Consider the following 144,179-nt stretch of genomic DNA (forward strand, 5'->3'; position numbering starts at 1 on the left):
GTTAAAATTGCCCAATGTTAGTTAAAGGTGATTTAAAGCTCCACATAGATTTAAATGGGTTGATCACCTTTAAATGAAAGGGATACTGTCATGGAAAAAAACATTTTTTTCAAAATGAATCAGTTAATAGTGCTGCTCCAGCAGAATTCTGCACTGAAATCCATTTCTCAAAAGACCAAACAGATTTTGAAATCTGACATGGGGCATGACATATTGTCAATTTCCCAGCTGCCCCAAGTCATGTGACTTGTGCTCTGATAAACTTCAGTCACTCTTTACTGCTGTACTGCAAGTTGGAGTGATATCACCCCGCTCCCTTTTCCCCCCAGCAGCCAAACAAAAGAAAAATGGGAAGGTAACCAGATAGCAGCTCCCTAACACAATATAACAGCTGCCTGGTAGATCTAAGAACAACACTCAATAGTAAAAACCCATGTCTCACTGAGACACATTCAGTTACATTGAGAAGGAAAAACAGCAGCCTGCCAGAAAACATTTCTCTCCTAAAGTGCAGGCACAAGTCACATGACCAGGGGCAGCTGGGAAATTGACAAAATGTCTAGCCCCATGTCAGATTTCAAAACTGAATATAAAAAAATCTGTTTGCTCTTTTGAGAAATGGATTTCAGTGCAGAATTCTCCTGGAGCAGCACTTTTAACTGATGCGTTTTGAAAAAAAAATTTTAACTTTAAGTTGCTAGGGTCTAAATTACCCTAGCAGCGATGGATTGCTTTAAATAAGAGATTGGAATATGAATAGGAGAGGCCTGAATAGAAAGATGAGTAATAATACATATCAATAACAATACATTTGTCGCCTTACGGAGCATTTGTTTTTTTAGATGACCCTCACTGTAAAGCGGGAAAGAGTCAGAAAAAGAAGACAAATAATTAAAAAACGGTAACATTTAAAAATTAGGGGAAATGGAAAAGTTGCTTGGAATTAGCCATTAAATAACATACTTAAAAAAAAATGATCTGCCCCTTTAATACAAAATTGCTTTTGAGCACCCTTGCACTTTACATAAATGTTTTCTAAAATGTACTGGATGGTTTTATAACCCCCCCCCCCCTGCATGCGCTTGTAATGAAATCTGCAGCCGGCTGGATGTGCCGGCAAATCTATAATCTGCTTCAGTCCCATGCTGTTTTATATTACCCGCTGTTCTGTCTCCGCGCCAAACATAACAAAATAAAATAAATACCAAATAAATTATTTTTTTTTTTTTTTGCTGGCAGAATTGCTTTAGTGGCCTTTGGCCAAGTGTGCGCTACAGAGTGGAAAATATATTTGACAAAATTCAGGATCCTATAAAATGATGTTGATTTTTTTTTTTTTTTTAACATGCAAGAACAAATTTGAATTTTTGGAATCATGCAGTTCAAGAGGGCTTGGGCCCCACTGGGTTTTTTTCCCAGTGTCCAGTCCAGTCCGACCTTACACCGGGATTATACAAGGCAACCTTTGGGTCACTTATAGTAACGAATCTAATGCTGCTATTAGTTTAGAGTTCATCGTCTCCTTGGCACCATTTTTAGGCATTACCAATTTTGCCTATAACAAATAAATGCAGTTTTTGGTGCGCTTGTGCTCTCTTAAACGAAAAACAAGGAGTAGTGGCTGTGGATATATCTATCTATTAGTTCCCCAGTTTAGAATTGTATTGTAGCTAGATTTAGACTTCTATTTGCTGCATTTTATTATTTGTATTGCAATTTACATAGCTATCCAATAGAGATGTCGCGAACTGTTCGCCGGCGAACTTGTTCGCGCGAACATCGGGTGTTCGCGCTCGCCGGAAGTTCGCGAACGTCGCGCGACGTTCGCCATTTTGGGTTCGCCATTGTTGGCGCTTTTTTTTGCCCTCTCACCCCAGACCAGCAGGTACATGGCAGCCAATCAGGAAGCTCTCCCCTGGACCACTCCCCTTCCCTATAAAAACCGAAGCCCTGCAGCGTTTTTTCACTCTGCCTGTGTGTGCTGAAGAGATAGTGTAGGGAGAGAGCTGCTGCCTGTTAGTGATTTCAGGGACAGTTGAAAGTTTGCTGGCTAGTAATCGTTTTGATACTGCTCTGTTATTGGAGGGACAGAAGTCTGCAGGGGTTTGAGGGACATTTTATCTTAGGTAGCTTTGCTGGCTAGTAATCTACCTTCTACTGCAGTGCTCTGTATGTAGCTGCAGTGGGCAGCTGTCCTGCTTCTGATCTCATCTGCTGACTGCTGCAATAACAGTAGTCCTTGTAAGGACTGCTTTTATTTATTTTTTTGTTGTTTTACTACTACTACTACTACTACTATAAGAGCCCAGTGCTATTAGTCTAGCAGTGTTGGGGAGTGGGACTGGTGTGCTAATCTGCTGCTCCTAGTAGTTCAGCAGCACCAACTTTAATTTTTTTTTTTTAATATTCATTTTTTTTTATTTTACTTTTTTTATTTTACTACCGCTGTAGTAGTGTATAAGTTGACCTTTTAGGCATTATTTGCCCTGTAGGCATTATTTGCACACTGTTTTCTTCAACCCGCCATCTAGCTGTGTGACCTTGTTCACATTCTGTCTAAATATCCATAATATTACCGTCTCCAGAAAAAACACCGGAGTGACTTTTTTCAAGCAGCATTCATATATTTTACGTAATCCGTATCCACCGCTGTAGTAGTGTATACGTTGACCTTGTAGGCATTATTTGCACAGTGTTTTCTTCAACCCGCCATCTAGCTGTGTGACCTTGTTCACATTCTGTCTAAATATCCATAATATTACCGTCTCCAGAAAAAACACCGGAGTGACTTTTTTCAAGCAGCCATAATATATTTTACGTAATCCGTATCCACCGCTGTAGTAGTGTATACGTTGACCTTGTAGGCATTATTTGCACAGTGTTTTCTTCAACCCGCCATCTAGCTGTGTGACCTTGTTCACATTCTGTCTAAATATCCATAATATTACCGTCTCCAGAAAAAACACCGGAGTGACTTTTTTCAAGCAGCCATAATATATTTTACGTAATCCGTATCCACCGCTGTAGTAGTGTATACGTTGACCTTGTAGGCATTATTTGCACACTGTTTTCTTCAACCCGCCATCTAGCTGTGTGACCTTGTTCACATTCTGTCTAAATATCCATAATATTACCGTCTCCAGAAAAAACACCGGAGTGACTTTTTTCAAGCAGCCATAATATATTTTACGTAATCCGTATCCACCGCTGTAGTAGTGTATACGTTGACCTTGTAGGCATTATTTGCACAGTGTTTTCTTCAACCCGCCATCTAGCTGTGTGACCTTGTTCACATTCTGTCTAAATATCCATAATATTACCGTCTCCAGAAAAAACACCGGAGTGACTTTTTTCAAGCAGCCATAATATATTTTACGTAATCCGTATCCACCGCTGTAGTAGTGTATACGTTGACCTTGTAGGCATTATTTGCACACTGTTTTCTTCAACCCGCCATCTAGCTGTGTGACCTTGTTCACATTCTGTCTAAATATCCATAATATTACCGTCTCCAGAAAAAACACCGGAGTGACTTTTCTCAAGCAGCCATAATATATTTTACGTAATCCGTATCCACCGCTGTAGTAGTGTATACGTTGACCTTATAGGCATTATTTGCACAGTGTTTTCTTCAACCCGCCATCTAGCTGTGTGACCTTGTTCACATTCTGTCTAAATATCCATAATATTACCGTCTCCAGAAAAAACACCGGAGTGACTTTTTTCAAGCAGCCATAATATATTTTACGTAATCCGTATCCACCGCTGTAGTAGTGTATACGTTGACCTTGTAGGCATTATTTGCACACTGTTTTCTTCAACCCGCCATCTAGCTGTGTGACCTTGTTCACATTCTGTCTAAATATCCATAATATTACCGTCTCCAGAAAAAACACCGGAGTGACTTTTTTCAAGCAGCCATAATATATTTTACGTAATCCGTATCCACCGCTGTAGTAGTGTATACGTTGACCTTGTAGGCATTATTTGCACACTGTTTTCTTCAACCCGCCATCTAGCTGTGTGACCTTGTTCACATTCTGTCTAAATATCCATAATATTACCGTCTCCAGAAAAAACACCGGAGTGACTTTTTTCAAGCAGCCATAATATATTTTACGTAATCCGTATCCAAAGCTGTAGTAGTGTATACGTTGACCTTGTAGGCATTATTTGCACACTGTTTTCTTCAACCCGCCATCTAGCTGTGTGACCTTGTTCACATTCTGTCTAAATATCCATAATATTACCGTCTCCAGAAAAAACACCGGAGTGACTTTTTTCAAGCAGCCATAATATATTTTACGTAATCCGTATCCACCGCTGTAGTAGTGTATACGTTGACCTTGTAGGCATTATTTGCACAGTGTTTTCTTCAACCCGCCATCTAGCTGTGTGACCTTGTTCACATTCTGTCTAAATATCCATAATATTACCGTCTCCAGAAAAAACACCGGAGTGACTTTTTTCAAGCAGCCATAATATATTTTACGTAATCCGTATCCACCGCTGTAGTAGTGTATACGTTGACCTTGTAGGCATTATTTGCACACTGTTTTCTTCAACCCGCCATCTAGCTGTGTGACCTTGTTCACATTCTGTCTAAATATCCATAATATTACCATCTCCAGAAAAAACACCGGAGTGACTTTTTTCAAGCAGCCATAATATATTTTACGTAATCCGTATCCACCGCTGTAGTAGTGTATACGTTGACCTTGTAGGCATTATTTGCACAGTGTTTTCTTCAACCCGCCATCTAGCTGTGTGACCTTGTTCACATTCTGTCTAAATATCCATAATATTACCGTCTCCAGAAAAAACACCGGAGTGACTTTTTTCAAGCAGCCATAATATATTTTACGTAATCCGTATCCACCGCTGTAGTAGTGTATACGTTGACCTTGTAGGCATTATTTGCACACTGTTTTCTTCAACCCGCCATCTAGCTGTGTGACCTTGTTCACATTCTGTCTAAATATCCATAATATTACCGTCTCCAGAAAAAACACCGGAGTGACTTTTTTCAAGCAGCCATAATATATTTTACGTAATCCGTATCCACCGCTGTAGTAGTGTATACGTTGACCTTGTAGGCATTATTTGCACACTGTTTTCTTCAACCCGCCATCTAGCTGTGTGAGCTTGTTCACATTTTGTCTAAATATTGATAATATTATCGTCTCTAGAAAAACCACTTGAGTTACTTTTTTTCAAGCAGCATTCATATATTTTACGTTTCCAGAAAAACCAACTGAGTTTTTGTTGTTGTTGTTGTTTTTTAAAAAATAATGCCAGGCAAAGGCAGGCCGCCACGCAGAGGCCGTGCTAGGGGCCGTGCTGCTATGCAATCCTGTGGCCCTAGCAAATTGCCCAGTTTTAAAAAGCCAATGACCCTGAACTCCCAAAATGCTGAAGAGGTAGTTGACTGGCTTACACAGCACACCCCATCCTCTACCGTTTCTAACTTTACCACAACATCCTCCTCATCCTCCACTGCTATGGCCACCCCACGTAACACTTCCTCCACCACCGGTGCCCCTTCTTCACTGGGGTCAGAGGAGTTATTTTCCCATGAGTTTCTTGAACTGAGTAATGCGCAACCATTATTGCCAGAAGAAGATGAAGGAGATGAGGACCTTACACCAGATTTAATTCTGGCAGAGAACACGACAGAGATGGACATAATGAGTGATGAGGAGGAGGTCCCCGCTGCTGCTTCCTTCTGTGATGTGTCAGAAGAAATTGATGCATCTGAGGAGAATGATGATGAGGAGATTGATGTTTTGTGGGTGCCTAGTAGAAGAGAGCAAGAGGAGGGTAGTTCAGATGGAGAGACGGAGAGTCAGAGAGGCAGTAGGAGAATAAGACTTAGAAGAAGCAGGGAGGACAGCCCGCAGGGATCAGTAGGGCAACAACATGTATCGGCACCTGTGTTCAGCCGGCCAACGCACCTGCCATTGCCGCCAATGCCGCCAACTTCTACTGTTACCGCCAGATCGCACACTTCCAAAAAGTCAGCAGTGTGGGATTTTTTTAATGTGTGTGCCTCTGACAAAAGCATTGTAATTTGCAATGAGTGCAGTCAGAAACTGAGCCTTGGTAAGCCCAACAGCCACATAGGTACAACTTCTATGCGAAGGCACATGAGCGGCAAGCACAAAGCACTTTGGGAGCAACACCTCAAAGGCAACAGGCAAACTAAAAGCCACACTCCTTCTGGTCCAGCATCTTACTGCTCTACCTCTGCTCTCCTTGACCCGTCTGAACCACCCTCCACTCCGCCTTCCACCTTGACCACCTGTTCCCATTCCCAGTCATCTGCCACCAGCCAAGTTTCTGTGAAGGCCATGTTTGAGCGTAAGAAGCCAATGTCTGACTGTCACCCCCTTGCCCGGCGTCTGACAGCTGGCTTGTCTGCACTCTTAGCCCGCCAGCTTTTACCATACCAGCTGGTGGACTCTGAGGCCTTCCGCAAATTTGTAGCAATTGGGACACCGCAGTGGAAGGTACCCAGCCGCAATTTTTTTTCTAAAAAGGGAATACCACACCTGTACCAACATGTGCAGAGCCAAGTTACCGCATCTCTGTCACTTAGTGTTGGGCCAAAGGTCCATATGACTACTGACGCATGGTCCTCCAAGCATGGTCAGGGCAGGTATGTCACCTACACTGCCCACTGGGTGAACTTGGTAATGGCTGGGAAGCAGGGAATGGGTAGCTCAACAACAACAGTGGAGTTGGTGTCACCGCCACGGATTGCACGCGGTTCTGCCACCACCTCTACTCCTCCATCGCTCTCTACCTCGTCTTCTTCTTCTTCTTACTCTGCTGCTGGGTCCTCCTTCTCCTCCTCCACACCTGTGCACCCCCAGCTCCCCCTAGGCTATTCGACGTGCCAGGTACGCCGTTGTCACGCTGTCTTGGGGATGACGTGCCTGGAAAGCAAAAACCATACCGGATCTGTACTCCTGTCATCTCTGCAGTCACAGGCCGATCGGTGGCTGACCCCACACCAACTGCAGATCGGAAAAGTGGTGTGTGACAATGGAAGCAATCTGTTGGCAGCGTTGAGACTAGGCAATTTAACACATGTGCCCTGCATGGCACATGTGTTAAATTTAATAGTCCAACGTTTTGTCTCCAAGTACCCAGGATTCCAGGACGTTCTCACCCAGTCCAGAAAGGTGTCGGCCCATTTCAGACGTTCCTACACAGCCATGGCACGCCTTGCTGACATTCAGCAGCGCTACAACATGCCAGTCAGGCGTTTGATTTCTGACAGCCAGACTCGCTGGAATTCAACGCTCCTTATGTTGGAACGTCTGCTGCAACAACAAAGGGCCGTCAACGAGTACCTTTTTGAACTGGGTGGTAGGACTGGATCTGCACAGCTGGGGATTTTTTTCCCCCGTTACTGGGTGCTTATGCGCGATGCCTGCAGGCTCATGCGACCTTTTGAAGAGGTGACAAATATGGTCAGTCGCACCGAAGGCACCATCAGCGACCTAATACCCTTCGCTTTATTCCTGGAGCGTGCCGTGCGACGAGTGACAGATGAGGCTGTAGACCAGCGTGACGAGGAGCTGGAAGCGCACGATTTCTGGTCGGAATCACCAGAACGAACCCAGGCACCTGCTGCAACGAAGGGAGAGGTGCCAGAAGTGGAGTCAGAGGAGGAAGGTGGCTTTGTGGAGGAGGAGGAGGAGGACCAACAGGAGCAGGCTTCCCAGGGGGCTAGTGGTGACCTTTTGGGGACCCCTGGTCTTGTACGTGGCTGGGGGGAGGAGACCGTGGATGATGCAGTCCTTGATAATGAGGAAGCGGAGATGGATAGCTCTGCATCCAACCTTGTGAGAATGGGGTCTTTCATGCTGTCATGCCTGTTGAAGGACCCCCGTATCAAGAGGCTTAAGGAGAAGGACCTGTACTGGGTCGCAACGCTACTAGACCCTCGGTACAAGCATAAAGTGTCAGAAATGTTACCAACATACCACAAGTCCGAAAAGATGCGGCATTTACAAACCAGCCTGCAAAACATGTTGTACAATGCTTTTAAGGGTGATGTCACTTCAGGAACTCATCAACATTCCAGGGGCAGAGGTGCCAGTAATCCTGCCACGAGCACACCTGCAAGGACAAAGCCCTTTGGCCAGTCTGTAACGTCAGACATGCAAATGTTTTTCTGTCCAAGGCAGCGCCACAACCCTTCTGGATCCACCCTCAAAGAACGCCTCGACCGGCAGGTAGCGGACTACCTGGCATTAACTGCAGATATCGACACTCTGAGGAGCGATGAACCCCTGGACTACTGGGTGCGCAGGCTTGATCTGTGGCCAGAGCTGTCACAATTTGCCATGAACCTCTTGTCTTGCCCAGCCTCAAGTGTGCTCTCAGAAAGGACCTTCAGTGCAGCAGGAGGGATTGTAACTGAGAAGAGAACTCGCCTAGGTCACAAAAGTGTCGATTACCTGACCTTTATTAAAATGAATGAGGGGTGGATCTCGGAGGGTTACTGCACGCCGGAAGACTTGTTCTGACTTCTATGCAGCTGTCCTTCTCTTCAAGCCTCATGACTCCACACACAGCTGTCCTTTAGCGTCCTCCTCCTCCCTCCGCCACCGTTACAAACTAGGGTGCAAACCCTACTGGTTTAATTTTTTCTGGCCTCTGTGCTTCAGTGGCTGCAACCAAAAAAACTGGGCAAACAATGTCTACAAGGTCAACGTATGGCAAAAAATGACTATTTTCAGCATTTATATGGCATATTTTTTCTGGCAACTGTGCTTCAGTGGCTGCGTCCAAAAAAATGCATATTTTCTGCATTTATATGGCATAATTTTTCTGGCCTCTGTGCTTCAGTGGCTGCAACCAAAAAAATGCATATTTTCAGCATTTATATGGCATAATTTTTCTGGCCTCTGTGCTTCAGTGGCTGCAACCAAAAAAATTTATATTTTCAGCATTTATATGGCATAATTTTTCTGGCCTCTGTGCTTCAGTGGCTGCAACCAAAAAAATGCATATTTTCAGCATTTATATGGCATAATTTTTCTGGCCTCTGTGCTTCAGTGGCTGCAACCAAAAAAATGCATATTTTCAGCATTTATATGGCATAATTTTTCTGGCAACTGTGCTTCAGTGGCTGCGACCAAAAAAATGACTATTTTCAGCATTTATATGGCATATTTTTTCTGGCCTCTGTGCTTCAGTGGCTGCGGCCAAAAAAACTGGGCAAACAATGCCTACAAGGTCAACGACGTTGACCTTGTAGGCATTGTTTGCCCAGTTTTTTTGGCCGCAGCCACTGAAGCACAGAGGCCAGAAAAAATATGCCATATAAATGCTGAAAATAGTCATTTTTTGCCATATACGTTGAGTCAACGTATGGCAAAAAATGACTATTTTCAGCATTTATATGGCATATTTTTTCTGGCCTCTGTGCTTCAGTGGCTGCGGCCAAAAAAACTGGGCAAACAATGCCTACAAGGTCAACGACGTTGACCTTGTAGGCATTGTTTGCCCAGTTTTTTTGGCCGCAGCCACTGAAGCACAGAGGCCAGAAAAAATATGCCATATAAATGCTGAAAATAGTCATTTTTTGCCATACGTTGACTCAACGTATATGGCAAAAAATGACTATTTTCAGCATTTATATGGCATATTTTTTCTGGCAACTGTGCTTCAGTGGCTGCAACCAAAAAAACTGGGCAAACAATGTCTACAAGGTCAACGTATGGCGAAAAATGACTATTTTCAGCATTTATATGGCATATTTTTTCTGGCAACTGTGCTTCAGTGGCTGCAACCAAAAAAACTGGGCAAACAATGTCTACAAGGTCAACGTATGGCGAAAAATGACTATTTTCAGCATTTATATGGCATATTTTTTCTGGCAACTGTGCTTCAGTGGCTGCGTCCAAAAAAACTGGGCAAACAATGCCTACAAGGTCAACGTATGGCAGTTGTTTAAAGAGAACAGTAGATTACTAGCCAGCAAAGCTACCTAAGCTAAAATGTCCCTCAAATCCCTGCAGACTTCTGTCCCTCCAATACAGAGCAGTATCAAGCAGATTACTAGCCAGCAAACTTACTATCATCTGTCCCTGAAATCACTAACAGCTCTCCCCCTACACTATCTCTTCCAAGCACACACAGGCAGATTTTTCAGATACATTTTTGCCCTTGATCCCCCTCTGGCATGCCACTGTCCAGGTCGTTGCACCCTTTAAACAACTTTAAAATCATTTTTCTGGCCAGAAATTTTTTTTTTAGATGTTAAAGTTCGCCTTCCCATTGAAGTCTATGGGGTCTCGCGTTTTTGCGCAAGTTCGCGAATATGTTCGCGAACTTTTTTTCCGACGTTCGCTACATCCCTACTATCCAATTAGTATTTCCCTAGTAAGCCAGGAACGCAGCGTGGTTACATATGATTCATTTGCACTATGGACTATTCCATGTTTTAGAAATAAGCAAAGAATGTAAAATTGCAAGCTCCTTTATAAACATGACCCTGGGGATACTTCATGCCTGCATAATGTTGATACGGAGCATTTAGTATTTGTTTTAATGAAAATGGTTCTTTAAAACTTTATGGACTGGATCTATGCTGAGGTGGGAGGACGGACATCGTTAGGCAAATAAACAGAACTCCCGAGAACTCCCGAGTTTTGGTTGGTACATGTTTACATTTCTTATTTTCTAGAGTTCTGATTAACCCAAAGCTATACTGTACATAATGGACTCCAGATCAAGTTGGCAGTTTATTCGCCAATGTATGGGCCCTTCCCAACAGCCTGCCTGACCAATATCTGACCAAAACTTGACCAGATACCTAACCAAGTTTGAAAAAGCTGTGGGTGAAGACCAAGCAGTGCTTAAATGCAGTTTTCATCCAATGCATCTCCTCTAGGCCCGGTAATGATGTGATTGTTGGCCTGTAAAGTTTGGATCTTGCCAGTTTGGTTCAGATCTGCCAGTTGGTGAGCTCACCAAAGAAGTTTGAATAATCCTGTTGGGTACGTACCACATTGGTGATTTAATGCAGTTTTCGCCCAGTGCATTTCCTTAGGTCCAATTAATGATCTGATTGTAGGCCAGGAACAAGGGTATCATCCCAGTTTGATCCAGATCTACTTGACTGGTGAGCTCACCAAAGAAGTTTGAAAAACCCTGTTGGGTAAGTACCACATCAGTATTCTAATGCAGTTTTTGCCAAATGCGTCTCCCTCGGTTTCCATATATTATCTGATTGTTGGCCTGGAAGAAGTGCATCATCTTGATTTGGTCCAGATCTGCTTGTCCAGTGAGCTCACCAAAGAAGTGGATCTTATAGTGAATTATGGTGCCACTATAAGGGCTGATATTGCCTGAAATTCCTGATTGAGTCCATAGCTAGAGCTCCACCTGGATTCAGCCAAACCCTGAATGCTTCTACTGGATCAAACAAAATCCTGAACTGAATCACCACCTTGGGTGAAAAAAGCCAACACGGAGGTGGAAATCGGCGATAACAAACACATTTTGAAGAGTTGGATTCAGTTCAGCAGTTGCTCTTGGATTTAGCCGAATCAGAATCCTACTGAAAAAGGCTTGGATTCAGTCAAATCCAGAACCAAATCCTTGATTCAGTGCAACCCTAGTACCTTATTGCTCCAAGTACCAAAAATGATGTCCTCCCTGAACAATATGTGGGATGAAATGGCCATCAAACTGCCTGGAACAACCTACCAGGTGAAGGCTGCATTAAGCTGTGGACATAGTCCTATCCTAACAGGTCTGCCCAAACACCCTCATGTGATTGGATTTTGATTGGAGCCATAAGATCTGCCTAATTTTTTCAAAATGAATCAGTTAATAGTGCTGCTCCAGCAGAATTCTGCACTGAAATCCGTTTCTCAAAAGAGCAAACAGATTTTATCACATGACCAGGGGCACATGTCACATGACTCGGGGAGCTGGGAAATTGACAAAATGTCTAGCCCCATGTCAGATTTCAAAATTGAATATAAAAAAATCTGTTTGCTCTTTTGAGAAATGGATTTCAGTGCAGAATCCTGGTGGAGTAGCACTATTAACTGATGCATTTTGAAAAAAAAACATGTTTTCCGATGACAGGATCCCTTTAATTTAAAGAACAAGTTAAAGTTCAAACCTTTAATATGCTTATGTAATAGGCTTAAACATTGGCACCTTTAAGAGTGTTCAGAAGTAATGAGTGAAATTTTTCAGCAGGTTTTATCATGAAAATGACGCCTATAGACTAAATTTGTTGCACATCAAAAATTTGTTGCACAATTTGTCGCGTTGAAAAAAAATTATCACCCATAGACTTCAATGTATTTTTACCATTTCGCGATTTTCGGCAAAGCGAAAGGGGTCAGATTTTGCCTCCTCACTAGTGTTCAGTTAAACCAAACCTAATTTATTTTCAAGTGCAAGCACATGTTAAACCCATTCATGGGTGGCATCCTTCCCGCAAATAACCACTTTGTGTGCTCATAGTTCAGATTACATCAATACAGAAAATTATTTTTCTTCTTTAATGAAAGAAAAACAGGAGTTTCCTTTGATGGTAAATGGAGACTCGTTTTCTGAAGAGATCAAGGATTTATATAAGACAAATATTTGTTTTCCTTGGGGGATGCGTGTCCCTTTGTACAAGTGTAAGGGGAAAAAATTCACGTAAATAGCTTTCGATTTACACAAACAAACTCACTTTAGCCTTGACCTTTCCTTGTATCTGATTGAATGTTGATCATGTATAGAGAAGCCTATTACACTGAGGCATCCTCTAATCCTCTCGGCGGGGTGCATTGATATGACGGGAGAATTTGTTTAGTCTGTAGAGTTAATCAAGAGATGAGCTGCGGGAATGCAGGGCGAAGGTTCTTAGCCGAGGCTTCCTGATTGAAGGATAAAAAGGTAATGCATTTTTTTCTAGGAAAGAAAAATGGATATTGCGTGGGGTTTCTGAAGGGGAGAGGGTTCATTTGAACTGAATAAGCAAAGATATTTTGATGAAGTTCATCAAGAAGAAATAGCCAAATACTGAAGCCAGAAGAGATATGCAATGATGGACTGATCCACCTTGAAACTGAGGAAATTCCTGGTGGGTCTCCAGGTGATGACTTCACAGTTTTTTTGTGCCACCATTAATGTGGCATCAGTCTACTTTCACCCTGCCTAAATCCCTAACACCTATCCATCCTCCCCCGCCATTGACTAATATTCCAATATTCTGTTAATCTAAGATAGATATTGTATTCTGACCCATGATAGGGTTACATATCCTTGAGATCAGGTTCCTACTGTCGTCCCAATCCAGCCTCAGTTGTCCCAATCTAACACTGGACACAAGGCTTGAGCAAAAGCTAAAATAACAAAAACAAAAGAGAATTTAAGGGAACAAATACCTATCAGGATAAAAGCATGATGTGAGCTGTAGTCCAGCAACTATAAAGATGGATTATTTAAGAACAGAAAGCAGCCAAAAGGGAGATATCAATAAAGAAGGGGGACAATTAGGGTGCAATAGGAACAACATAAGAAAATTAAAAGTGTCTTGAAGTGTGAGATCAAGCGGATTTCTAAGGGCAGAGACACAATCTCAAATTCGGGGAGATTAGTTGTTGGCAACAAATCTCCTCTTCTTTGGGGCGACTAATCTCCCGAACTGCCTTCCCGCCGGTTAAAATGTAAAAAGCTGGCAGGATGGCACTCGGATTGCTTAATTTTCTGAAGGCGAGGAAAACTTCGGGTAAACTAAGCGCTCCGAGTGCCATCCCACCAGCGATTTACATTCTAGCTGGCGGGAAGGCAGTTCGGGGAGATTAGTCGCCCCACGAAGAAGAGGAGATTTGTCACCAGGTGACTAATCTCCCTGAATCTGAGTGTGTGTCTCTGCCCTAAGGCTTTGTTGGTAATCTAACAGCAAATGTTGACACTTGTATTCCTCATAATAAATCAGGTAGTCATGGGCAGGGCTTGCATGATGTAAGGGCAGAGAAGAACAATTGAGAACTCTTTTTTTCTAAACCAGGATTTTCCCACATTGACAACCAAAAAAAAAAAAACTGGTTTAGGATTGATTATGCACCTAGTTAAAAGGACAACAAAAACCCCAAAATAAATGATGTCCACCTGAAAGAGTAAAGAGCAGTAGAGAATGTAATATTCAACGGCTCTGTGGCTAATGCTTTAGACCAGTGATCCCCTATCAGTGGCTCACAAGCAACATGTTGAACACCAAGTCCTCTGAAGTTGATGTCAGTGGTCTCAATGAAGGTGCTCAGTTTTGGACTTGGAAGAAAATTTTGGAGGCATAAAGGCCATGGGGCAGGTTGTGTGACAGTCGTGTCGCATCGGACGAACACTGCAACATCATCCGACGTTCCTGTTGTTTCACCTTATTTCCGTCGCATCCGACTTGACACCTGCATTTTTGTGCAGCATGTCGGATCACGTCGTAATCGCCCGTGGAGTTCCTCCCTAAGGCTTTGCCACTTACGCCACATGTTCTAAAATAACTTAGTAATGTCTATGAAGATGCAAATAAAATGGCAGCCGTGTGGAAGACTTTCCAAGGCTGTAGATTAACAATTGTGAGCATTTCTGAGAAACCAAAATGTATCAACTCAATAGGGGTTTGTCTGGCAAATGAGCAAGGAAGGGCCTTGTCCTTTAATTGTTGTTGACTATTGTAGCAGAACATGGAGATCATGGGGATCATGGAGAGTTAACACCAAATCTGTGCCCCTGCCCATAGGCTAAGAATCACTGTTCTAAAGAAAGAGCACAAATACACAATGCATTGCTGTTGCTGAGTTCTTCCATGAACTATGGTATTTCATAGACTTACAAAGGAATGGAGCCATGTTGCATGTTTCTGGAGAATGAGCAGCGACACCAGAGCTCATAAAATTGGCATTGACAGAATTTCCAAAAGATTTATAAACAAGTACAATTTCCCCAAGATTCCATTGTAGCACGGATGTACAAGATAGTGTCTGTATAATGCAAATGCACACAAAAAGGTTCCGGGCGTATAACCCTGTATCACCATTCATTCAGTGCACACATGTTAAACACTTGCCTTATTTGCATATTTATAAATACAGATGAGCTCGGTGATGTGTGTGAATGTGCGAATGCGGAAAAATGTGGCAGATTTGTCTCTGTACACTGTCATTGTTAAAGTGCCACTTCATTTTCCATTTAGAAGTGTCAGATATTAAGAGCTGAATGAGTAGTTAATTTGCATCCCTCCTCCCCCCCAGAAACTATTAATATCTTGCAGCGTCATTTAAAGGAGAAGAACCCTATAGTGAGTCAAGTGCTTACCTGCTACCAAAATTATTGTATTGATTATTGGCGGTATGTATATATCCATTTATTGTACAATGCTGCAGTTTTATAACATAATAATAGTAATAATAATACTAATAATAAATAAGTGTTGGACTGGGGGAACCAGGCCCACCAGGGATGCCACATTAGGTCCCTTGCCACCCCCATATCCCCTACCCGCAGTCACAAACCTCCTCTGCCCCCTGTCCCCACAACCAGTGTACTTTCTTATCAATTCATATGGATGTGATTGGGGTGGGGGGAGGTCAGCGAGCAAGGTCTCAGGTAGCCGTGGGGAGTGGGTCTGGGCCGGCGTGGCCCACCTGGAATTTTCCTGACAATACCAAAGCTACCCCTGCATGCACCAACTTGAGGTGCTGAGTACTGTGCCACCATTTCTTTTTTGTCCCCTCCATGACTTCTAGTATGGAGCATGAACTATACAGATTTGGAGAAAAAGGGGAAGACAGGAAGATGGATAAATAGTGGAGCCCCAGACTGAAGTAGCAGCTAAATGACTAGAAATACAAGAGTGAGATAGGAGCAAACAACTTGGCACCCCAGAGTGATTTTAAGCTGCCATTTTCTATTGGTCTGACCGCCTTCTTTACTCCTGCATACAGGCCTCTTGTTGTGCTACCGAAAAACAGAATGGGGTATTGTTGACTAGCAACCAATAGACATGGCAGAACATCAGTGGAGTCATTGGCTGGCCAAATAGGGCAATAGATAGAACTTTACATAACAGGGACCATCCTTAGTTCTTCTCATAGTCTGTACAGAGAGATACGATCAGTCATTGGTGTCCACGAGGCAATTGTTTCAGGCTTCACCAAGATAGAAATGTTGAGCTGCTATGTCTCACACATCTCAAAGGTTCTATGTTAGGTCCTTAGCAAAACCCTACATTCACGTATCACTGGACTGTGACTTCAGCTGTACTGGAACAGGCTCTTCTATTTATTGTTCAAGTCCGACAGTAGACAAATAATTAGGTTTACAGCAAGGTCAGGCGAGGTTATTTATTTCATTTGTTTCTTTGAAAGGCACGAATCCATTAAGAGCCGTGGTACTTCGGTTAATAGACGAATACAAATGTTGACGTTGGTGTTTTTACATTTTATTGGAGTAACAGTAATCAGACTGAACAAGATGGACTGAATTGGGTATTATTTAAAAGGAAATATATTGGCAAAAGTAGAAGAAGAAAACTAAGAAAATTGGGAACAATGGGTTTGAGATGATCTGGGCAAAACTATTATTCATCGACACAGTTATGGGTCTGGGGGGAAAAAGGGGCATTAGTGGCAATGCAGGTGTAAAGCCAGAATGTAATTAATATTAATGGCTACAACTCACAGAAATCCGACAGCCTTAAGCTATTGGGGTAACATAAACTGCCCAATGCTTATTAAGAAAAAAACTCAAAATATTATTACACAATGTAATATTATATTTGCATTAACACAGAGCTGGCCTGACAGACTCACATTATCTTTGAAGAAAGGACATATCCACGCAATGCAGACATATAAGTTCAAGTTGAAAGTATAGCAAGATTGAGACAGTTCGATTGGATGGTGACAGTAGAGCAAGACTGAACATGATGGCGACAGTAGGGCATGATAGGGACAGTATAACAAAATAGTGACCATAGGACATGATAGGGACAGCAGGGCGAGATGGGGAAATTAGGACGAGATGGTGAAAGTAGGACATGATAGAGTCAGTAGGACAAGATAGGGACAGTAGAGCAAGATGAAGGCAGTGGACATGATTAGGACAGAAGTAAAAGATGATGACCATGATAGGGACAGTAGGACAAAATGGGGACAGTAAGACATGATAGGAACAGTAAGACATGATAGGGAATGTAGGGCAAGATAGTGGCAGTAGGACATGATAGGGACAGTAGGGGAAGATGGTGACCATAGGACAAGATGGGGAAAGTAGGACATGATAGGGACAGTAGGTCAAGATAGGGCAGTAGAGGAAGATGGTGACAGTATGACATGATTTATATTTCCACACTCTGCTACATTGTTTCTCATTATCAGCAACAAAGTGAATATGTCCTGCATACAATGTTTAAAACCTCTAACAAGTGCTTCATTGTGACTTTTACTTAAGCAGGTCAATACCATGGACATAAGTCAATTTGACAAACAAGGAATGCTGATCCAAATGATGCGTTTTTAAAACGTCTCCTCCAAGCCTCATTATCTGCATAATCTAAGATTAGCAGTTAAATTATTCTTTTAAAAATATTGTGCAAACCATATATGGTGCTATATATACATGAATTGTGGTATAATTAATTGTATTTATTAAATTGATATTTGTACAGCAATTTTCACTGTTTTTGTACTTGGAATTAAAAAACCTCAAAAAATCAAATCAACAATTTTTGGGTTCTCTGAGGATTTATTAATTTTGATTAATATATTACATGAAGCAATCTACAGTGTGCGAAAATGAGATCTTTAAAAACTTTTTGTTGTTGCAACTAATTATGTTTATCTTACGCACCGCCGTATATGGCTTTGTAAGCTTCTATAATTTTAAATAGTAGTGTGCGCTGCCGACATATATACAACCCTATGACATGATTGGGACAGAAGTAAAAGATGGTGAACATGATAGGGACAGTAGGACGAGATGGGGACAGTAACCCTTTATGCACTATTTATAAAGCATTAAAGTATAGATGACTTTAACATTATTCTCAGCTTTTGATGCTGGAATTGTCTAAATATTTTATCACTCAAACTTTTTTTTTTATATTTTGAAATAGAGAAATAGTTTATGATATGTGACAATCTCCTCACCACCTCCTCCTCCCTCTCTCCCTTTTTCTATCTCTTTCTTACCCTCTCTCTTTCTTTTGTCCTTCCCTCTATATGTATTTATGCTAAACATTTTTTGAAAAGGCTTGAGTTTCCAAGCAGAGGGTTGGAATTTTTAGCAGTAGTAGTAAATTAATTCACAATTTTTCCGTTAGCGTCTCAACAGAAACATTAGTCACTGGTATTAAAATATAAGTAATATTTTTTTTAATCTATATCTAGGAAAAAGAATCCATCCATTCCTCCATAAGACCCAGTTTGTAGACTGATTCCTCATTTTTTTGGGGGGGGGGGGATTATGAAAATCCGTAGATGAGATTGGTCAAATTATTAGAGAATACTACCAGGATCGAGTAATGCTTTTGAGTGTTCATTTCTAGACCACTATGAATTACCTACCCACTCCAAAGCAAAGAGAAAGATGATGGAACAGCACTCGCTAAGGCGCAATTATGTCTCATGCTCATGAAAAAGTGATTTATAATTATGAAAAGATAACCTATAAGTGCAGCACTTACTGGCCAGCCTGTCTCTTCATCACTTTGAGTGGTGGACTCCATGCAAAAGACCTTGTTATCATTTAATCACCAACCTAAACGTCCTATAATGTCACCACTATTAAATAAATTCAGTGCTAGAAAATTAGTTCAGCGATGCTGCAGCCAAATGGACGGAGGTCTGATGCCCAATGCTGGTTTATCAAAGAAGAATTTCAACGTTTCGCCACAGGCGAATAGATTCGTGAAACTCCCACGCCGGCGAAAATTTAAATATTTCTTTTTCAATTGAAGAAAACCATTAAAGAACCTGGTGAGCTTCTGGAGAATTCAGTGGGAAGTGTATTTTTAAAATTGAAACTATTTTATGTTTCAATTTTTAAGAGTCATTGAATAAATGAAACGATGCGACTGAGAAAAAAAAACAAACCTCATTTGAGTTAATTTTCAGACTTTTTAAGGTTCCTAAGAACTTGAGGTTGATGATTTGTTTATCAGCCTCCCGGTGTTTTCATACAAAGGGACAGATTTTATCTGATGAGAAAAGCTTATCTCCTAATTCAATTCCAGATTCTCCCATACAGCCAGAAACTATTCCGTGAAAAACATTTACTAAAGGGCGAAGTGTCCGTCTCTAACAAAAATTTGACAAAAAGACAATTTGCAGGGACATTGGTTATTTACTAAAAGGCGTAGAAGACAATTCGGTAGCGAAAGAGTTCAGTGCTAGCAAATTTTTGTGCCCTTTCACCAGGCGAATTTTTACTCACATGATTGTTACTCTGCAAATTCATCCAAATACGAATTTTCCACTACGTTACCCTTTTCGCAAGAGTCTGTTTCGCTAGGTTATACCAGGCGAATAGTGATGGGTGAATTTCTTTAGTTTCACTTTGCCAAAAAATTTGCGAATTTCCCACGAAATTCGCGAAACTGTGAAAAATTCACGAAACGCAAATTTTGACGCAGCGTCAAAAATTTTTTTTCAGTGTCGTCAAAATTCCGACACTGGCGACAATTCTGAAGCCCATTACAGATAATGGGCGCCTAGAATTGTCACCTGCCAGCGTCAAAATTTGCTTTTCAGTAATTTTGTGCCATTTCGAGAATGTATTCGCCGGCGACAAAACACAGAAATTCGCCGCAAATTCTCGCCTGGTGAATAAATTTGCCCATCACTACAGGTGAATTGATAAGATGAAGCTACATCCTCCTCAATCTTATGTCAGCGACATCATATCCTGTATACAGAAAAGTTATATAAAAAGACCAAATGCTGGCGTTTTTTCACATTTTAATGTGGGCTTATGTTTAAAATTTGTAATTGTTAAATATATTTTTTAAATTTTTTTTTAACCATTTGAAGCTCATGACACATTTAGGGTGGGCTCACGCAGGGTCGGACTGGGGGGCCCGGGGCCCACCGGGACTAATGTCCAGGGTCCCCTCCGACCCCCCTGCCTCCCTACTATGACGCGGCGAGCACGATTGCACGAAGGCGCTGCTCGGCGCGACTGCGTGTAGGCGCCGTTCCTCAGTAAAAGGTGCTGCGCGCATGCGCAAATGGCGCTGCGCGGCACGTAAAAAAAACTTTTTTTCTTTTAAGGACGATCGGGACGGGGGACTGGCCCGGCGGGGGCCCATTAGGGGTCGGGGCCCACCGGGTTTTTTCCCGGTATCCCGCCGGGCCAGTCCGTCACTGGGCTCACGTGTAGGACAATAGAGGATCTTTTTTCTCTTTATTTTGCTTCCTTGGTCATTTTTAATAACAAATGCCAACTTCAAGCGATTTCACCAACATTTCTAATAAAGATATATATATATATATATATGACCTATATGTAACTGCCATATTTAAATTCACATAAGCTTCAGTATGTTAACGAAGTTTCGCTAGGAAGAAAGTAACACTAGCAAAAATACGCTTAGATATGTCTGTGCTGCCGAATTTTCGCTGGCGAAAATTCGGCAGCATTCATCTGTTGAGACAAAACTTTTTCTCGATTAATATGTGTATTCGCTGCAAATTAACGTTTGACGAAGTTGCGCAAAGTATGGCAAAGCCTTCCTAGGCCAATATTTGCCCTTAAGTATATTTGCCCCTATAGCAGAAAACTGGAAATGAATTAGAAAATTATTTTTTTCTCTTCAAATTGAATCTCACCTATAAGTTTTTAGTTGGTAAACCATAAAATAATGCTTTTATTATTGATCTGATTCTGGCCCAGCGTTGTAAGTGATCACCACAATTTGTTCAGTGTGCTAGTATAACAATCTGTTTACCTCGGATCCCGGAGGAAGGTAGCTGATCCAGGAGAACTGATGGTAACAGGAACCTCTCTACGGCTCCGGTATTCACCGATGCCCTTTTGGGGCCCCGGGCTTTCTGCTGCGGAGGTGGTAGAGAAGCCAGGCGAGTTACCAGGAGCGAAGTAACAAGGGATCAGGCAAGGCGTAGTCAAGTGCAGGCAAAGGTCGTTTCCAGAAGACGGGTTTCAAAGAAGCGAAGTACCAAGGGGTCAGGCTAAGGCGTAGTTAAATGCAGGCAGAGGTCGAATTCAGGCAGCGAAGGTTCGGAGGTCAGGAAAACAGGCAGAGGGTCAAAACCAGGAAACTCGAACAACCAGGGCTTTAGCAGGAACAGTAGGAACTGAAGCCAGCTTGGGCAATGTGAGGAGGAAGAGGAAGGTATTTAAGGGAACAGGAACCAATCAGGAGCAGGCTGTGGAAGACAGACACATCAGGGACCAATAGGAAGCCAGGCGCCTAAATTAGAGGTCATTGCTCCTAAGTATGTGAGCGTCCATTCCTGCGCAGGCGTCCGATTTGACGTGCACGGGCGCCTCGATGCCGGCGCCCAAGTTGATGCGTGCCTGCGCTTATGCGCCGGCGCTCAAAACCAGCGGCGGGTGTTACAGTACCCCCCTTTCAGGAGACCCCTCCGGGGGCTCCCAGGGTTTGTCGGGAAACTTCCTGTGGAAGGACCTCAATAATCGGGGGGCATGTGTATCAGCAGCATTCACCCAAGATCTCTCCTCAGGACCCAAGCCTCTCCAGTGGACCAGGTACTGGACTCCCCTTCTAGACTTACGGGAATCGATGATGTCTTGTACCTCAAATTCTTGATGACCATTCAAGAGAACAGGAGGAGGAGGTGCTTCCATAGAAGAAAATGCGTTCTGGACGAAAGGCTTGAGCAAAGAAACATGGAACGAGCTTGAAATGTTCATGCTGGGAGGAAGGTCCAACCTCACTGACACTGGGTTAATGATTTCCTTAACCTTGAAAGGACCGAGGAAGCGGGGACCCAGCTTAGGACAGAACTGCCTGATCTTGATATTTCTGGAAGAGAGCCAGACAGTGTCCCCTACCTTGAACCTGGGAGCAGGGCGACGATGCTTATCGGCAGCCACCTTCTGGCGCGAAGAAGCCTTAGTAAGGGCGGAACGAGCATCTGTCCAGATCTTCTGGAAGTCCCGAAACAGGGAGTCAGCCGCAGGAACATCCACCTTGACAGCAGTTGGAGGAAGAGCTGAAGGAGAGAGACCATAGACACAGAAAAGGGAAAGCAGTTTAAGGAGCAATGCTTAAGGTTATTATGTGCAAACTCAGCCCAAGGAAGTAGATCCGACCAATTGTCCTGATTTTGCGAGATGAAACATCTGAGAAACTGCTCCAAAGACTGATTCGTCCTCTCAGTCTGGCCATTACTCTGAGGATGGTAAGCCGTGGAAAAGTTCAAGTGAATGTCCAAAAGTTTACAAAAAGCCCTCCAGAATTTTGAAACAAACTGAACACCACGATCAGAGACAATGGAGGAAGGAATGCCATGCAGACGAAAGATCTCCTTGACAAAAAGTTGAGCAAGAGTGGAGGCGGTAGGCAACTTCTTCAAGGGGACAAAATGTGCCATCTTCGAGAACCTATCCACGACAACCCAGATGGTAGTCATTCCTGAAGACTTGGGTAGGTCCACCACAAAGTCCATAGCAATGTCAACCCAGGGTCGGGAGGGAGTAGGTAGAGGTTGAAGAAGGCCACAAGGAAGAGATCTTGGAATCTTCTGTTGGGCACAGATAACACAGGAAGATACAAACAAAGAGACATCTTGTTTCAAGGAGGGCCACCAAAAATATCTGGACACCAGGTCAAAGGTCTTACCGACACCAGGATGCCCTGCCAACTTTGAAGAATGAGCCCAGCCCAGGACTTGAGGAACAGAGGAAGCAGGCACAAAGGTTTTCCCAGGAGGACACTCAGGAGGAATAACGGATACAGGAGCAACGATGCATTCAGGAGGGATAATGGGAATGGGAGGAAGAACCAAAACTTCATCAGTAGAAAATGATCTGGACAAAGCATCAGCCTTGGAGTTCTTTGAACCAGGACGATAGGAGATAATGAAGTTAAACCTGGAAAAGAAGAGGGCCCAACGTGCTTGACGAGGATTCAGTCTCTTGGCGGCAGAGATGTATTCCAGGTTCTTGTGGTCCGTAAGAATGGTAATGGGTTCAACCAAACCTTCCAAAAGATGACGCCATTCCTCCAGAGCCAGCTTAACCGCCAAAAGTTCCCTGTTGCCAACGTCGTAATTCCTCTCGGCAGAAGAAAATTTCCGGGAAAAGAAGGCACAAGGGTGTAGGGGACCTGGAAATCAGGCCGCTGAGAGAGAATGGCTCCAACACCGGACTCTGAAGCATCCACCTCCAAAACAAAAGGTCGAGAGACATCTGGATGAACTAAGACGGGAGCAGAACAAAAAGCTTGCTTCAGATCGTCGAACGCTCTCTGAGCCACAGGAGACCAGACAAATCGTGTTCCCTTCCGGGTAAGAGCAGTAAGGGGGAGGACAATGCCGGAAAAATTCTTGATGAATTTCCTGTAAAAATTGGCGAACCCCAAGAAGCGTTGGACTGCTTTCATATTAGAGGGAGGAACCCAATTCAGGACTGCCGAAACCTTGGCCGGATCCATTTCAAAGCCGGAGGGAGAAATGACATAACCAAGGAAAGAAATTTTCGACTGATGGAACTCGCACTTGTCGATCTTGGCGAACAAATGATTCTCTCTGAGACGTTGAAGGACTTGCCTCACATGAGAAGCATGGAGAGACTCACAAGAAGAAAAAATCAAAATGTCATCCAGATAGACAACAACAGAAGAATAGAGGAGATCTCGAAAAATATCGTTCATAAAGTCCTGGAAGACAGCGGGCGCGTTGCAGAGGCCAAATGGCATAACTAGATATTCATAATGGCCATCACGTGTGTTAAACGCTGTCTTCCATTCGTCCCCTTGACGAACCCGAATCAGATTATAGGCTCCCCTCAGGTCCAGTTTCGAAAAAATGTTGGCGTCCTTGAGTTTATCGAACAGCTCAGGGATAAGGGGAAGAGGATACCTGTTCTTAACGGTAATCTTGTTTAGACCCCGGTAATCGATGCACGGCCGAAGACCCCCATCCTTCTTCTGGACGAAGAAAAATCCAGCACCAGCAGGCGAGTTGGACTTCCGAATAAACCCCCTAGCCAAATTTTCCTGGATGTACTCCTTCATGGCTTGGGTTTCAGGCACAGACAGAGGGTAGGTTCTTCCCCTAGGAGGGACAGTTCCAGGGATCAGGTCAATAGGACAGTCATAGGGCCGGTGGGGGGGAAGAACCTCGGCACTCTTCTTCTCGAAGACGTCAGAAAAGTCTCTATAACAGGAAGGAAGAGACTCAAGCGTTGAGACGGAGCAAATGGAGACTGGAGAAGAGGATGAGGAGGATAAACAATTAGAGGAACAGCAGGAACTCCAGGAGGACAGCTTTCCAGAAGACCAATCAATCATAGGGTTATGTAACTGGAGCCAGGGTAACCCTAAAATGATAGGGGTCGAAGGACAGGAGATGGCCAGAAACGAGATCTCTTCTTTATGGAGGTCACCGACTTGCAAATACAGAGGAGAAGTGGAGTGGGTGATAAGACCAGGAGAGACGGGATGTCCATCAATCGCATGAGCCGCCAGAGGCACTTGAAGAGGGACAAGAGGTAGGGAAGAAGCTCGGGCAAAAGAGAGATCAATGAAGTTCCCAGCAGCACCTGAGTCAATAAAGGCTTGACAAGGGATGGTCCTGGAGAGACGTTTAATACAGCAGGGAACCAACAGACGAGAGAAATTTCTTGATGGAGAAGAAGTGACAGTGCCCAGGACGGTCTCCACCCGCCGACCTAGGCTTTGGAGTTTCCCTGCGGCCGAGTTTGAGGCTTATTAGGACAGGTCTTAACAAAGTGACCCTTCAGGCCACAATAAAGACACAGACCTGCTGTACGGCGACGAGACCTTTCCTCAGGCGTAAGTCTGGTAGCCCCCAGCTGCATGGGTTCCTCCGGCACAGGAAGAGAATTAGCCGGAGCAGCTGGAATGTTGGAGTCAAGGAGCAATCTATGGGCTTGTGACTTGGCCGAAAGCCTCTCCTTCAGGCGCACATCAATGCGGATCACCAGAGAGACCAGGTCTTCAAATAGCGGAGGAAGATCTCGAGCAGCCAATTCATCTTTAAGGGACTCATTGAGACCATTCCAGAAGGCAGCTACAAGGGCCTCATTGTTCCAGGATACCTCCGCGGCAATGGTACGGAAATCTATGGCGTACTCAGCTGCGGAGACTGCCCCTTGGGAAATTTTCAGGAGGCGGGTAGAGGCATTCTCCTTCCTGCCGGGGGCATCAAAAATCTCACGAAAAGTGGAAAGAAATGCCGTGGAGCTGTGAACCAACGGATCATCCCGTTCCCAAAGAGGAGAAGCCCAGGCCAAGGCTTTCCCATGAAGCAAGGTCATGACGTAGGCCACTTTGGACTTCTCATTCGGGAAGTGTGAGAGTTCAAAATGAATCTTGCATTGATTCAAAAAACCCCGACAGGTCTCTGGATCACCGGAATAGCGAAGAGGAGCTGAGATCTTGGGTCTCCAGGAAAAACTCTCCCCGCTGGACAATGGAGCCGGAACCAAAACTGGGGTTGGTGGTGCAACAGAGACAGGAGGCAGCGGAGTCTGGGAAGCCTGCAAGGCATCAAGGCGATTTGAGAGGTGCTGCAAGCTCTGGGCAAGGTGCAACTGAGAAGCCTCGGAGTCCTCGAGACGCTTCATAAGGGCCTCTAAGACTGTCTCCAACGAGGAAGAACGACCAGCGGCTTGGGAGGGATCCATCCTTTTGGGCCCAAGCTAACTATAACAATCTGTTTACCTCGGATCCCGGAGGAAGGTAGCTGATCCAGGAGAACTGATGGTAACAGGAACCTCTCTACGGCTCCGGTATTCACCGACGCCCTTTTGGGGCCCCGGGCTTTCTGCTGCGGAGGTGGTAGAGAAGCCAGGCGAGTTACCAGGAGCGAAGTAACAAGGGATCAGGCAAGGCGTAGTCAAGTGCAGGCAAAGGTCGTTTCCAGAAGACGGGTTTCAAAGAAGCGAAGTACCAAGGGGTCAGGCTAAGGCGTAGTTAAATGCAGGCAGAGGTCGAATTCAGGCAGCGAAGGTTCGGAGGTCAGGAAAACAGGCAGAGGGTCAAAACCAGGAAACTCGAACAACCAGGGCTTTAGCAGGAACAGTAGGAACTGAAGCCAGCTTGGGCAATGTGAGGAGGAAGAGGAAGGTATTTAAGGGAACAGGAACCAATCAGGAGCAGGCTGTGGAAGACAGACACATCAGGGACCAATAGGAAGCCAGGCGCCTAAATTAGAGGTCATTGCTCCTAAGTATGTGAGCGTCCATTCCTGCGCAGGCGTCCGATTTGACGTGCACGGGCGCCTCGATGCCGGCGCCCAAGTTGATGCGTGCCTGCGCTTATGCGCCGGCGCTCAAAACCAGCGGCGGGTGTTACAGCTAGTCTTGAACCTTGTACATGAGCACATCACTAAGCGGAAACATTTTAGAGACAAATGCCACCAGAACATATATAAAAAGAGAAATTTTAACAATGTAAGGGATTAGCCAATATTTTTGCCTGATACAGATTCCCCATTGAATCCAAGTATTTGGCATAAGAATAAACTTCCACTGACTCCATAAAATAACGGGCAACACAAAACCGAAATGGAACATTTAATACTCATTACAGTTATGGGACCGGTTATCCAGAATGCTCGGGACCTGGTGTTTTGCAGATAATGGATCTTTCCATAATTTGGATCTCCATACCTTAAGTCTATTAGAAAATCATGGAAACATTAAATAAATCCAATAGGCTGTTTTTTGCTTCCGATAAGGATTAATTATATCTTAGTTGGGATCAAGTACAAGCTACTGTTTTATTATTACTGAGAAAAAGGAAATACTTTTTTAAAATTCTGATTATTTGCATAAAATGAAGCCTATGGGGAATGACCTTCTCGTAATTCAGAGCTTTGTGGATAACGGGTTTCCCAATAACGGATCCCATACCTGTACTGACAATTTGCTCTTTTATCATATTGAAGGGACGATACACAAATTTCAGAGACAAAATCTAATAATTCTGCTGTTATTGTTTACATATTAGATATATTTTTATTTGTATCTATCTCTGTTTTTGGTTAAAGTCTTTTAATATAGCATAAAAAAGAGAAATATATGGTTCTGTCAAACATCTCATTTATCTGTCTTTGTCAAGTTGATGAAGCTGAAGATGAAATATGCAAATTGTTTGATAGCGTTTTATAGTCTCTATTAAAATTCAAATATTCTCAGTTTCACCGTTAATGAATCATGATTAGAGAGATTTAGTGGTCTGGACAATCCCTGCTTTTTCACATTTCTACGTGAGAAATTAAAGATCTGTAACCGGCAGTAAAGATTCCAAAAGCCTGGCGTGACTCCATCCATGCCAAGAGTGAGAATGACTTCTATGCTAATGGTCAGATTGTATTCTGTGCTACAGAAGAGGATTCTAGGCTGATTTACATTCTTTCTTTAGAATTATTGTTTTTGACATTACTTGCCATCATGGAAGTCATTTTCATGGTGATAGAAATCAGCCTTGATCAGTGGATGAACGAGCTTTGCTAATTTATAGACTGGAATATGGGTGGCATGGACACATCTCACGTTACTTTTCCTCTTCCCTTCCGTGTTTTTATACCTTTCTTTTTTCTCAGCCTTTGATGTTTGTTTTATATTCAGCTTGTAAATTTTACATAACCTTTAGGGCTATTCCACACGGGGAGATAGCGACGCGTTTGCGGTCGCGACGACAGTCGCCGCGACCGGCGCAGGCGACAGTTTTGTATGGGCGCCTATGTAAAAACGCCTGTGCTAACCACACGAGGCGATGCGCTTTTCAACAGTCGCCTGAAAATGCCTCGCCAGGCTTTTTCAGGCGACTGTTGAAAAGCGCATCGCCTCGTGTGGTTAGCACAGGCGTTTTTACATAGGCGCCCATACAAAACTGTCGCCTGCGCCGGTCGCGGCGCTTTGTCGCCGCGACCGCAAACGCGTCGCTATCTCCCCGTGTGGACTAGCCCTTAAACCTTTTTATTTGCTATGAAATTCTGTCCTTTCTTCCAATACTTCGGGGCAGATTTATCAAGGGTCGAATATCGAGGGTTAATTAACCCTCGATATTCGACTAGGAATTGAAATCCTTCGACTTCGAATATCGAAGTCGAAGGATTTAGCGCAGAAAATTCGATCGTACGATCGAAGGATTATTCCTTCGATCGAACGATTAAATCCTTCGAATCGAACGATTCGAAGGATTTGAATCCAACGATCGAAGGAATATCCTTCGATCAAAAAATCTTAGGCAAGCCTATGGGGACCTTCCCCATAGGCTAACATTGACTTTGGTAGCTTTTATCTGCCGAACTAGGGGGTCGAAGTTTTTTTTAAAGAGACAGTACTTCGACTATCGAATGGTCGAATAGTCGAACAATTTTTAGTTCGAATCCTTCGATAGTCGTAGGTCGAAGTAGCCCATTCGATGGTCGAAGTAGCCCAAAAAACACTTCGAAATTCGAAGTTTTTTTACTTCGAATCCTTCACTCGAGCTTGATGAATTGGCCCCTTCATCTTCCTTTTCTTCATCTTTTTTGTATTCTAGTTATTAACTCAACCCATTTTTCTTCTTGATGTTTCTGTAGAACATTTCTATGTTTTCCCTTTTTATCCTTCCCTTTGGCTGCTTAATGTTCTGCCCTTTAATTTATTTTTGCTTTCACACTGTGCCCTGCCTACAAATTCTGTTACCCCATTCCCTTCCTCTCTTCCCCTCTCCTGAATGTTTGGTTTTTTAATGGATTTTTGTAGGAAAGAGATTTACTGTTTGTTCAAGTAATTAGATTTTACTTTAGATCACGGTAGCATTTTTTAGATACTCTAAATCATAAATATCAAAGGATTTGTATCTATGAACATATAATTGCAATCCTCCTATTTCCAAATAGCTAGATCCACACAGCAGAAATAATGTGGCTTTGTGATATATTTTTTGTTGGAGGGTCGTATTTGCATTTAGAAATAGTTGTGTTTCTTCCATTAGGTGAAGTGGGCACCTTGCCTCAGGTGGAGTCATCAAATAGCTGCACTTAGGAAAAGTTACCAATGCTCAACTAGAGAACATGTCACCTTAAGAACATATTTTTTTATAGAAAGTATTAATGCAGTACATCAGCTATGTGGCCTTTCCCCTAGGGAAAGACCCCTCTACCTCCAGAACTGAGGAGAGGTAGAGGTAAGTTGGGTGGTGAGTAGACAGAGTTTGGTTCAGATTCATTCCTATAAAACAGATGCAACTATGGTGCTGATTCACTAAAGGACGAAGTGGCTAACACTAGCGTCAATTCACCAGCGTTGCCACCCGCAGGGATATCGCCAATTCACTAGTGACTAGCAGGTGCAGGCGACAATTCGCTACCGAAAGAGACTGATGTTATCGTTCGTTCGCACTCTATCGCCAGGCGACTTTTTACTCTGGCGAAAGGTTGTTACTCCGGAAATTCAGTAAAGTGCGGATTTTACTGAACGTTACCTCTTTTGGCAGAGTTGACTTCACCACCTCAGACCAGGCGAAGTGCTAAAAAGCAGCAGCATCTTCCTCAATCTTCTGTCACTTACATCATATCCTGTGTGCTGAAAATGCATTAAAGTTCTAAAAATGCTGGCGACTTTCCCTTTTTTGAAGCAGGATTGGCTGCAAAAGTCCTAACAAATGTTTTTGGGTAACCAGTTTTCACCAGACATTTCATAACATATGGAACATTCATTTTACAGTGGGCTCATGTGTAGGGCATTATATTAACTCTCTTGTCTTTATTAAGGTTCCCTGGACATTTGTAATAAAAAGTGGTAACTTCAAGCATTTGCACCATTTATAATAAAGACGTCCATACAACTTTAAATTACCCACTGTATGCAAATTGACCTAAGTGCAAGATTACTAGCGAATTTTTGCTAGGCACAAACGAACGCTAGCGTATCTTCACTATGAAATGCTCGTACTGCCGAAGTAACGGTAGAGAAAAGTCACCATTGTTCAAACGCTGCATAATAGTGAATTGACATAGTCATAGCGCATTTGCGCCTGCCGAAATGGTGCGAGCTGTGCGAAGCTGATGGCGAAAATTTGCCCGTTAGTGAATCTACCCCAATGTGGCTTTTCCCCTAGGGAATGACCCCGCCACCTCCAGAACTGTCTTCAGAAGAGAGGTAGAGATGGCACATAAAGTTTGGCTCAAATTCATTGATAGAAAACAGATGCAAGATAAATAACTACTCAAGTTCTATAAAACCCACTGATCACAATGAGCCTTATCGTCCCAATTTACACATTTTGATGTACAGATTAGACCCAACTTGGTGAAAAAATCATTTTTATGAAAACTTCATAGGCTCATCTACCTGCCCAGCCCCTTCTCAACAACATATGTGCCTCCCTTTCTGGCAAAGCCTCAGAACCATCTTGGTCCTAGAAAATGCAAAGGCTTATGGGTCACACTGGGTAACATCCTGTTACCCAGTGTGACCCTTCTTTTTTATTCTTTAAATAAGAAGTTCTAAATCTCTCAATTCTCATTTATCCCAAGTTCCTCCCTTGCCTACCTTAGGCAACAAACAACCTCACCTACCTAAAACATTTTAGAAAAATAACAAGTAAGGATATGGATGTTTAACATTTTTATACTGTTTATATCCAAAGAAAATGTCATAACAAGAATATTTGTAAGCATCTTAACTTTTTACTACTCCTGACTGTAGCCTATAACCTTGAATAGGAAGACTGAGAGACATGGAATTTCTTTGTGCCTCAGAAGAATTTTTGTGAGATTCACAAGTGAACCTGGTGTCATGGTTGGCACCCTAAATCTTGTGCTTCTGCCTGTAGCAGCCGCCTTTGGCCCCGGGAGGAGCCCTCAGCTACTCAGATGCCGCCAGGTCAAAAAACGAGAGGTGCAAGGTGAGGGGTTCTGGACAAGCAGAGGGGCACAACTGTAAAGCAAAAGTCTTTGGGGCAGAAGGTCGCGGTACAAGGTGTTAAACAGAATCGTAGTCAGATTAGGCCGGGTCAGGGCAGGCAGAGTACAAACGAAGTCAGGCAGGCAAGGGTCAAACCAGGAAATCAATCAAAAGGGTTAAGCAGAAGAGGTGTTCGAATATCAGGCAGGGGTCAGGATACAGAAGGTAGAGTCTTCGTAGCCAGGCAAGGGTCACTACAGGAATCAGATCAGATAATAAACAGAAGCTCAATAGCACAAAGCACCAGGAACAAGATCCTATAATGATCACAAGCCCCAGTGCCCTTTATATACCTTTAAATTTTCGCGCCAATGCACGACTGCGCTTTAAGGAACCGGCGCTTGAGGAGGAAGGACGCGGCGTGGTGGGTGTCCCCGCCGCACCACTGGACCACCAGGGTGAGTTTTCATTACAGCTGGCCTTTAAACTCCCTTCCCCAACTAATGATGGAGTGACTTGTACATCTGTAGATGAAAATCTAGCAATATGAACCCCAGTAATGGGGTAGTGTTCTAAAAACACCAAGAAAGAACATAAAGTTAATTATGCTTCTTGTTTTAATTACTATAGTCCTCTGTAGAAAAACATTTCACTATATTAAAGGGATTATGGATACCCTCCCTCTAAACATTATGGGAACTCATGTTTGATTCTTGACCGCTAGGTTTGAAACCTTAATTTGACGTATCTAACTGTTGACACAATGGTGAATCACTAGGGACTTGTGTGTTTGATGTGCTGGCGAATCAATAACCTGAGAAATACAGATTGTTGGAATGCCATTGCTAAACATGCAGATTAAAGTGTTAGTTAAGCAGCGGTGCCCACAGTTCACTGCAGAAATCTCAGAGTTAATTATAGATCTTGTTCCTCGATGAATATAGATGTACTCATTAGAGATAATAAATAGAAATAATGAATGAATCAGAATGCGCAACAAAGCAGCTAATGCAGCCTTATTTTTATCTCTCTACAACTGCCTTTTGGTATATAGTAAACACTCCTCTTGAGAATGTCAGAAATCCAAGACATTTGTTTCTAATATATTTATGCCTCGAGTCAATACAAATGAATGCATTTGGAGCCTTTATTTATATAGGACAATGCTTCAGAGGAATTTTTCATCATCATTACTATTATTATCATTCACTACAGTTCCTTACTCCATGGAGCTTACAATCTAGAGTCGTTATCATTTTCACTCAACACACAGAGTTAGTGCATTTTTTGGTGTGGTATGAAACTGAAATACCTGGAGTAAAACCCAAGCAAAACCAGGTAGTAAATAAAAACTAACCACTGGTGGGGATTTGGGATCATGTGAGAGGAAACTCTGAGTAACTCTTTTCAGTTACTTGGATTGTTTTGTGATAGAAAAGTCTCCTTGTTAGGGTACTAGTGTTATGGGATCCTGTGTTTGAGAAAGATTGAATAACTCCACAATGGGGCACAGTGGGAGGAAAGTCTGAGTAACCTCCTTCTAGGGCAATGGGAGCGTTGTGGTTGAGTTGAGTGTCAGAAAAGGCCCAAGTTGCTTCACGAGGAAACTTCAGAAAATGAAGCGATCCGAGTGCCATTCTGCCGGCGATTTACATTATAGCGGGGGATTTACATTCACGGCAGAAGAAGAAGAAGAGGAGATTTTATTCGCCGAGCACTAATCTCCCCGAATCTGACTGGGGGCCCCTGCCCTAAGAGTTGCCATAACCTGATTATTACTTTTCAATATCCAACCAATTATTCTGTACATATACCATGCAAAAGGCTACACTTTCATGGCTGCCTTTTTGTTTGTTTGGGCCATCAAGCAGAATCACCAGAATAGCAGCATGTGAAGAGGAGTTGCCTCTGTCAATGCACCATACACTCATGGGACATAATCAGATTATATATATATATATTGGACCTCTAACTCATATGATTATATCAGTATGTCTATGGATAAACAGTTCTGCAGTGGCTCATTGTCCTATAAGCTCCTGTTCATTTGATAAAAAATCAAAAGTTCTCTAGAAACACGAGAACTGAGGTCATTACCTGCTATGTTCCAATTCTGTTGAAATGTATTCTCTCACCAGAGATGATGCACTGTAGAAATGGAATATCTTTGTTACCTGTTCTATTGGTGCTGTATTCATACAAGGGATGGGAATATTTTATGGACAAACAGCTCTCTCTGTGTCATCTCTCTAGTTTTCTACTCAAATGATAAAACAGAAACAGAGAAACCCAAAGTTCTGTGATGCTATTGTAGTAATATGTATATAAATCTATAATTCATAATAGCTACAAGACCCTGCTTTGTCTCCCATAGGGTGTTTCAATCAATCAAAGGGCTGATCTTAATAATGCTTGGGTTTTGGGCAAAATTAGCTTTCTACGGCCCCATTATTTTTGTTGAAGTGGCAATTGTATTTTGAAAGGGAGCTAAATAGATATATTTGTGTTGCAGTCACTATCTTGCTGTGATATTCCTGCAATCCTACATGGTTTTGGGTTTCCACCCAACAGGTATTTCACCAACCTATCTAGTAGCTGTCTTTTTAGTTTATCTGTCTTTTTACTCCTACAATCCAACCCACTATCAACCCCCTTTTCTCCTCCATGCTCACAATGTACTCAAATATTGGCCCCTAATTTCCTACCTGTAATTATTTTTTTTGGGGGGAGGGGGACTGACAACCCTACATGTGGGGGGCCCAGTATATGTGGTCCAAGACATTTGTCTCCCCTGGTAATGTGCCACCTCAGGACAGGGGGAAAGTGACAACCCTACATGTTCCGTACCTATGTAACTTACTCATATGATTAAAGCAGTATATCTCTGAATAGCATAACTCTCTGCTAGTGCTTTCTGGAGTCACTGTGGGGTCTTTGTGGAAGGAATATCTGAGAAATTGGGGCATTTGGGGATTGAGGACAGCTTGCATAAGTCACTAGGGGCATTATCTGTCTGGTGTCTGAGTAACTCTCTTCTAGAATCTAGAGCAATCATTGTCATCATCATCTTCTATACATATAGCTCCAGCAGGTTACATGCTGCTTTACACTTGTTTATGAAGAGCGGGGGTTTTAGGATCAGAGCACCCTTCTTGCAAAAGCTTACAATCTAAAAGGTTAGGATACACTTGAAACATGGAATTTATGGGGATTTATGATAAGTTCAATCAAAAATTGTAGGCTCCTGAGATTGGAGGCTTGGTGAGAGGCTGATAGTTATGATAGGCAGTGAAGAAGTGTAGAAAGAAAACATCTGAGGATCTAAGACAGGACCTTGAGGAACTCCAACAGAGAGAGGGAATGAGGTGGAGAAAGAGTTAGAGAAGGCAACTTCAAAGAAATGCTTTTTAACCAAGAAAGAGCAGTGTCATGGATACCAACTGAGTAGAAAACACCTAGAAGTAGTGGGTGGTCAACTCTTAGGCTATGTAGAGATCTAAAAGGATATAGAATAGTGACCTTTAGAAAAACATTATTGGTTACTTTGGTGATTGAAGAACAATGGAGGGTACAGAAGGATCCCGTGTTGGCGGAAAGTTAAAGGCAACAATTAGATTTGAATATACTAAATTTTTAATGGCAAAAGAGCACATTGATCCTTTCTGAAGCAAATACCAATACGCTCTGCAAATGGTAGAGAGGTGTAGTCTGCACCGCTTGCCATCTGAATATAACATATTAGGTGACTCACATAGAAAATACATGGGTCTCATATCATGCTGTGTACTGGGCTTTGTAGCAGAAAGCTAAATGGATGACAGAGCAACTGGTTATACATTATGTAAATGCTTCCATAGGTATATGGCACTAAATTAAATTCCTATATAATTTGTAGGTTGGTTGTATTCCAGAATTGGAATGCATGAGTCATTTGTGCTGCAATTTCTACATAAAAATGGCACATTAACATATGAGGCTGTTGGCTGCTGTTGCTGCTTTTCTAATGCCCAATTTTGGGTGATAACTGGTGTCCACTGACTTCTTATGCTGCTTCCTAGATAAACCAGTAGCAAGTGGTGTCAATTTTCCGTAACCATATTGGTCTTCTGATGGTCATTGATGGAAGTTGTATTACAGTGTTGTATCTGGAAGCATATATCTGACATGGGGCTAGACATGTTGTTAGTTTCCCTGGAGCCCTCAGCCACGTGACTTGTGCTCTGATAAACTTCATTAACTTCCCACCATCTGAAAGCAGTTCCATTGTAAAGTACTGGCTCTTTCTGAAAGCACTTGAACAGGCAAAATGACCTGAGATGGCTGCCAAAACACCAATATTACAACTAAAAAAGTACATTTATTGCTTCAAGAATAAAATGTAAATGGTAAAATGAATAACTTGCAATCAGTGTCGGACTGGGACACCAGGGGCCCACCCAAAAACCTTAGACCAGGGGCCCACTCTCAGTACTATTTTCTTCCTCTCCTTGTTCAACCTTTATTCTCCTAGTCTCTTTTCTTTACATACTATAATCTATATTCCATCTATTTAGCCTCTTTATTAAGGAAATAAGAAATTGCCATGAAAATGCCAAATATTTAGCAGCATGAGGGCTCACTGACCCCTGGGCCCACCGGGAGTTTTCCTGGTATCCTGGTGGGCCAGTCCGATACTGCTTGCAATGTACACAGTGTAATTTAGTAATGAAACTATACCATACAAATTATGACAGAATCCCTTTAAATTTTATAAAGTGCTGCTTAGGGTACATTAACAAACTGCTAAACTGCATAGCAAGGAATCAGATCTTTGCTTCCATTTTCATACTTGAAGTAGACTGAAAGGAATATCTGATTAGTTGCTGTAGGTAACTGATGCACTGATGCATGTGACTAAATGAGCCATTTTATTAGTCAAATAAAACCCAAATTAGGTGCCCTTATTCAAACAAAAACGGCATTTTATTTATCAGCTATTGGTTGAGGTCTGACAGAGTCAGAAAATACAATTAATTATAAGAAAAATAGAAAAAGAAACCCCACCAATAATTGCTGTTATATATTATCGAAAAATTCTGATAGGTGTTACACCGTTCTTGTATAGAGAATTAATTAAATAAATAATGGCTAAAAATTGAATTAAAGTGCTAGTGCAGTTATAATAACATTAATTTATCCTAAACAGTTTCAAGTGAAAAAAAATTGATAAGAATGATCCATTCAATTCATCTATGAATTAATAATACTTCCTAAATTCATCCACAAGTTAACAAAAAATTGATTATCTAATTAAAGTGCAGTGCAATAATTTAAAGTGTTTGACCTAGATAATTAATTAGCTAATTAAAAAGTAGTATAAAAATGACCAAACTTGATGTGGGTTAAAAAAATCTGTAGTCACAATCCATAAGATAGTTAATAGAAATATGAAAAAATAGATGGTGGAGTTGTCCCGTAAACTAGCTGCCTGATTTTTTTCCAGAACCCGGGACACCACAAAGGTAAGACAGGACAGGGAAAACGGGGCTGTGGCCTTGGTATTTAACTTGCCCTAGATGTTTAAAGAGGCTAAGTAACCCTAAAAAGCCACAAACCATCAGCCCCTTAGAATAGAAGGAAGGTTAGAGAGGTTGTATAGAAAAAGTAAGGATTCAATTTTTAGCACATTATTTATTTAATTAATACTCTATACAAGTACGGTGTAACACCTATCAGAATTTTTCGCTAATTATATAACAGCAACTATTGGTGGAGTTTCTTTTTCTATTTTTCTTATAATCCATTTTATTAGTCATTACCAATCAGTCTGACTGCTCCACAAGGGAGCTCAAAGCAGTTGAAGGGAGACCCAATTGAAGGTTAAACATTAAGGACCTATTATTTGTCATGGAAATCATCGATATGATAGGAAATTGACTGTTAGCAACATTGTTTACTCTGTTATGACCTGTTGGTGCCAGGGGGAACTCAAAAAGATATTTGCCCTATATGTTTTAATATACTTTATAAGGGAAGATTCTGGTTTGGGGGCCTCATCAATTTTAAGTCTTCTTCAGTCTTCAAACTGTTGCCCTAAGGAAACTATTCACACTTCCACTTATGATTAGGATAATTTATTTCAGTTTTACCATATGATGTCATCCTAATTCCACTTGATTGCTCCGAAACCAAGTGATGGATCAGAAATCTCTAACTGCTCTTCAATAATTAATAAAAAGGAAAGCTAGTCTAATTAAATACAGTTGATATGGAGCCGTTTGGGGTTTCCTCAGTTATATCCAATTAAATCTATACCCTGACCTTCAAATGGAGACAAGAGAAAGCAGCTTGTCTGTGTATATGGCTTGAAAGTCAATTTTAACATCTAGGGGACCAGGAAAAGTGTGGTGTCAACCTTCTCCCACGTATTATTTAGGTATCTGGTCAATTTTATACCCCCATAAGAAAGCATGATGCCTTTGGTCCAAATTGTCCAATTGAAATATGTCCTTAAATCACCTCAGGTGCCAACCAAAGATAATGTCTACAGATCTCCAGGGCAAACTTCTCAATTATGCCAGATAATCCTCCAGTGAGAAATCTCAAGGGTACACTTGGTTCCCTGTTTGCTTCTGAACTCTTATGGCACTAAATGCCCTCTTCAGACTTTTGTTTACAGTGCGATACTGGGAAAAAATCCAAGTGTCATCCAAGTATTGGAAGACAGCATGATAGCTGACCCAACACCACCAGGGATAGTTCTCATTGGGGAATCATTCTGCATCTGTAACTCAGTTGGCAACACCTAATTTATAGAGCTAGGGGGCGCAAAATAGCAAATTTCCAGCACATGTTGATGTCTCCTTTAAAAGAGTGACGCATATTACATTGCAATCAAGAAATCCAACTTTTATCCATTCTCAGTCTGTGATATAGAGAAACTTCTGATTCAGCTCTGCCGAGACTCCTTGCCCTTTAAGCTCCTGTTCATTTGATACAAAATCAAAAGGTTCTCCAGGAACACAGAGGACTGTGGTCATTTCCTATAATGTTCCAATTCTGTTTGATCTCTTCTCTCACCAGAGATGATGCACTGTACTAATGGAATGTCTTTCTTACCTGTTCCATTGGTGCTTTATTCATACAAGGGTTGGGAATATCTTATGGACAATCAGCTCTCTCTGTGTCATCTCTCTAGTTTTCTACTCAAATGATAAAGCGGAGACAGAGAAACCCAAGGTTCTGTGATGCTAAAAGGCCCTGCTTGGATCTTGGGAAAAATGAACTTTCCAGGGCCCCATTATTTTTATAAAGTAGGTCTGTCCAGCCGATGGCAGTTGTTTAACTGGGAGTTTTATTTCAACAACTTTTGAAAAGCCCCAAAACAGATATAAAGTGATCCTGTTGACATCTTGCATTGCAGCCTCCATCTTTCTATGAGATGTGTGCTCTCTTACATGCAATTCGTCAGGTATTTCACCAGGCTAGCTGGTACCTGGCTTCTCAGTTTATCCGCCCATTCACAATACCAACCCCTTTTCACAATGAACCATGCGCTGTACCACCTGGACCTATTTTTTTGGGGGTGGGGAGAAAATGTCAACCCTACATGTTTCCTACCTATAACTGCTTGTCTCTGGGGGGCCCAGTATATCTGGAGATCCAACCATACTTTGCCACTGCTAAAGTGCCACTCCAGACAAGGTTCTGGGAAAAATGTCAGCTTTTCTTCTCTTCTGGGGGATACACAGAGAGGAGAAAGACCCATCCTTCTTAATAGTTAGAAAGGTTGAAATATATGGAGCATTAAGTGGATCTATGGCAATGGTTCCAAAATTGTGGGTATAAATGTGAGTATAAATCAGTGGATGGAAGTTACCTTATGGCTTAGCCTAAAGGCCTTGGGGTTAGTGATAGACGAATTTATTTAATTTGCCCGTTTTGCCGCAGACTAATAAATTCGCAAATTTGCTTAGAAAATTCACTGGCGTCGAAAAAATGTTGCCGTCGGCGACGGTTTCTATGCCAGCATTAAAGTTTTTTGAGATGCTGGCGACGGTTGCAAATTGTTCCGAATTGTTGCCACCGTCGATGTTTCGCAAATTTTCCTCCAGTTTCGTGAATTTTGAGGGAAATTTGTGATATTCCTGGCAAAACGGGACAAATTCGCCCACCACTATTTGGGGCAAATCAACTAAAGGGTGAATTGTCGTCTGCGAAGGCTTCGCCACACTTTGCACACTTTCACCAGGCACTAATTTTCTACCACAACGCTTATTCACTAAAATGCAAAGTTGTGTCTTGACAGCATTTCATAGTGAACTTTCGCTGACGTTCGTTTGTGCCTAGCGAAACTTCTTTAGTACTCTAATGCTTAAATCAATTTGAATTGGGGCGGGTTCACATAAGTCGTATATATATATATATGAGTGCGGGTACCCTCTGTACTTATATATCTATGTCTCTATTAGAGATGTTGGTGCAAATGCTTGAAGTGGCAACTTATTATTACAAATGTCCAAGGAAGCAAATTAAAGACAAAAGAGATCCTCTAATGTCCTAGACATGAGCCCACCCTAAAACAAATGTGACAAGCCCCTCAAATAGTAAAAACAAAATGTTAAAATAAAATGTAACAATTACAACTTTTAACGCCAGCATTTTTTCAAATTTTTAGGACTTACAGGATATAATGTCACTGACATAAGATTGAGGAGGATGTAGCTTCATCTGATCAGTTCACCAGGTCTAAGGTGGCGAAGAAAATTCGAGCGAAATAGGTAATTTTGAGGAGTAATGATCGCCTGAAAAAAAATTAACCTGATAAAAGGGCATGAAACTGCACTAGCGACGGTCTCTTTCGCTAGCGAATTATCATCTACGCCAGTTAGTAAATGATGATGTCCCTGCAGATCGGTTTTCTGGCAAATTTTCGCTAGAGACGGCACTTCGCCCTTAAGAAAATCTGCATGCTGTGTCTGCATCCGACCATTGTGTCTTGGATGAACGATGCAACAACATTTGTATTTCTTACCTTATTTTGCATCGCATCCAACTTGACGCCTGCGTTTTGGCACACCACGTTGGATCCACGTTATTGCTTTGAAGATGCTCATGTAGTTGTACCCTTAGGGGCAGAATTACTAAACGGTTAGTTACTTCGCCGATTTACTAACGGTGGCTGGTGTAATTTCGCTAGTGAAGGAGATAGACTCTAGCGGTAATTAGCTCCCTTACGCCAGGCGAATGGACGTAGCGGTGCAAATTCACTAAGATGCAGATTTTACTGAACGTTACCTATTGCGCCAGACTTGCCTTCGCAACCTCAGAATAGGCGAAGTGCAATAGAGTAGATAGGACTTCCTCAAAAAATAGCTGAACAATTTTCTAAGTCCCAAAAAACGCTGGTGACTTCATTTTTCAGGGTGATAGGCTGCAAAAGATCGTAATTTCTTCTGGGGTATCCAGCTTCCCCCCTACATTTTCTAACATATAGAACATAAACTATACACTGGGCTCATGTGTAGGGCATTATAACAATTCTATTTTATTTTATTAAGGTTTTCCAGGTTTGTGTAGTGTAATGTATTTGCTGCAATATATATGTCCATTGAACTTTAACTTCCCGCCGTATGTAAATTAGGCAACGATAGTGCAACTTCACTTCGCTTGCCGCAGTAACGCTAGCGCAACTTCGCCAGCATTCGGCGCCCTGGATGCAACTTCGGATTTTAGTGAATTAGCATTGTCCTGGCGAATCTACGCCTGGCGAAGTGTTGCAATGTGAGCGAAGCCGTCGCTAGGGAATTTTTGGAGGTTAGTAAATTTGCCCCTTAGAGAGAAGTAATTCCATTTATTGAAAGGGAACTGAACTTGCTTGTACCTCTTACACTTTTCTTAATTTACCCATAGATTTAAAAGAGCAATAGGCAGTGTAGAATGAGGAGCCTGTGTTGATGTGGAACATAAGCAAGTCTATATTTGTCAAGATGCAGTATTAAATGATGTATAAATGCACACGCACATATATGAGCTGTAATTAGAGGGCTTCTATCCGCAGGCCAACCCTACAGCAAAGTGCTTTGAATTACTGTAATGGACGATCACATTTAGTACTTGCCCTATTACTCGCAGTCAACACACCATTACATATAAACTATTTAAAGAATTTATATTAGCAATATCCTATAAAAATTGCGTTTTATATACACAAAGCCAGCCCATCAAAACATCAGTTGCAGTTAAAGAAGACTCTCTTCATATCACTATGTCTGTGAGTTTTTCTCATTTGCCGTAACAGTCGGTGGTGTCAGGAGAAAATTGGAAAAGACAACGACAAGAAGAGGTTTCTGGAGAGAGGATATTCCCAGTTTATATTGCACTCGGCTCAGTACCCACACAATGGAAACAAAGGGACAGCCAGATATAACAGGATTTTTGAAAACATCATTCCATTTGTTATGCTCTTTGGGCACAATACACACTCTAGTGAGAAAGGAAATGAAAGAGAATGAGGCCATTACAGAAAGGTGCCGGACACTGTGTGATCATAAGGAAACTTTGATTTTGTGTAGATAGAATGCAAGAGTTTATTGGTCTGGGCATAGACACTACACAAGTACAGAAGTACAAGTATGGGATCCATTATCCAGAAACCCATTATACAGAAAGGCTGCCTCCCATAAACTCCAGGGGGAACAGGGGGCCTGGATTGTTGGGTCTGTTTCCTCTATAGCTAATAAGAAAACCAATTCCTCCCCAGCCGTTGTCTTATCGGCGAGTAAAGGAATGCAATTTGGGGTGGGATGTGGGTGGAGTTGGGGTGGGAAGTGGGTGGAGTTGGGGTGGGAAGTGGGTGGAGCAGAGGTGAAGCATGGGCAGGGCAGGAAGTGGGCAGTAGGATGGGGAACTCTAGTAACGCCACTGCCTGTAGTACAAAGATGAGAGACAATAAAGAGGATTTCAGAAGTGTAGGATATAAAATGTATCCATTTATTAACCTGCTCCTACCCTGCATTCCCAAGATGGCAGTGAACATTTTCTTAAAGGCCACACACAACTGTAATTCAAGCTTCTTTGAAGGGAAACCTAGAAACTGGCCTCCCTCATATCTAATTCTTCTTGAATGTTTTCCCAGAAGACAAGGTTATACAGAGAGAGAAGAGGAGGATCTGGGGTGAGCACCCTATGGAAAAGGGGTAAAAGTTGAACAGTCCCTTCTTAGTGCCAAAAAGTCTGTGATGGAAGCAAGGCTACTTTTTAGCAAACATGTTCATCCAGCTGATGATAACAAATAGCTTTGCAGCATTTTGGGGCAGTTCTTTAAGGTAATAGGTTAATTAAGATGTACGATCTTCTCTTGTGCAATGTCATTTATAAAGCAATGCAATGCCAAACAGCTAAATGTACTGAAAATAAGCTTAAGGGAAAGACAAATACAGCATTTGCTATCTTATTCATGTGGCATATACCAAAGTGCCCTCTATAAAGCCTCCATAACACCCCACAGACATTCAGCTCTTATATCATGAAAACTGAATTTACTCAGCTGTGCTACAGCCTGGAACAGGTAACTGCAAACAGAATATACAATGTTGGGGGTTTAGGGGTGCAAATGGGCCTTGAAAAAGGATAAATGGGGGCATTTGGGGTTGGAGATAGTAGGGCTCATTTATCATTTATTATAAGTTACTGAGGAGTTTCATGACCATATAAAAACAGGAGGCCGAAGGCCGAGTGTTTTTATACAGGTCATGGAACTCCGAGGTAACTTCTAATATCCTCATATTTTGCAACTGGGGGTACTTTATTTATTATAATACACAAGTTTAAGTGAGTCATGTGACGGAAATGACATCAGAACTCACCGTTTATAACTGATGACATCAGAACTCACCGTTTATAAGGATATCATTTACAGGATATTCATGGCTTTTGTGTATTATAAACCCATACAGCCCCAAAGGATCGTGATCCCAGACTTTTTACACACCTTCAATTCTCTACATGGGATCCCCAGTTCAGTGATTTCAACGTGTAGCTCCGCCCACTGCTGGCTGGTCTAAACTTTCACTGGGAAGCAGGGCAGGCATGAGCAGCAGAGTCTGAGAGTAAGGATTTAACTCATCTACCAGCAAGGTGGAGTACATTATGGATAGATTATTACAGTCTAACCCTTGCATCTGTTCACATGTTAACGCTGCTTATTTGCTTATTGAAGTTGATAATGCCACGATAATGTAAGTTTTTCACCTGCTGACTCCCTGAGTTTTTTAATTAGTTACTTGTGTAGCATAATGCTTAGGTTTGGGGAGGCTTAGCCTTCCCCAGCCTTCATTAAAATCCGCCTATGAGTGGGAATGATTGCTATCAGGTGGCAACACTAGCAAACTGTCGCTAGCGTTAATCACTTTGCACCTTAGTAAATCTGTCCCATAATGAGCGGTTACTATAGATCCCTCTGCCAGTGTTATCCATTATATGGCCTCCAGTCCAGCTATAACCAACCTGCTAATCATGACACTCATTTTACTAATGGGTTCAAAACAGGCGTGGACTGGCAATCTGTGGGTTCTGGCAAATGCCAGAGGGGCTGCTGTAAGGTCCCATAGACAGTCACTATTTAGTGGGCTGGTGGAGGACTATTTGGGCCTCTGTGTACTTGAAATGCCAGGGCCTATTTTGACTCCCAGTCCAAACCTGGTTCAAAAAGAAACAAAGGTGGAAGACGTTTATGTATGGCTTTTAGGAAACAAGTTTTTGCATTTAGCTCTCAGATACATCAGCTTGCAGGAAATCAAATCCAAACTCCACAGTTTGTGAAGTAGGTTGTGTTCGTCCATCATAAGGGGTTGGTAAGGTTATCATTGGCATTTAAATAACTATAGGCACCATAGATACAACTCCAACAGACACACACTTTATTGCAAAGACTTTTGTAGGCTTAAGCTCTTTGAGGTCAAGTGTTCAGGCTCTGCAGATACATCAAATATTTTCATAACATTTACCCTACAGTAGTTCTCCAGCGTTATCCAGAATAGGTAATTAGCATTCACTCCGGGTCTTATACTGGTCATTAGAAGGTAGTAACCCCTAAGGTTGGCCATGGTTAGGAACCCTCTTTGAGGTTTCTAGAGGTGGAAACCTTCATCTTTATAAGGATGTTTGGCTAAAAGATGAGTCTCTTTTGTTTAATATTTAAGATGGACTGCTTCCAAGTGTGAACCTGGGTGAAGTATGACAACATGTGTAGTGCTAGCAAGAGTATCTGGTTAGACCTTTGGAGCTCCCCTCAGAAGGGTTAGGCAGCTGCTGCCCCCAAGAGGAGGTTACTGGGACAATGACCCTGGCAATTAAGCCAGTAAAGGAAAACAGTTTGTAGAGGCTCAGCTTGGTCTTAGGAAACTATAGGTCTAAAGGAGGAGCAGTGTGAAAGTTTTGCAATGTGAACCAAAATTGCAGAGATAACAAAGGGGGTAAGCACCTCTCTAGGTGGCCCCCTAAATAGCTTCTGGCAACTCTAGGTTTATTGAGTCCTGCTATTAAATCTCCTAATTTTATAATGATCAGATCTGAACATTTTAACACAAACTTAAAGGGGGGGGGTACCATCTTCCAAAGAAATTGGGCTTACTGCATATATTACAGTGATGAGAGTAGCACTTACCCTCCATGTTCTACAGGATATTTCATGCAAGGGAAAAAATCTTTTTATGACAGTTTGCATAATGCTTTCAGCCAGTGGTACCTAAATTTCACAGTTCCCCCCCCTTGGAGAGCTTGGAGTAGTAGAAGTGGTGCTTTTGTGGGCGAAATGTGGGGAGCATGTCTATGCTCTTGACATAAAAGCTCTCTCAACTCTATGTTGTATTAGGAACAATCACTGGATTTCTGGTTCACCATTGTTTTCCTATATCTGTGATCAGAGGATGGCTCTGACCACAGATAAAAACTCCAAGGGGGCTTGAGCTTGAAAAGGTTGAAAGCAACTGATTTGAGCCATCTCAATAGATCCCTGTTGTTGAGCATCAGTTATTTAGACTCTCCATCTAGCTGCAAAGGTATCAACCAAATGTATTTCCTAATGATGCTCTAGCAATGGTTTTTAAAAAGCCAGCAGGGCTGGGCCAAGCTGACCAGGTGCCCTAGGCAACCCAGTCGCCCACCATACCCCCCCCCATGCACTTCTGCAAGGGGAGGACGGGGGAGGGAGGGGAGAGAACGGCAGAAGGGTGGGAGGGGAGAATGACAGCGGGAAGATGAGGGAGAGGAGAGCGACACAGGGTAGGGACGGGACGGGAGAGTGACTGAGGGGAGAGAGGCAGAGGGGAGTGAACACGGACTAGGGCAAGGCAGAATACAGGTACCTGCCCCTATCATTGCACCATAGGCAGGTGCCTCTTCTACCTACCCATAGTTCTGGCCCTGAAAGACAGTTCCTCATCACTCCAAATGGTCTCAAAAATGGTTGGAGTAGATCAAGATCACCCTAACTACACGGGGATAGATGGCAGTTCTTTATCTGTATAAGGTCTTTAAGGCTCTGGCCATCATTTTGCTCTTACATAATAATGAACAGAGCAGGGCTGCAACTATGGATTGTCAGCAGAGAGAAAAGCTATTTATGGAAAAGGGAGAACTGAAAATGCCAGATAATGTCTCATCATTGGAAAAACCAGCTCTATGTGTCAGTGTCCACTACCGGTCCTTCTAATCTGACTAATGGAACCGTTGCATCATTTATAGCAAAGAATTCACATAGTCTATGAGGGCATTATTTTCTCTTAGGGGGTATGTGACTATCTCTGTTTCTTTTATGGCACCTAACAGCAGTTCTGTCTTGCTTTATGGCAAGAATTTAGATCGGAGCAAGTGTCAGGATCAGTCTACTTAAATTCTACAGGACATTTACATTAACTACACAGCTAGCTAGACATGTCCATTCCTTATTTTAGTCTAAGAGATAAAAGCTTAGCTGAGGCAGAACAAACCCACCAACCTGTTATAATTACAGTTTCAAACCTGAGAGTTGAATGTGACAGAAAATAGCAGAGCATTTTTAAAAGTAACATAAAAGTACATTATATAATTTTTTATTTCAGGTAGGTAAATTATTCTCCTGTGCCCAGGTCTCTGGGGGTTTCTGAATGACCTTGTTCTGTCCTGTCTTTCCTGTAATGTAAAAATCTTGGACAGGCTTTCCTCATCTAAATTCATTTGTCTCCATATATTGCAGGCAATGACCTCTAATTCATTGCATTTCAACCAATTAAAACGGTTACATTGTAAAAGGGTTAGATCCTCATGGCTCCTAATAAAACAAATGAGTTCCCGTTCATTGTGAATTCCCCAGTGACTAGTCAATATACAGTATGAACAACATTGATCATAAGGCCTGGAGCAAGAGACTTGAATATGGGAGTTAAATATGGGAGTCCTGAGAGATATTGTCTCTCTAATAATAATACTGAATTCACTTTGCTATCATATGTTATTGCTGTGTATTTTTCATATCCGTATTATCTTTTATGCTTGGAAATATACCACTTTTTCCACTGACCACATGAGTGAAATAGAGGAGCAGAAAAGAGAAAGAAAGTGCCACTGACAAAGTTATGATCCAAGAGAAGGCAAGTGAGGAAGAAGGTACCACTGACCGAGTTATGATCCAAGAGAAGGCAAGTGAGGAAGAAGGTACCACTGACCAAGTTTTGATCTAGGAAAAGACAAATGAAGAAGAAGGTACCAATGACCAAGTTTTGACCCAAGAGAAGACAAGTGAGGAAGAAGGTACCACTGACCAAGTTACGATCCAGGAGAAGACAAGTGAGGAAGAAGGTACCACTGACCAAGTTACGATTCAAGAGAAGACAAGTGAGGAAGAAGGTACCACTGACCAAGTTACGATCCAGGAGAAGACAAGTGAGGAAGAAGGTACCACTGACCAAGTTATGATCCAAGAGAAGACAAGTGAGGAAGAAGGTACCACTGACCAAGTTACGATCCAGGAGAAGACAAGTGAGGAAGAAGGTACCACTGACCAAGTTATGATCCAAGAGAAGGCAAGTGAGGAAGAAGGTACCACTGAACTGAACTAAACTTTCAGCCCCCTACAAATACAAAGGGACAGAAGTAAGAAAATAGGCTCCAATGATAAAGTAATGATCCAACGGTAAGAAATACAAGGACAGAGGGGAGGAAGTAGGTTCCATTGACTATGTTAAGTGGGGACATTCTGATGATACTCTAACCATTTCCTTGTGATATATAACTCATTTATTAGGGTCACAGAGGGAAGGAGGGGTTCAGTGTTAAAGGAGAACAGCTGCTCAGAGCTCACTGAGCATGTGAGTGTCACAGACACTTTCCAAGATGGTGACCCCCTGTGACAACTTTGAAGTCCTGGATCATTGCTGCTATTGACAAGCTGAAATAAAGCTGCAATAAATTCAGTATATAAAATATGACATGTTTAGCCTAGGGTTTAGTTTTCCTTTAATGAAAGGAGGTAACTTTTTCACATTTCCACTGGCTGCCATGTTTACTTCAAGCAGATATATATATTTTAACCTGACCTCTTGTCCCTTGCCTGCCCAGTTAAGACCCTCATTTTTCTCTAGTCTGTTAGTCCACCCCACCTCCTAGTCAACCCAGTTTCATATTAAATCCCCATGTCCAAGTCCACCTGCCCAAACTCCAACCCTTATGATCTTGATAGAACAGAGGACTTCTTCTAATACCTCTTCTGTCTCTTCTGCCTCCCAGGAACGTAACTATACCCTATGCACCTGGGCTTCCCCTTAAACCCGTACCAGTCCCTGCCCCGCCAGTCCAAGGACTGAAAATGAGGGTTTTTGGGTTGAAATTTGCCACTACTGGGCCTCCAGGTGACATTAGTCTAAAGGAGACCTTTTGCACCCCTAGCACCCCTGTGGGATGAAATTGTCAGGAGAAAACGTAGGGGCACATTTACTAAGCTCGAGTGAAGGATTCGAATTTAAAAAACTTCAAATTTCTAAGGTTTTTTTGGGGTACTTCGACCATCGAATAGGCTACTTCGACCTTCGACTATGACTTTGACTTTGAATTGAATGATTCGAACTAAAAATCGTTCGACTATTCGACCATTTGATAGTCGAAGTACTGTCTCTTTAAAAAAAAACTTCGACTACCTACTTCGGCACTTTAAACCTACCGAGCATCAATGTTAGCCTATGGGGACCTTCCCCATAAGCTTTCTAAGCTTTTTTTGATCGAAGGAAAATCCTTTGACTTCGATATTCGAAGTCGAAGGATTTTACTTCGATGGTCGAATATCAAGGGTAAATTAACCATCGATGTTCGACCCTTAGTAAATGTGCCCCGTAATGTTAATCTAATTGTATTGTATGATGATTTAATGTAATTACAGCCGAAAGCAGTATTTGTTTATTAATGTATGTCTGAACATGGCTTAGAAATAGAATTTTGTCTTTAAGCAAAAAGTTATATTTAGGTTTACACTATTATTTAAAAATTTCCTTTTTGCTCATTGTATAAAGTTGGTCTTTTCCCAGTATTACCTGCAGTTGGTTCAATCGACTTGGGCGCAAACCTGCGCCAGACTAGAGCTTCTTCTCCTCACAATGCGGACGCGGTGGGTTTTATAAGTGGTTTGTCCTTTGTCCGAATCGATAAGTGTGATATTTTTTCTCTTTTTCCTTGTACCTAAGAACGGCTTCCTTTACTGACTGTCATTCTCTTTATTTAACTCGAGGACGTGGAAATAAACTGCCATTGCCAGACGCCTAATTAAATCTTGCACAAAGGAATTCAAAGCACATAGAGTAATAAAGCTGCTGGATATTGCCAGGGAAAAAGCTAATTCTCACTGAGGAATAGTAAGGGTCCTCATACTGTACAAAGGCAAGTACCCTTCCATCAGAGACTTCACATTTAAATACACTATGGGATTATTGACTTTGTCATTCTACTGCAATGTCAGAAACAAATATCTCCTACCTGCTATTAATGTTCTAATATTATTGGGCTACTACATCTTTCATAAATGACATTGTTAAACCTAGAATATTCCCTCAAACATGTTGAATTTCACCAGTCAAAGAGATGGGGAAGTGCAGGGCTCATCCATCCCAAGTTCACTAGACAAGAGGGTCTTGGTATAGGGTTTCTAGAGACCCCTGCTTCATTATCCCATGAACCCCCATTTACAGAACTGTGGATGGTAGAGGTCAAGTTGATGATAAAACCTCTTCTCCTTTGTAAAAGGAGCATACACCTTATCTTTTAAAGTAGGCATTTTGGGTAAAAGAAGACTGCCCGATGATAATCTTACTATCAAGTCTTGCTACAGGGTATGACCTCACCATACAGCCTATGAGCAGGATCATATTTTCTATATAGACAAAAGCCCACTGCCAGTCAACTCCTGGGAAATATGCCAGTGGAGCTGAGCAGTGCTGGGCCAAGTTGAAGATCTGGGCCAACAAGGAAGGGCACTCAAAGAAGAACTTTTCTCATCCTTCACTCCCTGCCACTCCTGATTAGCAACTCATTGCAGGTCCAGAATTAGAAGCAGCAGAGGTGCATGCCTAGGGTCCTAGAACCTCCTCTACCACTGTACCCTATGAATGTGCCTCTTCTGCCTACACCTAGTTCTCGTCTTGTCCTTGGCCTAATGTGCAGCCATCTCACCCCCATCATGTTGCTGGTCACTCACGAGCATTATTTCCCCCATGCCACCACCGCTATTCGCTTACAATCCACAAGACTATAACGACAAGGTGAGCAACTGCCAGTTATCATTTTAAAAATCCTTAGCTAGGGAGCAAACTGTAAATATATCTACGTATGCAGTCCTTAATGTCTCCATTACACAATGCCCAAGGGAAAATATGAAAAGAAAGTATAGGGGTCCTTTAATTGTAAATCTCCTGTTGGCCCCCTACAGTTTCATGCAAGACATCCCCCTTTCATGCAAGATGTCCCCCTTGTCCCCTTGTATGTTCTCATTTTCATTGGATCCTAACACAGCCAGCCAGCATTCTCAACACTTGCTAATAAGAATCCACAAATGTTCAACAGTCACAACTAGACATTCTTCTTGACCACTATTCCTTATTTTCTCAGGGATGACCCTGAGAAAAGGGAAATCAGTGCATATCCATACCACAAAAGACCTAGAAAAACCCATTGAATATTCATCCACATACAGTAGGTCTCTAAAATATTGTTCCTCCAGTAGCACCAAAGATCTTGGTTTTACTTGAGCTATGCCACAGTCTCGCAACATAACAGAGGACACAATTGGAGATGAGGCCTCAGTGTACACAATGGCTCTGACTGGGCCTCAATTATCAATCTGAGCCCAAGACTTAATGTGGCCATAGATGCTCAGATATTATTGTAAGAAACAATTTTAAGTAAGATATTTGATGCGTGTATGGCTGGAGACCGATATCGTCAGAAGACTTGGATATTTGTTGGCTCCTCGATTGGCCCAGGTGGAAAATTTGTATTTGCCTTTGAAGGCACCCAAACAGCGGCCATTGTTAGTGCTGAATTGTCAGATACAGGTAGAATTCTATTGTTTCTATATGTATATCTGAAGATTCAGCTCTACACGTGTGTATTGAAATGATATGAACGATCTTTCTTGGAAAGATCTTTTCCAAGAAAGATCGTGATTGTTACGTCTATGGCCACCTTTAGGCAAAGGCAGCTTCCAATCAGCAATTAAATATATCTGAAGTAGAAGTAATAAGAGTTTTTTGCATTCTTTCCAACAGCCTTTTCTACAGGATCTCATTATCAGGAGTTATTTATCCAGAGCAATAAGGGACAAGTTATTAGTGGGAACACGAGCCAATGCACCGATCTAAGGTTTGATGTCCAAGCAGCTCAGTACTCAGTAAATGGGAGCCTACGCCAGGCAGTGAAATGATTCTGGAGATGCTGGTGATGGATGTGGATAATGAATAACATGGCAGAGGTCAGGTCAGACTTCAGAATTATCACAGGAAAAATTGCTATTGATCCATCTTTGCCATGTTGTTAAAGGGCCAGTGTGGGCCTGATGTATTTCGTTCATGGTGATATATGTAATTATTTCCTTGTTGATTTTTGTTAGCCCTTGTCACAACCTTTCTTATCAGCACTGATAGGATTTCAATCCTATAACAGAAGCCAAAGGGGACATGGCCTTGTGCTGCCGGGGGGGTTGAACCTGAAATCACTTGGGGTGTGCTCATTTAAAATTGACAGTAAATGGAACTATTCATAGTAGAATTTGCTAAGATTTCTGGCTTGGGCTGAGAGATGCCATAAACCTCAGATATTTCCCTGCACCACGCACAATTCAAATGGAAAAATCTCATGGCAAAAGAGGTCCTTTCAAGTGTTTGTGCTCCATTATTTTTCAGAAGTGTTTCTTACACTGTTCATTTATCTAGAAACCACAGATGGCTTGGTTCAATGCTATGCACAGATAAGAAACATATATAGAGCAAATGAGGGGGAAGCTGAAGGACATTTTGGGTGAGATATGAGGAGAACGTCTATTTGATCTCCACCATTCCCATAGAAGCCCAGCTTGAAGGCCTGAGATTTGAGGGTAAGCACCTTTGAAGCCCTAGATATACTTAAAATGATGGATCAATGGCTGACACAAACATGTTTTATATAGATGTAATCTTGCAATAAGCTTGTAATACAATTTATATGCATGTATCTCAATCAAATGAGTAGATATTATTCAAGTGCTGAGCACTTTCTGCAGATACTTTTGTTTCCTATGTCTTAGACAAGACCAATAAGAAATCTGATAAACACAGTTCTTTATAACATCTTCTCAGCAAGTATGGATTGTACAATGATGATTGTATGTTCAATGAGCAAAGAATAGCTTTAGATCTTAGCTTTACCACTGCAAATATGCACCATTTTCTGCTGTAAAAGTCTGGTGTTCCATAACATGTTGGGATATTATTTTCAATGCTAGAATCTTGCAAATGAGTGTTATATTGCACCATCAGACACCTCCAATCTTGGATTTATGGAGACATTGAATATACACTATACATCTACTAGCAGCTCTGCTTACTGTGGAACAATCTCGACAGAATTGTTATTCATAGACAGAAGTCTGTATTTTAGGGCAATGCATTTTATGGACCCATCTTTAATGTTTCAAAATCGTGATCTCACTACTTGGAATTATTATGAATAGTTACGTTATTTTTTAAGCTCCAGGCTTTTGGCCAAGTCACAGGAAAGGAAAGCGGTTGTAGTAATGGATTGATGAAAAGGTGATCAAAGTAAAATGGGTTTTTTTTTAACAACTTTCCAAAGATTTTAGCTGGGTGCTAAAATATTGATGATGTTGTCTCTCACTTTTCACGGATGTTCTTTGGAAATGGATAATCTCCAGAGCCAAGTGTTCTTTTTCTAGAAGTGGATATCGGAGACCTTTGAAAAAAAAGAGCAAATTGAGGGAAACTGGGTGAAGTAGAAGTTGCCTTGAAGTATCACAATGAAAACTTTTATTTTGTAGTTTGAAACTTCCATGAACCTCCCCCCCCCCCGGACTTTGACCTCATTATAAACAGTCCCATGAATCTTGGAACATATTCCAGTTGTAAGGGATTTATAAATAGGGAAATCCCCAGTACTCGAATAAAAGAGGAAGGTGAAGGCATTATGTTAAGTTGGTGACTAGTGACGAGCAAATAAATTCTGCAGGCGCGAATTTGTGGCTGCCGGCGCAAAATCCACTGCATCGGAAAAATTTGGGCACGTGTCAGAATAGTCGCGCGCATAAACATTGTCGCGCATCAAAATTATTCAGAGTCCATTGACTTTAATGTACTTGGCCAAAATTGGAGCGCGTTGAAATTGACGTGTGTCAAAATCATTTTGACACCCATTGACTTCAATGCATTTTGCAAATTTTTCACGTTTTGCGAATTTCGCTGGAAATCCGCTGATTTTTCAGAGAAACTGGACAAATTCGCCCATCACTTGAATTTTCAGATCTGTTGCAAAATCCTATAGATTCAGGCAACCGTGTTGGATGATCGTAGCCAAGTCCACTTGGTCACCAATTGCTATATTCATTCAACCAGCCAAACCCCAACAACTGTGTCTGGACCACCCAACCACGACCAATTAAAAAAAAACATTTACCTCTGGTTCTCTGCACAATCTACTTGTTTGGTGAGGCTTGTTTAGACATATCCTCGACCAACAAGATTTTCTATCATTTATAATCAATATATGAGTATTTTATTGACAAATATGTACAGTATATACAACAATTATTGAAGGGGCAACCCATCATTTTAGGCTTATACATAGGTTGATTGGCTGACAGTTAATATTTCCCTGTGCCAGCCATGTACATTAAATTTGATCCAGAGCTGTACCTCCTGTACCTCTTTCAGGGCCACCAAGAGACACTTTCATTTTTCTTCATCAGGCCTCAAAAAAATGGGCTCCGTGTCACTTACAGGTGCTAAATATTAGTTTTAAAGGCCACAGCAATGACTTGACCCCTTTAACTGTACCCTCTGTACCCCTCCATAACTGTTATCCTGCACATAAGGAGCAATTTGTGATTGTTCTGTGTTACCAGCTTAATATCTGGCTATTCGGTATCCTTGATTAAACTAATTTAAGCTAGATCAAACACAGAAAATACTTTGTTTTCTTGACAATCACTCAAACTGATACTCGTGCTAGTTCTCTTGTCACAAACGCATCTCACGATGAAGTCATAGCAACACACAATTGACCTCGTCATGGAATAGAACGTTGCAGCGTGAAGGTGAAGTGGGCCACGACTGCTTTTGTTAATTCCCTCGCTTTATTTTTGCTGTTGGAACAACTGTACTAGCTGCTCCCTGAGATATAAATACGCACAAATACACTGCAGAACCCACAAACAAAACTGATCCAGGGAGCTATTTATGTGTTTAAGAAAGACGCCTTATTATAAATAGCCATAAGTTGTGCAAAAGGTGACTGGGGGAAGAGTTGTGATGGGAGTTACACATGTAGGCAATCTTCAAGAATTCTGGCCACACTGAAAACACCGAAAATAAGTGGGCACCACAGTATAGATATTAGAATGGTAGTTGCATATAGTAGACCCATGACCATAAGGGAGAATCTGGGGTTCAGGGGGACCAATACTGTGGGGACTGGGGATGGTAGTCCGACTCACAGTCCCTTTTGCTGCTTTAACATTGCAGTGAGTCATTGATGAGTGAGCAGGCAGCCAAGAAGGCCCGGATTTGTGGCAAGGTCACAGAGGCCTGGGCTTAAAGTAGAAGGAAAGGCTAAAATTCAGTAAGCTTTATCAGAAAGGTCTATATAAATACACCAGTAAACCCTCAAAGTAATGCTGCTCTGAGTCCTCTGTCAAAAGAAACACCACATTTCTTTCCTTCTATTGTGTACTCATGGGCAGGAGCAACGACTTCTGCTCTGTCCAGAAGCTTAAGTTACTGATGCTGACGTCTCCTGGCTCTATAAAACTATACAGACAGGCACCTGGAGATGCCTCCTACATTTGGATTTACAGCAGGGGGCACTCCTGTTACAAATTCATGAAATTAGCAGCCCAAGATCTTTCACAGTAGTGCTGCATGGCGCACAAGTCACCATAATCCAGTTGTGTCCCCCCTCCCCAGAACTCCAGTATGATGGTGGGTAGTGGTGGGCGAACAAATTCGCCAGGCGCTAATTTACGTTGAATTTCTGTGTTTCGCCACCAGCGAATAAATTTGCAAAACTACTGCATCAAAAAAATTTGGACACCGGTGGGAATAGTCGTTTGTGTCAACATCGTCGCGCTTCAACATTTTTTGGACGCTCATTGACTTTAACAACGGCGGCAAAATTGACACAAGCTTCAAAATTCGCATTTTGCTAATTTTTCGATGTTTCACGAATTTCGCAGGAAATTCATGACTTCGTGATGGTGGCCACTTGCTAGGTTGCAGTCATTGAAACTTTGCACTGATTGCTAGTGATGGACGAATTTATTCACCAGGCGCGAATTCGCGTTGAATTCACGCGATTCGACGCCGGCGAATAAATTCGTGAAACTGCCTGAAAATTCGCCGGCGCATTTTCATCAGCGAAGCGTAAAAAAACGGATGCGTTTCTTGGATTTCGCGTGAAATTCGTGAATTTTTCTGCGAAACACCCCAGATTCGCCCATCACTACTGATTGCTGCTAACTTGGATTTACAGCTAATCAGACGTAGGGGGATAATTTGTGGCATAAGTTATTAATGCTATTTACATCTTTGGATGCAAGCAGTAAGTGGAACCTCGTACAGAATTACAGGTATGGGATCCATTTTACAGAAACCCGTTATTCATATTGTTCAGAATTACGAGAAGGCCATCTCCCATACACTTCGTTTTATCCTAATAATCCAAATTTAAAAAAAAAATGATTTCCTTTTTCTCTGTAATAATAAAACAGTCGCTTGTACTTGATCCCAACTAAGATATAATTAATCCTTATTGGAAGCAGAACCAGCCTATTGGGTTTATTTCATGTTTTTGTGATTTTAGAAGAAGAATTATTTTTATAAAAAAATTATGGAAAGATCCATTATCCGGAAAACCCCGAGTCCCGAGCATTCCTGTATAAATATTGTAAGGGCGCAATTAGCTACAGTTTCATTATGTGTTGCTTATTCATTTCAGATAAACAAGGAATTTACTGTTATAAACCAGGTATTTTGTTCATTCACTGACTTGTCCTCAATGCCTGCAGGACCAGCGCTAGTAGTGATTCGAGTTTAATCAGTGAGCTGTCAGTATGATCTTAATCCTCGTGCCTTATCACACGCCAGAAATGCTTCGGCTTAGTGTCCCAAGCGTCACCTTCTCTCTGCCAGCGGCTCAGAAACTGTCCGTGTCACAATAATGGAAAAATTCAGAATCTGGTATTGGGCAGCAGAGGCGCTGAACAGCTGAACTGAGTTGCCCTGACAGACGTTGCCAGGGGAAGGAAGGGGATTTTAGTGTATGGCCCTGGAAAATATTGTATAATGACAGGAGGTTAGAATGTACTGTATATAGATTTTGTGTTTTAGTCTTTCCTCTGCAAAATCGAAAAATCGAAAAACAAAAAAAAAATGAAACACAACAGTCCTGTTGACAACAACACTGGCTGAAGGTCCCTGTGCTCCATAAAACAGCAGTGTCTGTGCTAAGCAGAGACATGTAAGTACCCCCTTGCCACTCCTACTCATCACCCTCAGTAGGTCTTATTATTATGATTATTATTATTTCAATGTATTTTTAGAGCCAACATATTGCACAGCCTTGCGCCAATGTGTGCCAAGTGTCCTGTCCTGCCAAATTCGTGCAACTGACATACTAGTACATGGTACATTACAAGTATGGGATTCAGTTCTGGAAACCCGTTATCCAAAATTCGGAGAAGGCCATCTCCCACTATTTTCCTTAAAAATTATATCCTTTCCTTTGTAATAATTAAACATTCCATTATACTTGAGATTACTAAAATATAATGAATTCTTATTGGAAGCAGCCTATTGGGGTTATTTAAAGGGATCTTCTAGTAGACTTAAAGCATGAAAATCCAATTTATGGAAAGATCCCTTATCCGGGAAACCCCAGGTACCGAGCATTCTGGATAACCTGTATACATAAACACAAGCACTTTGCTGAATGGTGTTTTGACTTGCACAATTTTCTGCCACAACAAGGATGTTATCCAGAATGTTGACCTGGGATTTTTCAGATAATGGATCTCTCTGTAATTTGTGAGGCAACTTCGGGCGACTTCGGAAATCGAAGAGCCTCAGGTGCATTGGCGCTGGCGTTTTGTCATTAAAGCAGGGGGAAGGCAGTTTGTGGAGATTGTCGCCCCGCAGAACAGGCGATTAGTCGCCAGACGACTAAATCTCCCCGAATCTGCCTGTGTGCTTAAACCCTAAGTCTACTAGAAAATCATGTAAACATTAAAGAAACCCAGTAGGCAGCTTTTGCTTCCAATAAGGATTAATTATAACTTAGTTTGGATCAAGTACAAAGTACTGTTTCTATTTTAAAAATCTCTGTATTTCTGGGGGATTATCTACCGGCATCTACTTGCCTGCAGTTGAAAAGCATGAAATGGTTGTTACCAATACAAGACTTTCAATTGGAGAAATTATATAGGGATAAATAGCAGTTGGCCTCTTTTTTTCCCCTTGATCCTCACTAGTCTCCACCTTTGCCTGCCTGCAGAAACTCCTTGCATTCCCAAAGATTTCCTTGGACTCTTTTCTTCCAAGGACCACTGGTATTATTATTCCTTTTCACCTGATTACATCATAAGGGAATTTACTCTAGGACTATTATTGATATGGCTGTGTGGCTGCCTCCACTGTGTTCTACCATTAATATCTTAAGGTGACCATACACAGACTTAGTCGCAGCTGATTGGCCCATGAGTGGGGTCCTCCTACAGGCTTCCCCAATCGTTATCTGGCTGAAAGTCGGTCAGATGTTGTTCGGGCAGTTGGATTGTGGACTGCATCTGTTCGTTGATATGGTCACGCGATTCCAACCAGCCGTATTCTATACATTATGATCCAATCATTGGGCCCTTGGGCCCACAATCAGATCAGCCCGATATCGGCCACCTCAAGGTGGACATATTGGGGAAAGATCCGCTTGTCAAAGGAGCAGATCTCAATGTGTATGGCCACCCTTATACTACTGCTGCCACCTTGTCCTGCTAAACCAATTACCCCCTACTCACCATTCTCCCATTACCCCCTACTCCTACCCTACTCTGCAGAGCCCTACAATATACAGCACCCAGGACAGCACCCCTATTAGTCGGCCCCAAAGACAGCTCTGATTCAGAGAAACATTTCAGGTAAGGAACACATTTCATGGCTACATCATAAAAGATGTATCATTTTAGCCTGAAAAAAAAATGAACCCAAGACTCCTAAATTTAGAGATTTCAGCCCCATTAAATCATTTATTTCTGTACCTGATCAAAACCTACACAAGTTGTCATTTTTATTTAACACATTCAATTTGCTTCCAAATTGCTGACTTAATTACCTGTTTTCCAAAGCACCAGCAGCGGCTCATCTGCTGGCATTAATTTCCATAATTCCAGCGTAATTGCAGACAGACAGGGGATTGCCCCCAGTTAACCAGTTGCAAGTTGAGCCTTAATTGTAAGAATCAGGGTTGTGTTACTATTGTTTACAAGTGATTCTTTTTGCTGTGCCTATTGTTGCAAACTGTAGTTGGGACCCTGGAATTACTGCCATGTTCAGGGTGGTGGTAGCTCCTGGATTCCTGAGCATCAGCTGAAGAGGCAGTATGGATGAGTTGTCTACTGGGCCAAATGTATTGATACTTGGATGCAATTTGACAATAACTAGTCTTTTTTTTTACTCATGGATGCATTTGTAAATGTCCTCTTGAATGGTTTGCCAAAAGAGTTGGTTTAGGATGAGCAAACATCTTGTCAAGGCTTGGAATTGTATAATTATTATGGTCCGTAGCTCATTGTATTAAACATGCAAAGTGTTCTTCAATACGCCCTAACAACTAGTGATGGGCGAATTTGTGCGAATTTTCGCATTGAATTTCCGCATTTCAAAGCTGGTGCCAATTTTGACGCCGACGAATTGTGGTTTCGCGAATTTCGCGGCGAAACGGGACAAATTCCCCCATCACTGCTAAAAACCAATGAGAATGCATAGATCCATTACATGATCTTTAACTGCAATTGATTCCTGCCATGTGCCATTAAATGCTAGTGGAGTAGTAGAGGAGAAGGTGTTGCCTAGGATATAATAGGAATAGAACAATAGGGTTAAACACAGAGACAAAATCAGTTCAATAGGTGTGACTGCATCTTCTCCATTGGGTGTCCTTTTGTTGTGATAAACTTTTTGGGTCATAAGAAAAAGCCTTAGTTCTGCTGAATTCTACAGAAATAAACAAGCTATAACCTAAAATTCCCTTTAACGTTTCTTTCCAGGTCAACAGAACACAGTGCAGTCTTTCAGATTTCCACCCCCAACAAACAAGTCTTCTGCAGCTCTCGAGAGCCAATCTGCATGCAAGCTAGGAGATTTAAAGTCAAGTATGGCACTTGAATTCTATGTTAATAACCATGCCCTGCGGTGAGAACATAACATGTTTACTAGGCTTTTCCTTTGGTTCCCACTCCATGGCGATGCTATAACAGAAATAAAGTGAATAATAAGGGGGTAACGTGTTTAAAATGTCAAATACTCGCTTGCTATAAGGATTAAAGGGATAAAACCTGAGGTTTCAGGAGGATACAAAGGAGCAATTTATTTCTCTGGCTCACAGTTTCAGAGCAGACATTGGGACACCAAGACAACTGTCAAATAGGGAGCTATTTCAATTCTCTTCTTATGACCTCATGGGGCAGATTTACTATGTGGAATAATTAGCCACATTTCGCCAAGCATCACCCTGAAAAAAATGGCGTAAAAATTACATAATTGATTTACATGCTTTTTCTTTGAGCAACTTCTGCTGGGAACTTACTTACAAAGGTCTGAAGCAATGCTGTCTGTTGTCTATCCAATATCTCCCACCAAAACTAAGGTTATTAATGTTAACTTGGTCCTTCCTTTGCTTCTAAACACCCTTGGCTCTTTAGAACTCTGGAAAGTCTTTCTACACTTCTACTAGATGTCGGAACATTGTTGGTGCTATTAGCTTCCTGCAGTAAGGAAGTGGTTGGGTGATGATGTTGGGCAATGAGGCCATGCCAATGCATCCCGCAAGTGTTTTGTTGGTTTGAGGGCAGGGTGCGGTTCAGGGTTTCATCTTTTTCACAGTGTGTTGATAGGGGGAAATATAAAGTGGATGCCTGAACTCCTACTTTTACTAAATCTGTCCCTTAGCATGAGAGCAAAACAACAATGAGCAAACAGTTTGTTTTGGAAGTTGATCTAGAGCTGTACCTGAAGATCATGTATATAGGGACCTAGAGATGGCCAGGATCACTATCATTATTCATGTGTAGTACTTACTTTTCTCTGGCCCTTCACTCAAGGGGTCTGGATTATTAGCCTACTATCTATAGAAACCTATGGGGTGGGGTTAGCCATTCAATAAAGAAAAATGGGCCCTAATTTAGATGTTGCCCTGATCTGACTCTGCCAATCAATGCCTACATCCACCCTGTTCTTTCCCCAATCCATGCCCTCTACCATGGCCTTCCTTTGCCTTCTTTATTTCTTTTTTTAGCCTAACTTGGTCCAAGACTATCATCAATAAATTTACCCCTTTGAGCAGGCAAAATGAGCTCTAAAATTTGCCCCATTGAGTAGGCAGAATGAGCTGTAGCCTCCTGAATAGTCTCACTTTATAGACACTTCTGCATGAGACTGATCCATTGAATATAAATCTAGGATTTTTCTTTTAACACTTGTCCTCTTCAATATCTACATGAAGCTAAGTGACTGCCGGGGGCTGTTATTTCCATAATTATTATTTGCACTAAGAATGTGCCAGGTCAGCCGGCTTGTTGCCTCTTTGTATTGTTGTATCCGCTTTGTAGTAATATCTAAAATCTAAACATTTCATAATCTGCCCTTCAATTGAATCAGGGCACAAGTTGCATCAGGAAGCCAAATGCCTTGACAGTTCTCTAATTAAAGTTCTTCCCTGTTACCTCGTCAAAGCATCTGCATCACAAGCATTGAGAACTGATGAGCTCCCTGTGAGCACAGGTTTTAGATAAGAGATACTCAGTGGTTCAGCAATCAGCATTATCGAAATGAATAAGTAAAAGTACCCAAGTGCACCCATGACTCTCTAAAGTAGATAACCCAAATTTAATTATAGATGGAGTGGTCCAGGGACATTCCACCCAATCATGGGTCAGCCATGTTGATTTAAGTAAGCTTTACATTTATTATAATTAATTTTGCATTAGAACATTTGGCTTGGATGTCTCATTAGTATTCTAGCATTTATAAAGTCTGAAACATGGTCACATTGTCTTTTAAACTGAAGGATATGGAAGAAAGGCGTAAGAAAAAAACATTGGAAAAAATAGACATGACTTTAAAAAAATAAAAGCATAGTGATGTCATCAGTTTGGCATAATGATGTCACTTGTGTCCAATTTTCAAGTATCAAAGAATATATTCTGCATAACGGGGTGCCTGTGCATCACCAAACGGCCCATAACAGATTCTGTTGGGCAAATTTATTTGCATGGGTGATAAAACTAATTTTTAACTGATTTTGCTAGATACACTTGATTTTTACACTTAATGGGAAAGGCCCTAAATTCCTTAGAATATCTGCTGCTCTTGCCATTTATTTGGGCCTGATGCTATTTTGGAGTTTGGAGCTGTCAATCAAAATCAAGAGCGCTGCAGGTAGTTGCGAGAGGAGAAATGGAATAACCAAGTGACTGGTCGCTGACAGCAAAATTGCATACTGATGGCAGTCTCATATGGAAGTTAAAGTGCCTGAATGCAGCCTTTAGTTTGTGCCCTGAAAAGAGCCACTGACCAACATATAAGGGCATGTTTAAAAAATGCAAAAAATCTGCCCTGTTTCACTAAGACAAAAAATTCACAAAACCACTGAAAAATTAACAAAATGGCAAAAGTTACCAAAAGACATCGAAGTAAATTTTTCTTTACTTTTTCCACTGTGACCATTTTTGCGCCAACTTTTCCGCATAAAATACATTGGAGTCTATGGCTGTGTAATAAAATGAGCTGCACCATTACTCTGACTAGTAGCTTAACCCCAATATTGCTCTGGATGAGACCTTGATTCTTAGGAGGTGAGCCCTTGCATCGGCGTGGAGACAGGGTGTTGGGCAACTGTAACTGTAAGCAATGCAAAATAAATGGGTGCCAGTAGTTATTGCAATTCAAGTATAGAACTGATTTATAGAAGAACAAAACAATCCACATAGGAGTTCAATAAGGTATTAGCAGGAACATGAAACACAGTGGATAGGCATATATCATTGAGCACCAATGGTCAGTGTAGACCCCGGTAAGAGAGAGAATACAGCATCTATGAAGGTACTCCCAGCTTTCAGCCTTTACCCTGAGTGGAGCTAACTCTAACACTTAATCCCTACTTCTAGGCAATTAGTACCTGGGACCCTAATCCCTCTCAACACTCCTCGGTGGAGCTTCAGCTGCTCTACTAAATAGCCTATCACTCCTAGATGGATCTATGAAAGTGAGTAGCCTATAGCTGGCTAGACCTGACCTTGCCTAGGTTCCATTTCACCCTTCCTGCCTGCTCAGGTAAGGGGACTTACAAAATGGACCCTGAGCACATGTGTGCTCAGCTTATATATCATAACAGAGGGTCACATAGTGCGCAAACCTGGGATAATTAGGGGCCATGCTATGACCCAGGGAATGAGGTCTAGCTCCTGTAAACAAACTGGGCAAACGTTATGGGATTGCAGTATAAATGGGGGAATAAATTTTATAGTGGTTCTACGAAAATATTCATCAATGGTGAAATGCAGAATTTTGCAAATCCATACCTTTTGTGCAGCACTTAGCCACGCTTTTTTTTACTCACAAAGCTCAAACTTTTCCATGAGGTGCTAAGATATGCTCTAGTTAGTGAATTGCACTGTGAGGGGTGGTATGCGGAATAGGCATAGTCATACACTTACACAACTTCAAATGCTTGTATTTCAAGTGCTGCCTCTTTGAAGGTGCCATTTACCTATGCCTCAAAAGCAAGGTCTTCTAGAGCACTAAGAAGTGCAAAATTGTGCTGTTTAGGGCTCAATTACCCGAAAGGCAGGCAGAAGGGGCTCTTTTGTGCTAATCAATCTTCCCAAACTTGTGCATCTGAATGTGTATAGGTTATAGGAAAGGTAGGAGACAAAATGGAGATCTGATGATTGCTAATACAGTGGTGTTGAATTCTGGAATTGCTGTAATCCTGGGGAACTGAAGCCACAGTTGATCAACTGGGAAAGGGAGGAACATGCTCCTGTTTTATTCCACTTTGCACCCTGCCCCCACCAATTGTAAAGGACGTCTCTGCTCCCCCATAACAATCTTCCTAAAGTCAGAGCAGAGCAATGGAGTTGTCCAGGAAATCCAGCCAGGTCTTTCAATTATGCTTCCTGGCACCTTTAAGGTGAACTAAATTGTCTTTTGTCTTAAAGTCACAGTACTGTATTTCATAAATTATTTTTTCCATACATACTGTTTAAAACTATGCTGCTGCTAGGACGGAAAGCTTGACATATCTTTCTACTTGCCCTGATGAAATCTATGGATTCAATTGATTCATGGGACACATGGCAACACCTGGATGTCATCATCGGCCCTGACATCCCTATTTTATGTCCACATGAACTTTCAGGGTTTTCATCAATAAGATGCGATGTGTCCTATTTCCTCTGTACTTCCCTGAAGAGGAAACTAAGCTCATTATCGCCAGTCCAGATAGAATGGAACCACTTCTGCTGTAGATGCATCTGTATACAATGCCCATAACCTTCCACAGCCTTGAATCAATTCTTCATTTTCTTTTCAATTTACTCCTAAACAGTTCTTCAAATACTATTCAGTTCATCTGCCTGAATTTATGTTTCTTTCGATTTCTTTCCCATGATGAGCTAAAGCTACAGAAATACGTGTATGTAGTGGATCAGCGGTGGTAAACTAGAAGCCCTCGAGATGTCGTCAAACTATAACAATGATTGGAATGCCACAGGCTGGACAATCCTGTGTAAGGAGGAAAAAAGAAATCGATAAAAACCCATTATTCATTTACTTCTTATTTTTTTCCTTTTGTGTATAGTTAATAGGAATATTAAATGGCGATCAGTGTATAATTATTATTTTCCTTAGCTTCTGTGAAGATTTTACAGACTCTCCTGAGCATGGTTTGGTTTTTGTAGCCTATATAGCAATGGTTCCCAAACTGTGGGCTGGCCCCGTTTAAAGTCCTCTTGAAGGTCAGTTAGGGTGAGAATTGGGGAAAATGCGATTTTGTTCTACTAAATAAACGTGAAAGTTCAACTTAAAGGTCAATTGGACTGAGACTTGGGGTAAACATTTATTTTCTGTCCTATATATTATTGGGACTATATTTGTACTCATTCCATGAGCTAAAGGGGGTCCTGACCAAAGGTTAGAGCTTCAAGTGGGACCCAGCCAAAGGTTGGACTTTCAAGGGGGTCTTCAACTGAAAACCACTCCTCTACTGGGAGATGTATGCTTTATGCATCTATGCTCAGAGTCAACACTTGGGGCGGGTACAGGCAGAACTGCTGTGGGGAGCCCAATTAAGCTTAGACCTGTTTTTTTTTTTAATATTTTGGATCCACCTGTATAGAGTAGGCAAATCAAAATCTGTGCAACATTGTCAATTACAAAGGATCTCTGCTTCCGGAGAGGGCATCCATTTATTTATTTATTTGGTTCCAAAATGTCTGATGAGGTCCCTGTGTATATATACACTTATTTATATAGCACTACTAAAGATAAGGGGAAAACACAGGAGCAATGAAGTCCCTGAGTTATGAACAACCATAGAACTAAACACCATTCTGCTGATATCATTTAGGCAATGCAGACTTGTAAAAATGATTTCTCTTACTTCTTTTAAGAAGCACATTTTTGTTGCTCTGCTGTTCTCTCTGTAATCTCTTCAGATGCTAATTGGCTCTGCTTTGTCATTACAATTTTATTCCTATTAACATTTCATGTTCTGCCCTTGGTTGTTTAGTAGAAAGCTTTTCAGCTTCTTTTTTATTGATTGTTTATGAAGATTTGCTTTTACGGTTCAGAAAAATGATCATTTTTGATGAGAAGGCCAAGCAAAAGTGTATTTAGACAGCCAGTATCCAATGCAAAACTGAAATGAGCACTTACTTATGTTGCTGAAATGGATTGGCCCACTGCTGGCTGCTCCTCCTGATATCGATGTTATCACTAGGTTATGTTGTTCCCAGGCAATGGAGCAGCATCAAGAATCTCACCAGCCATTTCTATTAAGTCAGTGAAGGCAAGAGCAATCTCCATAGAGGCTGCCGGCAAGGTGCAGTGAGTATCCAGTAATAATGTGCTTCTCATGCTGAGCTTTATTGTAATTTTGCCATGGTTTCTGGAGAAGTAAAAGCAAACAAAGGACCAATAAACCCATAAACTCCCATATTTCTCCTTAACCACTGGCGTACACCAAATGCTATGGGTCGTGCTTCCAAGATGTACGGAGCAGTAAGGCTTTACCTCTACAAGCAATGCAGGTATGGGATCTGTTATCTGAAAATCCGTTGTCCAGAAAGCTCTGAAGAGGAGGCAGGAACACTAATTCGGAGAGCGCAATTGCTTTTTGCCGCCACTGGAAACCTCTCCGGCGTTGCCGCCTGAGGCGAGTTACTCAAATCGCCTCATTGGCGGCACGCCCCATGGTAGATACATAGATACATAGCAATTGCAATGACTTTACCAAATAGAGGAAAGCACATAATGGGCAGATGACAGCTACCAACTTTTGCTTCCATCAAGTCTATATTTCCATGTATCCATAATGAATGAAATCCCTTGCATGATCTATAGGATCTACCCAACTGGAAAAATAGATTATTATTCTAAGTATGGGGCAGTGCTGACCACAAGTAGATCAGTGGAGGGGTTTGAAACGTTTCAACACAACAACGCAAATGGTTCTTCTTAGAACTGAGAAGAACCACCTTTTCAACCGTTCTTCCCCCACCATTCTCCAGCATCTTATAAGGGATAAAGTGTGATGGGGATTATCTAAACAGCATTATCTCTGCCTTGTTATGTTCAATTAAAACTTACTGTAACCCATTTTTGGCCATCCCCCTGGTGCCAAAGTGGTACATCACAATATTTACATGACTTACAGGTCCTGAGTCCCCTTTGCTAGGTGAAAGGGTACTGGGAATTCTTCGCTCTGGCAGTGCCTCCACCTAATGGGATCCCGGAATACACCTGAGGATAGTCCCAATAGGAATAACATGAAACACACACTTTATTATATTAAAACCACAACTTTTTATAAGGAAAGTGTACTTTAAAGGGGAAGTAAACACATTTACATCACATCAAATATAACCCACTCCCATGGGAACCTATGGCAGTCCATTTCCTGGCCCTCCATGACAGGCAAAGTCCCGCAACTCCTTTGGCAGACAAAGAGTCTCGGTCCCTTTTCCCCAAAGAGCATAATAGGTCCCAAGTAGCAATAGCAGCCCAAAATACCTTTCCCTCTGGTTAGGTACTGGCTCCCTCGTGGCAGGCATCAACAACAGCCTGTGTCATAAACAGAAACCAACCTGGATCCTCTCTTTTTCTACCCTTCCCATGGCACACCTTACCCTGGGGATTCACACAGATGGGTAGGCTCATCCAGAGCTGGAGCAGGCATCCACAGCAATGAATCCATTCCATGAAGCACATGCAGCTTGCTTGATCCTCCATTCATAGCTCCCAGCACTGTCTATAGCGCGAGCACACTGTTGCTAAATCCAAAGCAGAACTACAGCTCCCAGCACTATCCATAGCGCGAGCACAAAAGATGTCCAGCAAAACTCCAAACCGGCATCGTTGAGCTTTCCAGGCTTTTGGAGTACCCTGCATCAGCCCACAGGGTTATCGAACTCCCTTTTAGCCCCTTACATCTTTGCATGAGTTCTGTCCACCTCCTACATGAAAGTGAAAGTAGGAATCCTCCAGCAGTAATGGCTGCGAGCACATGGCAATCTCCTTTTATAGGGCACAGCGACACCTTGTGGCTGCTTTTGGGATCAGCCATGTTGCACCAATCCAAGAGCTCTGCTCTTGGAAAATCTAGGAGACCCTGTATCCACCATGTCGCTCCAAATGAAAAGGGGAACTTATGCCCCAGGGTCCCTACATTACTATGCTAACTGGTAATGGGATGATGGATTTAGAAGAACCATCCATGGTTTTATCACTTTGCAATTGAGAAGAACATTTGTGTTTATGGTAGTTTTCAATTGAAAAGAGCTACCACCATTTGTGGTGCTTTTCAGATGCACACTTAATTACAGATGCAACAGGGAAGAAACCACAAATGGTTCTTCTCAGTTACAAAGTGATAAAACCAAGGATTATCAGTTAGCATAGTAAGAAGACTCTTCAGTTGAACATAAGAAGGCAGATACTGTATGATGCTGTTTAGGTGCTCGCATCACGCTTCATCTCTTATAAGATGCTGGAGAATGGTGGGGGATGAATGGTTGAAAGGGTGGGGCACAACCAATATGAAAGGTTTATATTTCCTTTAAATTGCTACACAGATCTATACATATATTATAAGAGGGGTTAAAAACTGCTCAAGAAGTGATAAATAATCATCCCAGTGAAAGTAATAGTTTGCCAGCACTGCACTAAGAGGTTTTGCCTAGAGTAGGAAGCAGAGCAGAAGAACTGAACTATATATTATCATCATTTATTTATAAAGCCCCAACAAGTTACGCAGTGCTTTACCTTAGTTCATGACAAATGGGGAATAAATGGTGAATAACAAACAAGGGTTTGTACAATAGAATTAGAGGGCCCTACATGTCAAAGTTTACAAACTAAAGGTTAGGGTACAATTGGAAACTATTTTGTGATTTTTGATACAGCAATGGTTGTACAATTAAGGTACATTGATTAAGCTTCTTTAAACAGGTGGGTCTTTAAGGAGCATTTGAAAGTTTCGAAAGAAGGAGAAAGTCTGACAGCTCGAGGCAGAGAGTTCCAGAGAAAAGCAGAAGCCTGAGAGAAGTCTTAAAGATGAGAATGGGCAGAAGTGATGAGAGGAGAAGTGAGGTGAAGGTCAGAAGGAGTGTATTTGGAGATCAGAGATAAAATATAGGGAGGGGCTTAATTGTTAAGGGCCTTGAATGAAAGTGTGAGTAGTTTGAATTTTATTTTAGAGGAGACTGGGAGCCAGTGAAGGGACATACATATGGGAGCAGCTGATGTTGAGCGGCGAGCTAGATGAATGAGTTATCAGTAGCATTTAGAATAGATTGGAGTTGTGAAAGGTGACTTGTTGGAATACCTGTGAGGAGTAAGTTGCAGTAATCAAGGCGGGAGATGATAAGAGACTGAATCAGTGTTTTAGTTGAGTCTGAACTGAGATAGGGTCGTATTCGAGCAATGTTGCACAGTTGAATACAACAAGATTTTGCAAGTGTTTGAATGTGTGGTGAAAAAGACAGATGAGAGTCTAAGATGACTCCTAGGCAGCGTGCCTGTGTGGTGGAATGAAAGGTGGTGTTGTTTACTGTGAGTGATATCTGAGGGACAGGGGAAGATTTTGGAGGAAATATAATGAGTTCTGTTTTAGAAAGGTTCAGTTTCAGGGGGCGCTGTGACATCCAGGAGGAGACAGCAGAGAGACAGTCTGTAACTTAGGTAAGGACAGAAGGAGAGAGGTCAGGAGTAGACAAGTAGAGTTGGGTGTCATCAGCATAAAGGTGATACTGAAGTCCAAACGACTGAATATGTTAATCTAATGCCGCTTATTTTCATTAGCCACCTGGGATTTTAATAGCATTTGTAGCCCACAGGCTTCTATTCCTTTCACTCCTGTTGCCAGCACTATAGCGCCTAAAACTGACATTATTTTAAATGAGCTTTTGAGCAATATTTTTATTAATCAAATCAAATACATTCAATTTACATACTGTTGAGTGAGTCACCACCACTTGAAGAATAATATGTCCTTATTTTCGTTTGAAACGCTTGATTTACTAACTAACAATCCTCATCTCGGAGCATAAAGCTAAACTGGGTCAGTACACTCAGTCAGTGATGACAACAGGATGGCTTTTGGGAACAGAACTGTCACCTGGGTAGTAAAAATTAGGAGCACTTGGACCTACAGTTAGTAGGGTCCTGCAAATCAACAGTTAGAGAGGTAAGTAGAAGGAATAGCAGAACAAGATGGCCACAGTAGGGTAGTAACATTTTAAATGGTCCACTCTGTGACCCCCTCAACTGTTGTTAAAGGGAATTTATAGCGTCACCAATGTAAAGGACAATAGCTTGGCATTCTTATGGTTTCTAAACCACACAATATAATTATGTCCTGGGCCTCACCACAACTAAGGGTGGTCTTTTAGAGGAAATATAATCCACATACTGTAGTTAGTGTTCCACACCTATACTGAAAGTATTGTTGCTTTAGACCAAATTTGCGAAACACTGCTCCATAAACATGGCCCCAATGATAACTCTAATCTAGATGGACAATCTATCTATGCATTAGACACTCTCCATTGGTGCCTCTTGGGATACAAATAGGGGTTGTAACCCCAGCGACAAACCTCATTGAAGCTTTAGGCTACTCATTTACTCATCACTTTCAATAAATGTCTGTTCCATTTGAAGAAACACAACACTTCATCTCCTGGAGCCCATTTTCTATCTTCATATATATTGTCCTCTCAGAGGGAGTTAAAAAAGCCAGTCCCATGGAGACGACCATTAGTCAAGTAATGGTTCCTTGCTCTGGGGTTGCCAGAGGCCTCAGTTCCTCTTGATACAGGTTTGCTGTCAGGCATGTTACACAAGAGGGCAGATTTCGCTGCCAACAAAGGAAAAAAATAATCTTAGTAGGGAAATCTTTAAAGGGGAAGATAAGCCATCTGAATTAGCCTGGCAGACCAGAATGAGATGAAGTTTCTCAAGAGATGCTTTCACTAACAAAATACAACTTTCACTTTCCTTTATTTCATTCTGACTAATAATTTTAGTTACAATTTCAACATTTTTTTGGTCATTAAACATTAAGTTTTTCTTACCTTTAATCAAGGGCATCATCAGACTGGGGCACCAAGGGCCAAACTGAGTACCTTGACTTTAAGACTGAACTGGTGGGACACATATGGTATCAAAAACTTAGAAAAATAGGCTATTGCTGATCGCACTTGAGTGAAAAAGGTAAACTATGTGGTGGACAAGCCTTGAGCCCACTAGTATTGTACCCGGTACCTTGGTGCGCCATTTCAACCCTGACCAGTTAAGAGACGGTAGCAGCAGTAGCAGAGTCAATGGGGAAGATTTACTAAAGGGCGAAGTGACCATCGCTAGCGAAATCCGATCCGCAAGGACATCGCCAATTTACTAACAGGCATAGAGACCATCGCTAGTGCAGTTTCAGACCTTATTGCCAGATGAATTTTCGCTCAATTGTTATGCCTGGTGAAGTGGTGCGAAAATCCAGCCTTCAGTGAATTTGCCCCAATGGCTGCTGGGTAACCATGACTATAAGGCCCTGAAAAATGCAAAATTACATTTTTTCCAAACCTTAGGTTGGATGAGTGGCCATTAAATCTGTAACTTCTGAGTTAATGTCAAATTAACTTTTAAATTAATTGTAGGTTCAACTACTGCTTCAATGAATATCATTATCATATTGTTTTTCTTAGATCTATGGAATAGTGATAAGGATCTAAGTACTGCAGATAGACAGTTAGACACATCAAACATCAAAAGCAGCGGAATGAGATCCAACACAATGTTCAAAGTTAATTAAACTTAATTTATAACAGACATTCTTTTAATATGAAAACCCCTCTGGCTGTTCATTGTCTCCCTTTTCAGATTTACTGACATCTGCTTGCCCTTTATATCAGCCCAATGTCACTTCACAGCGGCGTTGCCTTTTGTCGTAGTCAATGATACAATTCCGTTGTTCAAAACTTCCCTCCATTGTAGCACAAGCAAATGTCTGCCTATTCTTGTGGTCAATAAAGCAGTAATGGAGAATTATGATGATTTCGCACTTACTATATTGCCTTTAATCAGCTGAGTCAGTTAAATTAGAGATAATGAGGTCTGCATAAACAACCCCCCATCCAGTGTTGACTGCCATGCTTCAAAGATAAGCAGAAATCTCTTATGCGGGGTGTTTATCTGTAAACTGGTAATATGTTTGTTAACCTTGCAAGAACCAGGAAGTATGTAAGAAACATGGTGTAGCTTTAACTTCCCTGTTTTCCATGTTTAGCGAACTAATAAAAGTAATTAAGGATTTTTGTAAATGAAAACATTAGGCAAAATGCATGTTCACGCAAGCTCTATTCATTGGGATGTTGAACAGGTGGTATAATGTCTCTTTTAAAGTTATATAAATCCTCTATGTCAGGGATCCCCAACCTTTTTTTAACGGGAGCAACATTCAAATGTAAAAAAAATTGGGGGGCAACACAAGTATGAAGAATGTCCTGGGGGATGCCAAATAAGGGCTGTGATTGGCATATTTATTATATGGACTGGCTCTACTTGCCAGTACACTTAGTTTTTATGCAACCAAAGTATTCACAAACAATCATCTGCTTCATTTGAGACCACTAAGAGCAACATCTAAGCCAGTGATTCCCAACCAGTAACTCATGAGCAACATGTTACTCTCCAACCCCTTGGATGTTGCTCCCAGTGGCCTCAAAGCAGGGGCTTATTTTTGAATTCCAGACTTGGAAGCAAGTTTTCATTGCATAAAAACTAAGTATAGTGCCAAGTAGGGTCTTCTGTAGGCTGCCAGTCCACATAGGGGGCTAACAAATAGCCAATCACAGCCCTTATTTGGTACATAATAACAAGGTTTGTACTAATGCCACATAGAGAGAATATATATACGGTACTACTCAAAAAATAATAATTGATAAGTCAAAAATACAAAATCTAAATTTTAAATTAATTATAGAGGATTTACTTAGAGTTCACCCCAGTCCCAGTGTGCAAGTCCAAAACACTATTGCAAAAAACATGTGAGGACCTCCAATAATAAAGAAGCAATTAATTAAAAAATTTGAAAATTTATTAGGACATAAAAAACTTATTTGGTACCCCAAGGGACTTTTTCATGCTTGTGTTGCTCCCCAACTCTTTTTACATTTGAATGAGGCTCACGGGTAAAAAAGGTTGGGGACCTCTGATCTAAGGGGTTGGAGAGCAAAATCTTGCTCGCGAGCCACTGATGATTACTGCTGCTCTGTGGGCTTCATTTGTCAAGATCTGGTTCTTGATGAATCTGAAAACACAAGTGCTCTATCCAGAGAAAGATACCGCAACCCTTGCCCGGCTTGTATAAAATGAAATGTGCATAAGGAGAGCTTGAGTTGGGAAAAAGAAGCCAGGCCTAGGTGCAGACATCTTTTGCTGCCTCAGGTGGAAGAATACCCAGGACCCCTCCCTTGGTGCTGCTAAAGAAGCATTCTTTAATGTCAGATTAAAAAACTGGTACTTGTATTTCCTTTTCCATGTTACTAAACTAGTGTCCTAGTTCTTGTTAGCCAGGAATTTTCTGCTGTGGTAGACGTGCTTCTGACATGAATTGCTGGTAGGAGAATGCACCGTGTTCCTCGGAGTCTGTGTAATGAACCTGAACATTGATAATGATAGCTTGGGGCCAGCCTGACAAACCTACTCAGGCAGGTTACCATTAAGCATTGTGTATAGATGGTTTCCCTGGTGAATGGTCAGTACTTTCTGTTTGTTACCTGTGTGTGCCCTGTAATTATTATATTTTCTGATGGGGCTGCATTATTTGGCAGCAAAGGATAAAAAAAAGGAAGCAGAACTAATAATTACAGAGATCGCTGAAGAACACAATGTGCACCATGTTAAGGCTGAACTTCATGTACATTCAGAATTAACCTTAGGCAATTTGCAATCCCCAAAGGGTTGGGGGGAGGTTGATATATTCTGAACATATTTTTGGAACTGGGGTCACTAACTGATGCCGCAATGATCTTTGGGTAATAACTGTTTTGCATTTTGGGCCATCAGTAGAGAAGGCAAAGGTCCCTAGCAATAGTGAAGAGCTTTGTAATCTAAAGGCAACTCGTTGGGATATTGAGCAGGCAGATCGTTTGATTCTCCAGTGTTTCCAGCTTCACATTAGCAAGGTTTTTGCTGCACTTTAAAAAAAAGGTAATTCAGACACACGTGGGATCCCCATACTGGTCTGCCACTGACGTGCTAACCATTGAACCTAGAGAGGACCTCAATGCTGGGCTGCTGTTTAGCCCATAAATTGCTTTATGGTCCTAACTCAACTAAATGTTGGATATGACCCTTTACTAGTGATGGGCGAATTTCTCCCGTTTCGCCAAAAAATTCTCTTCGAAATTTTCTGTGAAATTCGTGAAACTCAAATTTTGATGGCCACGTCAATTGTAACGCTTGCGGTGAATGCCGGTGAATTTTCACGGGCGAATTTTTGCGAATTTATTTGCCGGGGGTGAAGCACAGAAGTTCACCACGAATACGCTTCTGCCGAATTTACTCACCCATCACTACCCTTTACTAGATAACCCTCATCCACAGGGACCCCTGTCTGGCATGGATTTTCTAGAGCTTACCATCACCAATTTACAGGCACATACCAGTCCTTCCCAATCCAAAAATATGATCTAGACACATAGCTTTGTCTGTCATGGGACAGGAATTACTACATTATTGGGGTACCCTAAGCCCACCCATCACCTCTAACCTTAGGAAATACCATCATGTGGAAAGGTTTCACCTCCTTGTACTCCTAGGAGGCACTAAAAGGTGCATTAGACAATAGTTTTCTGTTACTTGTCATAGGCCATTTCTTAACATTGGTGACCCTTGTTGGACCCGCGGAATGTCTTACTGGTCTTATCCCTTTTAATTTGGATGTGGATTACTGCTTCTGTATTCTTATTTCTTCTGATCTTAAAGGGATCCTGTCATCGGAAAACATGTTTTTTTCAAAACACATCAGTTAATAGTGCTACTCCAGCAGAATTCTGTACTGAAATCCATTTCTCAAAAGAGCAAACAGATTTTTATATATTCAATTTTGAAATCTGACATGGGGCTAGACATTTTATCAATTTCCCAGCTGCCCCTGGTCATATGACTTGTGCCTGCACTTTAGGAGAGAAATGCTTTCTGGCAGGCTGTTGTTTTCCTTCTCAATGTAACTGAATGTGTCTCAGTGAGACATGGGTTTTTACTATTGAGTGTTGTTCTTAGATCTACCAGGCAGCTGTTATCTTTAGTTAGGGAGCTGTTATCTGCTTACCTTCCCATTGTTCTTTGTTTGGCTGCTGGGGGGGAAAGGGAGGGGGTTGATATCACTCCAAGTTGCAGTACAGCAGTAAACAGTGATTGAAGTTTATCAGAGCACAAGTCAAATGACTTTGGGCAGCTGGGAAATTGACAATATGTCTAGCCCCATGTCAGATTTCAAAATTGAATATAAAAAAATCTGTTTGCTCTTTTGAGAAATGGATTTCAGTGCAGAATTCTGCTGGAGCAGCACTATTAACTGATTCATTTTGAAATTTTTTTTTCCCATGACAGTATCCCTTTAACCATGCTTGAAGTCCTCCTTTTACTATTGACTGTCACATTGTCACTAAATTATGTAATATGTTAATTAGAGGGACCCTGGGCAAGAATAATTATTCTCCAATAAAACCACACAGTCAAGTGGCTCGTCTAGGGATTATTTCAAATTTTGATGGATCCACGAATCCAGGGGAGAAGCTGGACTACAGCTTCCAGCGTGCCATAACCTTGATATTATGTTAAAGTATTCTGGGATTTGTAGTTTAGCTCCCTTTTAATGCTTTCCATCATGGTAAGAATACATATTAGCATACGGTATGTTTATATTGCTCAGACATTCATCACCTGGTTTCCAGGGGTTGAGAAAACGATGCATTATCTCTGAAAGGCAGCCACTGCAGCATTGCACATTAAAGGCACTTTACGCAGATCTGAAAAGGCCTTACAAATATTTACTGAGCAGATTTTCAAATAATTGAATAGGAAAGCAGCCTGGATAGAAATAGAATGGAAATAATCACGTTTGCACCTGGTGGCAAATGTTTTTGGCAAGCGATATTTACGCATTTCAGGCTGGTAGAATCGTGTTATGCATTTTCATTATCTAGAAATCCTATAAAAAAAAAAAATGAAATGTTAAACGGATAACAATCCCTTATTTGCTCTGTCTCAGCTGAAGAATTTGATAGCCCTCTCATGTCTGTGAAGGCTATCATCATGTAATTGAAGCAGATCCTCTACTTGCTCTCGCAGGCCAATTGAAGAGTGAGGGCAAAAATACTGATTATTTATTGATTTTCCTATTAAGTACCACTGCGCCTTTATGTTCATGTCCACAATGAAAAGTAATTACTTTTAAAAAAATACATGGACTGGATAACTCTCACCCCAATGGAGTGGTTGCATGTTTTTTAAGTTCAAGCTAGGGATGCACCGAGTCCAGGGTACGGTTCACGATTTGGCCTCTTTCAGCAGGATTTGGATTTGGCCGAATCCTTCTGTCCAGCTGAACAAAATCCGAATTCTTATTTACATATGCAAATTAGGGACTGGGAGGGAAATAGCGGGACTTTTTATCACAAAACAAGGAAATAAAAAATGTTTCCCACCCCTAATTTTGCATATGCAAATTAGCATTCTGATTCAGTTTGGTATTCGACCGAATCTTTCACAAAGGATTCGGGGGTTCGTCCAAATACAAAATAGTGGATTTGGGGCATCCCTAGTTCAAACCAACTCTTGGAGGTCCAGCCTTGGGTCAGGACTTACCCCTTAGCTCCTTACAGTGTTACAGATATAGGAAATATCAACCATCCAGCCACAGTCCTAAGAATGTGCAGCACCCCAAGTTATATCAGAATTCCCCTTCAAGTTGGACGATCAAGTGTATTGAGAAGAGCAAATAGACATTCTGTCTACGATGCAAATCTCACCCTAATGGGCATTCAGTCTAAACGCCCCTGCCATTGCTCAAATCCAGCAAAGGGGTGCAGTCCTACAGTTTGTAAACAATTGGAAACAACCGATCTCAGGTCTCTAGCATATGCACACGATTCTCATAGGCAGGATGTTCTGGCATCTGTAATTTTGCCTGGATCACCATCTTTAAACAATGTTTGCTTTCATACAGTATCCCAGTAATTGTTACCTCTGCTCGTTGGTTTTCATGGCTTGGTATAAACTTTATAAACTTTGTATATAAAGTTGTATAAACTTTGCCGCTTTTCCCCAGAAATACTGATAAAATGTCACAGTTGGACAAGGAGCTCCAACTAGTAGCAGAACATTGGGAAAGGTGCCTTGACTGAACTAGAAATGCCATAGTATAGGGAAGGAAACGTGGTGGATACTTCCATCTGGAGCAGGGCAGGGAGAGGGCAAGTGGGATGAGCAGGTATAGGACAGGTTCAGGCTAAGGGGATGTCAAAAGTAGGAGGGGGGATGTAGGAAAAAGTGAGAACACAAGGAATGAGGTGGACAGCATCCTGGCCACCCATCCTATTCATTGTCCACTCAATACTGTTGAGGAAGTTGACTGAAATGGCAAGTGTCCCATGATGGTTGATTTTGTGGTTGGCAAGCATGCCAAAATGGGGTTATAGATATATATAGAAAATATGTATAAAGTTGTAGCTTGTTTCCATACAACTGTAGATATATTCATTATCTCTTTGAATGCTGTAAAGTTCAGAAAGGTACCAGTGTTTAAAAGGTACTGGGAAAACAGCCCGCCAGTTTGACACTACACTGTCAAGATAACTGCAAAGAAATCCTAGTCCCCAGGGAACCCACTCCTTTTTATTCCTCTAAACATTTATTTTTCTTTCAAAGTCCAAAGAAAATTCTCTAAAAATCATTAGGTTATATGATTCTCTCAAAAATATACTTCAGATGTGCCAATAAAGTTCTCTTTCAGTCAAAGATGTATTTTCATCTTTTATTTATGCAGGCGAAAAGCTGAGTCATGCTACAATATAATTTATTTATATGATTGGCATTTTGTTCAGCTCTGTACTATGGGAGATAGAAAATATATCAATAAATCAGTTTGGGGTAGAGGTTTTCTTTCATATTCTACTAAATAAGCTGCGTTCCTTTCTGTCTGTGAAGGTAATTGAATCAAAACATATATTGCAAATTCTATTTAGAAAATGAAAAAGTAGGAGAGTACCTGGGGTATGAAATAATTGCAAGCACTTCTGCGAAATTATCTCCAACATGTGCAGCAGAACTGGAAAGTTACCAGAACAAAATAAATAAATCACTTAAAAATGTCGCCCCAGAACAGTGCTGTGACATCACAACAATGAAAGATGATGTCACTGCTGTTAAAATTTAAATTTCTGTAATGCAATCATACACTCTTTGGTGGCGCTATTGGCTGCTTCACAGTTTAGGCTTTAATTATATTGTTATAATTACTATTATTAATATGCATGCTGGAGATATGGGGGGGGGGGGGTTGGGCAAGGAAACAGAGATGGTGTGGGCTTTAATTTTATTCTCAAAACTGGAAGATTGTATGGAACTGGTGACCCTGAGCTAATGGATATCTTTGGATAATAATCCATTAGTAGAGAATCTTAATATTTCATCATCACTGATGTCCACCTGGAGGCTTGTAGGTAGGATGTGTTCCACCAAGAGATTTTATAATGTACTCCAGCCTGTCCAAAGGTAGTTTGTCTTATTTGTGGGACTTTGATATTTTATTGTAATTCAATTCCCTAAAGATATTTTATTGTGAATACTTGCCCCATCCCATGGAAAACGTTGGACATATTGGCTTAGGCCACGTCAGGTCTACATATTATTGAAATGCAACTCTTGGCAGTGAACCTAATCTTGGTGCAAAGACCAAACTTGTAGGTCATGTTCTTGTGTTGGTCTTAAGCAGATCAATCAGGACTTCCAGAATAAATAAAAACCAATGGGAAGAAGGCAACATTCTTCTCTGCTATTATGCAGCTACATTTCTCCCTGTAGCTTCATATGATGAAGAACATGCTGCATGGGTGCCCATCACATGGAGAGAGAAGAGCAAACATTTAGGGTCATCGGAAGCACACTCGTGGCTTAGCCCCATATGATCTCAGCTTTGAAATGCTACTTTAATTTGTTTGTGTCAATAAAACCTTTTTCTTTCACTGATTGTTTTCTATTTATCAATTTTTCTTGCATCTTTGTGTTGCCATCTTGTTTGAAAATGAAAACATTCTGGAGCTCAAAACTTCACAATTTCCTTAAATGACAATTTTTTTCCCCTTACTTAAAGGGATACTGTCATGGGAAAAAAAAAAATTTTTCAAAATGAATCAGTTAATAGTGCTGCTCCAGCAGAATTCTGCACTGAAATCCATTTCTCAAAAGAGCAAACAGATTTTTTTATATTCAATTTTGAAATCTGACATGGGGCTAGACATTTTGTCAATTTCCCAGCTGCCCCATGTCATGTGACTTGTGCTCTGATAAACTTCAATCACTCTTTACTGCTGTACTGCAAGTTGGAGTGATTATCACCCCCTCCCTTTTCCCCCCAGCAGCCAAACAAAAGAACAATGGGAAGGTAACCAGATAACAGCTTCCTAACACAAGATAACAGCTGCCTGGTAGATCTAAGAACAACACTCAATAGTAAAAACCCATGTCCCACTGAGACTCCTTCAGTTACATTGAGAAGGAGAAACAGCAGCCTGCCAAAAAGCATTACTCTCCTGAAGTGCAGGCACAAGTCACATGACCAGGGGCAGCTGGGAAATTGACAAAATGTCTAGCCCCGTGTCAGATTTCAAAATTGAATATAAAAAAATCTGTTTGCTCTTTTGAGAAATGGATTTCAGTGCAGAATTCTGCTGGAGCAGCACTATTAACTGATTCATTTTGAAAAAAAAATTTTTTCCCATGACAGTATCCCTTTAAGGATTCTCACCATTTGCCAGGAATTCTGTATTTGCTTGACATTAAAAAAATGCAAGAACATTTGTATCTGGTTATTCCATGTAAAAAAAAAACCCCAAAACAAGAAAAGAACAGAAATGCTCCTCAACCATTCTCTCGTGTGATATTCACCAGGAAGAACCAAGAACTTCCAAATCTGGCCTTCAATCTCAGCCATGACTTGGACTCTACTAGGTTATCTTGACTCCAATGCATCCTCATGAAATCAGATGGAATCCCGAGGAACAATATTGGGTCCAGGTGCACGTGCTCAAAGCAATCATTTTGTTGGAGATAAACTTGACAGTTCTTGAGAACAACAGGCTGGGACTGAGACTGGACCATAAATAACAACTCAATAACAACAAAGTCCCAGCATCCTCACCCAGGCAGCAGTAGAGATACAATCTAAAATACCCAAAATAAATAATTGTTAGAAGATCCCTGTCTCTATTTAAACTGCAATACCTCTCTATTTTATTCTCCAAAGCAAGATATTTACAGTTATGAAGCAATTATGCAAACCAGCTCTGATTACTGATTGTGCTTTCACTGTAGTTATAACCTCCATTGAGATGATCACTTGTCATATTTTGGGGGCTGGGGACTAAACTGAAAGAATTTAACATAAACACTGCACCAAAAGTCCATATCTTCCTTCTTGTTGAAGAAGATGTTGAATGATGAAGATGAAGACAATATGCTCCTACTATTCTTAATTTCCATTATTTCCTGCAGGCCAATGTTGCCGAATATGAATTTGGAAATGAAGGGAAATATGTAGTGTGTGTGGGCAGATGTACAATGTTTTGCATTTCTGTAATATTACCTCCATTTTTTTTACATTTCCTCCAATCCACCTTTCATGGGTTTCTGGAGCTGTGATAAATGGTTTTAAAAGTTCTTTATGTAGAACTAATCCGTGTCCTTTTTTTCACACTTGAAATAAACTTAGTAGCATTCCTCAGGGATATAATTACCTGGAACGTGATGTTCTTATAAAGTAATATGAATGTGCTTCTATTATAACATAAAAGTGAAATTATAGTGGGGGATTAGAGTGTCCAAAATTTAAAGTGTCTGTAATGTAATGGTACATTCAGGGGTTCACCCCCTTCCCCCCTTTTTATTAAGAAATGTTGGGGGAATACGACGCCTTAGGTCAAAATCAAAAATCTACTTGATGACCCAAAAATTGTTTTAGAACTAGTTAAGGGTCTATTTTTCATTGCTATAATATATTGTAAAATTAAATGTTACGATATGCAATAAGAATGCACTGAATTCCGGACTCAGTGCCACATATAGCAAAATCCATGTGGGAATTGCTTTGGTGAACAGAGAATTATCATGTGACTTTATATTTTTTGTTTTTTGGGTGAGTGGGGTTGTTTTTTTTTTGCCTGTGCTTTTTTTGTAGTAGAGTTGTTTGGAATTGTTGAAATTATTCATGGAGATCATTGTTAAATAGCATGGGGACCAATTTTTGGGTAACGATACATAGGTTAAGAATCCAGCAAAAAGAAGATTACAGATTTATCCAATGATGGTTGTTAACAGGCAACTTGCTATATCTTATAGGGCAGTGGTCCCCAACCACTGGCTCTTGAGTAACATGTTGCTCTCCAACTCCTTGGATGTTGCTCACAGTGGCCTCAAAGCAGGTGCTTATTTTTGAATTCCAGGCTTGGAGGCAAAAATCCTGTGTACTGCCAAAAAGAGCCTCCTGTAAGCTGCCAGTCCACATAGGGGCTACCAAATGGCCAATTACAGCACTTATTTGGCACCCCCAGGAACATTATTCATTCTAGTGTTGCTCCTTGTACATCTGCATGTTGCTCATGGGTAAAAAAGGTTGGGGACCCCTGTTATAGGGTGTAACAAATAGACTTTCACCTGCAATATTACTCTAACTGGCCTTCAGGCTGGTCCCCTATTTTCCATCCAAAATATGGTAATCTCTATAAAAAATAGCAGCCAATCAGAATGTATTATTTACTGTTCAGTTACTTAAAACCAAAAATCTGATTGGTTGCTATGGATTACTAGGACCTGTGAAGACATTGTCCTTTTTATTACATTACCCCATTATTCATTTAACCAAAAAGATTTCTAGAACCTGTTGGCTTTATTATTTCAGCCCTGTAATATTGGTGCTGTATTTCTGTCCTATTCTTACAAAGTAGTGAATGAAGAGACTTGAGGTTGCTAAGTGCAAAATGAACAACAGAGAGGAAACGGATGGCAGATACGTAAGTGACAGTTAATGGAAAGCCAGAGGCATGACCTGTCCTCATCAAACAAAGGCAACAAGACCAGGCACGATCCAATACGCGCATAATAAGGAGAGTCATTTTAACTTGCACTTTGAGTAGTCATTAATGACTTTTATTATCAAGGGCAGTTCTAAGGCAAAAATTTACAATTGCTATCTGAGGGGAATTGGTAATTTTTATTTCAGTATTAACTAGGGATGCATCAAATACACCATTTTTTGGATTTGGCTAAATGCTAAATTATTCACCCAGAATTTGGCTAAATAGCAAAACAAACTAAATATAAAAAAAAAAAAAAAAATATATATATATATATATATATATATATATATATATATATATATATATATATATATATATATTATATATATATTAAATTGTCAATACAAACATGTTTTCATGCTAGTATGCCTTTGAAAGCGACAGAACAATTACAAACGTACCAATAAATGAAAGTTAAGTGATGAGATTTCATAGAGCAGCCACCTGCAGTGCAGGGGTCAATGGGATAATGACTGTTGAAAAGAGGATCTTCATACCTTAAGTCTACTAAAAAATTATTTAAACATTAATTAAACCCAACAGGCTGGTATTGCTTCCAATAAGGATTAATTAGATCTTAGTTGGGATCAAGTACAAACTACAGTTTTATTATTACAGAGAAAAAGGAAATGATTTTTAAAAATTTGGATTATTTGATTATAATGGAGTCTTTGGGAGACGGCCTTTCCTTAATTCAGAGCTTTCTAGGTAACGAGTTTCTGGTTAACAGATTCTGTACTTGTATATATCTTTCCATTTGGGGAGGGAGTTCGCAATTACTGGCCATTTAAAAATTGATATATGCTTAGATACAGGGCCGCCATTAGAAATCACGGGGCCCCGTACAACAAAATTTTTGGGGCCCCCTGGGCCCCGCCCACACTGACGACCAAGCTCCGCCCCATATCCCGCCCACATCGCAGTTAAAAGACCACACAGACATCAGCGCTAAAAAAGTAACCCCCCCCCACACAAGTTGTAAAAAGCTATTGATGGTCAGGGCCCCCTTATAAAAAAAATTGGGGCCCCAAAAAAAAAAAATTAAATTTTTTTTTTTTTTAAAAACATTGGTGGCAGGGGCCCCCTGTTAAAAAAAACTTGGGGCCCCAACAAAAAAAAATTTAAAAAAAACTAAAAAATAAACAAACATTGGTGGCAGGGGCCCCCTTCTAAGTTAAAAACAAATTGGGGCCCCAAAAAAAAATTTGAAAAAAAATTAATTTTTTTTTGAAAAAAAAAAAAAACATTGGCGGCAGGGGCCCCCTTATAAGTTAAAAACAAATTGGGGCCCCAAAAAAAAATTTGAAAAAAAATAAATTTTTTTTTGAAAAAAAAAAAAAACATTGGCGGCAGGGGCCCCCTTATAAGTTAAAAACAAATTGGGGCCCCAAAAAAAATTTGAAAAAAAATTAATTTTTTTTGAAAAAAAAAAAAAACATTGGCGGCAGGGGCCCCCTTACAAGTTAAAAACAAATTGGGGCCCCAAAAAAAATTAAAAAAAAAAATTATTTTTTTTTGAAAAAAAAAAAAAAACTGGTGGCAGGGGCCCCCTTACAAGTTAAAAAAATTTGGGGCCACCAAAAAGAAAATTAATTTTTTTTTAAAAAAAAAACCCAAAAAAAAAACAATGGTGGCAAGGGGCCCCTTACGAGTTAAAAAAAAAATTGGGGCCCCAAAAACAAAAGTTTTAAAAAAAAGATTGGTGGCAGGGGCCTATAGAATATTAAAATAATACATTGGTGGCCAGGGGATTAAAAAAAAAAAAAAACACAAACTGGTGTTCAGTAGAATTGAACTCATGGCTTCAGTACTTCAACTTCGCCTCCTTTCGTGACTTCGGGTCTTTTCACCGCTTCAGGACTTCGGCTTCGGCTGTTTTCGTGACTTCGGGTCTTTTCGGCGCTTCGTGACTTCGGGACTTCGGCTTTTTCCGTGACTCCGGGTCTTTTCGTCGCATCGGCTTCGGCTTTTCGGCACTTCCGCATTCGGCACTGAAGAGGCAAGACGTACGGCTCGGGCGCTCGTAAGGGGGGCCCGGATCTTCAAAAAAATGCAGCGCTGCCGGGCCCCCCTTCATGCCCGGGCCCGGTACGCTTGTCCCCCCTGTCCCCCCCTGATGGCGGCCCTGCTTAGATATGTTTACACACTTCTGCCAATTTCAAATATACTGCCTGTCTATTAATCTATAGCTCCTCAGGGGTGTGGCTTATTATTATTATATTATTACCCTTATACTCTTAAGCCATCACTCACGTTCACTTACACTTGCTTGTTTCTCTTTCTTCCCTTAGATGGCAGTCCTGCAGTTTCCTGCAGAATACAAAGCAAGAGTTTATAGGAAAATGCATAGAATGGAAATCTTCATTATGAATATGAAATATTATCCCTATAATAGAGCATGTTTATTCATACTTCCTGTACCATGTAATACTAAAGGGGTGAAGGACAGTTTAATCAGGTGCAGTTCCACATTGTATTGTCAGCATGATCCATCGGCTCAATTTTATCATATGATTATGGTCACGCCATGAAGTCACTCCCATATTTGGCTCTACTGTAACCAATAGTTGGCTGGTAAATCAACATTTATATGAGATCACACTGCTAGATCATTGCCCCGATGTACGTTCATCATTTGAGACAGTCTTTCATCAATTGCATCAACAACATCTGTTCCCCAAATGAAAAAAGACCTAATTAGCATATCTAATTATGCTAATGTGCAGGTCGCTGCTCTGCTTAGAAGAGAGGGCAAGAGAGCACTTTCATTGTTTCAAGCAAAGAATTAATAAGAATCCTTCATTAAGGCAAACAATATTAAAACAGGGAGGTTGATGTTGATTAAAAGTAAATATCCATTCCATAGGCACATGAGTTAGATGCCTGGTTGCCTAGTTCCATAACAGTGATGTTATATTGCCTCAAAAAAATGCGGCTTTTGTTTATGTTGGACTTTAGTGGGTATTTTGTAAGCCGAGCAATTTAAGAAGAAAAAAAAAGCAATTTCTGGATGAGAAATGGGTTGATATTAGGTGCCTTGATGCAAACAGGGGCTATAGCTAAAACTAAAGGAAAAATAAATGGTTCTTCTGGCGGTTTAATAGAAGACAAGCTTCACTGAGCCACAGATTCAGCCAGTTGTAGAATCCCTTAATTGTAATTGGACTCATTATTGAACTGTTGTGAGCTCGACCATCTCCTGCATGACTGAATTGGCCATTGAGCTTTACTGAAACAGCTGATTGGTCAACTTCTCCAGATATCTAGTTATGCAACTGTATGGGAGGAAAGAAACACAAGAGTAATAGAGCAATGATACACTTTAATGTTCACGTGTCAGATATTATATGGTTTCAGTGTAGGACTGGAAAGTCAGGGTCCCTCTAGAGAACAATTAGCACCTGATGAAGGACATGTCTGTCCGAAACATGTTGTGTTGGAATAAAGTACACTGAATCTAATTTGGCTCTCCAGAGTGAACTTTGCTTTTCCCTCTAGAGAACTTTAGACAATAAACTCACTCTCCAAATGATTTTTCCTCCTTTCCTTGTATGCTACAATCTAGCCTTCTATCTAGCTCGACTGCGGCAAAGAGGAGCGTGATGGAGGTGAGGGAGTGATGGAGGGGAGGGAGAGGTGAGCGATGGAGGGGAGAGTGATGGAGGGGACAGGGAGGTGAGCAATGGTGGGGAGGGAGAGGTGAGCGATGGAGGGGAGAGTGATGGAGGGGACAGGGAGGTGAGCAATGGATGGGAGGGATGGGTGAGTGATGGAGGGGAGAGTGATGGAGGGGGGGAATGATGGAGGGGAGCGTGATGGAGGGGGAGGGAAGAGTGATGGAGGGTACAGTGATGGAGGGGAGGGAGGGGAGAGTGATGGAGGGGAGAGTGATGGAGGGGATGGAGGGGTGAGCAATGGAGAGGAGAACGACGGAGGGGAGATCGATGGAGGGAAGGGTGACAGGAGGGAGTAGGGGTAGGCAGAAGACAATTTTTGAGGTAGCTGTCTGGCCTCCGCTGAGGGGGGTTTAGTTCTCCTTTAATCGAGTGTTCTTTATTTGTGGGTTTATTTGATTCAAGCTCTAATCTATAGCACAACATCTGGACAAGGTCCACATAACCTATAACCAGGTCCCACATACAAAACCATTGCTGATCATTCACTTAGCGGAAGTTCTAATATCTAAACCATCAAAAAACTTTTCATCCATGCTGAATGTGTTGCCCATGGATATATTTTTTTTTAACATGTACCATTTATTATCTATAACTTACAATCTAATATTTCCAAACTGTTTTAGTATTAACTTATGTATTGCCACCTGTATAGCTGCATTTTTTAACTGTTTCAAGTAAAGCAACATCTGATGGTCTGGTTAATAGCCAGCCGAGGGCTCTTTAGCACAGAAAACCCTTTGCATTACAATTTCTTAAATCACTTCTGCAATAAAGATCAAGGAATTCAACTTCAGTTGAAGGTTCCTTTCCTTTGGGAGTGGGCTATCTGCTGAAAGACTTCACGTAAGTTTACCTTTTCTTGTTACAAATTACTGGAGGCAGTAGACTGTGTATAGATTTTCTTCATAAGTAAATCAAGAGGGCTCCTTTATCATTTAGAATCTTTGTTTAACTATTATTGGTTGGGCATGTTGGGTCAACATGTCAAAGCAATTGTGCTGTGTTGTATTAAGCGGATACAAAACCTTGTTATAAAAAGTGTATGTTATCCCTTCAGCTCAATTTTCTTCTTCTTTTCATCTTCTTCTTTGTTCTTATGTTCTTTTGGAATTTCCAGGTTTAGCACATTGTAGATGTGATCTGAGATCCAGGTCTAATATTAAGAGCTGAGAGAGAGAAATAATATATTTAGACACATACACATATGTTTTTTGGCTGAGTTCCGCCACCCTGGAAAAGCAAGAAGTTTGGCCACTCATAAAAAAACACATTCCTGTCCTGGGCCTGGTCGTTTTAAAGTTTTAAGGAGGGCCCGGGAAGCTGCAGAAGGGATAGGAGAACGAAGAAGCTGCTGTCACCAAAAAAGAAGAAGACCACCTGCCAAACTTTACAGGTAAGTTCCACTAACCACCAATGTTTTTTAAAATTTTTATGGGAGGGCCTAGACCTCCAATTTTTCTTTTATGGGGGACCCTGACCACCAATGTTTTTTTTTACTTTTATGACCACTAAAAGTTTTCTATAACTTGTGGGGGGGAAAAGCCTGAACACCAATGTGGAGGTGACCAGGAGGTATGGTGGGCTGGACCCAAACATTTTTGTTGTACAGTGCAGGTGAAATTTTGTTGACCCTGCCTACCATGGCAATATTTCTATTTCTTTTCTAGCAAATAACAGCAGTCCCAGAGCTTACCATTAAAATGGGTATTATCTCAAGCAGGGCTGTCCAACTGGTGGCACATGCCCCTCCACATGAAAGTCTGACCATGTGAAAGCTTTAATAGGTCCAGTAGTTATTGGCCAAAGGGTGTAATGACCACTTCCTGCCACACTTCAATATAGTGTTTGGAAAGGGGTGGATCTTCCTCTTTGGCTCCTGGTGTCCTTCCAGCTAGGTGTTTTCCATTGAGCCTGGGTACATCAAGGCCCAGTAAAGTCACCGCCCTAAAGGCACAGCACCTTTAGTGTTTAAGTTGCTGACCAGGGAACCCCGTGAACGAGGTTAACAAGCACAAGATAGTTTATTTATAGACTCTCTAGGAGAGTGAGATAGACAGGTTATATAGAAAGAGCAGTTGTGTGCTCCATCCAGGATCAGTAGCAGGGAGTAGCTTCCCACAAGGTTTCCTTGTATGCCTTTAGTGAAGGGACCACAGTGGATAGGGTTTTAGGCTAGACTTCTTCTCCCTTACCACTCCACTGGATGGGATCCGGACCACTTAAAGGTGTATCTGCCTTAGGGAATTGATGTACACTTGACTATTTGCCTTATGGGACTCACATCTGTAAATGCTGTATCATCCTCCGCTAAACACCCTTCTCTGTGACTTGTTACACCATCCTCATACTTGAGTAAACCTGTGGTCAATTGCTTGTGCTAATAAACCATCTATTTGTTTTTCACCATAAGAACCTTCTGGCGTCCAATCTTTCCTATTTTTGTTATACAGTAGCCTGTTTGTTATAGTAACACTACATCCTAAAGGAAGACTTCCACTTAGCAAAGGCCCTGATTCTGATGTGTAACCCATGCTCCTGTGGTCTGGATAGCCCAGATTAGCGTTACATAGGTATCACTACAGAGATTAACTGGCCCCTGTATTGTTTCAAACTCTGCCTGCCCTATACTTCCTGTGTGTACCATGCTCTGCCTGCCCTATGCTCCTTGTGTGTGCCATATTCTGCCTGCCCTATCCTCCCTGTGTGTGCCATGCTCTGCCTGCCCTATTTTCCTTGTGTGTGCCATACTCTGCCTTCCCTATGCTCCCTGTGTTTGCCCTGCTCTGCCTGTGAAACATACTGTAAGAATTAATGCAGATTAGGGAGCACCATCCATCACATGAGAGAAACAGTAAGATGGTGTGCAGGGTTAAGATATAAATGGTTATTGAGAAGAGAGAAAAAGAAAGCTAACCCTAAAGATTGCACCTTCCCATCTTAGGATCCAATGATTCAAAGAGCAAATTTAAGTCCAGGAAACCGTTACAATTGTTGTTAAGATCAGAGAGATAAACGGACTGCAATTAGGTTATGCGATATATACAGGCCGTGAGGTAGAGATTAGACCAATCAATTGGGTCTGTGATGGAGCATTGGAATAACCACGGGAATGAGGAATACATGTCACGACCGGCACCCAATACCAGAACAAATGCCAAGCACCCTGGTCTCGGCTCAGCTTCACCAGTAGTGTGACCACCCTTGGGCTTCGGGAGTAGCCCTCAGCTTACTTGGGTGCCACCTGGACTTCACAAGGGGTGCAAGGTGAGATGTTCTGGCTGGCAAAGGGGCACGGCTGTTAGCAGAGTCTTTTGGGCCGAAGGTCACGGTACAAAGGATAAGGCAGAAGGATGCTCAGACAGGCTGGGTCGAGGCAGGTGGATATCAGAATCCTCAGGCAGGCAAGGGTCAAACCGAGTTGTCAATCAAGGGGTTAAGCTGGAAGAGTTGTCGTAGGCAGGCAAGGGTCAGGATATAGAATGCAGAGTAGTCAGGAACAGGCAGGAGTCAAAACCGGATAATCAAGACAAAACAGGTACAAGATCAAATGCACAAGGCTCAGGTACCACTAGAAACAAAGTTCTATCACGGGCACTGGCTGTGGGTCAGAATGGGCCTTAAATACAATCAAATTTCACGCCAAAATGTGCGCCAATGCGCACTGGTGCAATCACACCAGCGCACCTGTACCTTTAAGAGGCGCGCAGGCGCACCACGCTCGCCCTAGGAATCAAAGATTGAGCCGGCACCAGCGCCTAAGAACCACGCGGCGGGCGACCCCACCACACAGATAACGTTATTACAATACAGTTGACCCTCCTACTCTGACGCGCAACTTAATGATTGGCCGGTTCAAATATTAACGGTTCCTCTTGTCTATTTATAGGGGTAACTTTCCGGCCGCCGCTAGCCTTTGGCAAAGCCTGCTATGAGCGGGTGAAACACGCGTCAGGCGCTTTTTAGATTAGTTAGGCAGAGGGACTAAACCAATACGGCTTTTTATAGGCCTTCACTCTACAGCTGTACCGGGAGGGAAGCTCTGTGGCTGAAGGTGAGGGCGATCAACTGAGCCTTTCTGGGGTAGAATTCGCTATACTTGTGAGCATATTACATGTACCACAACGTGTTCTGTTTAAGCATACAGTGGTCAACCTTTGATGCCACCCAACTCTGCTGTCTCCCTTATGGAATTGGGAGGGCTCATTTGAGGGTGAAGGGGTGGCAAATACCGGCGGCTGGAAAGTGCGCCGTAGGAGGACTGTGTGTGTGGGTCTGTGACCCTTATATGTGTATATACGGGGATTATTGGTACTTTACTCACTCGTCTCTCTTTCCATTAAACTGGGAGGGTTAAACTGAGGGTGCAGGGGTGGCTGTTGGACTGAGGAAGTAAACCAGTAGGGATGTAGCGAACGTCGGAAAAAAAGTTCGCGAACATATTCGCGAACGTGCGTCAAAAATGCGAACGGTTCGCGAACGTCGCGAACCCCATAGACTTCAATGGGAAGGCGAATTTTAAAAGCTAGAAAAGACATTTCTGGCCAGAAAAATGATTTTAAAGTTGTTTAAAGGGTGCAACGACCTGGAGAGTGCCATGCCAGAGGGGGATCAAGGGCAAAAATGTTTCTAAAAAATCCATTGTTGACACAGCGCTGCGTTTTGTGCTGTAAAGGGCAGAAATCACACTACATTTCTAAACCTGTGTTATAAAATGCTTTAAAACGTCCGGCGTCTACATGCCAATCAAGTCGTGTAAAGGTTACAGCCTGTTCACACGCAAAGACGAAACGCGGTGCTTACTGCAACGCAAAAAGACGCAAAGAGCTTTAATGAATGATACCGTCAAGTGAGCAAATAATAGTTTTTAATTACTAGTTGCTTGTCACCTCCAGGATGTTCGTCCTGTTGGTGGCAATATTTCTGTAGTGGTGTGTTTAGCAGTCACCGTGCTTGTGCGCACGTGCACTGTCAGGCAGAGGTAATTCAATGTACAGTGAAGTGAACCAAAAAACACTGATTCTGCAGTGTGGGCCCAGTTTTGGTCTACTTTATTGATCACCTGCGGTGACCATAAAAGATGCGATTTTGCCACTGTTGCAGAACCCTGAAAAATTAGGCATGTGTACTTTCCTGAAAAATTATGTTTTTTTTGTCGCAGCCACTGAACCAGAAGTCCAGAAACAATATGCCATATAAATGCTGAAAATATTAATTTTTTTTTGTGGCAGCCACTGCAGCACAGAGGCCAGAAAAAATATGCCATATAAATGCAAACAATATTAATTTTTTTTTGTCGCAGCCACTGCAGCACAGAGGCCAGGAAAAATATGCCATATAAATGCTAACAATATAAATTTTTTTTGTCGCAGACACTGAAGCACAGAGGCCAGAAAAAATATGCCATATAAATGCTGAAAATATTCAATTTTTTTGGTCGCAGCCACTGAAGCACAGAGGCCAGAAAAAATATGCCATATAAATGCTGAAAATATTCAGTTTTTTTTGGTCGCAGCCACTGAAGCACAGAGGCCGAAACAATATGCCATATAAATGCTGAAAATATTCATTTTTTTGTCACAGCCACTGAAGCACAGAGGCCAGAAAAAATATGCCATATAAATGCTGAAAATATTCATTTATTTTTGTCGCAGCCACTGAAGCACAGAGGCCGAAACAATATGCCATATAAATGCTGAAAATATTCATTTTTTTGTCACAGCCACTGAAGCACAGAGGCCAGAAAAAATATGCCATATACATGCTGAAAATATTCTGTTTTTTTTTGGTCGCAGCCACTGAAGCACAGAGGCCAGAAAAAATATGCCATATAAATGCTGAAAATATTCATTTATTTTTGTCGCAGCCACTGAAGCACAGAGGCCGAAACAATATGCCATATAAATGCTGAAAATATTCATTTTTTTGTCACAGCCACTGAAGCACAGAGGCCAGAAAAAATATGCCATATAAATGCTGAAAATATTCTGTTTTTTTTGGTCGCAGCCACGGCAGCACAGAGGCCAGGAAAAATATGCCATATAAATGCAAACAATATTAATTTTTTTTTGTCGCAGCCACTGAAGCACAGAGGCCAGAAAAAATATGCCATATAAATGCTGAAAATATTCATTTTTTTTGTCACAGCCACTGAAGCACAGAGGCCAGAAAAAATATGCCATATAAATGCTGAAAATATTCTGTTTTTTTTGGTCGCAGCCACTGAAGCACAGAGGCCAGAAAAACTCAGGATTTACCTGGATTCAAATTAAACCAGTAGGGTTTGCACCCTAGTTTGTAACGGTGGTGGAGGGAGGAGGACGCTAAAGGACAGCTGTATGTGGAGTCATGAGGCGTGCAGAGAAGGACAGCTGCATGGGGAGTCAGAATCAGAAACTCAGAACAAGTCTTCCGGCGTGCAGTAACCCTCCGAGATCCACCCCTCATTCATTTTAATAAAGGTCAGGTAATCCACACTTTTGTGACCTAGGCGAGTTCTCTTCTCAGTTACAATCCCTCCTGCTGCACTGAAGGTCCTTTCTGAGAGGACACTTGAGGCGGGGCAAGACAAGAGGTTCATGGCAAATTGTGACAGCTCTGGCCACAGATCAAGCCTGCGCACCCAGTAGTCCAGGGGTTCATCGCTCCTCAGAGTGTCGATATCTGCAGTTAATGCCAGGTAGTCCGCTACCTGCCGGTCGAGGCGTTCTTTGAGGGTGGATCCCGAAGGGTTCTGCCGCTGCCTTGGACTGAAAAACATTTGCATGTCTGACGTTACAGAGTGGCCAAAGTGCTTTGTCCTTGCAGGTGCGCTCGTGGCAGGATTACTGGCACCTCTGCCCCTGGAATGTTGATGAGTTCCTGAAGTGACATCACCCTTAAAAGCATTGTACAACATGTTTTGCAGGCTGGTTTGTAAATGCAGCATCCTTTCAGACTTGTGGTATGTTGGTAACATTTCTGCCACTTTATGCTTGTACCGAGGGTCTAGTAGAGTCGCGACCCAGTACAGGTCCTTCTCCTTATGCCTCTTGATACGGGGGTCCTTCAACAGGCATGACAGCATGAAAGACCCCATTCTCACAAGGTTGGATGCAGAGGTATCCATCTCCGCTTCCTCATTATCAAGGACTGCATCATCCACGGTCTCCTCCCCCCAGCCACGTACAAGACCAGGGGTCCCCAAAAGGTCACCACTAGCCCCCTGGGAAGCCTGCTCCTGTTGGTCCTCCTCCTCCACAAAGCCACCTTCCTCCTCTGACTCCACTTCTGACACCTCTCCCTGCGTTGCAGCAGGTGCCTGGGTTCGTTCTGGTGATTCCGACCAGAAATCGTGCGCTTCCTGCTCCTCGTCACGCTGGTCTACAGCCTCATCTGTCACTCGTCGCACGGCACGCTCCAGGAAGAAAGCAAAGGGTATTAGGTCGCTGATGGTGCCTTCGGTGCGACTGACCATATTTGTAACCTCTTCAAAAGGGCGCATGAGCCTGCAGGCATCGCGCATAAGCACCCAGTAAATGGGGGAAAAAAATCCCCAGCTCTGCAGATCCAGTCCTACCACCCAGTTCAAACAGGTATTCGTTGACGGCTCTTTGTTGTTGCAGCAGACGTTCCAACATGAGGAGCGTTGAATTCCAGCGAGTCTGGCTGTCGCAAATCAAACGCCTGACTGGCATGTTGTACCGCTGCTGAATGTCAGCAAGGCGTGCCATGGCTGTATAGGAACGTCTGAAATGGGCCGACACCTTCCTGGACTGCCTGAGAACGTCCTGGAATCCTGGGTACTTTGAGACAAAACGTTGTACTATTAAATTCAGAACATGTGCCATGCAGGGCACATGTGTTAAATTGCCCAGTCTCAGTGCTGCCAACAGATTGCTTCCATTGTCACACACCACTTTTCCGATCTTCAGTTGGTGTGGGGTCAGCCACCGATCGGCCTGTGACTGCAGAGATGACAGGAGTACAGATCCGGTATGGTTTTTGCTTTCCAGGCACGTCATCCCCAAGACAGCATGACAACGGCGTACCTGGCACGTCGAATAGCCTAGGGGGAGCTGGGGGTGCACAGGTGTGGAGGAGGAGGACCCAGCAGCAGAGGACGAAGAAGAGGAAGAAGACGAGGTAGAGAGCGAAGGAGGAGTAGAGGTGGTGGCAGAACCGCGTGCAATCCGTGGCGGTGACACCAACTCCACTGTCGTTGTTGAGCCACACATTTCCTGCTTCCCAGCCATGACCAAGTTCACCCAGTGGGCAGTGTAGGTGACATACCTGCCCTGACCATGCTTGGAGGACCATGCGTCAGTAGTCATATGGACCTTTGGCCGAACACTAAGTGACAGAGATGCGGTGACTTGGCTCTGCACATGGTGGTACAGGTGTGGTTTCCCTTTTTTGAAAAAAAATTGCGGCTGGGTACCTTCCACTGCGGTGTCCCAATTGCTACAAATTTGCGGAAGGCCTCAGAGTCCACCAGCTGGTATGGTAAAAGCTGGCGGGCTAAGAGTGCAGACAAGCCAGCTGTCAGACGCCGGGCAAGGGGGTGACTCGCAGACATTGGCTTCTTACGCTCAAACATGGCCCTCACAGAAACTTGGCTGGGGGCAGATGACTGGGAATGGGAACTGGTGGTCAAGGTGGAAGGCGGAGTGGAGGGTGGTTCATACGGGTCAAGGACAGCAGAGGTAGAGCAGTAAGATGCTGGACCAGAAGGAAGGTGGCTTTTAGTTTGCCTGTTGCCTTTGAGGTGTTGCTCCCAAAGTGCTTTGTGCTTGCCGTTCATGTGCCTTCGCATAGAAGTTGTACCTATGTGGCTGTTGGGCTTCCCAAGACTCAGTTTCTGACTGCACTCATTGCAAATTACAACGCTTTTGTCAGAGGCACACACATTAAAAAAATCCCACACTGCTGACCTTTTTGAAGCTGGCAATCTGGCGGTAACAGTAGAAGTTGGCGGCGTTGGCGGCAATGGCGGGTGCGTTGGCCGGCTGACCACAGGTGCCGATAGTTGTTGTTGCCCTACTGTTCCCTGCGAGCTGTCCTCCCTGCTTCTTCTAAGTCTTATTCTCCTCCTGCCTCTCTGACTCTCCGTCTCTCCATCTGAACTATCCTCCTCTTGCTCTCTTCTACTGGGCACCCACAAAACATCAATCTCCTCATCATCATTCTCCTCAGATGCATCAATTTCTTCTAACAGCTCACAGAAGGAAGCAGCAGCGGGGACCTCCTCGTCATCACTCATTATGTCCATCTCTGTTGTGTTCTCTGCCAGAATTAAATCTGGTGTAACGTCCTCATCTCCTTCATCTTCTTCTGCCAATAATGGTTGCGCATCACTCAGTTCAAGAAACTCATGTGAAAATAACTCCTCTGACTCCAGTGAAGAAGGGGCGCCGGTGGTGGAGGAAGTGTTACGTGGGGTGCCCATAGCAGTGGAGGATGAGGATGTTGTGGTAAAGTTAGAAACGGTAGAGGATGGGGTGTGCTGTGTAAGCCAGTCAACTACCTCTTCAGCATTTTGGGAGTTCAGGGTCATTGCCTTTTTAAAACTGGGCAATTTCCTAGGGCCACAGGATAGCATAGCAGCACGGCCCCTAGTGCCTCTGCGTGGCGGCCTGCCTTTGCCTGGCATTATTTTTAAAACAAAAACAACAACAACTCAGGTGGTGTTTCTGGAGACGGTATTATTATTGATATTTAGACAGAATGTGAAAAAGCTCACACAGCTAAGTGGCAGTGGTTTGAAAATGAAGAACACACTGGGCAAATAATGCCTACAAGGTCAACGTATACACTACAGCAGTGGTGGATACGGAATATATTATTGCTGCTTGAAAAACGTCACTCAGGTGGTGTTTCTGGAGACGGTATTATTATTGATATTTAGACAGAATGTGAAAAAGCTCACACAGCTAGATGGCAGTGGTTTGAAAATGAAGAACACACTGGGCAAATAATGCCTACAAGGTCAACGTATACACTACAGCAGTGGTGGATACGGAATATATTATTGCTGCTTGAAAAACGTCACTCAGGTGGTGTTTCTGGAGACGGTATTATTATTGATATTTAGACAGAATGTGAAAAAGCTCACACAGCTAAGTGGCAGTGGTTTGAAAATGAAGAACACACTGGGCAAATAATGCCTACAAGGTCAACGTATACACTACAGCAGTGGTGGATACGGAATATATTATTGCTGCTTGAAAAACGTCACTCAGGTGGTGTTTCTGGAGACGGTATTATTATTGATATTTAGACAGAATGTGAAAAAGCTCACACAGCTAAGTGGCAGTGGTTTGAAAATGAAGAACACACTGGGCAAATAATGCCTGCAAGGTCAACGTATACACTACAGCAGTGGTGGATACGGAATATATTATTGCTGCTTGAAAAACGTCACTCAGGTGGTGTTTCTGGAGACGGTATTATTATTGATATTTAGACAGAATGTGAAAAAGCTCACACAGCTAGATGGCAGTGGTTTGAAAATGAAGAACACACTGGGCAAATAATGCCTACAAGGTCAACGTATACACTACAGCAGTGGTGGATACGGAATATATTATTGCTGCTTGAAAAACGTCACTCAGGTGGTGTTTCTGGAGACGGTATTATTATTGATATTTAGACAGAATGTGAAAAAGCTCACACAGCTAAGTGGCAGTGGTTTGAAAATGAAGAACACACTGGGCAAATAATGCCTACAAGGTCAACGTATACACTACAGCAGTGGTGGATACGGAATATATTATTGCTGCTTGAAAAACGTCACTCAGGTGGTGTTTCTGGAGACGGTATTATTATTGATATTTAGACAGAATGTGAAAAAGCTCACACAGCTAAGTGGCAGTGGTTTGAAAATGAAGAACACACTGGGCAAATAATGCCTGCAAGGTCAACGTATACACTACAGCAGTGGTGGATACGGAATATATTATTGCTGCTTGAAAAACGTCACTCAGGTGGTGTTTCTGGAGACGGTATTATTATTGATATTTAGACAGAATGTGAAAAAGCTCACACAGCTAGATGGCAGTGGTTTGAAAATGAAGAACACACTGGGCAAATAATGCCTACAAGGTCAACGTATACACTACAGCAGTGGTGGATACGGAATATATTATTGCTGCTTGAAAAACGTCACTCAGGTGGTGTTTCTGGAGACGGTATTATTATTGATATTTAGACAGAATGTGAAAAAGCTCACACAGCTAAGTGGCAGTGGTTTGAAAATGAAGAACACACTGGGCAAATAATGCCTACAAGGTCAACGTATACACTACAGCAGTGGTGGATACGGAATATATTATTGCTGCTTGAAAAACGTCACTCAGGTGGTGTTTCTGGAGACGGTATTATTATTGATATTTAGACAGAATGTGAAAAAGCTCACACAGCTAAGTGGCAGTGGTTTGAAAATGAAGAACACACTGGGCAAATAATGCCTACAAGGTCAACGTATACACTACAGCAGTGGTGGATACGGAATATATTATTGCTGCTTGAAAAACGTCACTCAGGTGGTGTTTCTGGAGACGGTATTATTATTGATATTTAGACAGAATGTGAAAAAGCTCACACAGCTAAGTGGCAGTGGTTTGAAAATGAAGAACACACTGGGCAAATAATGCCTACAAGGTCAACGTATACACTACAGCAGTGGTGGATATGGAATATATTATTGCTGCTTGAAAAACGTCACTCAGGTGGTGTTTCTGGAGACGGTATTATTATTAATATTTAGACAGAATGTGAAAAAGCTCACACAGCTAAGTGGCAGTGGTTTGAAAACGAAGAACACACTGGGCAAATAATGCCTGCAAGGTCAACGTATACACTACAGCAGTGGTGGATACGGAATATATTATTGCTGCTTGAAAAACGTCACTCAGGTGGTGTTTCTGGAGACGGTATTATTATTGATATTTAGACAGAATGTGAAAAAGCTCACACAGCTAGATGGCCACTGGGCAAATAATGCCTGCAAGTGCACTACTATTGGTGCACTACTATGAAGAACAGCAAACAGCACTGGACACCTTAAAGAACAGTAAGATAAGTAAAATAAAAAAAAAAATTATATGTATATTAAAAAAAAAAAATATTCTCGGGTTGGTGCTGCTGAACTACTAGGAGCAGCACAGTAGCACACCAGTCCCACTCCCCAACACTGCTAGACTAATAGCACTTGGCTGTTAAAGTAGCAAAGTAAAACAACAAAAAAGAAAATAAAAGCAGTCCTTACAAGGACTATTGGGTTATTACAGCAGTCAGCAGATGAGATCAGAAGAGATCAGTGCCCACAGCAGGCAGCTACATACAGAGCACTGCAGTAGAAGGTAGATTACTAGCCAGCAAAGCTACCTAACCTAAAATGTCCCTCAAATCCCTGCAGACTTCTGTCCCTCCAATACAGAGCAGTATCAAGTAGATTACTAGCCAGCAAACTTACTATCAACTGTCCCTCAAAGAAATCAGTGAAATCACTAGCAGCTCTCTCCCTACACTAGCTCTTGCAAGCACACACAGGCAGAATGAAAAAACGCTGCAGGGCTTCAGTTTATATATGGAAGGGGAGTGGTCCAGGGGGTGTGGGGGTGGTCCAGGAGGGAGAGCTTCCTGATTGGCTGCCATGTATCTGCTGGTCTGGGGTGAGAGGTCAAAAAAAGCGCCAGGTAAGGCGAACCCAAAATGGCGAACGTCGCGCGACGTTCGCGAACATTCGGCGAGCGCGAACAGCCGATGTTCGCACGAACAAGTTCGCCGGCGAACAGTCCGCGACATCCCTATAAACCAGCAAGGATTGGGTTTGACACCCACTTTTTTCCAAGTTACTGGTTAATTGCCCCTATCCCTACCCCATAGCAAGTCCACAAAGGCCCGGGGCCTAGGGCAGCACAAATTGGGGTGGCTTGCCATACGGCTGTACTGTAGGTTTGCTCTCATGTGGGCACTGAGATCCAGGCACACAAGGGATTTCTGTGCTCATGGTGTCAGTTTAAAAAATGCACTTGCGCACAATCTTGGGGGTGCAGGGGTGGGTGGTGCATAGGGTTGCCACATTTCTGTGGCCCACGATCCGGGAAGGGGGTGAAGCCATGATGTCAGAGGGGCTGGCCAGTGAAGTTGAGGGAGGAGCAAGTGACATTACAGGGGTGGGGCTATGATGCGGCGACCAGCTGATCGCCATGTTAATCAAGGGAGATCCTGCTCAGTTTTCCATATTTGGGAAACAGTGTAAACTATGTAGACTCGGGCAGCCCTTCTGAAAACCAGACAGGTGGTAGCCCTAGCTTTGGATGATGCCAGCCTCTAGGCACCCTGAAGCTAAATCTGGCCCTGAAAATAGGCCCTTTCCTTTCAAGTACTCAGAGACCTAAACAGCCCCCAACAATCCAATATATAATGAGTGTCTATGGCATCTTACAGCAGTCCCTCTGCCTTTTGCCAGAATGTACAGTTTGCCAGTCCGGGCATGGAGGAAGGGGTAAGGATTCTACATCCCTCAATGTCCCCATCTAAAGTTTGTATTATTTTTTGTTCTACACATGAACATGAAACCAGTTTCACTCTAGCGCACTTCCTGGTTCTGCTGAGTCACTGTTCGCTGATGAGTAGGTAGTTCTATAAACTTCAAGTTGTAATCCCTTTGTAAATTGAGCTGCTCCTTATCTTCAAAGGCTGCAGCTTGAGGAACTAAAGGGTTCATTTATACAGAGCTCCTTATCTTTATTTAAACAGATTTTCTTATGTCCTGGGGAGGGGGTTTGCGTTCAGGGGAAAAAACTCAAGTGGTGCTTTAAATTGGAAAAAGGACAATAGGGGTTTCTTTAAAATTAAACAAATTAGCAGAATATGTTTTCAAATTCAGTCCTTTTTATTGTGTGTAAGTTGAGGTTAATGGAAGGCATGAGAGGCGATCAAGTGCTGGTTTCAGCCAGCTAGACAACTATTCCCACTCACAAACAGGTCATTTCTCCATTTAATATTGATGAAAAGACTGTTATTGTATTGCTGGTATGGGGAAAGTGTATATTTATATTCCTGGTTATTGTTCAGCAGGGCTATGAATTAACCAAGGTTCTGTCTTATTGCTGGACCATTGTGTATGAAGGTCTCTCTGGCTCGGGGAACAATCTATTTTTTTCCCTGTATTTCTATGTGGAATCTTCTACCCTATATCTACCCCAGTATTGCCCAATTATTCTGAGACACACCTCAGCCTGAAAACCCCACTCACATAAGACTCGACTCATCTCGGGTTCTAGACTGTCCCACTTAAATTATAATTAAGTAGCAAAGATGGGTCACCAAGTATAATCAAAATGTGGACATAGAGGAACAGGAGGAATGGGGCAGGGGTGCTTAGAGGGTTGTTGTTCAAAAACTAAGACAGGTAGGACACCCCTAGGCCTGGACTGGGATTCATAATAAGCGCTGGCTAGTGATGGGCGAATAAATTATTTAATGGAAAGGGCACGAAACGGCCACGTGTAGATCTCCATGCAGAAATGCCCAAGGATTTTCTTTCACCAGCCAAATTATCTTTATTTGGATCCCCTTTTCACTGGAGAAGCCCAAGCACAAAATAATTCCAGAGGATTGCAGAGTGCAAGGAAAAATAAAGGGGAGATTAATATTCCTTTCTGTATTCATTATTCCAAAGGAAATCTGGTGATGGACGGGGCCCTGTTATTGATCTCTAGTCGTACAAGTCGCCTCTTGTGCATAAATGGATTTTTTATTTTTAAATTCTTGAAGCTGCAATAATTGTTACATTTCGAAGGCACCCTGAAATATTTATGTTCCTGTCGGTGAAATTATAGGCCGGGATACTGTATGTCAGTGAGTATGATCCATTGTTTGTAGTCACTCTCTCTCTCTCTCTGATGTCTAATTAAGACTGATTCATTTCATGCCACAGGGCTTGTAATATATTAAACTAATAATAGGGCTGCTCTGTGCTTCTTCAAGGGTGCATTGATTTCATGAAAGCATTAGTCTAGCTCAGGTAGAGGGTAGGTACACACAGAGGGAATCTCATACTACTTGATATGACCTGTACTTGTTTACCCCAAACCTACCTCCACTGTAGCCTTGTACACAGGCTACTCACAGTTGCACTTGCACAAGGCACAGTTCTATGTGGTTGGCACAACTCACGATTCATAAATAAATAATTTAAAGGAGTAATCAAGACCAAGTTGATCTATATGAATTATATGAATTTATATTATCCCACAAAAATCAGAATCACTTTAAAACGTGGACGGCCAGGACCCCTATCAATCAATACAAATTCATATACATAATTAATTATAAAAAAATGAATTACTAATTAAAAACAAATCACTTTATCCCTAAATAAATTTCCCTCCGTATGTAGTTCCTATTTTCTAATGCGGAATTTAGCCAACCAAGATTTCAATGTGTAAGTTATAGTTCTCCAACAAAAAAGTCTCCAAGGTTAATTTTGGGGAATAAGATGAAAGTTAAATATTCCTCCTCCAGCAGAGTTTACATATAGTAGTGCGCAAAGGACATATGCAGATATTTACAGGGCAAAAGGATAAATATTGGGGCGCCCCCCACCACCCTCTTTTTAGAACACGTGCCCCCAGATAATGGACAGCTCTCACCAGATCCTGCACACCGGTTTGTATTGTAGCCGGATAATGCGCCTCCCCTCTATGTGAATATGCTTCTTGCGGGGAAAATTAGGCACTCTGTGGATGCTCTGCTTTGAGTTTACCATTACCAATCCAAGATGGTGTCGGTAATTATTCAGCACTAGTGATGGGCGAATTTGGGGCATTTTGCTTGGCCGAAAAATTTGCAAAATTCGCGGAATGGCGAAAAATTCGCGAAATGCGCCGGCGTTTAGTTTTTAACGCCGGCCTCCCTTTTTTTGATGCCGGCGCAAATTTTCGTTGGCAAATTTTCGTTGGCAAATTTTCGCTGCGGTTTTGAAAAATTTCACGGGAATATCCCGCAAATTTGCCCATCACTATTAAGCACGTGCGTTCCACTGCAGAATGCAAGCTCCGGACCTTCTCACACTAAGCCACCTTTATTTGCCGGATTATTGATTTCGGAGATTCAATCTACGGAATGCATTTTAGGACATCCTGCAGCGAAATACATCTCCTTCATGTGATGTCCTATGCCTTCAGAATGGCTCATCGGTTGCTTTTACCGTAAGTCATCGTTCAAATTTACAATCACATCTCCGTCCTCTACCCTCCCTTCTCAGCCGCCAGTCATATGAACTCCGCCCTCAGCCTTCCGCCCTCAGCCCTCCATCCTCCGCCCTAAGTCCTCTTCCTTCCGCCCTCTTTCCTCCGCCCTCACTGCTCAACACTCCCCCCTCAGATCTCTCTTTTCAGCCGAAAGTCATATCCATAACTTTCTAAAGTGGTGAGCGAGGGTCGGAAGGAAGAGGACTGACGGCAGAGGACTGAGGGTGGAAGGCAGATGACTGAAGGAGGAGGATGGAGAGCAGAAGGCTGAGGGCGGAGTTCTCTCATACAACTCATGATTCCCAGTCAGAATGACACTTTTATTCTAGGCCCGTGTCTTCGCTAAGGAATATACAGATGTGTTTGGGGTGGTAGTGACTCAGAGGAGGGGACCAGGTCCAAGTATTTTTGCAGAGATAATATTCATATTATATATGGGGATAAATGTTACAGTAACATGTTGGAAGTGACCCCAATATGGCATCCACAAGGCCATACCGCGATTATGGAACTTACAGTTAGAAAATGAGGCCCAATGTATACTCACGTTTCACACTGATAAATAGATAGATAGATAATCATATATTACCTTTATACAGTATGCACTTTTTTTCCTGAACGACTTTGTCAGAGATTGGAAATTACTTTGCTGTGTTATTAACATACAATGTGTTTTGTGTCTGCGTGATTGCTTACTTTATGTTATCGCCTTCACGATAATGGTCATCTTCATTGCTTGAGAAATAAAATACTTTTCTTTTGTCTGGGAATGGATATATATTAAGCAAAATCTCTCTTCTAATCTCTTCTTTTAAATACTATTACTAAAATGCTCTCAGATAAATTGTATATATATATATATATATATATATATATATATATATATATATATATATATATATATATATATACACACACGATATGAGATATGGGATCCATTATCTGGAAACCCATTATTCAGAAAGCTCTAAATTACAGGAATGCCATCTGTCACGGACTCCATTTTAATAAAACAATGAAAATTAATTTACATTTTTTTTTTTTTCTCTGTAATGATAAAACTCTAGCTTGTACTTTATCCCAACACAGATAAAATGAATCCTTATTGGAGGCAAAACAATCCTATTCGGTTTATTTAAAGTTTAAATAATTTCATAGGCAGAAGGTTTGGAGATCCAGATTACACCTTGCACTATGACTGGTGACCAAAGGCGTAGCTCCTAGAACGGAGCACAAATTCAGATCTTAAGTTACCTGGAGTGTCATGTTTGCCACCACTGGGCACTAAGGGGTACCATTTTGCATTTGAGGAAACAATAAATAAGCCCTAAAGTCAACAATGTTGCAGGTAAAAAACATATATACATAACAATACAGCCAAAATGTTATGTTAAAGAGAATATGAGAGGAAGAAGGATCATGCTTTGAAGAGCTTACAATCTATGTAGGCGGGTAACATGTAGATCCAAATAGGTGTGTAAAAAATGGAGCGATATGTTGTGCCTGGGGGCACTGGCTAATAAATACCAAGACTAGATAATAATAAGATAATAATATAATGTGCTAGTGCTCCCAGAAGTAGGACAAGAAACTTGGAAGATTGCTGTAAGTACCCAGTATAAATAGGAGTTGCAGTGGGTTTGCCAGAGTCAATATGGTCTTGTTGTTTGTATGTTGTCTTGAAGCAGCAGTTCCAGGCAGCATTTACTAGTGAGAGAAGCAGGTGAGTTTTCCTCTAGGAATCTGAATTTTAGAATCTAAGGGGAAAACCACAAAACATCGGGTTGATGAGAGGCTCACTGAGCAACAACTGGCTTGGCCAGTGAAGTGGAGGGATGAGAAGAACAATGGAGGCTAATGAGGGAGACTGGTTGTCACACAGTTAAGAGGAGAAGTAGGGGATAGAAGGGCAGGGGGTCTGGTCCATAGCTTGTCCAGAACAACAGATTTGGCATTTTGGGTGAAGATACTGGGAAGCACAGCTCTGAACTGGCGTGTATGGAGCAGGCTCACTCTCATGGGGGTAGTGTCTCTAATACAAGTGGGTGGAGTGCTAGAAAGGACAAAAAGATTATAGGGGTCTGTCTTTCTGCACCCAAGTGGAGGCAATGTTTCTGGGGGCAGGCAACGTCTGGCCCCATCCTAAAGGCTGAATGTTTAATTTAGGTGAAGGAGCCATTGCTGAAGGGCTACCCTTCATTTACTACATTCCCATGGCAGGCTTACTATCCATCTTAACTGTGGAAAGGAATTGATTCTTAAGAGAAGGCTACTCTTATTCCTTCAATACAGCACCTTCCAGTAGAGCAGCTATAGACTCTCCCACAATCTCTGCACCAACAAGGTGCACTTCCTACAGGTAGTATCATTTCCTTCCTCCCTTTCCTATACATCATGGGTCCATCCATTCCTGGAAGCCAATCTGTCCACGTTCACTTACATCAGAATTGCCCGTATTACATCCCATTCAGTTGGTTGCACAGTAACGGCATGGTTTCACTTCAGGGAAACTTGGCAGCAAACGTTCTCTTACTGAACCCCTTGCGTAACTGAGCTTTAGTGTTGACTGGTTCCTACCGCTGCCAAATATTTATACAGTCCTGATAGGCATGTTGATACAATGCCATTCAGTAATGTATTAAATGGGTCTCTCCTAAGCACACATGAATAATGCACGTCATGCAGTGTTACAATTACGCTCAGAGGCAAAGTGATCTATAACCTCTTACTGGCAAATGGCTGGATGAATGGGGCTCAGTTCTCATGAACATTTTATTTCTAGCTCATAGAATAACTGATAAAGGGGGATGTACACTCTGGGCCCTACACAGAAGATTGTTGGTGCTGATATGTCAGCTAGAGTCCTACCTATATAGGAGCTAAGTGCATCCAGGTAGCACTTCATTTGAATCAGTCTATTACCCATTAGAAAATTTAATTAAAAAATTGTATGGTAAAGGTAGAACTGATTAAAGTATAAAGACCTTTCTTAATAAATCATTCCCATAACTTCTTTCAAATTTTGTACACAATAAACAGCTTTGCCACTAGGTCTTAAAAGACACCAATTCATTTCTAATTATGGTAAATAACCACTGCACATTATTTCCTAATAAGGCATAATAATCCCATATTCAAAACATTACACTACATATAGAAACAAGTACATGTTTAGCATTTTAGAATCTGTTTCCTATTCAGTTTGCTGTACCTTCCATCGTGTAGGGACAATGCAAGGTGTTTATTGCTGCAATGTGGAGTATTAGGCAGAAACACTGGAATAATGTAAATAGAGGCTTGTGTTTATAGAGCTGTGGATGGGAGGTACTCAGTCTGAAGATCAGTCAATTTTAGAGTGAGACGATAATTTTCTCGACTAGATACACCCGAACACCCAGTTTTAAGGTAATTTAGTGTGATGAATGGACTGACCAAAAACCCACAAGGGTTTGGCAGGTTTAAGCCAAAAGGTGAGCCGCAGGTGCCAGTTTTGGGTGGATGGCAGATCAAACCTGAAGCAGAACCCATCCCTTTTGGTGACTCCCTCCTTATGGTGGCTGATCCCACCCATGTATGTCATCAAGGGGGGAGTCAAGTTGGGTGCAGATCATAAAGTAGAAGAGGACATCTGGCTGGGTTGGGTGCTAATTGGGCAGGTCAGGGTAGGGTTGAAATATAATTCTGATCTAAGGGAAGCCCTGACCAAAGTTTGGACCTTCAAGGGAGGCTTGAACTGAAAATATTTGACAATCATTAGTTTGACAAGTTATGTGCTAGGCTGTGGGAATCTCCCTTGGTCCAGGGATCCCAAACATTGTACTGTGTGCCCAGTGTGACCTTGGAACACCCCTCTCCTCTCTCCATGATTGCAGCTTTGTGCTTGGAAAGAATGTTTTCTCTCTGACTGCAATTTTCACATTTTATTAGCCATAAATTGCCACTTGAGCTAATAACTGGAATCTCATTACGGAGTTCTCATTTGCATGCAAACTTTAAATGAACACAGCACAACAAGTGAGCCGTTTAAGTGCACAAAGTGTGGCCCAAATGTTGTAGGGAGATATCAGCCATCCATGTTATATTGGTACGGCACAATGTTATATCTTACTGGGAATGGAAGGGGTTTCCTTTAAAAAAAATACCCAGGGTCACTGTTAGAGTAAATGGGGCAACCATCTTTAGCCTTGCTTGTGAAGATCTGCATACTAGATACCGAACATAAATGTCATATTTTATTACTTTAGGGTCTTGATGTCCCTATCAAAGGAGAAGGAAAGTTCCAATCCATGGTGCTCCACTGCTCACTCAAGGTGGGCATATTGGGGCAAGATCTGCTTGTTTGGTGACCTCCACAAACAAGCGGATATACCCATGTATGGCCACCTTCAGTCCCCACTTGACTTAACCCAAGAGCTCATATACAACTGGGTTGAATCAAGTGGGAACCAAGTATCACTTTTTCTCTTGTTTGGTTTAGTATTCTGTTGGAGACACCCACCCACCCGGTTCAAATGCTAAATATAATGAGTGCCTAGTCTAACCATGCTTCGTTTTGTTATGTTGGGATGTCATGGACGAATAATTTTGCTATCACAGACTTATGGCATCTGTCTGTAATGGCTATTGGCAAACTTAGAGGCTGTAATACATTAAAAGACCCATTAAAAGAAAGGGTTTTGGCCAGACAATCTGAGACAATGGCAGATTATATAAGGCAAAACATGCAAGAAGAGTTAAGATGGCCATAGACGCAAAGATCTGATCGTACCAATCCCCGATTCGTATGATTTTCAGACATTGTGTGGAGAGTCCTGACATTTTTCGTCCCATGGAGATTGGTCGTTTGGACGATCGGGCAGGTTAAAAGATTTCTGTCGGGAGACGATAATATCTCTGCATGTATTGCCGATCTGACGATATTGATGTAAGCTTCTCGGTAGAATTTGTCGGCCATACTTTGCTGTGACGGGCAGGATATCGGCTGGTTTGTTCTCGTCGTTTTTTATTTTATCTGGTTAGTGGCAGGTCGGGAAAGGGCACCGACCGATCATTTGTCTATAGCCAGCTTTAGTAACCACATGGAACTGACTGGCACCTAGATAATGCCACATTATTGATGCCATGGCATTGGAAGCAATCTCAATTGCTCACAGTTTGTAAATGAGACTTAATTTTATGTTATAACAAAACCAAAGATATAGATAATGAAACAAAATGATGGCTTTACATATCAGTATCAAAGAGTTCAATGTGTGAGCAGAGGCCATCAAAGGTCTGCATGGATTTGACTTACTGAAGCTGCAAGACCCCTTTTTATAGATTTATTGATGAATTATCTCTAGTCTACTTAACATATCACTGTTTCATTAAATATTTTCAATGCTTTTTACTGTTCTAATAATTGATCTGCTGTAACAAATTCAAGTTTCTTACACTGTTGTCCGTTGCTGGAAGCCCAGGAGAGAAGGTTTAGATATTAAATATAAGGGTCACCTATGACAGAACTGCTTTCTGGCAGGCTGTTGTTTCTCCTACTCAATGTAACTGAATGTGTCTCAGTGGGACCTGGATTTTACTATTGAGTGTTGTTCTTAGATCTACCAGGCAGCTGTTATCTTGTGTTAGGGAGCTGCTATCTTGTTACTAAGGATGGGTGAATTTTTTCGCCTTGTTTCGCCGAAAAAATGACGGCCATAGACTTGTATGGCATTGTGCGTAAAAAAAAAGACGTGCATCAAAAAAAATTCGCCGCGCGTCAACATTTTTTTGACGCCCATAGACTTTAATGGGCGTCTGCATCATTTCGCCGGCGGCGAATTTTTGGCGAAACGAAACAGGACAAATTCGCCCACCCCTACTAGTTACCTTCCCATTGTTTTGTTGTTAGGCTGCTGGGGGGAAAGCGAGGGGGGGGATATCACCAGTGTCGGACTGGGATACCAGGGGCTCACCCAAAAACCTTTGACCAGGGGCCCACCAATTAAGTACTATTTTTCTTCCTTTCCTCACTCAACCTCTATTCTCCTAGTCTCTTTTCTTTACATACTGTACTCAATTTTCCATCTATTTAGCCTCTTTGTTCTCATAGAAATAAGGAATGGCTATTAAATAGGCCAAATGTTTAGCAGCATGAGGGCCCAGTGACACCTGGGCCCACCGGGACTTTTCCTGGTATCCTGGTGGGCCAGTCCGACACTGGATATCACTCCAACTTGCAGTACAGCAGTATGAAGTGACTGAAGTTTATCAGAACACAAGCCACATGACTGGGGGCAGCTGGGAAATTAACAATATGTCTAGCCCCATGTCAGATTTCATAATTAAATATAAAAAAATCTGTTTGCTCTTTTGAGAAATGGATTTCAGTGCAGAATTCTGCAGGAGCAGCACTATTAACTGATTCATTTTGAAAAAACATGTTTTCCCATGACAGTATCCCTTTAAGTTTCTTGTACCAGTTTTAGTACCTGTACGATCAGCTGCCGATCCTCAGTAATATTTACTTTGCATTAGAATTTCTGAGCTATTTACAAATAATTCATTTTATTTATTGTGATTTTTTTGTTACTTCTAAGGGCACGAGTCTGTTATGGATGATAATGATAATGTATGATCATTTTTCATCAAAATATACTTCAATTGTCCAATTTATGGGAGTTATTGTTGTTACATTCTACAAACCTCTTTATCTCTAATGGTCTGTATTGTTACTTGACAACCGCAATTAAATTTTTCTAAGTAAACTGCCACATCACCATAAAAGAATAACAAAAAAAAAAATATTCTCAAATGGTTTTAATTTGTTTTGTTCCCTAAGCAAAGCAACGCAAATTAGACTAACGTTTAGACCATGCAGATACTTTTCTTTGTTAAAGCACATAGAAGCTCCTTCAAACACTTGTTGCTGGTGAACTCTCAGTATTATAATTCCAACTCTCCGACTGGACCCGTCAATTATCTGAGCTAAAAACATTCTATTAAATTGAATGTTCTGAAATTCCTGGGATTTTGGGGTGATTATAGAGAGGTGGCTAAATTCATAATGGCTGCCCCCATATTGACTCCAGCCAGGTAGGTTGAAACGTACACAATTTATATTATTTTTCTTGTTTTCAGCATACATGTAATGACTTTTAAATCTACTGTTAAAACAAAGTACAAAAGTCCATCAAGTTCAACTCAAATTAATCTCAGTGCACATGAAACAGATACATAAACAGCCCTATCTATACATAGTAACATAGTAAGTTAGGTTGAAAAAGACACACGTCCACCAAGTTCAACCTTTTAACTATTTTAATCTGCCTAACTGCCAGTTGATCCAGAGGAAGGCAGAAAAACCCATCTGAATTCTCCAATTGAATTCCTTCCTGACTCCAAAAAGGCAATGGGACCAGTCCCTGGATCAACTTGTACTATGAGCTATCTCCCATAACCCTGTATTCCCTCACTTGCTAAACACCATCCAACCCCTTCTTATACCTATCTAATATATCAGCCTGTACCACTGATTCAGGGAGACAATTCCACATCTTCACAGCTCTCACTGTAACAAACCCCTTCCCAATATTTAGGCGGAACCTCTTTTCTTCTAATCGGAATGGGTGACCTTGTGTCAGCTGGAAAGACCTACTGGTAAATAAATCATTAGAGAGATTATTATATGATTCCCTTATATATTTATACATAGTTATCATATCTCCCCTTAAGCGCCTCTTCTCCAGCGTGAACATCCCCAATTTGGCCAGTCTTTCCTCATAGCTAAGATTTTCCCTTTACCAGCTTAGTTGCCCTTCTCTGTACCCTCTCTAATACAATAATGACCTGTTTGAGTGATGGAGACCAAAACTGTACGGCATATTCTAGATGGGGCCTTACAAGTGCTCTATACAGTGGAAGAATGACCCCCTCCTCCCGTGACTCTATGCCCCATTTAATACAGCTCAAGACCTTATTTGCCCTTGATGCTGCTGACTGGCATTGCTTACTACAGACAAGTTTATCATCTACAAGGACTCCAAGGTCCTTTTCCATAATGGATTTGCCTAGTGCAGTCCCATTAAGGGTATAAGTGGATATTTTTACATCCCAGGTGCAGGACTTTACATTTATCAACATTGAATCTCATTTGCCACTTAGCTGCCCAGATTGCCAGTTTGTCAAGATCATGTTGCAAGTGTCACATTCTGGATGAAATTAATTGGGCTGGATAGTTTTGTGTCATCTGCAAACACTGATACATTACTTACAACACCCTCACCTAAATCATTAATGAACAAGTGTTACTCACCAACCCCTTGGATGTTGCTCTCAGTGGCCTCAAAGCAGGTGCTTATTTTTGAATTCCTGGCTTGGAGGAAAGTTTTTTTTCCATAAAAAACAGTTGTACTGCCAAACAGAGCCACCTGTAGGCTGCCAGTCCACACAGAGGCTACAAAATAGCCAATCACAGCCTTTATTTGGCACCCCCACAAACTTTATCCATGCTTGTGTTGCCACACAACTATTTTAACATTTTAATGTGGCTCATGGGTAAAAAAAATTTAGGGACTACTGCTTTAGAGGGACACAAAGGATCCATAGCCGCATTGGCCCACCCAATTCTCAACAGTGGGGTTTGTTAAAATTCTAAAACTTCCCTATTTTCTTTTCTTTTTTCTATTAAGTAAACTTTTTTTTTTTTATGTTAATTCTTGCTGATACATTGATAAATGACGTATATATATTTTATTGTCATTGTATACTCCGTGATGCCTATGTTTGTCATTGAAAAAGCTTAAAAAAAATGCTAAAACTGCTATGAAAAAAATAATTTATTATTTCCTTGAAGACAAAATCAATTCTAATTCTTTAACATAATCCAGATCTCTCCCTTTCTCTGGATAAATGTGCAGCCATAGTTCTGCATAACCCCCGGCGAGAGAGCTCTCTCTTATTGTGTTATCCCTTGTTATTCAATGGCTTTTGTATCAAGCACTTGTCAGACTCACGAATGTATTAAATATTCCTATTGTTCTGTTCGTAACGGGATAACGAGCACTTTATTCAGCTCTCTGTTGGCAATGGCTTCAATGATTAAACTAAGCATCAATAGATATAAAATATAATGTGTTTTTTTTTCCACAATCGAAATTAAAGGGATATACACCTTCCCTAAAATTTATTTTTTTGTACCCCATGCATTCTGCATTAAAATGGATTAATAGTCATTGCTTCTCAGCAGCAGCCCAGAGCATACTGAGCATGTGCAGTGCCACTGACACACAAAAGGAGGCCTAATCCAAGATCCAAGATGGAGATCAATCATAAACAACATTGAAAGCCTGAATCATTGCTGTTATAGGGTGGCTGAACCTCTGGGCTTGTAAAGTAATAAATATAAATATATAAAATACAGCATTTCTTGTGATATTCTTTTTAAGGCTTTAGTGTTCCTTTAATACTCCTTTAATATTAATACTAATAATTTTGTCATTACTCTACAGTCTTTGATCTATGGCCTCAATACACTTGTATCTTTCTGCAGCTGGAACAGAAGAACGTCGGCCATACCACAGTGAATTTCGGAATCCCACAAGGAGGGCCTTATTCTGACATTTTGCTCTGCCGAGTGAAAGGTACCAGAACTCTTTGACATTTCAGAGTTGAGTCTAAAAAAAAGTTTTCCATACGTTGCTCATGAGAAAGAATAGAAACTTTCACTTGACCTTTAGCTTAATGATCAATTATGGGTCTTGTTATAATACAGGGGACAGGTCCAGCCCAACTTTTGCAGATTTCACACAATCAATGAAAGGTAAAGGGGAAAAGAAAGCAGGCCCGTGGGGACTGGAATGGAATGGGAGGATAGGGACATGACAGGGCAAGGAAGTGGGACCCAGATGACGGGAGAAAGGGTTTGTGGGAAATGTAGTTCAAGGGGAGGAGCACGAGGCATGTAGTACAGAGCGCAAAGAAGAGTCGGCGCCATTTTGTAAATCAACCCCGCCCACCCGCCCTAGATTTGGATAAGACGGGCCGGGGTCTTTTATAGTCGCAGCTAAAGATTAAAGGGGTTTGGGTCACTTATGGCGGAAGTTGGGTAGGTCTAAGGCTAGGGGTGATGGTGACTGGACACTGTTAAAAGGAGAGGGAAAGGACAAAAGGAATAGCCTCAAGATTAGGACAGGTGCTTGGCAAGTGGATCTCCACAAGAGCAGCCTTCAGCGGCTAATGGGGTCGGGGAGATTCCACTGAATAGTTGTTGAAGATTATTTGGTTAGGAAATGTTAGGAGATTTAAAGTTAACTTATATGTTAATCAAATGGCTGCGGCCTTTTCAATCCACAAAGGAAATGTGTAAGTGTGTTTATTGAAGGTTGTGGGTAAATGGAGGGAGGGTCCAGAGATTGACAATGACCATGTCAAGGTACTTTTGAGTAATGTTCTCTTGAAAATTGATCTCCTTAAGATAACAAATCTGATTCTGAAACAATATTTTCATTAGGGGAATATACTGGATATCTTTATGGGGGCAGGAATTTTGGTCTAAATACTTTGCTTTACCACCTCTTTTATCTTCCTTCCATTCTAAGGGGCCGTGAGTTTGTGGCTTTTTAGGGCTATTTAGCTTTTTTTAACTGTTAGGGCAATTAACAAGGCCACAGCTCCGGTTACCCTGTCCTGCCTTGACTTTGTGGTGTCCCAGGCCCTAGAAACAAAATAGGCAGTTAGTTTTTGGGACAACTCCACCTGCTATATTTTCCAATTTCTCTCAACTTTATTCTTGGAATATGACCGAATAACCTTTTAACCCATATTGAATTTTTGGCCATTTTTTTACCAACTCCTTTTTAACCATTTAATTAATTACCAAGTCTCATTTTTTAGCCTATTTATTGCACTGCACTTTATTGGTGTAATTTATTGCAATATCAATTTACTAAATTTATCTTATTTAATCACACTTTATATGAATTAATGAATTAATTTATTTATTAAGGGGTGTTATCGGAATCTATTGGTGGGGTAATACACCCATTGGACTCAGGAATAATTAACTTTGTTATCAGTCCTCGGACTGATTAATTTCACTTTATTTATTTGCACTAGCACTTAATTTATTAGTCAGCACTTTTATTAATGAATTATTATTATCATTAATTAGCTTGGTTCTGCAATTTATGGTTCAATTTTACTTGGTATAGATATAGAAACTTCTATTTGGTGGGGTTTCTTTTTTCTCAAACAATATTAATATTTTTTCATCTGACCTCGTCAGACCTCCACCTATAGTTTGGGTTAAATAAGGATTCAATATATATATATATATATATATATATATATATATATATATATATATATATATATATATATATATATACAGAAACAGGGATACCAATCAGTGTTGTTTTTTGTACTTTTGAGTAATATTCATCTTCTGTTGTTTCTGTAAACTGGATAGCTGCCATATTGCTTGCCTTGCTGATGCATTCTTCAAAGACTTCAGTAGCCAGGTCGGACTGGGCCAGTGGGATATCAGAATAAATTCGGGTGGACCCTGACCCTCATGGGCCCCTCTGCCTGTCTACAATCTACCTGGTGGGCAGTTTGTCAGTGGTTGGAAGTTTTCAGGACCAGGCTGTGGCAGCACCAAGATGTGGCTGGCTTGTTATCTGCCTGGTAGATAGAGCTGCCTGGAAGACATTCTGCGTTCCCTATTTTACTCCACTGAGTTTATGACAGGGTTGGGGGGACTTCATGGCTGAGGTGGGTCTGCAGTGGGCCCCAGATACCACTGGACACAAGTGATTTTTATATGGGCATCTTTGGTCATTGTTGGCACCTTTTAGTGTTGGTTAACATTCACCCCAGAACTGGGTTAACAATGTTGTTGATGGAGATGCAGCTTTGCAGAAATAAACCCATCATTAAGACCTGGAAGCCCCATGAACGCAGAGTAAAGGATTGTCTTCCCTATTTTGTATGTGAAAATGCATTTAGTTTCCTTGCAGTCAGGCTGGATTCTGTATGACTCTATTCTTGCCATGTAACATTCTGGGGCTCATTGATAAACTTTGCGCAGGGCAGATCAATTCGCACAGTGAATATATTTGCCCTGCACATGGTGACATTTATAAAGCTGAATAAGAATGTGCAAACAGAATTGCAAATTTTTTTTCCTGCACTGCGAATGTCTAAAAGAGATTTTTAAATATCTCAAAAATCACAAATTACGAATATTATGTGCGCACTCTGCGTTTGAATTACAACACAACTTGGCAGCGGAGAAATTTGTGAATTTAAGGTACTGTCAACGCTATTTTCACGCACAACAACCTCGCACACTGGGAGCACTCATGCAAACACCCGTCTTATTTGCGAGCTATGTGCGAAAATGTATTCACAAGGAGAATTCGCAAAAAACGGAAAGACGGGCAGATCAGTGCAATTCATTAGTGTTCAGGAAAAAGCATGGGAAATACAACCATTTGTGAATAAATATGCACTGCGCAAACCTTATAAATGACCCCCACTGCGACTAAAGAGCAGGCCCATTATAACCTTCAGTTTCAGTCCTTTTTAGCTGGACGTCACCTCTCCATAGTTTGAGTCCTCTTTCTGTGCTGCTGCCTCTGACCATTATTCTGCTTTAATGTCCCCTCTTTGTTAACCACCAGTCACGGGCGGAATCCATCAGAAATCACCGCTCCATTAGGAAGCTGCCGTTGCACACGTTTGTCATCCATTAAGCAATGTGAAATTATGGGCTTGATTTCACTGGACAGAACTTTCACTTCAATTCCCCCAAGTGACGTGCCTACGCTCTATACGAGAGATGCAGGTGTCTTGTAGGGGTTAATGCATCAGACCCGAATTACTGAGGTCATCAGTTGGGTCCCTGATTGGCTGCAATTACAGGTTGTCCTTTTGCCCGTGCTCACTCACCTGAGCAGATGGTAAGGAGCGCAGCTTGTTTTTAACTCATAGCTCAGTGCTAGGGATGGAAACATTAGAAGCAATGAATGCTTATAAAGCACAAGCCTGATTTATTACACATTATAGGGCTCATTTAGGAATGCAACCTATACATGCTCCTTAGCACCCTGAAGCAACTGCCCGTGCACCCATTCAGCGAGCGAATAAATTGCACTCATGGATGCAGGGTGGCCGGGCCAGGGTTGTGTCTATAGGCCTAAATGACTTGTGTCAAAGGAATCAAACGCAATTGATGCCGCACATTGGGAGTGATGCCATTTACAACAAATTTTTTTTTTGTTCGGCACCTTTGAGCCCTTACACTGGTAATGTTGCCATGACCTGGGGCAAAATCAGAGCTGCTATTTTACTAATGGGTGGTGATTGCTCAGGGCCCTGTACAGTATCATAGTTTCATAGTTCTGGGGGCAATTGTTATTGTACTTACCGCTTACAAGTAGTGATGGGCGCATTTGCGCCGTTTAGTTTCGCCGAAAATTTTTCGAATATCGTCCGATTTTGTCAGTTTTTGATGCCGGCGTCCATTTTTTGACGCCGGGTCAGTTTTTTTGGCAAAAATGCGTTGGCGTGCAAAAAACGGACGCCGGCATCCATTTTTTTGGACGCCGGTGAATTTTCACTGCCAATTTGCGCCTGCCGAATAAATTCGCCCATCACTACTTACAAGATGGGCAGAGGAAGAGAACAGAAGGTAAGTACAATAACAATTCCACCCAGGGATTCAATCCAAATAAGTCATAACTGGTCCAAAAGTTTTTTCCATTGTGTTTTCTCTATTGATGGTCGAATAAATGTGGCAGGTGGAATTCACGCATTTTACCACCGGCGAAAAAATTCGCTGATGAAAAATCCATCACGTCACATCGAAATTGACGTGTGTCAAAATAATTTCGTAACGCCCATTGGCTTCAATGCGTTTTGCAAATTTTTCGCCGTTTCTTTGAAGCGAAACGGAACAAATTCGCCCATCATTAGTTTTCTCCTTTACTTGTCCCTTCTGCCTTGTTTCCACTTTCTCTCTTCCTCTCCAAACTCTTCTCATGTTCTTACTATACTTTTTTCATCACCCCCTCCCTTTTACTTCTCCCTTTTATACTAATGTTCTGTCATTTCCCATGCCCTTCTGGTTTTCCCTTCCCCCCACCCATTCTTTAAAGGGGTCAAATGAACTTTCAGAATGATGTTGAAAGTGATATTCTGAGACACTTTGCAATTGGTTTTCATTTTGTATTATTTGTGGTTTTTGAGTTATTTAGATTTTTATTCAGCAGCTCTCCAGTTTGCATTTCCAGCAATCTTATTGCTAGGGTCTAAATTACCCTAGCAACCATGCACTGATTTTTATGAAACTGGAATATGAATATGAGAGGCCTGAATATAAGGATGAGCAATAACTATAAATGTGTAGCCTTACACAGCATTTGGTTTTAGATGGGGTCAGTGATCCCCCATTTAAAAGCTGGAAAGAGTCAGAAGAAGAAGGCTAATAATTAAAAAACTATAAAAAAAGACCAATTTAAAAGTTGCTTAGAATTGGCCATTCTACACTATACTAAAAGTTAACTTAAAAGTGAACCATCTCCTTTTATATTGCCCTTCCACATCCTTTTTATCCTATCACCTCTTTCAACTCCTTTTCTACTTTTACCTACAAACATTCTAATCTCCTTTCCCCTTCTCCACTACCCCCTACACTGAAAGAATAAGATGTGGAACCAAGTTCCTACTGCTTCTTGTCTCCTGAAACAGCGCTGAGACAGTGACAAGCAGCAACTGTAGAAAAAAAAATGTCTGTTTCCAATTAATGATGATAGAAGAGCAGCTTGGAAAGATCCAATGGGCTGACACATCTATTCATTATCTATATTATATTGTCACCTACTGAACTAAGTAAAAATAGTGGTGAAAATAGTAATAAATGTTTCCAGGTTGAGCATAGGGGACCCAGTGGGACCTTAATTAACAAGCAATTTCTATTTCTGTGTATAAAACAGATCATTTTCTGGAAGCTCTGGGGGGGCCTTAACATTCAATTGTTGTGGGGCCAATTAATGTCCAGTTAATGCTGAGTGCAAGCAGAAAGGGAAGCCTTCTGTATATGGAAATGACTCTACTATAAGAGCAACAGGCTTTTAAATGTTTTTGTGCCAAGGATGAGGTCCCACTGTCCTTATCAAACAAAGGAGTGTCCAAAAAGAACCCATATTTCTGCACCCTGTGCCACGGATACATGGGGAGCTCTAACTTTGGGCATCTATAAGCACATGGCCAAATGAGACCCAACTCATAATCTTGCCAGACTAACTTAATTTCTTTTTATGAGAATGTAAGTAGAGACCTCGATTCTGGGATGGCAGTGGATGTGATTTACTTAGACTTTGCTAAAGCATTTGATACAGTGCCACACAGAAGGTTACTGGTTAAATTAAGGAATGTTGGCCTGGAACATAGTATTTGTACCTGGATAGAGAACTGGTTAAAAGATAGACTACAAAGAGTGGTGGTAAATGGAACATTTTCTAATTGGACCAGTGTTGTTAGTGGAGTACCGCAGGGCTCTGCACTAGGTCCCTTGCTTTTCAACTTGTTTATTAATGACCTGGAGGTGGCCATTGAAAGTACTGTTTCTATTTTTGCAGATGATACTAAATTGTGCAGAACTATAGGTTCCATGCAGGATGCTGCCACTTTGCACAGTGATTTGTCTAAGTTGGGAAACTGGGCAGCAAACTGGAAAATGAGGTTCAATGTTGATAAATGCAGGTTATGCACTTTGGCAAAAATAATATAAATGCAAGTTATACACTAAATGGCAGTGTGTTGGGAGTTTCCTTAAATGAGAAGGATCTAGGGGTCTTTGTAGATAACAAGTTGTCTAATTCTGGGCAGTGTCATTCTGTGGCTACTAAAGCAAATAAAGTTCTGTCTTGTATAAAAAAGGGCATTAACTCAAGGGATGAAAACATAATTATGCCTCTTTATAGGTCCCTGGTGAGGCCTCATCTGGAGTATGGGGGCAGTTTTGGACTCCAGTCCTTAAGAGGGATATAAATGAGCTGGAGAGAGTGCAGAGACTAAGTGCAACTAAACTGGTTAGAGGGAGGGAAGAGTTAAATTATGAGGGTAGACTGTCAAGGTTGGGGTTGTTTTCTCTGGAAAAAAGGCGCTTGCGAGGGGACATGATTAGACTTTACAAGTACATTAGAGGACATTATAGACAAATGGCAGGGGACCTTTTTACCCATAAAGTGGATCACCGTACCAGAGGCCTCCCCTTCAGACTAGAAGAAAAGAACTTTCATTTGAAGCAACGTAGGGGGTTCTTCACAGTCAGGACAGTGAGGTTGTGGAATGCACTGCCGGGTGATGTTGTGATGCTGATTCAGTTAATGACTATAAGAGGGACTTGATTTCCTGGACAAGCATTATATCCAAGGCTATTGTAATACTAAAATCTACAGTTACTGAATGAGTATACATACAGTATATAGTTTATGTGAGTGTATGGAGGGGTCAGTGTGTGTGTGTGTGTATGGATGTTGGGTTTCATTTGGAGGGGTTGAACTTGATGGACTTTGGTCTTTTTCAGCCCGATCTAACTATGTAACTATGAAGCTTGAGGCATGCTGGGATCTGTAGTCCAGCAACATCAGGGTTGTATTGTTAATGCAATATTGCACAATAAAACTTTTCCAAAACTTTTCCCCAAATCTCCACGGCCAGCAACTGCTTTAAAATGCAAAAAATCCTCCAATGAGAATCACAGCTGATCTGTATCAATCTGGCTCCATGTTCTTTGTTCGTACTATTGGAGTTGGAAGCTTAAAGTGCAGTTTAGCACTGAACAAGTCTGTCCTTTATCCCCATGTTTGATTCCAGTGTCATATAATTAAGAAAAAAAACATAATAAACAAGATGTCTGATATGGTGCTGGGAATCAGCATTGTCATTGGTCACTTTTTCGGGAACTTCTATAGAAAACTAGGGTTGCTGTGGCTGGGTTTAAGTCCCATTTAACCGGCACCCAATCCAAACCCATGTAACGTTGGCATGTTATGACCTGCACCCAACAAATACCCACATTTTCTCACTATATACCTTGTTTTGTGCTTGTGTCTCTCATTCCAAGAGACAGACTCTTTGAGAGCAGAGGAGGAGTCTAATGGCATCAGTGGGCAGAAATTATGGGGCAAATTCACTAAGCGCCAAAGCGCTGAACGCTAGCGTTACTTTGCTAGCATTTGTCAATTTCATTACTGCGCAAATTCACTAACGAACGATGGCGTAGTTTCGCTAGTGTTACTTCGCACCCTTACGCCTGGCGAAGTTTCGCTAGCGACGTAACTACGCAAATTCACTAACTTGCGCAGTGTACTGAACGCTACCTTTTGCGCTAGACTTCCTTCGCCACCTCAGACCTGGCGAAGCGCAATAGAGTAGATAGGGATTGTTTCAAAAAAAGTCAAAAATTTTTCTAAGTCCCAAAAAACGCTGGCATGTTTTCTACATTATGGGTGATAGGCTGAAAAAGATCGAAAAATTTTTTGGGGCTCCCCTCCTTCCCCCCTACATTTCCTGACTCATGGCAACTTACCTAGACAGTGGGCACATGTGTAGGGCAAAATAAAATTTTTATTTGATGATTTGAAGGTTTTCTAGCCATTTGTAGTGCTGATACGTGTTCCTCCATTGAAATTTGAATTTCGCGCCGTATGCAAATTAGCCTTCGCTGGCGTAACTTCGCTTTACTTAGCGAATCAACGCTAGCGCAACTTCGCAACCTTACGCTACCCCTGAGCGCAACTTCGGATTTTAGTGAATTTGCGAAGCGCTGTCGAAAAAACGCCTGGCGAAGTGTGGCGAAGTGCGGCGAAGTGCGGCGAAGTTACGCCTGGCGCAACTACGAATCTTAGTGAATTTGCCCCCATGAGTGCACATCATGTGTCTGAATTCCCCTAACTCTAAATGGTCACCCAACCTGCCCCCAATCCAAACCTTGGGTTCCAAGGGATTTAGGTCAGTCCAAACATCACTGGAGGAAGATATACTGTGGCTTGCCATGCTTATGTGTGATACAACACAGTCAGAGATCCCTATTGGGTCAATTTCCTTAAAAGGCCTTGGAAAATATCCAATAGGGACCAAAAAAAAAATCCTGGTTGTTTTTGCCCACTCCCTGAGCACACACTCATAGGGGCAGATTTACTAAAGGGCAAAGTGGCTAACGCTATCGAACGGAACGCTATAGCGAACGGGGGATCATTGCTAGTGTTCATTCACACTCTTTTTTGCTCTAGCGAATGATCGTTACTCCGCAAATTCCCTAAAGTGCGGATTTTACTGACTGTTACCTCTGTCGCCAGAGTTAATTTCTCCACCTCAGACCAGACGATGTGTTAAAAAGAAGCTGCATCTTCCTCAATCTTCTGTCACTTACATCATATCCTGTGAGCTGAAAATGCATTAAAGTTCCAAAAACGCTGGCGACTTTTCCTTTTTTGAAGCGGGATTGCCTGCAAAAGTCCTGACTTACTTTTTTTTTGGGTAACCGGTTTTCTCCAGTCATTTTCTAACATATGGAACCTTCATTTTACAGTGGGCTCATGTATAGGGCATTATATTAACTCTCTTGTCTTTATTAAGGTTCCCTGGACATGTGTAATAAAAGTGGTAACTTCAAGCATTTGCACCAACATTTATAATAAAGACGCCATACTAGTGATGGGCTAATTTCTCCTGTTTTGCTATGCCAAAAAAATGGCATGAATTTCCAGTGAAACGGCGAAAAATGCACGTACAAATAGTGATACTCGAAAATTGACGCCTGGTTGCGCATCCGAAAAGTCACTCGCGTCAATTTCGACACAGTCGTTAAAGTCAATAGGCGATCAAAATGTTTTCGCAAATTTTTTAGGGAGATTTGCGAAATTTATTCGCAGATGGTTGAAATGCGGAAATTCAACGCAGATTCGTACTAGGCGAATTTATTCCCCATCACTACTCCATACAACTTTACATTACTCACTGTATGCAAATTGATCCAAGCACAAGATCACTAGCGAATTTTCACTAGGCACAAACGAACTCTAGCGCATTTTCGATATAAAGTGCTCGCACTGTCAAAGAAACGTTAGCAAAAAGTCGCCAGCATTCGATGCCCAAGGCATATAAGTGAATTAGCGTAGTAGTAGCGAATTTGCACCTGGCGATGTTGTGTGATGTTTTCGAAGCGGTCGCTGGCGACAATTCACCCTTTAGTAAATCGGCCCCATAGAGTAGACCAACCTGAAATTTGCACCAGCAACCCCCCCCCTCCTCCTGCACATTTAGGTATCTCCTTTCCAGTAGCAACTGGTGTTTTAGGGGATCCCTGGCAGGCTTCTCCACCCCCTACGCTGGAACATAATATTTTGTATTGCAGCAGAATGAATAATTCATATATGTGAGCAAAGGAGCCTAATGATGTTGAAGCCAGGGATACATGTAAATGCTAAACCCCATGGAGGTCTCACAGTTGCACGGATTATTTTAACACAATCAATAATTTACCTGCCATGCAAATGCTCAACAAGCATATAAAGAGCCTGACAAGCTTGTCATCCCCAATCCTCCTGTAATGTTATTTGATGGGAGCTTGTAAATGAGATGTTACACTCTCAGATCTGAGAGCGGCGAGACACACGTGGGCACCTCAGGGTGCTTTAAACAGGGTAACCCAAAAGTACGGGAAAAGGATTAGGAAAAGGAGAGCCTGAAACCATCCCCTGTGGGAGCAATAGTGAGGCATCTGCTATAACCAATAGGCCTACAGCACAAGGGCCGTGTTCTGCGCCTAAATATTTGACTTGTGAAAAGCAGATTTCAGCCACAAAATAAAATGACCAGCTGCATGGCTGTGTTTGGGGGCTTCTCCAGCGGCTTTTTTAGCCTTGTGTGCCATGACCCTTAGCCACTATGGTTTCCTAATGGTTAAAAATCAAATAAGCCCATTTCAGTGCATAATGCGTGTAGCAGTTTAATGATAAGTAAGATTAGCAGGTCAAAGACAACATCACGTCAGTCGTTCTGACACACAGCTACATAATCAAAATGTAATATGTATAATAGCAGAACATAGCCTCGTTTGGAGAGAGACAGGATGCAGTGACTACTGTACTCTCTAGGGATGGGAGAATTTTTTCGCCTTGTTTTGTGAGAAAAAATTACGCCCATAGACTTGTATGGCGCTGTGCGTCAAAATAAAAAGACGCGTGTCAAAAAAAATTTTGACGCCCATAGACTTTAATGGGCATCGGCGACATTTTGCCGGCGGCGAATTGTTGGCGAAACGAAACGGGTCAAATTCGCCCGTCCCTGTCTCCACTGTAAATATACTATTTCCTGTACTCTCTACTGTAAATGTACTATATCCTGTACTCTCTACTGTAAATGTACTATTTCCTGTACTCTCTACTGTAAATATACTATTTCCTGTAATCTCTACTGTAAATATACTATTTCCTGTCATCTCTACTGTAAATGTACTATTTCCTGTACTCTCTACTGTAAATGTACTATTTCCTTTACTCTCTACTGTAAATGTACTATTTTCTGTACTCTCTACTGTAAATATACTATTTCCTGTACTCTCTACTGTAAATGTACTATTTCCTTTACTCTCTACTGTAAATGTACTATTTTCTGTACTCTCTACTGTAAATATACTATTTCCTGTACTCTCTACTGTAAATATACTATTTCCTGTACTCTCTACTGTAAATGTACTATTTCCTGTACTCTCTACTGTAAATGTACTATTTCCTGTACTCTCTACTGTAAATGTACTATTTCCTGTACTCTCTACTGTAAATATACTATTTCCTGTACTCTCTACTGTAAATATACTATTTCCTGTACTCTCTACTGTAAAGGTAATATTTCCTGTACTCTCTTCTGTAAATGTACTATTTCCTGTACTCTCTACTGTACATATACTATTTCCTGTACTCTCTACTGTAAATATACTATTTCCTGTACTCTCTACTGTAAAGGTAATATTTCCTGTACTCTCTACTGTAAATATACTATTTCATCTACTCTCTACTGTAAATGAAATATTTCCTGTACTCTCTACTGTAAATATACTATTTCCTGTACTCTCTACTGTAAATTTAATATTTCCTATACTCTCTACTGTAAATGTACTATTTCCTGTACTCTCTACTGTAAATGTACTATTTCCTGTACTCTCTACTGTAAATGTACTATTTCCTGTACTCTCTACTGTAAATATACTATTTCCTGTACCCTCTACTGTAAATGTACTATTTCCTGTACTCTCTACCGTAAATATACTATTTCCTGTACTCTCTGTTAGGGTTCGTGACCACTGACCATTGAGGGTATAAATGGAAGACCTCCAGCTAGGTAATACGAGCTCGGGAACAAGAGAGACACAGCACACAGGATGGCAGTTCAAGCTTGTCCAATTGATTGTTTCCTCATACAGTTTATTTACGCTTAATGAAAGTGAAGATCCTTATGTCACAATGATCCAAAACACAGGAGTGTGATGAATAACATCCTATATCCTGTAATGGTACACATCAAGAATGTTAATTAGACAACTGAACAGAGTAGATAAAAACTTGCAAAACACAAGTTTGGAATAAACAACTACGGTATTACAAGAGGATATATGTCTTCTTAGTGAACTCATTACAAAATGGATGCGGTATTATAAAATGGAGTAACTCAGGATATATGCAATAAGTGTTTGTTACAAAATGGAGTAACGTAATATATGCTAATATATGCAATATGTGTTTTATCCCTCACACTCTCTACTGTAAATGTACTGTGTACTGTTCTCTTTACTGTGAATACACTGTACTATCTACTGTAAATATACTGTGCACTATACTCTCTACTGTGAATACACTGTGTACTGTACTCTACTGTAAACATACTGTACTCTCTACTGTAAATGTACTGTATACAATACTCTCTAATGTAAATATACTGTACTCTCTACTATAAATTTACTATATCCTGTTCCCTCTACTGTAAATTTACTGTGTACTGTACACTCTACTGTAAATACTCTGTACTCTACTGTAAATGTACTGTATACAATACTCTGTACTGTAAATATACTGTACTATCTACTGTAAATATACTGTACTATCTACTGTAAATATACTGTACTATCTACTGTAAATATACTGTACTATCTACTGTAAATGTACTGTATACAATACTCTCTACTGTAAATATACTGTACTATCTACTGTAAATATACTGTACTATCTACTGTAAATGTACTGTATACAATACTCTCTACTGGAAATATACTGTACTATCTACTGTAAATGTACTGTACTATCTACTGTTAATATACTGTACTATCTACTGTAAATATACTGTATACAATACTCTCTACTGTAAATATACTGTACTATCTACTGTAAATATACTGTATACAATACTCTGTACTGTAAATATACTGTACTATCTACTGTAAATATACTGTACTATCTACTGTAAATGTACCGTACTATCTACTGTAAATGTACCATACTATCTACTGTAAATATACTGTACTATCTACTGTAAATGTACCGTACTATCTACTGTAAATGTACTGTACTATCTACTGTAAATAAACTGTACTATCTACTGTAAATGTACTGTACTATCTACTGTAAATATATTGTACTATCTACTGTAAATAAACTGTACTATCAACTGTAAATATACTGTACTATCTACTGTAAATATACTGTACTATCTACTGTAAATATACTGTACTATCTACTGTAAATCTACTGTACTATCTACTGTAAATGTACTGTACTATCTACCGTAAATAAACATTGCACTCTACTGTAAATATATTATATCCTGTACTCACTACTGTAAATGTCCTGTATACTATACTCTCTATATAAATCTACTGCACAATGGGGAAGTAAGGTGTCGGTATTTCTTACCAATTGGTTTCCAAGCCCAAAGGTCTGAAGCTGATGCCCTATTGGCCCGCTGGGAAATATGTGGAAGGTCCCTAAAGTTGTGCGTGAAAGCAACTGCCAGAGGTGGATGGAAGTCTCCCCATGTAGTAGGTTACACAGTTGCTAATTCTAAGCAACTTTTCAATTGGCCTTCATTTTTTTTTATTTTGAATTATTTGCCTTCTTCTTCTGACTCTTTCCAGCTTTCAATTAGGGATCACCAACACCGAAATGTTCTGTAAGGCTACAAATGTATTCATATTGCTACTTTTTATTCCTCATCTTTCTATTCAGGCCTTTCCTATTCATATTCCAGTCTCTTATTCTTATTACTCTTGAGGTACATCTGACAGAGAACCTCTCCTGGTCCCTTAACACCAGCTCTATAGTGAAGAAAGCACAACAGCTTCTCTACTTTCTGCGAAAGCTGAAGAAAGCCCACCTTCCACCACCCATTCTCACTATCTTCTACAGAGGGTCTATTGAAAGCATTTTATGCAGCTGCATCACTACCTGGTATGGAAACTGCTCTGTATCAGATCACAAGATCCTGCAGCGGAAAAGATCATTGGGGTCTCGCTTCCTGCCATTATGGATATTTACCACACCCGCTGTCTCCAGAAGGCGACCAGCATTGTCAGGGATAGCACCCACCCTGCACATGATCTCTTTACCCTCCTGCCATCCTGTAAAATATACGAAACAGTCTATTTCCACAAGCCATCAGGCATCTCAACTCCCAAGGACTGAACTGAATATATTCATAAGGAACTGAAATGTCCACTTTGCCCAGCATGACCGAGTACTAGAGTTGTTGTATAGCTCCGGGGGTTCTGGAGGAACATCATTTCATTTCTACTATATACTGTATTTACTCTATATGGCTGAAATGACAATAAAATCCACTTGACTTGACTTGACTTATTCATTAAGTGCATGGTTACTAGCAGTGGCGTAACTGGATGTTACTGGGCCCCACAGTAGATTGATTTTATGGGCCCCAACATATCCAGTGGTTGTCTTGTTTTACAATATATGTTGAAATGGCTCATTAATTAGGGCCTCATGGGGCCCCCTATACCTCCTGCCTCCCCGCCTGCAGCCGCAGGGTCTGCTTCCTCTGTAGTAGGGTAATTTAGCAACTAGATGGCTGAAATTGCAAACTGGAGATCTGTTGAATAAAAAGCTAAATAAAGGTGACCATACACAGGTCAATAAAAGCTGCTGACAGATAAGGTCTGCAGCTTATTGGCCCCGCAAATAGACCCCCTGATCGATATCCAGATGACGATCGAGCAGGCCGAAAATTCCCGTCCTATTGAGCATTAGTTTGTTTATTCAGCCCTCGATCCCACCACCTGCATTACTGATATTCTGATCCGATTATTGGGCCCTAGGTCCAACGATCAGATCAGTCAAGGTGGGCATATTGGAGCAAGAGCCACTCGTTTGGCAACCTTGTCGTGTAAGGTAACCTTAACTCAAAAACCACAAATAATAAAAATGACAATAATAATAAAAAACAACTGCAAATTGTCTCAGAATATCACTCTCTACATCATATTAAAATTTAATCTAAAGGTGAAAAACCCCTTTAAAAGACAGGTAGAAAGACCAGTGGGCACCAGCGCTGCAGAGCTGCAAGATGTAGTAGATGCTGCAGGGAGGTACAATGTGGGGCCCAATGCTTAAAAGACCAGTAACATAAAAAAAAAAATCAAAAAACCAAGACACTTTTAACTTGTAATTCGCAAAGTCTTTATTAAAAAATAACTTACGGATTCTCCGTTTGCGCTCCTCTTCAAAAACGGCAACAGGGCGACGATCCATCGTGCGGCTCTCGATTTCTCCTCTCATCTCCTATAGAAGGCAGGGAGGAGAAATTGAGTGCCGCATGATGGATCGTTGCCCTGTCGCCGTTTTTTAATGTAATTTTTATGTTACTGGTCCTTTAAGGTACATATTAACCCCTTAACAACCTAGGTTTAGGTTGAGAATATACAGCAATTAAGACTCTGCGCCCATAAGAAATGCCTCTTGGGCCTATAAGATGAAGGGAGAAGTAACAGCTCACATAAGCACAAAGTTTTGGCTTCCAGCACAGAATCCCCAGTGGGACTATGTAAATAGCAGTTGATTTTCCCTGCAACTGTTTCAACAGTGTATGCAAACTACTGTATATGTGTATATGAATTATCAGTGCTGATACTGACCCCTGCTGTCCATAAGTGGTGATACAACTCGGTTTTCTTCTAGGGGTATCTGTGATATTGTAACTTACCCCTTTTACAGCCAGAGTTTAGTCTCACTACTGGGAAAACGCATTGCTAAACAACATGTTTTTCCCCCATTGCTTAACCTTAAACGTACTTTGAGGGTGGCAGAGTCCTCGGGCCCTCTCCCATATTCCTGTCTGACATAAGAGAGTGAAATAGAAGCATAAAGCATTTAAGGGAATGTAGAAGCATGCAAAATCCATATGTGCTACAGATTTGTAACATGGAATGACATAAGTATGGAATATGGAATAATATAAGAGATAATGTACCCCCTACTGTAAATGATAAGGATATTAGAAGTCACTGAGGGGTTGTTCTGTGACCATATAAAGACACAAGGCTGCAGGCTGAGTTATACAGGGAACTCTGAGTATCACTCATGTATTATAAGGGATAATGTACCCCCTACTGTAAATGATAAGGATATTAGAAGTCACTGAGGGGTTGTTCTGTGACCATATAAAGACACAAGGCTACAGGCTGAGTTATACAGGGAACTCTGAGTATCACTCATGTATTATAAGGGATAATGTACCCCCTACTGTAAATGATAAGGATATTAGAAGTCACTGAGGGGTTGTTCTGTGACCATATAAAGGCACAAGGCTGCAGGCTGAGTTATACAGGGAACTTTGAGTATCACTCATGTATTATAAGGGATAATGTACCCCCTACTGTAAATGATAAGGATATTAGAAGTCACTGAGGGGTTGTTCTGTGACCATATAAAGGCACAAGGCTGCAGGCTGAGTTATACAGGGAACTTTGAGTATCACTCATGTATTATAAGGGATAATGTACCCCCTACTGTAAATGATAAGGATATTAGAAGTCACTGAGGGGTTGTTCTGTGACCATATAAAGGCACAAGGCTGCAGGCTGAGTTATACAGGGAACTCTGAGTATCACTCGTGTATTATAAGGGATAATGTACCCCCTACTGTAAATGATAAGGATATTAGAAGTTACTGAGGGGCTCTGTGACTATATAAAAGCACAAGGCTGATGAAATATTCATGCTTCTGCTTCCGCATGAGATTCAGGAACATTTCTCCTTCTAAGAAGCACTGATCAAATTGGCAGCAGAAATTTCACTTGTATTGAATCGCCCTCTTGTGGCAACAACTATAATTCTTCTTCCAAGCTGTATGAGCAACAGGTTATAAGGTTTGAAAACTGGCAGGTCAAGGTTAATATTTAAATCTATCTGACAGAACATGAAGACCTGGGTCAGATCTGCCTGATGGGGAATTGAACTCACGCCTGCAGTAGTTGTAGACGACCCAACACCAGTCTAGGTCAAGTTCTGCAGCAGCTGTCGATTCATTTGCACTTCTACTTCTGCCCGGGGCTCAAATGTAACTTGTACAGGGGAGTAGGAAGCTTTCTTGACAATCAGACCGTTACCTTCTCTTTAATTAAAGTGGCGGTTCACATTTAAATTACATTTTAGTATGGTATAAAATGGCTAATTGGTCTGAATTTGTATAAAATCTACATAACTCAAAAACTACAAATAATAAAACGAAAACCAATTGCAAATTGTCTCAGAATATCATTCTCTACATCATACTAAAAGTTGACTCAAAGGTGAACTACACCTGTAATATAAAATTGCTGAGAGTGCTCTAACGCAGTCAGCGCTCTGACCAAGGGGCAGGCCACATTGTGTAAGAGCTGCTGATCTCTGGGCTTCTTTTTGGACTTACACAATGCAGGACACATTGTCCAAAAAAATGGCTGATGTTGGCCTTTTTTGCCCTTTGCACGCTGCCTCTGTATAGATTTCATGAAATAAATGTGACATGACAAGTGTCAGGAGGCCCCTCCTGCTTCAGTAATTTAAAGAGATAGTGATCATGGCACTTTCCCTATGTATAAACTGCCCATGGCACATACCTCCCAACATTTTGGAAGTAAAAAGAGGGACAATTTTTTCTTGACCACACCCCTTTCTGTGGCCACACCCCCTAATTACCATGTTTGTTTTACAAAATTTGGCAGGTTATGAAAGTTTGAAAATATTTCTCCTTATCTAAACTGTGTTTTTGTGTCTCAAAATTGTTACAAAGTATCTTATTTGCACCTGTTAGCTGTTCTGGGCTCTCTGCTAAAAGCCAATTAAGTGAGAAACTTTGTTTCTTTTTCTGGCTGTTCAGTGCAGAGAAAAGAGGGACTTTCCAGTACAAATGAGGGACTGCGGGTTGAGCTGTCAAAAGAGGGACTGTCCCTCCGAAAAAGGGACAGTTGGGAGGTATGCATGGCATTACCCTCTTCCATTATGGACCTTTTACCAAGGCACACTGCCCTGCACCCCAAAGCATCAGGGGGAAAACTTTGTCAATAGTGATGGGCGAATAAATTCGGCAGGCGCGAATTTGTGGCGAATCTCAGCGTTTCGCCGACGACAAATACATTTGCGAGACTACCACGGAAATTCACCGGCGAAAAATTCAGAAGCAACGCTCGTATCAAAATCGCCGTGTTTCAACATTATTCAGACGCTCATTGACGTTAACGACAGAGTCAAAATTGACGAGAGCATCAGAATTGAGGCAGGCGTCAAGATTTGCGTTTGTGAATTTTTCGCCATTTCGCGAATTGCGCGGGAAATTCGCTAAATTTTCTGCGACGCGGGACAAATTCGCCCACCACAAGTCGTCAACCTACCAGTGAATTAGTACAGGTCAGTGACACAATTTTAGAAAATTAGAAAAAGCCCTGAATTCAGACTTTTTGTATAGTTGACTTACCCTGACTACTGACCTACATACTACATACTGTAAATATATGGATAATGGCTGTGAATTTAAGTGCATTTTACAGGTATGGGATCTGTTAGCCAGAAAGTTCTGAATTATGGAAAGGCCGTCTCCCATAGACTTCCTTCTAATCAAATAATTCGCATTTTTAAAAATGATTTCCTTTTTTCTCTGTAATAATAAAACAGTCGCTTGTACTTGATCCCAACTAAGATATAATTAATCCTTATTGGAAGCAAAACCAGCCTATTGGGTTTATTTCATGTTTACATGATTTTCTAGTAGACTTAAGGTATGAAGATCCAAATTACGGAAAGATCCCTTACCAGGAAAATGTCATATGCTGAGCATTCTGGATAACAGGTCCCATACCTGTACTTGTATTTCTGTATTTGATCACATGAGTATCAGTTTCTGTCAATGCTCACAACTGATATAATCCTGAAAGCTTTAGGTCTAAGCATTTAGTGTTTGTGGTGAGATAATTAGGGGCTGCCGTGTCACTCTTTCTGCTGGCACTTTAAAGGGGAAGGAAAGGCTAAAACTAAGTAAGCTTTATCAGAAAGGTCTATGTAAATACACCAGTAAACCCTCAAAGTAATGCTGCTCTGAGTCCTCTGTCAAAAGAAACATCACATTTCTTTCCTTCTATTGTGTACTCATGGGCTTCTGTATCAGACTTCCTGTTTTCATCTTAAACCTCCAGGGCAGGGCTTGAGCATGCTCAGTTTGCTCCTCTCCCCCTCCCTCCTCCCCTCCCTGCTGTAATCTGAGCCCAGAGCTGTAAGTGAGCAGGGAGAGACTCAGGCAGGAAGTGATGTCACACCAAGCTAATATGGCAGCTGCTATGCTAAACTAACAGAGAGAACTTCTAGAGCTGTTTACTCAGGTATGGTAAAGCATTCTGCAGAATAAATATAGTGTTATAGCTTGCACTATTGTGGCTAATCTATTGGCAATAAACTGCTTCGGAAGCTTTCCCTCTCCTTTAAGTGAGGAGTGATCTGAAGGATCTCCTTAAAGAACGTTAATGCGAGGGTTGACATGACGGGTCATACATTAGAGGGAACGGATCGCTACAGAACACTTGCCCTTTGTAATTGAGTTGCTTTCAGAGGACCGGGCCTTCATATTCTCCATAGAGCTGTCTGCCTTGATTGGGCTCAAAGACAGGTGCCAACTTATGCTAGTATAATATTATGCCATTGGCTTTCAGCAAATTCCATCACTTGCTCCTTTCCCCCCACACTCTTCATGTGAGACCCTTCAGCACACTATGAAGAGCAACGGGAAGGCTGTGTCCAGCCTGTGTGGGACAATGGAGAAGGCTTAGACAGAAATGCAAACTTAAAGGCAAACTACAGCCCCCAGAACATTGTGGGTCTCATGTATATGACATTCATAAAAGCCGTTTCATAGAAATAAAGCCCTTACAAGAAAAATCTATGTTTTTAATAGTAGGTGCCATTGGATAATTCTATATTGGAACACTGGCTTTTAAAGTACAGGTATGGGACCTGTTATCCAGAATGCTCGGGACGGGACCTGGGGCTTTCCATAATTAGGATCTTCATACCTTGAGTCTACTAGAACCTCACGTAAACATTAAATAAACCCAATAGGCTGGTTTTGCTTCCAATAAGGATTCATTATATCTTAGTTGGGATCAAGTACAAGCTACTGTTTTATTATTAAAGAGAAAAAGGAAATCATTTTTAAAAATTTGGATTATTTGAATAAAATGGAGTCCGTGGAAGACAGTTTTTCCATGATTCAGAACTTTCTGGCTAACAGATCCAATACCTATAAAATGCACTTAAATTCACAAGCATTATCCATAAATGTATGCAGTAGGTCCGTAGTCAAGGTAAGTCAACTATACAAAAAGTCTGAATTCAGGGCTTTTTCTAATTTTCTAAAATCGTGTCACTGACCTGAATAAGGGGTTTCTGGATAACGGATCCCATACCTGTACTAAAATCCACCCCCCGCTCATAAGAGGCACTGCGCTCTCACACAAACTAAGGGCACAGGTACAGTAGGGTTAGTGTATTAAGGTGACTTTAGCCAATCCATGGGCAGACCAGTATCTTTTACTCTCAGACTTTTTCCTGTTCCCTTTGTAGCAGGTTTCTGTTGGGAGAGTCCGCCTGCATAAGTAATGAAACCTTGGGTGGTCAATAAAATGCTGAGGTTGCTATAAGAGTTTTCAGAGGAAAATACATTTTTCAAGCCACAAATGGCGTACCTATAGTGCTTCAAGAATTCGGCTTAAAGAGGACATACAGTATATCCACCCAAGAAAACAATCAGACATTTCTCTTCTGATCCCTTTTGCATTTGACAGTTCTGTTTCTCTGATATTTGCAGGTTTACACTGCTAATATGCTGATTTTGTAACAGGAGCGCCCCCTGGTGTTACAAGAAGATTGGATGAGGCTTCACAACATGTCACAATACTCCAGGCAGAAATCCGTTAAAGGGCAACTAAAGCTTAACTAAAAAAGTAGACTAGAAATGTTGTACATGATGTTTTGTGCTTCTGTACCAGCCCAAGGCAACCACAGCCCTTTAGCAGTAAAGATCTGTGTCTCCAAAGATGCCCCAGTAGCTCCCCATCTTCTTTTCTGCTGATTCACTGCACATGCTCTGTGCTGCTGTCACTTACTGAGCTTAGGGACCCACTCACAATATACAGTACACATAGAATAGAAATGTCACAATATAAGGCTGATTAGTAATTAATACAGATAATTACTACATGGCAGCACAGAAACCAGTGCAATTAGCACCAGAATTTAATAATCAGCAAACCTGTAGCATCAGCTTATATTACAGCCAGGGAAGCTCATTTTCTGCTGGATAATTAGTGACGAGCCCTAAGCTTAGCTTCTCAACAGCCAATCAGAGCCCACTGAGCATGTGAGTGTCACAGACACTTTCCAAGATGGTGACCCCCTGTGACAAGTTTGAAGTCCTGGATCATTGCTGCTATTGACAAGCTCAAACTTTAGCCTCTTGCAATAAGTTCACTATATAAAATATGCCATTTTAAGCCACATTAATATTTAGGGTTTAGTTCTCCTTTAAAACCAGACTGAATAGTGAAGTGTACGAGATGTGTAGTTCTCAGTTTCACACACCAGATGGCAGCGTTGCAATTCAGTAGAAACCAAACAACTGCTGATTCCGGGGACCCACAGTAGTCTGGCTACATACATAGCGCAGGCGTTTGTGTTGTTAAAGGGAACATCATTTTCACTAATGCAGAAGAATCCTAAAATATTACTTTTTGCTGAAAATTATTTCCACCTTTTCTGATTACAGTTAAACTAAAGAGCCAGTGTAAGTGTAGGAGCAAAGCGCAGTGTGCGGCCAATTCCCCTCTTTAGAAAGTAGCTCTTTGGTATATCACTTTAATAAAGCTCGGCTATCCATCCAGCAGCCCCGCAGTTGTTGTTGTACTGCAAATCTCAGCAATCCAGCAACAGGCAGTAGGTGTCAGGATCATGCTGGGAGTTGTAGTTCAACGAGTGCCACAGTTTCTGCTTTATGAGATGCAGAGCACAGTATATAATGCTATGGCATGCCTATACACAAAAATTCCTTCGAGCTGCTGACATAAGAGCTCCGCCATCTGTGGGGAAAGTGGTACAAAACAACAGGTGAATGACACAGGCTTCTGGGAAAAAAGGAGGGGGCAGAAGGCTTAATATTACCACTCCTATTACTTTTTAACCCCTCAGTCAGCTAGGAAGGCCAGACCATTACAGGTCTTGTTATTTCACTGATTACTAATATTTAACTACTTGCACCCTGGTCAGAATCAAACACAGGACTCAACAGTGCAGTTTGCCACTCCTTTTTCTGCAAGCCACTCCCCCACTATCACTATCCATTTATAAGGATACATCACTATATTCTTATCAGTCCCATGGTGTTCTTTATGTCACTGCAAGGGCTTAACTATTTGTTTTGTGAACCCTAGGAGCTGACACTCTAATGCTCAAGCTGTGAGAGAGTTCTAGAAAGGGGTTAATCCCTGTGACAGCTCCGCGTAACCGAGAGAATTTTTTCCGTGTCAGGCGAGTAATTCCCCCCATCTGTCTCGGGGCGGAAGTGGGGAGGCATCTGCGAGTTATATGTAACAGATACATCTAGAAGTTTGCAAACTCATTATCAGTGGCCGCTCTCTCCCCCCCTCAGACTGTATGACTTTGGGTCATTCCCAGCTGTTGTTAAGGGGGCTTAGACCACGGTTAAATTGACAGCTGTGTGGATAGGGGGAGACTGCGAACTCCTCTCAGCAGTTGCCTGATTCATAACAATATCACAGAGGAGGCCCCTAATTAAAGATATCTGCGAGGCCACTGCTAAACCCCAATTGACCTTATTCTTGCTCTTTGCTGATCCACACAGTCCTGGGGTGTATCAGGCATGGATATCCAGTACAAAATCATGGCGCTGACATATGCCTCCATACGCACATGCCAGTCAGCCGAGCGAGATGTTTCACAGCTGCACTGTATACCAGGCCTGGGCCCAAGAAATAGATATAGTCACTGCTGATAACGGCCCAGACCTAAATTAGCATGAAAATGTTCTGTATATTTCCAACTTAAAGGCATATCATATAAACTTAGAATTTGTGGCCCTATGAAAGAGGATGTTGTACTATTTACAAATATATACATATCAAAGTTCATACCTTATGGATAAAACAGATAAAAATGACACATGTTCACTGGTTCAAACAAATGCAGGAAGCCATTTTAACCATATAAAGCTGGGGTTTCCCCTATATCTACCCTAGGGAAACATTCATCCCATAAGAAAAGGTTCCTTTTCCCATATTCCCTATAAGTTTGTCACAGGGCTCCACTTATTCTCATACTTCTGCTTTAAGAATCCCTAACAGATAGCTGAATGTGTTGTTGAAAAAACTATAAGTCCCATCATACTTAGTAACGGAAGACAGAATAGCAGGGGGGAACAGTAGCTGAATTGCTATGTAATGTTAATACATGTTAATAATTGGATGAATATTACAGAGTTAAGTGGATCGTTTGCTTCATTATAGAAGCAACATCTGTGGCTTGATTGGTTTAGTTCGGTGATCACTTTGGCACTCCCAACTGTCTCTGAACTACAATTCCCAGCATGCAATTGTCAGCTGGAGAGCTTATGGTGTTTGAGACATTATAATTATGGTCTGGCAGAAAGTGGGTCCAGATTAAGAGAGGGGAAGATGGAGCTGCAGGGTAAGGTTCTAAAGTGAGTTTGGGATTGGACCAAACATATTATTATATTAATGAATTGCCTTTGCCTGCTGAAGTTTATTGCACTAGCCATTATTCTGGGCTCCAGGTTCTGCTTACCACTTACAGGTGCACTTTATTAGTAGATGGAGCTCATTGCCTGACACCACTCAGCAGTAACTACCTGCCCTCAAGCTCCACCCTTGCCTCTTATTGGTTTCATCTTGTAAGTTCCTGGGTGCCCTGTTTATCCCTTGTTCCTGCTCCTTATAGTCTTGGTTATTGACCGTTGGCCCAGTTGACATTGTTGGTCTCTACCTGTACCCTTTAATTGTGACATTTTCTAAATCAGTGGAGCAGGGCCTGGTTGGAACAGGAGAGGGACAGGGTGAACCATGGTGGAGCCAGGGCTGGGGCTGACAAGGCCAAAATGCACTGATGCACTGGGATCTCTCAGATTTGGACTGGCACCTATGCAAGGGAAGAGAGGTGAATAAGTGAGTGCACCATTTTGGCCAGTTCATGGTGCACCAGCAAATGAGGAAGTAAGGAGGAGCTGTGAGTCCTCTCTTCATTTACTGTTGTGCCAAATTTTGGAGCATCAGCCCCAAAAATATGGCCCATCGTATACAAACCATCTATTCAGCCCACTGCAGGGTCAGACTGGGCCATTGGGACACCGGGAAAAAACCTGGTGGGCCCTGGCCCTCGTGGATCCCTTCCAGACCCAATGCCGCCTGTCCTCTGCTGTTGCTGCCCTTCCTCCTCTGAAAGTGGCAAAAGTAAGTATAAGGTAAAAGTGCAGGGGATGAAGAGGGTGGCAGTGGGTAAGAAGGTGGGTGGTGGGGAAACCCAGATAGGGTGTGGGGGCACCTGGGGTAGCAGCCTCGCACACCCCAGTCCGAAACTGGCCCAGTGACCCAGTTGGTAGAATATCATACAAAATCAATGAATAAGATGGCAAGCTTGGCACAAACATCGTACCATCATTACGGGAGCCAATAAGGAAATTTTTTTTCAATCCCACCTTAAAAAAATCTCCACACAAGAGGCATTTTGGAGGGAAGAGCAGGTGGAGAGGGGGACAGGTGCGGCCCCAATAAAACATATTTTAACCGGGAGAAGACAAGTGACAGGCAGGCTGAGAAGTGGTGGCATGTGTGAGTGTAGGGAGAGTAAGAGACACGGGCACCTGTCATATGGAGGACTGTGGGGGCCCCGGTGCACAGGGAACATTACATTGCAGGTTGTTCTAACTTCTATGGCAGCTCTAGCAGGTGCTTGTTATCCTGAGTAAGCAAAAAGATTAGTTCACTCCTCCAGCCCAGGTCTCTCCTTACAGATGTTACTATGGGGGTGTCAGGATGATACAGAGCGAGAGGAATTCGGCACAGGAGGGAGCCTGTACATTCTCATGTATATTGCTCAGTGGGGAAGCAGGAAAGTTTGGCATCACCCATCACCCAACATTTTCTCAGCCCTCTATGTACCCCAAATAAAGACTATTTTAATTTAGGTATGGTCATTTACATTTGTATTATTACCCTTAACGAGGACATCTCTACTCAGATGGTTGCTATAGGTTACTACAACAGATGTAAACTCTCTCTCTTAGTCCGTTTGCTTCAGCGGGGAGCATAGGGCCTCAACGACACTCCTCCAACGAACTCGGTTCGCAGCGGTCTTCTTCAGCTGAGCCCATGTCCATCCGGCTGCCTTCATTTCAGCCTCCATGCACCTCCTCCATGTCTGTCTTGGCCGGCCAACTTTTCTTTTCCCTTGTGGGTTCCACTCAAGGGCTTGCCTTGTGATGTTGTCCAAACCCCACTTTGACAGATCAGGCACAATCACATTAGATGCAGCTTGCTGGAATTGTGGGGAAAATTCTATATTCTGGATAAAAACTCAGTATATTGTGTTCATAAATGGCCTGTACTATCTGGATATCACACAAGTGCTAAATCATTTACAAAGCAGCTGTGGCTGATGTTTACTTGACCTTTAAGGTCTACAGTCCTCTCCCCACACCCAGCCTGTTCCCTCCTCAGCTCAATCTACTCCAGTGTTGTGTCTGCTCTACTCAGTGTTGCCCACAAATGCCCAGTTGAGATTTCACTTCAGAGGGTGATGAAAGGGGGAGTAGTTGTTATTATGGTGCAGGTTGTTGAAAAACGCTCCCCCCCAGTACAGAAGTGGTTTTGCCATTAAAACCTGTATTGTCAGAAAGATTTTTTTGCCATTCACTGCGGTGCAGGCCAGCGATGAGAAAGCAGCTGTCAATGTGCATCATCCAGGTATCACTTTTCATTGCGCTACAGCAAGAGTGTCGGGCTGATGTATTCAGGGAAGTGCAGTCTGTCAAGCTGAAATATCCTACTGTTATTTGTTATGTGCATTGTATCCCAACAATTCCACCCGATATCCTGAGCAGGTTTGAAGATTTTATTTGCCAGTGCAACTTGTTGGCCATTGCATGGAGGAGTCACAGGTCCTCTTTATTTTCTGCTTTTCTGATTGTTCAGGGTGGGACACAAGGTTGGCCTCACCAACATATATCCATTTCCCATCAGGACCACAAACTTTAAGGAGACTTTTAAGGTATGATAAGGCAGTGCATTTGGTGGCAGTTAGGTCCATTTGGTGAGTGGACATTGTACTGGGTGGCAGTTAGGTCCATTGAATGAGTGGATGGTGCACTGGGTGGATGATTAGGTCCATTGGGTGGATGGATAGAGCACTGGGTGGATAATTAGGTCCATTGGATGATGGACGGTACACTAGTGGATGATTAGGTTCAATGGGTGAGTGGACGGTACACTGGATGAATGATTAGTTCCATTGGGTGAGTGGACGGTGTATTGGGTGGCAGTTAGGTCCATTGGGTGAATGGACAGTGCACTGGGTGGCAGTTAGGTCCATTGGATAAGTGGATGGTGCACTGGGTGGATGATTAGGTCAATTGGGTGGATGGATGGAGCACTGGGTGGATAATTAGGTCCAATGGGTGATGGACAGTACACTAGTGGATGATTAGGTTCAATGGGTGAGTGGACGGTATACTGGGTGGATAATTAGGTCCATTGGGTGGATGGATGGTGCACTAGGAGGGCAGTAAGGTACATTCTGTGACTGGACATAGGGTTAGTTTGCAACATGGGTTGGAGAAATGGGCCCCCCACCGCATGAGACCCAAATGATTGTTCACACACTTTGCATGAATGACTGGAACAATAGAAAGGTGGCTAGACCTAGGATTGCAACCTCGACACCTGCATTTTGGAATGGCTGTCCAAAACTATGAAATAAGGAAATCTGGACAGAATGGTGCAGCAATCAGTCACATACAGTAACAGTCCGGCCCACTTACAACACTGCCCCACCCTCTACACTGCTTCTTATTGTCTCAAAGCATAGGAAAAATCTTGGATTAATATTCTTTATTGAAAGGAGCTAGTGGAGTTAGTATTGGGATTGTGATGTCAGCAGTTAGATAGAGGGTGGGACTGCCTACAAAGGGGAAAGCCAGCCGTTCCATAATCAAGACAGCAGCCATATTAACTTAAAGTGTACTTGTGTACTTTCCACCCTTAGGAAAATAAAGAAGGTGAGTGATCAGAGGGGGAAAAATAGTCAGGAGAATGGTCCCGTGGTCCAAAGGTTTCTGGTGGAACCTCAATCCGACAACACATGGCCAAACAGCATAACTGAATCTGTTGGATTAGGGATCACCCTAATTTAATTATTTTGATTAAATTTAAAAGAAAATATGTATTGATATCTGTACATAAATATGTTATTATTATTGTTATTATTATTATTATTATTATTAATAAACAGTTGACACTCTTTATAGAATATGGTCAACAAAAGTTGCTCATAGGCCTCCAACAAGCCCCGACTTCTCTCCCTCCGGGGGATTCTCGTTATTAGACATCATTCCCCATACCATATTTATTTCCCCCGGAATTCTCTGGAAATGAAACAGTTACGGAGATTTCCCAGTCAATACCATAACTAGCTGACGTTTTTCACTGTTATTAATCTACATGTGTCTAAATACACACACCGGCCCCGACTCTGGGTTTGCACTCCATAAATAACTGGTAATCTGCGGGAATAAAAAGCAGAGATCTCCGCTCGGATACTAATCACAGGCAGCGTTCCCCTTTCCCAGAGCTCCGTCGCACTAAACACTTATAGGAGCTCTGGGATGGTCGTTTCCTCCAGTAACATTGCGCATTCCCGCTCCTGTCTAGTCACATTTCATTGTTTGTCGTTGAGTTAACCTGATGAGAAAATCAGAATTGGGAGGGAAGTATGACTATGCCTCCAAGGTATTTTCCCACTTGATCTTTTCATGCTTTTGAGCTTTTCACGCACCCCCATATTTTTTATTGGATAGTGATGGTTTCCTGAAAGAAACCAATTTTAAAAAAAACCTTATAGCCCTGTTGTTCTACTCTACCTGCTTATTGCCATTCCTCCCAGGAGACAAGGGTTGGAATTCACAAAAGTGCTGATATTGAGACAAAATAAAAGGGCACAAACCTCTATCTCCACTTTTGTGAATTTGTCTTTTAAACAGACAGTTTTCAGATTTTGTCTTTTGCACAACATTTTAAAGACATTTTTTTCTGAATTTGTCTTTAGATTTTATTAAACCTGTCAGTCAAACATCAAATTGGAATTTTTGAGGAAGGGGGTTTATTTTACCCAGGAAAATTATACCTATTATTTTTCAGCATAACCTGGGCTTTCTAAATCTGCCTACAGTGTTTGTCTAATTCCACTTCTGTAACAAGATATCCGGGTCTAAATACAAGAAATGCTAATGATATAGGGATTTGTATCAGAAATAGTTTTTGTTATCTTAGGTCATGTGTCTAATTGCTGCTAAAACTTAAAAATTGCCTGGGAGGCTTTACTTTTCCTTTAGATAATATATTCACTCAAATTGCTGATATTGCCTCATTCATTAAAATAAAACTAGTAAAATAATACAAGTGTGAGTTAAAAACGTTTTGCATATCAAATTGTATAAATTACACTTTCTGTTTAATCAGTTTTTTACTTGTCTTGTTAATGAGGCTTTTACACCTATAGGGTTAGACAGAAACGTGTGCCCTGACTATAAAATGCTGATCCCTATTAATATGATAATAATTCCCCAATGGGTCACCTACAAGAGGTGTGAAATGAAGATTGGCTGAACTAAAGCAGAACAGTTTATTTTAGAATTGATCTGACACATGGGGAAGAGTTGTACTGAGCTTTACTCCATTTTTAAAATGTCGGGAGAAAATGTTGTTTAAAATGTCGTTTTTTGTGCCATTTTTATGTCGTTTGAAAGACAAATTCATAAAAGTAGCTGTAAACTCTTTCTTTCACTAAAACGTGAAAAGCGGCGGTTGAGACGGAATTTAAGTGGATTTCTGTTTGTGAATATGGAGAAAGTATTTTACACCAGTTTACATCACGTTAACTCCAAAAATGGGCTCTCACCGCTTTTGTGAATTCCCCCCAAGAACTTTGTAGGTTCTCCTGCAAGAACATTGTTGGTTCTTCCAAGCTACAATTACTGCTCATTGGGGCACCATTAGCTATGGGTTACCAGGGTGCCATGACCCTCTGTCTCTCACTGTATATAATACGCCTGTGCAGTACCCAGTGTCTCTCAATGTCAGTACCCATGTCACCCACTTAAAGGGGAAACAAACCCCCCTGTTATTAAAAAGAGCTACCCCCTTCCCTACATAGACCCCCCTCCCTGCTCCTCCCCAGCCTGGGTGTTACCTTCTGTAATTGCCCCTAACTCTTTACTTACCTCTCGTTGCAGAGTCAGCGCAGCAGAACTAATGGGCGCCATCTTCCAGAGCTTCAGTCTTCCAGCGCTTCGGCAATTTCCGTCACTTTTGGCACATGTGCAGTCGCTACAAACTGGAAGATTACTCCAACTGCGCATGTGCCGATACGCCGCTCACTTCCCGAAGATTACCGAGGAGGTGAATTCGCGCCCGTGAGCTACGCTGCGCTGACTCTGCAACGGGAGGTAAGTAAAGAGTTAGGGGCAATTACAGAAGGTAAAACCAAAGCTTGGAGGGAGCAGGGAGGGGGTCTATGTTGGGTAGGGGGTAGCTCTTTTTAATAACAGGGGGGTTTGTTTCCCCTTTAAGTGGGTGACATGGGTACTGACATTGAGAGACACTGGGTACTGGCACAGGCGTATTATATACAGTGAGAGACAGAGGGTCATGGCACCCTGGTGACCCATAGCTAATGGTGCCCCAATGAGCAGTAATTGTAGCTTGGAAGAACCAACAATGTTCTTGCAGGAGAACCTAGCTTTTTAACAGCTTGCCAATTTTTAGTCTATGGGCATTTTTTGCAGTGAAACATGGCAAAATATTTTGCTCATCCCTAATAATGACCTTATATTGGCACTGCCCACTTTTCTTACTGTAAATAATGTACTTTTGGTGTCAGTAGCAACCCCCCCCCCCTTCCACCAGCCGACTTTGTCCTTTTTACCCGTAGGGGTTCCCAAGCAAATCGTAGGGTGGTGGCAGGGGTGCTTTGCCTCAGGCGGCAGTGCCCCACTTGGTACCTGGGGAGGCAAAAATGCCGCTCCTGGTACTTTAAGAGCCTAATTTCCGGTTTTCAAACTTTAAATTCGGCTCTTCGGCGGAGGAGACAGGATCGCCCCTGGGTGGTGGTGCAGTAAGGGGAATGGGAGAACCTTACCAGGTGCAAATGATAGATTCTTAAAGGGATTCTGTCATGATATTTATGGTGTAGTTTTTATTTCTAAATGACACTGTTTACACTGCAAATAATTTACTCTACAAATACAATCTAAAATTGAATTTCTAGCCCAAGTGTATTTTTTTTAGTTGTAATATTGGTGTGTAGGCAGCTTTTTGCCTGGTCATGTGCTTTAAGACACATTGCACATTGCTGCACTATGGAATTGCTTTCTGACAGACTATTATTTCTCCTACTCAATGTTACGGAAGGAGTCACAGTGGGACATGGATTTCTACTATTGAGTGCTGTTCTTAGATTTACCAGGTTGCTGTTATCTGGTTACCTTCTCATTGTTCTGCTGCTGCTGGGGGAGGGGGAGGGAGGGGGATATCATTCCAACTTGCAGTGACTGAAGTTTATCAGAGCACAAGTCACATGCCTGGGGGCACCTGGGAAACTGACAACATATCTAGCCCCGTGTCAGATTTCAAAATTAAATATAAAAAAAATCTGTTTTCTCTTTTGAAAAACGGATTTCAGTGCAGAAGTCTGCTGGAGCAGCACTATCATTTGATGCATATTGACAAAAACATGTTTTCCCGTGACAGTATTCCTTTAAAGGCACATTGCTCTTTAGTAGAATATTCTGGCCTTGCAATCTGGGTTTAAGCACATGGTATTTGAGATGACAAAAGGAAACCATTCCAATATATTGGGGTTAGTTTGGGCATGTCGTTCCCCCCAGACGCACACACATGCACTACTTGTAATAACTTTTATAATGCAGCATGTAATAATCGTGAGCACTAGGCGCTTATGTGCAGCGCAGAACAAACATTATCCAGATGTTTTGTCACATTCCTGGGGGGACGGTTTGGTACCTGTGATCATTCTGTCTTTTTGCTCAGAGCCTGGCTGCTAATGAAGGGAGACAGGGGTGATGCTGACTGATCTAGCAGAGCAACACCGGGGGATTACGTTGCTTTGGGGATGAGATTTTTGTATCAGTTCAAGGGGACGCTTAATAATGATGCTGGCCCGGGGCCATTTATTTAAAGCCCAGACTGCTCCCTTTATTTGCCTGGTGGTTGCATCTCTCACGTCACTGCTGTGGCTGCTTTAAAGGACCCTTAATAACACAAGTCTCAGTAATAGGAGCACGTATCAGCAAGTCATTGCCTTCTTGTTTTTTTTGGGTGGACTTGTTTCTGTGTAGGGTGACATAGGCACGATTGTCACCCGCCCTTTGTCATTAAAAAGGACCAACAAAAAAAAAACTAAAGCATCACTGGGAGAGTTCCTAGAAGGCTCAATGCGATTGGCTGTTTGAAAAACTTGAATCTGTAAATGTAGGGCTACATAACATAGGGAGATCAGAACCCCAAAAGGAAAGACCTTCAAAGGCATTAAAATACAGGTATGGGATCCGTTTTTACGAAAACACATTATCCAGAAAGCTCCGAATTATTGAATGGCCGTCTCCCATAGACTCCATTTTATCCAAATAATCCACATTTTTGAAAATGATTTCCTTTTTTTCTGTAATAATAAGACAGTAGCTTGTACTTGATCCCAACTGAGATATAATTAATCCTTATTGGAAGCAAAACCAGCCTATTGGGTTTATTTAATGTTTAAAGGATTTACTAGTAGACTTAAAGGAGAAGGAAAGGCTAAAATTAAGTAAGCTTTATCAGAAAGGTCTATATAAATACACCGGTAAACAATCTTTCTTTCTATTGTGTGCACATGGGCTTCTGTATCAGACTTCCTGTTTTCAGTTTAAAGCTCCAGGGCTAGGGCTTGAGCATGCTCAGTTTGCTTCTTTCCCTCTCCCTCTTCCCCTCCCTGCTGTAATATGAGCCCAGAGCTATGAGTGAGCAGGGAGAGACTCAGGCAGGAAGTGATGTCACAGCAAGCTAATACTGCAGCTGCTATCCTAAACAAACAGAACTTCTAGAGCTGTTTACTCAGGTATGGTAAAACATTCTATCGAATAAATATAGTGTCATAGCTTGTACTATTGTGGCTAATCTTTTGGCAATAAACTGCCTCCGTAGCTTTCTTTCTTCCTTAAGGTATGAAGATCCAAATTACGGAAATATCTGTTATCCGGAAGACCCCAGGTCCGCAGCATTCTTGATAACAGGTCCCATACCGGTATAAGTGCAGTGCGTTGTCTGTGATTATTATCGGACAGTACTGGTTAAATCAGCGAAGCAGAAAACCCTAATGCCATAAATCCATGTTCCAAAAATTGTTTCCTTCTTTCTCCAGACTGACGCTGCATGTGGCTCAACCATATATTTTGCTGAACATCATGATCCAATATATTATCATAGGTCAGAAAAAGATTGGGTGGTAGTCTCTCAATATCAGCAATGGATTCTTAAAGCAACACAGTCTCCCTGTCAGAAGCCAAAACTGAACAGCAATCTCCTTATGTTGGATAAGAGCAAGATAATTGAAGTGGTGCTGGTAGGCTGGAATCTCATTGGAGCACCGTCTTGCATCGGTAATTATGTTTAGGCTGCCAACTTTGGAGAGCTGGGGAGTGTAATGGGACAGATTTATGGAGTGTTTACATCCCCTTTAATTACAGATATAAAGAGATACTTAAATGCTGGAACCTGCAATGGCAGAGTTTTATTTAACTTTTACTTCTCCTTTAATGACTCACAAAACAGTAAAGTGGTTGCCAGGTGATGAAAGCATTCCTTTGCATGGACGGACATGGCCACTGGTGCTGCATGGGGTCCCTGTAGGGCAAAGGGTTTCCTAATGCTGGGGCCACTGTGCCTTTGCTTTAGTCTGTACAGACCATCTATATTCAATGGCTTTCAATAAGCTCTTTATGAACCCTCCCCAATCACTCGTTACTACTGTCCCTGAGCTGAAATGAAGATGAAGGAGCTGGTAAGAGTGTTCCAATGATCTGACAATGACTTTATGAGTGGCCTGCGATTGGGGCCGCCAGTAACTGATACCCAACAGGAGGTTAGAGAGAGCGACTGCTCTTGCCTTCTAACCAAACAGCCGCATTCAACTATAATGA

The sequence above is a fragment of the Xenopus laevis genome, chromosome 9_10S (genome assembly GCF_017654675.1).
Source record: "Xenopus laevis strain J_2021 chromosome 9_10S, Xenopus_laevis_v10.1, whole genome shotgun sequence".
In the NCBI taxonomy this organism is placed as follows: Eukaryota; Metazoa; Chordata; class Amphibia; order Anura; family Pipidae; genus Xenopus; species Xenopus laevis.